Genomic DNA, 118,944 nt, shown 5'->3' on the forward strand with positions numbered 1-118,944 from the left:
AGAACAGTAATGTTCTGCCAGGACTGGTGTGTGGCAATATTTGTGCAAACCCTGTGTTTTATGTGTTTGAGTTACATAGAATATAGTTTACTTTTGGTTTATGCATATTCTATACAATACATCTTCTAGGATATTAGATTTACTTACATTTCTGACAGTACTTTGTGACTAACCACATTTCCTCCATTGCTGCCTTTTAGTCTCATTTTGTTGTTTGCTGTTGTCTTTATTAAATACAATCTTGTAGAAATATGGGTAGTAGCAATATATCTCATTTGAGCAAAACTCCAACAGCTGTCAGAATACAAAAATGTGTTTTCCAGCTTTATATGTTTTAATTCTTCATTGTTGAATGTAGTATGGTATTTAAGTATGCTGTCAAGTATAAGATTTAAAATATATTTTTAAACTACAACGTGTGTTCAATATTGTCATTAAAACACCACACTCTTTTGAATTGTATTATCAATGAATTTAAATTCCCGTATTTATTGTGTGATTACCATAATGCAAAACAGTGACTTAAAGGGGAAAAAAAAAAATCACCAGAAAAAAAGTTGTACATAAAACTTGCATGTAGCATAAAACACTATATCTAGAACATTTCTAATGCACAACTAAAATTGTTAATAGTTCATGCTGCAAATGTATGTTTATACTGTATAACAAAAAACAGAACACTGTAATATCAGATATATTAAACATTAACAATCTGTAAAGTAAATTATTAGAACAATGTAGTCATACATGTCAAAACTACTAGAAAACTGACTCTGTAGTAAAATATAAAAATCTAGAAGTATAAATAGAATTTGGCCCATAGACTTGGTCACTATAATACTATTTACATTACATATCAGAATGTTATTGAGCATATCTAGTTCAAACATTAAACACTATTAAGAATTGTTTTATTTACATGATCTATATGGACAACACAATTCTGTCAAATTCCATGGTTGCTACAAATAATATACTAGTTACATACAGTATGTCATTTAAGGACATTTTTTTTTCTTTCATGCCTTAATATTTAGCTCACTGCCAATAAATAAATCTGAAAAGTTAGAAAAAGTTTGGAGAAGGGCATGTAAACTAATACTGAGCCTGACTGAAATCACACGATTCATCTTTTAAACACAAGTCTAGCATGTGAATTAGTCCAAACTATATAATATCAAATAAAAGTACAACATGAATTATATAAAGGCGCACATTACATCCAGCAACGGTGTCATATCATTTAAAGATGGAATTTAGAGGGATTCACAAAAAGGCATAGCAATAGCTTTCAAAAGTTGTAAATTCATTCAGTTTTCAGTATAAAGAGTTACACCAAGGATTCCAAACTTTCAGCTGCATTATTTCCATCGCCCAGAATGGTGCCGTTGTTATCAGCCGACAATATAGCTTTCTCATCTTCCCTTGTGTTCACAAGACTAAGGATAGCTTTGTAGAGAAATTGGTACTGGTCCTGCAAAAGAAAAGCATTTCTTTGTAGTTAAATATATTAACATCTTAATTAAGGTCATATTACACTTTAAAAAACAATTTTAGTGAGGTTTAACATATGAAGCTACAGTATAATATCAATTTACAACCAGTAATTCAAATGTATAAATAAACAATTATTTTCAATTGAATTCACATGTACATTTACTGTACATTTATCATTATATTATACACTAATTGTGTGATTAAGTGTAATTGTGTTTCAAGTTACTTACAATATCTGTGAAGACACCAGGCCTCATTAGGTTGATCATCTTTGCCACTTGATAGACATCCATAGAGTTTTCATTCTCCAGCTGATGCACAAGTGTGGTCAAAGCACAGAATGTTCCTGCCGTTATTCCCCCATACCTATTAATGAAAGGTATTGTACAAAAACAAGCACGTTTTTGAGGCAGCTCATTTAAAACTACAACATCTAAAAAAAAAAAAAAAGACCAAAAAAAAGACCAAACTAAGAAATGTATTTATTGATTTTTTTTCAAGATTTAAGCCACTATTCTTACTTTACTGTATCATTGTGGTGTTGAATGTGTTTTGGAAGGTTATAAAGTTTTAACTGTCTGCTGTGTGGAACTTGCAGTGGGTATCATGTGGATCTGAATTAGAAGTGAATAATAATTGAGGAAAAGCTTACCCATCGTGCACAATCATTGGTCCGTCTCGTGTTGCCGCTTCCTCTTTGATTAGGTTAATCAGCTCAAAGGTTTTGCTCATTGGGCTGTCAGGATTTGGCCATTTTGGAGACTGGTACTGTCTTACTTCAAGGACGTAGTCATCCTGTAAAGGAATATCTGAAGTGACTTCTTTGTCAAGGATTTCAAGATAAAACATATTTGTAATCAAGCCTGTGGGGCCTGTGTTTCCTTATCACATCTCTACCTCTGCAAACCCAGATGGCGACAGCGTTTTTAACATAAACAGATGTGTCTTGTAATGATTCATGTTAAATGTTTAATGCTTCATATTTTCACACTTTCTGTTTCAATTTAGATTTAGATTTTATTTTAAATTGAACAGTTGAGCACCAATTAAAAATGGAATATATTATAGAGATATAAAACACTATAACTTTGTCAATGCATATATTTTAGTGATGACTTCCATAGGCTTGTTTTGAGATAATCACCCAGATAAAAAAAAAACTTAGAAACTTGTCCAATTAGATTTATAAAACTTGATGATCAAGGAAGTACCAAGATTCAAAAATGCTATAGGAACCATAAAGCTGATTAAGAATTGCCGTTACTGTATAATTCTCTTGAGAATGTATCACAAATGTAAGTCAATACATTTCCTTTGTCTTACCTGTGTAGCTTCCAGGACAAAATCCTGGACAACAAGCTTCTCCTCGTTTGAGAGGCAAACATGATCTTCACCAATCAGAGTAACTGTGAATGTTTCACAGCTCATTGGTTCTTCTTTGCTTGGCCAGTAGACACACTCGTCTTCTGCCTAGAAACACCAGCAATGACATGTTGCTATCAATATTAGTTTAAAACCTATTTTACTTTGCTTTCAGGCTCTCAAAAGGGGTTGTATTCAAAATGGGTGCCGTTGAACCTCAGTTAAAGAAACTCTGAAACCCTGATCCAGAAAGTGTGTACAGCTATGGCCAAAAGTTTTGTATCACCCTATATAATTAACATAATTTGCTTCATAAAGTCAAATAAAACCTGCAAAATAATGTTACGTTAACATACTGAATTACATACCACTTTGTAGTTTTCCATGTACTTAATGAAAAACTGACAAAAATTGAAAAATATGACATTTCAAAATCTAATATGAAATACTGTACTACTAGTATGGCTTCCGGAATACTTTTGTGATATACATGTAGTTTCTTTGATTACATGATGTCAAATAAAAGATCATTTTTTTTTTTTAATTATGTCTCAATCCTAAATTCCTAGGTGATGCAAAACATTTGGCCATAGTTGTACATGTCATGAATGATTTGGTAAAAAAAAAAAAAAAAAGGGTGTCTTAAAAGTATATAATAAAAAAGAAACACAAAGATATGTTGTTTATTTTCTCCTTTGGATTACAATGTGTGTATCAGCGTTATAAGAAAAGAATCTCACCAGACTCTGGTTATCCGGAAGCATGACAATTATCTGTGCATTGTGGTCCCATATCATTCTCCAGAAATCCTTTATGGTATTTGGAAGTGGCTGCTGAGTTATAATGAACTCACTGCTCTGATGATAGCCCTGAACACAATAAGGAAGAGATGATGGGGTATTTAAAAATCTGATTTTGAATGCACTTTATTTTAAATATATTCTCATTAGCAGAATACTTACCATGATATAGGAGGCATTGATGTAATCTGTACCTTCACCTGATACCGAGGGTAGGCTAACTCTGGATCGCTCCACTTAAAAATAAATAAATAAATACTAAATAAATGGTATTAATTTTCCATACAAATATAGCAACATTATATGATCGTTTAAATTCACAAATCAGATCATTTAAAACTTACATAAATGCGTATGTTATGTAAAACACAAAACTTACAGTATCAAGCATTTAAAATAATGATGTAAGTGATATTAACTGTTACACACACAGACTGGAGTGTGTTTGACAGTTATGAAGTGACTTTTTTACGGACAGTCGTGAACAATAAATGCAATTATCCAAGACAGCATCGTTCACAACTTACTGGGGATAAGAGATGCACTCCTGTTCTTGTCCCTGTTGCATTGCTTCATTGCAGTCGAATAGTCACACTGTTTTGCATTGGGCTGGCTTAGAAACTGCAACATGACAAAGATTAATTAAAATACTTTCTTTCTTATTTTCAGTCATTTAACATCTAAATGCTTAAAATCATGGAGAATTTGACCAAATTAGGCATGCGCTTTAAAAATAATTTTATGTCAGTTAATACATTAACAGTACATATATTTAGTATAAATCAACCAACATTAATACTTTTAGAGGCCATTTTATAGGTATGTAACAGATAACAAATTGATAGTACTCTATTATATTACCTTGAACTGCTTCTCCAGATGGGTTTTTCCTGATGGCCCTGGGGTCAAGAGGGTATTAACATAGGCATGAATGTGACTGGCAGCAACCTCGGTTTCCTTACTAAGGATGGCCTCCACTAGAGTGTCATGAATGAAAACATACTGCTCCTGTTTTAAAAGAAAATACGTACTTTGAAAAGGCACAGATGCAGTGTGGAGAAAAAACTGTATGCCACTGTTATGAATTAAATAAATGGCATTTACTTGGTGTCAGCACACTGTAATGAGTTTGTTTATGTATGGTATAGAAATAACATCCCTTTAAAACTGTTTTTTTTGTTTTTTTTTAGTAACCTTACAAAAAGATTTAGGGACTACACACGGACTTGTCTATGATTTTTTAATCCCGGATATGTTTAATGGTTGTTCTATCGTATTATCATAGTGATCTCAATTAGGACCAACAAAATTCTGGTAGTCCTCATATGAAGACTGTGTTATTATTTTTATTTGAACCCCTATACTGTATATTGCAGTGGCGTGCAGTGGGTTTCCCAGTAGGTCATGCAGCGAGACTATATGAATGTAACATTAGATAGAGGTCAGCACTGGTACCAGAATTACCCGACACGACCTGGGTCCAATTTTACTACCCGGGTGTCATATTGAGAAAATATGCCATTGATTATTGATGTATTTTTCTCAGTAATTTATTCGTATACCACAAGCCAGTACTTTGGGTGGCACAGGACCCAGTCAAAAGGCTAGCCTGGTTGGTGCACAGTGCATTATGGGGTGCTGTAATGGTGCAAACAAAATGAAATCAGTATGAGCTAATAACTAGTGTGCAGTTGCAGAATGTCATGCTACTTGAATACAAAATGACTGTATCCACTGAGCTCCACTACGTGTGTGTAACTGCGACGTCACTCAGAGAGCCTGGTACTGTTTTAGAGCTAAGGCAGCATGACTCGAACATAGAAAAAAGAATGGCGTGGACCACGCAATGAACACGCAGAAAAAAAAGATTACATAAAGACAGAAAGTCACATTTTATATTCTAGTATTATCGCAACCATCTTAGTTTTCCGATTGGTCATGCAGTGCACGCCACTGGTATATTGACTCTCATAGCAATTTCTGTTCCCGTGATCATTGCCAGAACTGTAAGCAGAAGACATTTGTAGTGTGGACAGAAGCCTCCAACAATGGTAGCATATTACTGAGTCCCTGCATTACGAAGCAATACAAGATCACATCATTTAATTATAGGATGAGCTGTGTTTTCTTACCTCTGTTTGAACCAAGTAGTTTCTCTGAGTTCGTATATGTTTCAGGAACCCAAGTACGTTTACAGAGCCCTGGTTTTTGATCTGCTGTAACATGCTGTCCAGCACAATGAAAGTACCTGTCCTCCCAACTCCAGCGCTGCAAAATACAGAAACAGCATTTTCAGTGTACAGTATTCCATGCAGCTTAACTACAGCACAATTTAAAACACCCCATATTACATTAGAGCATACCTGCAATGAACTACAACTGGCCCCATATCAGTGGTTCTGGCTGCTGAAGACTTTTGCACAAAGGTCAGAACAGGAAGTGTGTACTCGGGAACTCCCATGTCAGGCCACTGTGTGTAGTGATACTGGATAACTGTACGTTCAATATGCCTCCCTTTCTGGGATCCCTGAGAGGAACATGTTACAATGTTACTCTTGAGTAGAACAAATGGACAATGTTTAGATGTCAACAATTACCAACAATAACAGCAGTTCAGTTGCTTTCCCATCCATCCCCCAATATTACCCCAGAAATCTACCTAGAAAACATATATATATATATATACAAATATTTTTTATTAACCTTTTTTATTTTGGTGTTCCTCACAGTGAAGTGTCGCTGAGTGTAACAGGCCATGGCTTTAGTACTCTTCACTGACACAAGAAAGCAGCCATATTCTTCATTGTTTTCTAAAGGCCAGTACTGGTCACATTTTCTCTACAGTACAAAAAAAAAACACTGGGTATCCATGAAAGTAAACTGCATGCACAAGACAAATAAAGTATACAAAAATAAGGCAACTGTGGAAAGTCAAAACTGTTAAGAATACAGATTTTTTTTAGCATGCTCACCCTAAACCTGACTTTACTGAGGGGAGCAGGTGGATGTTCTGCATGGATGCCTTGTACAGGCTTAGAACACATTTCACCTGGAAGCATTAGGAGCACCTTAAGTATGAATAAGGACCTTTACTGTTTAAAATCTGTAAAATAAAATTATGTGATAGGGTGATCGGATCAGTGAGTTCAATTGAAATGCCTCTTAACCTGCCCTCATGAAAGGTTTTGACAGACAATTACACTATCAAGTAATAGTATTGCGGACAATGAAACAAATAACTCACTCTTGTTTTCATGCTGTTCCTGGAGGGTTATGTAAAAGGTGGCTGGCAATTTTCAAAAATATATAAAAATACAGCTACTTTGTCATAAAGACCTAAATACAATGAAATAGCAAATGGAAAATACATACCCTTCCTTTCTCAACTAGGTTTGTGATCATAACAATAACTCCAACGTTATGTTCCCAGATCATTCTCCAGAAATCTTCAGCTGTTGATTTCATAGGCCCTTGGGCTGCAATATAGGCTTTTTGTTTGTTGAATCCCTATTAAAGGAATGAGAAGGCTATTCAAATAGAAGGCAATACGTTGTGTGTAAGGTGTCTGTTATTGATATAAGAGATGTCATTACACGTAGTTTGGTTTTGGTTGCTGAAACTATGAAATGATAAGAGACACCCTACCCCACAAGGAAAACAATTGTACTCAGGAAGTACAATCATACAAAATGTGTTTTAAAGTTTACCTACATCAACATAGTTTGCATTAATGTAATCACTGTGCCTTCCATCTTTTTGAAGAAGAGGTGCAAGTTTTACTCTGCTGTGATCATCTGAAATAAAAGGAGAAAGAAATCAAGGTAAAAGCATTTCATGAGTATATAAGAATGATTTTTTTTTTTTTTTAAACAAAAAAGATTATTCTAGTAACTGACATTTCCTTGAGGTCAAACTATTCATGGTGACAATCCTATAATGCAGTACATTCCAATATGCTAAATGCCAATACCTACACACAGATTCATAGTCTGCTTTTCTCGGATACATAAAATACAATGTCAGCTATTGAAAACACCTCTGTAGTGAATATAATGACATTGAAATGGTAGGGAGCTGAAGCTTTGTACAACAATGCTCCTTTTAAATGCTGTCTTAGGTATTTTTTTGTCAAATCTATGCCTAACAATCGAGTGTCCTTAACTGATAACCTTTAACATTAAAGAATGCAGTTCCACATTTAACAAATGTTTTTTTTTTACGTATAAACAAGAGTTGTTGCCCTGTTATCCCATATAGAAAGGATCAGATCTATTGGAGTTTTCTGTAAAATGCTATCAGTATACAAGTAACAAATCAAGCATGAATTAAAAAGAATCTATTGCATACATACATGCTACAATGTTAACGTATCGATTCTTGTTCTTATTATCAGGATGGTTGGAGTTGTCTGATGTGATACCTAAATCGACAGTACAAGTCTGAATTTCCTGTAAAAGAAATACATATGTATCAAAACAATCAGCAAAATCACCCTAGAAGAACAACACTCCTCAATGCAATAAGCATGCAAACATGATCACAGAACCAAATATCCTACATATAAGAAATCCTATAAACTATTACTACAGATCTGGAAATAGTAAGAAAGGGTGTCTTACCTCATACAACTCTTTCAAAATCTAATGTGGGAGTGAATGCAAAAAGCACAGCAATGAAATTCAATGACAGACAGTGAGCAACACAAGTGCATAAACAGTACAGTTTTAATGTAGTTAAAAAAGGTGATCACCTTTAATCATGCAGTAACCAGAGTTTACCATGACACGCAGCAAGGCAACAGAACTGCAGCATTTCAAATGCCATGCAATTCAACTGTACATTGACATCATATCACAACAAAGTATGTACATATAATGAAAAGCTTGAAAAATGTGCAATTGGCCAGTTGACACATCATGCTTCAAAGCCATTTAACATGAAACAATGCTGAGCCAGACAATACAGTACCAAACAGTTTTAAAAGAAGCCGTACATTTCCAATATTGTTTTCTACAAAAGTAGTGGTCAGAAATAAAGGGAGGAAGGGGGAAGTGGTATTTGTCTGGAAAAATACAGCACATACATTGACTTTCTATTCAAATTCAGGACCTTAAAAAAGCAAAGTCCAAAATCAGATAATGACTAATAACTAGCTAACTAAAGGAGCCTGTGCTCAGATTCGATCTACTCAGAAATCAGGTATCTCCTGTAAAGTGGCCGAGTGACAATATAGCCCCCCTGGTCTAGTTCACTCAGTGAATCAGATGGAATTTGGAATTTGGAGTCTAGGAATGCAACACCACCCTGAAATCAATACCAAACCACAGAAGAGGTCACGAGGACCAGTCCATTAACATGCTGCATTGTAATATTTGTGAATAGTTTTATTTTTCATAATTTCTAGAACACAAGAGAAACTTGTGTATAACATACCTCAAATTCTTCAGTAAATCTATTTGTGTCGTGAAGGTCTGCTACGTGTTTTGGAAACTTTTTCACAGGGATTGCCTCAACATCATCTGAAAAAATAAAAGGTGTTGCTGTTTAAGATATTCATTTTTAATCCACATGTGATGGGGTGGAGAATGTCATTTTAGTCATAAAGAACTATAGTATTTGGTGCTTTTTTCCTCAACAGTTTTAAAGCAGGAAGATTAATCATGCTATATTTTAGTAACAATTATATTTTTATTGGGTTTTTGGATGGCATTACATAAAATGAAGGACAGTTTATTTTCAGTCACTAATACTGTACTTGCCACTGTAGTGGTGTACTAATAGTCTCTATATAATGTTCTGACCTCATATTAGCTATGTGAAAAAAGAACTGTTCTCTTGAAGGAACATGACAGTTTATCCTAACAACAACAAAAGCTTATTATACAATTGGTCATAGAATTGAATGAGAATTCTTGTATGTTTATGATCTAGTTATATATAGTGTTAAATCCAGCATTTCAAACTTTCCACAAACTACAACTTTATCTGATATAGTTATTATATAGTTATTATCATTATCGTTCATGATTTTGAACCACACTATCTTTAGGCTGCAGTTAGCAGGAGGAACGCCATATATAAAATGACCCATCTGTTTTAACAACAGATGTGAATAATTGAAACGGAAACGTGGTGACTAATTTAAATTGTGCAGTTAAAATTAAGAATAATTGGTTTAATCCAAATGCTGGAACATGCTTGGTTTATTTCTCAGGAAGTTTTGTTTTCCTTCTTTTTAGCAAACTGAGAAATGGTCATTTTATGTTTATTACTTCTTATGAAGGAGTAGAAAAAACAGCATGTAAATATGTGTACACATAAAACGTACATATGTCACTGTCTTGCACAAAACCGGTAAATGTTTACATTTGTAAGGTTTCCATTGCCATTATCAAAACAGTAAAACAGGGACTGGGGAGGGAGAGACAATAAATGGAAAGACTGTCTTTCATGCCCATGGTTCGATAGATCAGCTAATGTGGTGTCATGGAGATCAGGACATTACTGCAAAAGAGAAAGCAATGCATCAAAACGACAGGCGCCAATAAGGCCTTCATTTTCTTCTGAAATATGGACATAAAATAAACAAGAACTATAGCTGGTATATTTTTCGCCACATGACACTGAAAAAACAGCAATATCAGTTCCAACAATACAGATACTTGATGAATAAACGATTTCATTACCTGAATCGGGAAGGATTGGTGTTGATGGTGTTGTTATCACGCGAGGTGATGTATTGTCATCTAGATAAAAATGAGCCGTCTGAAAGCATTTCCTTCAAAAAGAAAATTACTGGTATTTAAAACATTTAAACTATATACCTGTACAATACTGCAATCTATATAGAATATATAATGAGAATGTTATAATCACACAAAGAAGTCAGTATTAAATATTAAAAATGAAACCATTTCCTAAATTAATTTAATGTAAGGTAGCAAAGCAATCTTTTTTCCCTGTTTGTTGTCTTGTTTTAACTGTAGTTACCTGTATTTGAAGCAAAAGAAAGAACAAATATCAGACATCCTAAATACAGATTCTCGGGTACAATCAATTATTTCCTTTGCCAAGCTGACACAAGCTTGAACAGGTAGCTTGAATCAAATGAGGCACAGTCATTTGACTTAAATACACTGTCAAAAGTACTGTTCAAACTTTGTATAGCCTGGGGATAGTACCACATTTCATGGTCTTGTTTGGACTTTTTTGCAAACAGGATTAAATTATGTTGCTTTGGCTTTTTGGCATCTAGTCTCTGAAGGAATGAGACTCAAGGCCTAAATAATAATCTTGAATGAATCACTTGGCTTTATGTTAATGCAAAAAAAAAAAAAAAGTCTTAATGCTGAATGATACTAATTTAAATATTTTACCATGATGGCTGTTGACTACTGTCCACCGAATCAAACCATCATTTCATTTGTGACCTGATCCAGATTCAAACTCAATTCCATGTGGAGAGACCAATTTATAACCTTGTCTCAGTCCTCCCGTTTGGAGGTAGTTATATTTTAAATATCTAAAACTTTTTAATGGATTGTAGTCTTAATTACACAACCGCCTTAAAATTTCATTTAAAATAAAAAAGCTGTTTAAAAAACGTCCAATCACTCTTTTTCCTAGCATTACATTGCAGGAGCTCTAAGCAGCTGTTTGGAAAAGGTTACCATACAGTAGCTGCAATAGCTTACTGTAATTACTGTGCAGGCACCTCATTACCTGATTTTAATCATTGTTATATCATATATTTAATGCATTGTGTCTTCACAATATACATTTTAACCAACCAGTTAACGTGTGCACTTCCAACAGTAAGTATGATTATAACTGCTGCGTTGTATTATTTTCTGTCCATCCTGTGATTGTTATTCATCTCCAGGTGTTCTAATTGTGATTACAGTATGTTACACTACTTGATGACAGATTTGAATGCTTAAAAAATTCTGTAAAAACAAAATGATTTGTTCCAAAATAAAAGAACCACAAGTCATTATAAAAACAAACAAAAAAAGAAAATCGACAGCGCCTATAAAATCATGAAAAGGTCAAAGTATAATCCAACAAACCAGTTTTTTTCAAGAAAAAAAAAAGCCATGACAGACCTATGCATGTGTTTTCAAAAATATCAAAATCTCAGAAAGGATTACATTCAAAGATTTCTCAAAACATTTAGTTCCAGATTTAATCTTGTCGTCACCATTAAAAGATTGGGTTACAAAATGTACATCTCAAATGTCATTTGAGAAGAACAAGGACTGAACATGCTCAGGATTACTAAAACGACAGCACAAAATCCATCTTACAAGACCAAAACAAGACTCTAAAATGTATGACATAATGATTCACATGAATATTTCAGACCTCTTTCAGCCAAAAAATGAAAAAAATAAATGCTTTTGTATGATAACATACAATCTGTCATCAGAGATTACAGATAATCCTCTCTCCAAAAGCAATGCAGCAACTCATTATGAAGAAAATATGTATGTGAAAGGATCAGTCACCTGGTCTAATGACAAGTAATGTTGGTGGATGAAATATTTAAAACTGTGAACTAGTTTTCTATGTTATTGGATATGGTGGCCATTCCACAATCTAACATTGCAAGCTTCAACCATCTCTTTTGGATTCTGTTCAATATAAGCGATGCACTGTTCCTGAGAATAGTTTTGTTGCATTTTATGTTTAAAACACCCTTTTACATCATATTTTATTTTAATTATATTTTAAGAATGGAGATTCTATCAGTGTATTTCACCATGACACCTGTTGACTCATTTCACGTGACCTGAGCCAGATTCAAACTGAATTCAATGTGAAGAGAGAAAATGCAATAATGTTAACAAATATGTAAAATACTATAACAATGTAAAGATAATAGTACAAATTAAATACAAAATGTAAAATGTTATTAATTACTAGCCAAAATGAATGTAGATAACTTATTTTGCTGATCTAACATCTGCTAAAATGTACAAACAACATGCTGGCTATCTTCTTAACATATGACATTCAATTCAGTGAAGCTTTCCAATCTGAAAATGAGATTTTTTAAACATAATAACAGATTATGCCTCCCAGAGAGAGAACAAATCAAGCTCTAATAAGTAAGCCTTATTCATCTGGTACACAACCTTGTCTGCCTGTTTGCTTCACTCTAAGGGCAGCTTAACCCTTTCAGGGCCAAACGGTTCTTCCCCTAAATCGAGCGCATGAACTGAAGACTTTTTACCAATTCCCTTTTCTACTTTTTTTTTTTTTCTTTTTAAATGCTAGACCAACAAACATTTACACAAACGACATGCAGGAAATGTAATTATTTTTTTGTTATTACAGAGAGGGGGATAAATATTGCATATTCTGTATGCAAAACACCAGGGAAGGGCCTGTTAGTGATTTAAAGGATGGTGCTATACAAATCCGCTTTTGTTTAGACCAGTGGAATAGACACCTCAAATATATGGTTTCAAGATGACGTGTTACATGCTTTGCTGTTTCTTCTTTCAAAATGAGAAAGAAATAAGCATGTCTCCACAATGTAGAGAACATTCAGCATACAGAAATTCAGATTTTTTTGGTGCACAAAATAGGGAATTTAAATGTTCTAAAATATTCTAGATCAGGGGTGTCAAACTGCAGTCCTCAAGGACCGCTGGGTCTTCTGCTTTTCATTTCAACTTAAACTCTCAATTAACATAAAGTATCTAATTATTTGTTCAATTGGATATAATTCATATTTTACAAGGTCTTTTAGAGTTGATGATTTATGCACTTGATTCCAGGTAGCTACCTATGAAACATTTGCAGGCCTGGAGAGAAGTGTTAAATGTGTCCAGTGAATCAAATAATTAGACCAATGAAGTAATTGAGAGCTCGGGTGGAACGAAAGCCAGAAGACACTGCGGCCCTCCAGGAACTGAGTTTAACACCCCTGTTCTAGATAGACTTTGTAAACTACAGATCAAAGCATACAGCTAATTTTAGATTTCATTTTTGTTAAAAACCATATTCAGAAAAAGTGGTAACACTTGGAGGATCTGTTATAAAACAACAATAGCAACTAAAAATGTGTAATAAATGGTTTTAAAAAATGACATTAGACATTAATATTAACACTAACAACAGGCCTTATCATTACTATAACATGACATGCAGTTTTACACTACTAATTCAGTATGGATATCAGTACACTCAACAGCAGCTGTGGGTCAGTTTATACTGTAGTGAAAAAGTAGTACCAATAAGTAAGCTTTGAGAATACATAACTTCCCAGTGCTTAAAGGCAAACTATGAACCACACAAGCTGCAACTAAAAGTCACTATAATTATTAAATTTATAATTATATACAAAACCAATCTAGCATTATTAAGCAAAGTAGCACAATTACTAAACGATCAACCGCCTTGCTGAAAAATTCTGATTCTGAGATGTTAGAATTAAAAGAAGAATGAAAATATTATTTTTTTAATTTTTTGATGTAAAATCTAAAATAATTACCAATGTTTCAAGAAAAGCACATGACAACGATTTGGTACAGCTCATACAGAGAGTGCTAATATATATTTAATTTAACTGTATCGAATGAAGTGAAAATGATAATACATTATTTTTAGATTATCATTTGGCTGTTTAACAAAGGGACATGTTTTCCATTTTCTGCAGCTAATAGAAAATTGCTTATTAAAACCATGGTGAAATGTCAATTAAAATTATTTTGCAAGAAGTTTCATAACCACTTACCATTATTGGGGAGTTAAGAGCTTCCTACTGAAGCGCCTACATAGTTTAACTTTGAAAAATTATTAAAACATCACTAATTTACTCATTACAATTTCATTTTGCACAATATCAGTAATATAATGTCATTGCTAGTAATGTAATACTATGATCTACAGGATTTGCGTGATTTGATAAGCCATTGCAAAATGAAAATGACTGGCACCTAACATTTAAACTTACAATGCATTGCCATGGAATGCTTTGATGGGCAAGGGTGTGCACAAAGGGGGGCAAGCAGAGGCACTGGCCCCTCCAATAATCATCTCCAAAAGACTGATTTCTGCTGATCAATGTAGCGCGTTTGCACTTTCTGTCCGTGACACTCACAAACTGAATGTATTTCCTCATAATGTGCAGTTATGGTCACGCATGTACTCTGTTTGCACACGTTCCCCCATAACGTGCAGTTAAGGACTGGCGTGTGTGTCCCCTTAATGTTTGAGTCCAGCTGCAGTAGTACAATTAGTGGAAAAAATGCACATATTTACAATGATGCTATTTTATGCTAAACTGAAAACCTGAAAACTGTTAATATACTAAAGGGAAAGCACTTGTAAAGCTGAATCAAGAATTTCAAGTTCCTGTAATGCGGTGCGATTTATTTGTACATCACGGTGAGCCTATTTCAGGAATCAGTTAATGCAATGTCTTTGCCAGAACTCATGAAGGTCTATAAAGAACACGACCTGGGACTTCTGTATCCTGATGGATTCGACCTATTGTTGCTTTTGGCCATGCTACCTGAAGAAAGATGTTTCAGTGTTAAAAAGCTTCACAGTGTATAGACTTTCATTGAAATAGCGAATGTGATGCTATTTATTTATATAATCATATCAACACATGCACACACACACTATATATATAATTGAATGTGCCCCCCCAATAGCGGTCAAATTTGTGTTCCTGCGCACGCCCCTGTTGATGGGTATAGAGAATGCCTCATGGCTGTTTTGTTTTTAAAAGCATGTAAACAGGCAGGCAGGCAAGTCCTGTTTTAAATATTTAAACAGCTGAAATATTCAGATGTGCAGATGTTTAGATCAACTTAATAGAACACTTGGATTTTAAGTTTCAAATCTCACTGTGACAAGAATAAACAGATTGGGCCACTTTTAGTTCTATACATTCTCCTGTCCTGGAAATTCAAAATTTAAAAGGCCACAATAAATCAGTAAACAAAAATGTAACCAGTGCCATCATGCAGCTTGAAAAAAAAAAAAAAAAAAAATGTGTGCTGTAAATGAGAACCTACCGCCAATATATGAGAATCCCCACTAGCACCATTAGACAGAGAAAGGTGAGAGTTGACACCACCACCAGAGGGACAATTGCCCTTTTCTCTTTTTCAACACTTTCTGCTAGACCAATGCGGGATTCGTGGCTGCTGTTGCTGGCTTCTGTGGGTGTAGAACATTTACATTTTAGACATTTAAAGGTTAACCTTCATTTTTTCAACACTGCAATTACTTACATATGTTTGCCTTCTCATACACAAAAATCGTACACTACCATTTGCAAACCAGTTAAAATGTTTTGTGAGTAAAGATTAAGAACAGAAAGAGAGCAGACATGCAAACATTCATTAAGAACTTACCTTAAAAAAAAAACTGAAGTAACAATCTATATATATATATAATGGTAAATCCAATGTAAAATGAGAGACACAAAAACTACTGAAGCAATATTTGTTGTAACGGTACTGTCATTAAGATGAATAAACAGAAGGTTAACTGCTTTTTCTACATAAATCTAAAATGGCAATTTACCCAGAACCTGGTTAATTAAATGTATTGTATTAGTAAATGTAAAACATTACATTTTAAAACCAGGTAATTGGCTAATTTTGTAACATTTGTATGGTATAAAAAATGTTTAAACACTAACAATCAATAACAGTAATACATCAAACATGAATTATGTTTAGTTTTTAAATAAATCAATTTTAAAATTCTTACCTAAAAGTGATTTTTTTATTCATTAACAAGTGAAAAAAATCTCTCACAGCTTCAGAGAAACATTTTGTTGAGCATGCATCCAGCAAGCGTAACCACAAAATGGGATCATAAATTATTGTTACAACAAGCCTAACTGTGAAAGACAGCTAAATTAGACACATGCAGGTTTAGTAGGGGTTGGGACTGCACTTTGTTGTTCTATGTTAGGACAATACACTACTGTACACACAAAAAGGTTAATTAAGCCACCCATCACCCCACAGTAAACTCTAGGCAGGCATGTGTCTATCATCTTCTATCACTAATTCATACACAATGATTGAACTCCACTGAAACCTCTGGAATGCCAGGGCATAAATGAGTTGCTTAATGAATCCAGAGTAATGATGAGTGGGTTAGTGTCTTTATAGTACCTGTCAGCTTCAGTCAGTAGTGTGCATTGAGTGTGGAAGTATTTTGCTACCATCTACTGGACATTTATTGCATGCCTAATTCAGCATATACTGGATATACAATTATCATTGTAAAACCTTAGTAAGCACAGGGATACCCTTGTATACATGTTGTCTTCATTTTTTCTCGCTAATAAAACAGAATGAATAAATAAATAAGATATATTACATACCCCAAGACCTGTAGAAATGTAATGATTGGACATAACAGTTTAAATGTGTTTGTTAAAAGCTTTATATAACCGTTATTTAGCAAATACTTGGCACATCACCATATTTTATAATTCTACTGCAACTGGGTTTCCAATGTAAGATTTGTATATATATATATATATATATATATATATATATATATATATATATACACTTATATATAACGGACTACACAGGGTATTGAAATGGACTACAAAAAAAAAACATTGCTATTTGTTTGAATCCATATTTAAGCTTTTGTGCATTTTGACGCTATGAACCACTATGAAGTTATTAGGTGGTAACTGAAAGAGGTCATGGTAATCATTCTTAAGTTTGATGCATGTTACGTGATGTTACGACTACATAACCCCCAAACCTTACCTTACCCATATGTCACAGACAGGGATATACAGTAAATGAATTTTAGATTTCTGTTGACAGTGACACATAGGTTAGTAATTCCAATACCCAGTGTGAAGACATTCACGGTTTAGTGGCATCATGCATTTTTGTTTTCCAGCTGTCAACTATATCATGAAACACAACTGCGGCGATCCCACTAGTTAAAGATGGTGCATAGGGCTGTAGCACTCTTGGTAATAAGTCTGCTTTACCTGCATCAGCTGTACCTTCTGAGTCTCTGTCAGTGTAGTCAGGAATACTGAAATCTGAAGACGTTTCATTATCGTTGAGGCTCTCTGAGGTTCCCTGACCAGAACCACTTTCTTCATCTGTGTTTCCTAAAGTCCACGTTGTAGAGTCTTTTGGGATTGATTTTTCTTTAAAACGATCAGTCTGATTATCATTTTCAAAAGGGAACGGAGAAGAATGTTGTTTCCCATACAGTGTGTCTGAGGCCGGAGTTAATTCCAGGTCATAATTTTCATTCAGTGTTGGGTCTGACGTAGCAAGTGCTTTAGTTGTAGCCATCTTTGCATAGGAACGTGTAATTAACTCAGATGTAACATTTTGAGTGCTTTGGTCCCTTGTGGTAGTGGATTTCTGCCTTTCCTGCTCCTGTTCTAATTCTTCCTGAGATTCTATATCAAGTGTTGGACTAGAAGCACTGCTTAAAAACTGGTCATCCTCAGTAACTGGGGGTCTGGAGTCAATATCAGGACTGACAGTGGGAGACAAAACTGAATGGGGATATGAGGGAGTAGCCAAAGAGATGAGCGTTATTGGGCTGTTGGCTGTGGCAGCTGTAATAGAAATGTACGTATCGCTATCAGAATCAACAGACAAGTGGAGCTCAGAAACAGGAAAAACAGGAGCAGGCACATTGCTGGAAAACATCTCATTTTTACCCAAGCTACTGATTGAATCCACTGTGCCTAAATATTCTGTGGGTAATATTGATACATCATCAATAGATAATACAGGGGTAGAATCTATTGGCAGATCGTGGGGCAAGGAGCCAGGGGTACTATAATGCTGCCACACAGTTTGATAAGAGGTTGGCTGACGGTGTATAATGCTATCAGAAACAGCAAACCAAACAGAACCATCTGCACTGGTCACACCAGTTGCACTTTGAGCTGGATCTTCAATTAAAACATGACAGCTTGACACACATTTACAAGGTGCAGTTGATACATTGTCAATGGTGGGTGGAGAGGTAGCGTGCAGCTTTGATGCCTGATATTTCACATCTGGTACAACTGTAAAATACATCTGACTGAAGACACCTGTAGAGGCATCATGCAGAAATGCCTCACTGTCTTTAAGGCCTCTATCAGACACATGAGAAACTGTATCACTGGATAATGTTGAGGCAGGATCTAGCAGTGCTTTGCTATTAAGAGTGAAAATGGGAGCTTGCAGCAATTCTTCAGTGCTTAATGTAACAGATGTCCCCTGAAGTAATTGTTCGATGCTGGTGCTAAAAACAGTTTGAAGCGAAAGCATAGGTTGAAGTGCTAAAGTGGCTGTACCTGCAGAAGCATCATGAGGTGACCTATGAGATAAGTTACCAGTGCTGTCAGCAAGTGCATCAGTAGCAGTGACATGGCCCACCTGAGAGGCTGTATCACTAGAATAGGGAAGCAGTGTGTCTTGTAATAAAAAAGGTGTACTGCTGTAGTGCGATGGGTTAATTTGAGTCCTGCTGTCAGTGTGAAACACATGAGTAGAGTCAGGGGTGGTCACAGCCTTACTAGCATAGGGGAGTTGAGAAAACATATCACCTGTTAATACAGATTCTGCATAGACCAAAGCATGGTTAGTTTGACCCACTATTTGACTTTGGCTAGAACCCACAGCAGAAGAAACAAGCGACTCCCTGTCAGTGAAGGTAGGAGTAGCCACAGTCAGAGTAACATCACTGGATAAAGGAATAGACTGAAGAGGTGAATCAAAACTTGAAAACATAGCGGTTTCGTGTTCAGAAGCACTGGTGAAAGATTTAGTAACTTGAAGAAATCTCCAGTCAGAGTCAGAAAATAATAGTGAAGTGCCAGGTGAATCAGGTAAAGTTTGAAGGGGTCGAGTGTCACTAGATAAAGTTAAGGTAGGCATAAGTAGTGTATCAACCTTGGTCATAGATGTTGCATGAGACAGTACACTATCACTGGAACCCATTTTACTTTTACTAAAAGTCTCAGTCTTACTGTCAAACACAGAGGTCTCAGTTAAAGCAAGGGTAGCCTGAGCAGATGACATGCTGGAGGAGAAAGCGAGGGTAGGCTGAAGAAACAGATCACCATCAGACAACTTCAGTGTAGCATGCAGGGGCACCCTATCAGCTTCAGGTGTGGCTTGCTGAAACACATCTCTCTGAGAAAAGCCAATACTACTAAGAAGCAAGTCAACAGTGGGAGCAGTGTGGCTTTCAGACAACACATCTCTAGAGGAAGGAAGGGTGGGCTGAAGCAACAAATCAACACTGGGCAAAACAGGAGTAACATGCAGGGAACTTGGATAATCAGAAGCAACAGGGGTAGCTTGATTCAACATCTGGGTATCAAACAATGCTGGGTCAGAGTGGAGGAAAATGTCACTAAGAGGGGAGCCAGAGGTAGTTTGAAGTGGAATCTCACCATTAAACACCGGTTGAGTTGTCTGAGAGAGAACTTCACTGCCAGCAGAAGCAGTTGGCTGTTGGACACCTGGCCCCGAACTTGTAGAATACAGCAATACCTCAGAGGTAGGACTAAGTGAACCTTTAGGAAATGAAGTACCCTGAAAAACCATCTCACCACTGGTGTAAGGAGCAGTTACATGACGTGTATCTTCATCCCTTGTATCACTATAACGAATCTCACCACCAGTGGACACGTCAGAACTAACAGGAGGAGCTGTGGTGTTGACAAAGGTGTCACCTTCAAAATCTGTAGTTTTGGGTGAAATCTCATAGCTGGTAGAATTTGCAACATCTTCAGAATAAATATCAGTAACAACAGTGTTGTTTAAGTTTACTGGGAACATTCCGACAGCATCTTGAGTTGCAGGGGTTTCTATGTCTTCTGATGCTTCCGTGACATAGGGCGTTACATTTGTATCTGGGCTGGTCGTTGTAAACTTGGGCGGACTAATGGTTGTTGCTTGGGGTCCTGTTTCGGCGTCTGTAAAAAATTCATCTTCATATTGGAAGGATGTAGAGGTATCATAACCTTCAAGCATTTTCCCTGGTTCGGTGAAGGTGATATCCTTCTCAGCAGGTGATGTTACAGTTTTGGTCTCAGGGTAAAAGACAGCAAGCCTGTCAGTTGCTGAAGTCTCACTGGCCAAAGAGTACGTTTCTTCGGTTTCAGGTGCATTTCTTGTATTCACTTCCACATAGCTTTCAACAGAATAGTCTTTGGTGACAGCATTGTTGGATCTTGTTTTCTTCTCGCTTTCATATGCTACAGTGGTAGGCCTTACTGTTTCTGTTTTCTCACTGACCACATTTGTCGCCTGTAGAAAGCAAGAGAAAAGTAATCTGTTTTAATTTAGATACAATTTTGTGAAGCTTTTCCATAGATCTCATTAAGTACACAGTGGATGGATGGTTGCCTTGACTTGGATAAAAGTCATCATACAAACCACTGCACAATTTGGCACCATTAGAAATGAGCAAATAGACTGAACTATTACCTCCTAAGAGGTTGGTCCATCCACGGCTGATGGTCAGATTAGTCTCAAATTAACAATGCTTGTGCCAACCTGGATTAATATCATGCAACTAACAAAAATATATAAGTTAAGTACACAATTGAAGACTGCAAATAAACTATACAAGTATTAAATCACAGAAGACCAGAACATGAAAGGCTTCATCTTGTATTTAAACAATTTAATTTGTCTTTGGTAAGCATGTTATTTTGTTATAGAAGCCAGTTTCCAATTTTTACCTCAGATTCATCAGTTGCATCTTCAGTGTCATTAAAATCAATAACGGGGTCAATCTCTGAAAAATTATAAAAATAAATAAACTTTAAAAAAATAGATCTGAGCTTACAGCTCAGAAACAGTAATCCAGGTAGGAGTTTTCTACCTATTTGTATAACATCAAAGAAAGTAAAATAATACAGTATTTTGTCTTTTAAATCTTGATTCTGAGGTTTTCGATGGTGGAAAGAATCCAATTATGGTGTTCTTATACAAGGATATTATAATAGATACCTTCCCCGAAATTATATATAAATAAATATATTGACTGTAAATACATACTAATGTGTTTATTTGGTACTTTTTAGTCCAAAAGTTATTACAAAAATGTATATTATTTTTATAAATGTAGTATAAACAACATGTATATTATTTTTATAAATGTAGTATAAACACAGAACTTATGTTCTTTACGATATTACATATTAATATAATTTTACAGATTTGTAGTACTGCGGTACTATTAATTTTAGACCTATGTTATTTCTTTCTTTATAACACTATTCAGTCAATTAAACACACCATTGCAAAGTGTCAAAACCATATGTAATCTATAGCCAATAATAAAAACAGAAATACTGACTGCATGTCACCATATAACAGATGAATAATGTGAGTATAATATCAATAGGGGATTCCTAGTAAATACTGCAAATATAATGCATGTCACTTAAGTTGGTACAGTTTTTTTTTTTTTTTTTAAATATAATGAATTGATCTTACCTTTTTTGGTGTGACTATACTAGAGAATATGCTGTTAAGATTCCCCAGGTTCTTAGTAGAACTACTGATGGTGAGCCATTGAAGAAAATGATTACATTTTTAACATTCTAACTTTAGAAATAATAACTGGTGAAGAAGAATGTAGCAGTTTACACACAAACACTCACATGGGAACATACTGTATATTACACCCAGGCAGACACAATTACAGTGTATGTGCTATAGATCATCAGAGTGGGGTTGCAAGATATATATATATATATATATATATATATATATATATATATATATATATATATATACTTTGAGAATCTTTGGTATGAGTTGAAGAAGGCTGTGCACAAGTCCTTGGGATTTGAATGAACTGAAACAATTTTGTGTTGAAGAATGGTCAAAAAATCACTAAAGAATCATGCTAAAAGCTCATCTTTTTTTTTTTTTAAAGGAAAACTACTGTTTATCAAAAGGCGCAAAATCAAAAACAAAAAGGTAATGTAGGTACACAAAAATGTGAATAATTGATAAATCAATTATATCAGGACGATTCGGACTACAAGTCCTTCGTCAGGTGGATGGAAAATGTCATTGACTATATATATATAAACGTATATATATACACAGTGTATTGAACTTAACTATATATATATATATATATATATATATATATATATATATATATATATATATATATATATATATATATATATATTAATATTATTGACCAAAATATCAAACCACATGTTACAACATGGTTCCTGCATTGAGATCAACAAAATGTGATCCTAATATAAGCTATAATGTCATTCAAATGTCCTTATTAATGTTTGTTCTAACTCTAGATGAAAGACTGCAAATTCAATGATGAAAAAGTATTACTGTATATGCAGATCAAAAACATGTGCATAGGCTTTGAGCAAGAAAATAGGCAGTAACAGATTTTCGAAATTCGAGGGATTCAAAAAACAGGAAGACTGTGTATACCCCATAATACATTCAATAGACATTTTCAGTGTAATGTCATTTTAAAAATCCTTGAATGTGACCAAAAATAAAAATAAAGAATCAAGGGGAATCCCACCATCCCACCATTCATTAAGAAAAGATTTATTTCTAAAAATCATATGCAGTTTGAAACTGAAATTACACCTCTGATATACTTTTAAGTGTACAAATCCTTGGCTGCATATATTTTTAGAACATAAATGACACCCTGATTAGACAGAAACTGGTTTGCAAAGGAATAATGGGGATGTTGCAATCCTGTAGATTTTGCTTTCTATCTCAAAAAGTAATAAAATAAATCAAATAAAAATGCTGCATGACACTGTCAAGCTTACCAGGATCATCCACAGGCATATCAACTATCATCTGATCACTGTGTCTCCCGTATAGTCCATTTGAACACACAGCAACCACCTGGATTACATAACTTGCATTGTCCATCAAATCATTTATAATAACACCCTAAAAAAAAAAAAAAAAAAAAAAAGTCCATGGGTTTTAGTAATATATAGTAGTTTCAGATTATACAGAAAATAAGAAAACAACATTTAGTGGCTGATGTAAGGATACGTACAAAGTGATTTGCGGCTGCAAAACATACCCATATTGTGGCCCAAATCTGCGTTTTGCAAGTGCAAACCGTGCTTAGCGATTGTAAAGTGGGATTTTAGCGGCCACTAAAAATGTGGCGTACGTAAAGAATGGTTTTCACCTGCCGTTGTGCACCAGCTATTAAATTAGCACTTTGCCATCATTAATCCATTTAAATGATATTGAACTGTATTCAAATGAAGAAAAGAGCATGGAATTGGATAGGGATCTGGAATACTAAGCGGGCGCATTATAATGAGATGTAAGGATTTTGTCTTGCACTTGGGCAATTGCTGATCCTCCAAAAACTTTGCACCTCTTACAAGGAGCTGTATCAAACCACACACCGTCAGAGACCTGTCATTGGCCTCAGGATGGCTGCTGTGGTATACTTACTGATGTGATGACACTTGGCTCTTGTTGAGGACAGTCTGGAGAAGGGCAAGACAAAGAAAACCCCTCATATTCAGACTCGGGGTCACTTTATTTGGGATGCCGAAGGATGCGGTGGTAAGGTGTTATCGTCTCACTCTGCCGGTCATCCTCGACCTAATAGCTGAATTTCGCCTTTTCATCACCTGGTTGACTGTCTTCCTGGTAACACCGACTTTCTCCACTATAGAGGACCACATGGCCTCTTTGGTAGCATAACTGATACTGGCTGAGGCTTTTCCAAATAACTCAATTTCATGCTGAGTAACCTCAGCCGTAAGGACTCTCAGCTCCTCCTCAGAAAACTTTTATTTTATTTTCCTGTGCGCCAAGAGGACTTTGCTGCCCTTCCTCTGACATTTTTTGTTTGGTTTGATTTCTGTGGTCCGCTGCTCTGTGTAATCCTAACTCACCTCACCTCTGTGCTGTAAGTGCGGCCGCTAAATAGCCTGATGCACAGGCGGTGCTCATTGCGACCCTCATTATTGCAATGGTTTCCTTACATCAGCCCCTTAATGGACTATTTACAAAACTGCACCCATAACTATAAAAACACTCAATGTTAGAATGTAGTATTACTAAAAGAAACATACAATTATTTGACAAACATTTCTATTAGAAGACACAGAATGTGTGTCACAGGACTGTATACATTTATTTTACTATAACTACATATTTACAAACCTTAAACCTTTTTTATTATTATTATTAATTCCGGACAATCCTTCTCAGAAAACAAGACGTAATTTACAATCTTTTTAAAATGTCTTTGATTGAACTCTCCCTTTGCAACCGTGCACACTTTAGTTAAACTAAAATCACTTTATCATGTAGTCTCAGAAGCCATATGTTCAAAACCAAACTTTTCTTCTTTTATTCTGCAAAGCAAAAAGAACATCACATTACCATATCCTGGTCTCCATCAGTCAGGTGTTCATGCTTGGTTTGGTGTTCTCCTTCAAGTCTCTGATAAAACACTGCATATCTTTCAATGAATGACTCATACACAGCCCGTGGCCTCTCCCACATCACCAGAATACTTGTGTAATTCTTTGGCTCAGCCTGGACATTTTGTGGTTCTGAGCTGCAAACTTAAGGTAGATGAAGAAAAATATGAATGTTTTTTTTTTTTTTTATTACATTATCCAGCAACTACCTGATTATTTCCCCATGTGATAAAAACACTTCAGGGATACAGAAAACAACATGGGTCTAAATACCACACCATTTACTCTAATTTAACAAAAATCCTGTTGATGTTTCCCTTATTAACTTCACTAAATACAATAAAAATATAGTGGACAGGGGAGATCAAAACAGAGGCTGATCTGAGTTTTCTAGTGGCTGTAGAAGATCATTACAACAGATCCCTGTGGCAAAGTGCCCCGCCCCTGTGTGCATTTGTGTGTTCTGTGTTGTATATATGCGTGCGTATGTTAATGTTGGTGTATGGATTGGTACACGGGATATAAACGGGTCTGTGTTTCACATGTGTTTAAATTGTATATTTGTATTTAGGCACGGGATTGCACATCACGCACGTGCATTTAAAATGTAATATGTGAGCACGGGGTTGCACAGAATTAATTCACGTGCTGGGATTCAAGTGAATAATTAATTAGTAATTGAATCCCAGCACAACAGTATATATAGATGCACATTTTCACTCAGTCGGGGTTGGTGTTCGGTGAGTGGAGAACGGGAGAGAGAGGAGAAAAGAAAGCAAAGCAAAGCAAAGTAATTAGTGTTTTCACTCACCGTGTTTGTCCGTTTGTCTGTTCACTGTTTAGTCTGTTTTGTTTGTCTCTTTATTTTGGCATATAGTGCCGTGTCCCGTGTTTTTGTGTTTAAAACCTTTTATTTTCTGTTTATTAAATGCTGAGCGCAATCACGCGCTCAGCTTAACCAAACTCCACATCTCTGTCGTTTGTGTTCCTGTTTCTGGTCTGACGCCACCCACTCTGGCCGTCTTTGTGACAATCCCCTATACTGTATGTATCATTTTATTATTGCATGGTGTAGTTGTATACAATCCGCTTGGTCCAGAGGTCTTACAGATATTTCCAAACTGGATTGCAGTAAACAACTGGTCCCAGCCCTCATAACAGTTCAAAGCACTCATATGGCAAATTATTGAGACATATGGCATATGGCATATGGCAAATTATTGAGACATGACATATTCAAAGATTAGTCTTTCCAAATATTTGAAAAGATTTAACTTAAGCATGGGAACTATTCAGAATAACTAGTGTAATAAAAAAAAACTGTGTAATAAAAAATACAGCCTGTTCGTCTAGTTTGCATGTAAAAGTGAGATACGGTTAAGATAATGTGTATGCAAGGAGTATTTATCACTATAAGTAAGCTATTGTAGCCGCCATGTAAACAAAACAAAAAAAATTGCCTTCATTGTTAACATCCTGACAACTTTTTACACTTTTAACTTTAAAATCAATTTCAATGCTCTTTTCAAAATGTTCTCTCTAGTGTACCTGGGCTTCTCTAAATCACTGCTAGAAGAGCAATAAAAAAAAAAAAAACATAACAAATGCTCTGGTTTTTCTGTTCTGTTCCACATCATGGACCATTATTGCTGCTGTTACCTGTCTGACTATGTGGGCAATAATCATTACACTATCAGTGCACTAGAGCAGCCATTTTGAAAAGAGCTCTGAAACAGACTTTAAAAACAATGAAATGAAAAATTACACGTATGTTATTTAAACAGTTGTAGCGATAAGTAAGGAGGACCAATGTTAGGTTTGTCAAAGAAAAACATTTTAAGCATGGGAAAAACATAGCATATCACATACATGTATACATTTTCCTTTTAAATTGTTTTATATAATAATCCTAATGAAATTACTGCCTCACACATACCAGACACCTTTGGTACCCATCCTTTAAGATTATCCTGAAACAATCTACCAATCCTGAACATAAGAGGGCAGTCAAAACTAGACATGTAACACACTTTGCTACAAAGTACAGTAATACCGTTTTCACAACGCTGTAGAGTGCCTCTAACCCCACACTGTTGTGATATTTAAGCATATCAAAACACATTGGAGTACCATCATTCAATTATAAATCAGCATTTACCATTGTTACTTATTAACAACCTCATTCGGTACTTACACTCTTCATAATGATTTTCATTTGTGCGTCCTTCTGCTGTTTTAAAAAAAGAATGTCCCGGTGAGCGGTGCTGACAGGTACTACATTTGTTACTTTAAACTAGTAAGTAACTATTGATCCCATGTGCATTTTGTAATAGAATTGTATTTTGCTGGAGAATATTGGATTGATTTTTAGAACAGTTGCTAAACATGCAATTGCTGTAATGTTATTGAAAGAGGACAGTGCCGATGTTTGTGTAAAGGGAGGAGTTAGCTTCCACTTTATTTGCTCACGGTCATTTCCAGTGTGGACCGTTTGAATTTTGTTGCTTCGCTCCCACACTGTCGGTAAGTAATTGTATGTAAAATAATGTGATATCTGTATAATGTATGTAAAATAATGTGAATCTGTATAATGTGAAATAATGTATAATGTGAAATAATGTAGAATGTGATATCTTGTAACAATTGTAAGTCGCCCTGGATAAGGGTGTCTGCTAAGAAATAAATAAATAAGTATATGGGACCAAGTCTTTCTTTCTTCATGGATTGCTCCCCAGTAGCTTCTGATGGATGCCTTATTTTTCTGTAACCCCTTATGGACATTATGTACTGTTTTGAAACCCAGCTTTGGCAAGAATATGAAAACAGCAGTAATGTCAGATCTTACTGCAGGATTGTAACCACTTCACCTGGCTTCAACACCATTGACCCAATGTAATTTACCTATTTGCTTCAGTGAGTACACTAGGTGATGTTTTTGGAGGTGCCAAGTATGCAATTAAAAAGCAGGCGAGTTTTAAGGCATTTTCAATGTATTTTTGTAGTGAAGTATAGGACATTATTAAAGTCCTCATACATCATTCTACGATTTCTTTGTTTTAGTGTGGGTGTTATGATTTTAGTTTTTTTCGTTGAATGTTAGTGTTGCATATCTTTTTCCTGACTCGTCTGTTATTACTGAAAAGTAGTCAGGTGTAGGACATGCTTTATTATAATGGGGGGGGGAGGGATTGGGGGGTGCATGGAGTCATTTTTTTCAACTTCTCCATCTCCTTTTTGTTTCTGTTTTTATCTTTTAGCGGATTCATATTTCATTATCAATATTTTGTGATGAGGCTCCAGCAGTGGTGATATTGTGAAATTATTCAACGGGTGGAACATGTGATTGACCAATCAGAGAGCAGCATAATATTATTTCATCCTTTGCTGGATGAATGGTTTGGATTAAACCTGTTACTATACTTACCAGATGTATGAACCTCCTCCTTCCCAGTGTATGAGGAGAATACTTGTCCCGTGTACTGGTATTGCAGTTCTCTAAAGTTGTTCTGCAAATAATCCATCAGCATGGCATATCCAGCTTGCTGCATAGTAAGAACCTCACAGAACATCTCCAGCTAAAACAAAAACATAAAAAAAAAACATTTTTAAAAGGTCTGGTGATGAAATACCAGGCTGTATGTCTGCTAACAAACTGTATGTGCTGTCGCTGGTGAGGGTTTGAAAGGGAGGAGAAAAATCCACCACCACACACTTATAACCCCCAACACAACAGCAAAGGTAGCATAATCTAAGGGGTAGGTCATATCTGATTGAATAGTTTGTAAATACAAAGCAATATGGAAATGTGAAAAATATCTGCTTCATTCATATTTCCAGAAATTAAATACAATGTGTCAGTGAAGGGGTTCACTTATACTGGACCCCACCTGTAATGGAAATTTGTTGAGAGTATCATAGAATACAGTTTGTAAACCTCCTGTCTGAAAGCAAGTGGTATGTATCAATAACATGGTCAGATGTTAAAAGACTGTGGCACTGAAACGGCTTATATTCATTGGACAGCAACTAAAACGGACATGTATAGAGAGAATCATAAAATACAACTGTGTACCAACTATAAAGACACTATGCAAACCATGTGGTCTGTATCATTAATGTGACTAGAGGTTAAAGCAATCCAGCAGTGAAAGTGTTAACTTTTAATGGACAACACTGGTAATGGAACTTCAATGGAAATAAGAAAATCAAAGAGTTGTGTACCAAACATTAAAACAGTTGCTCAATGAGTTTTTATAAATGGTTTATGAGATATTAGCAGCACACTAAGGGCCTGATTTTCCCTGTGGGCAAACTGCCCATCTAATTAATTTCCTATGGAGTGGGCAGTTTGCACACAGGGGAAAATACAGCCCTAAGTATGTTGGCAGTGGGTATGCAAATACATATACACTCCCGTTACAGGGATGCGTGACAATCCATAACTACCAGTATTTGGAATTCAAAAAGATGACGAAGCATGATGTAAAGTTTAGCTATGAGTAAATAGATACATAGAAACTGGGGAACAAGCCATGTCTACTTTGAACTTTACAGTTAAACAGGTGACATGTGTAAACCTGCTTTAAATGGAATCTATCCTAGCTGTGTTGCTTATTAATCTTTGTTTAGAAATCATATTTATTTTCTTTATAGTATATAATTAGAGTTTAGTTTTTATTTCCCAAATCTATCTCCATCTAAATGTTAATTAGTAATTGTTAAGCTGTCTCTGCACCCTAATGAAGAGAAAACTATTAATTAAAGACCGGGTTTAAGAGTTTTTTTTTCTTTGCTACAAATCAAGGAGATTTTAAATGATGGACTTGCTATCAGTGTACACTCTGTACTGGGCATTGTATGCTGAAAAGAAAATCTGTCAGAACAACTCTGTTAAACGACTGAAAATAACAAAAGCACAACGATAAATGCAAGAATGAAATGCAATTAGGATCAGCAATGAGCAATTAATGTAATCTGTCATGTCTGTTTCAAATAATAATGAAGCGAAACAAAATCAGGTTCAGTCAAGATATGAAGGTAAAAACAAGTGACATTGTTTTGTAATTAACAACTTTTTCAGCGTTTAATTAGGAAACAGAATCAGCTTAAAATAAGTTTAAAGGGATGTCATGTGATCAAAAATAAACCCTCAAGCCTATAATATGCATATGGTGAACTTTACAGGCATGTTCTATGCTTTGAAAGGAGACTCTGTTTGAAGGCATGTTCTATGCTTTGAAAGGAGAGACTGTTTGAAGGCATGTTCTATGCTTTGAAAGTAGACTCTGTTTGAAGGCATGTTCTATGCTTTGAAAGGAGACTCTGTTTAAAGGCATGTTCTATGCTTTGAAAGGAGACTCTGTTTAAAGGCATGTTCTATGCTTTGAAAGGAGACTCTGTTTAAAGGCATGTTCTATGCTTTGAAAGGAGACTCTGTTTGAAGGCATGTTCTATGCTTTGAAAGGAGACTCTGTTTGAAGGCATGTTTTCAGATGTATGTGTTCAGTTTACTAATCATATTCTCCACAGGAGGAGAAATAAAATATTTATGGCGCTTGCTCAAAGGGGGTTATGAAGATATTATAAATTCAGATGCTGTTCTATTTTGGGTATGCTTAAAGATGATCAAAATCACAGTTACGCGATGTGAGACTGAGTTTTCTGAGATATTATGTTAGAGTGTGTTTACTCCACAGTGTTAAATGCATAATAATGACATTACTACTAACTGTAGTAACCAAGGTAACATTTCATCATGCTTACAAAGCATGCCCTTCAAAGATGAATCATCACCGTTTCTCAAGCATCACAGAGAGAGGAGTTTTCCCCGTTTTTTTTTATTTTAATTTTAATTTTAATTTTGAAAGGAGGCACAAAGTTTATTTGTTAAGATGCTGTGCTACAGGAATGTACCAGGTTAATAGTTTGAGTCTGGTAATAATGGGTGTATATATATATATATATATATATATATATATTGCTTCAAGAACCACATGGGATTTGCTCACATCTCACATGTGGTCCAGGAACCTCTTTCCTAAAACATTTTCAGTTGGGCTGTTCACTCCTTTTTATCGATACCCAAATTCAGCTCCAGTCCTACTGTCATCTGATATGTGATATGTCTTTAATGTCTTTAGTTGCATATTATAGGTATACTGTTAATCTCATAAATGCTTAAAAATTGAAGTCAAATCACTGCAGAAGTCACCTGGTTGGTTAACACAAGAAAAACAAACGGACGACAGAAAACATCTTTCCACTGTAAATGTTGACTGTGATGTTTAAAAGCTATAATGCTAAACTTGCATGACAACCAGATATTAGTGGCAAAAAATATTAAAAGAATTAACCTTAGGCTATAATTGCTTTTGTGGCGGGTTTACCCTGTTTTTTACCTGACTAAATTAGTTCCACCTTTATTGAAGTAAGGCTTTGCCCTGCAGGAAAAAGCCTCACCTGTAAATGGGTGGTGCCATTTAGAAAATTCAACTGGTTTGAAACAAAAAGATTTTTTTTATTTTCTTTTTCATTTAAACTTTTGGAACAAGTAATATATAAAAGACAATTGTCAGCATTATGCAAGTTCATGGGTTCCTTTCTTAGTATCTTTTAACCAGAATCCAAATGAAAACTCGTACCTGGATTTCTGAAATGCTGACAGTGTCCTTGAATACAATCCATTCAACTTTTTCTGTGCATGGGGGAGTTGTCAAAGAACCGTTGTACGTGTAATATTTGTCTGTAGAGTTTGGAAGAAGGCTTAGCATACTAAACGGCTCCAAAGCAGCATTCTTTCCTAAAATAAAGACACCAATGTAATGTAATATATATATATATATATATATATATATATATATATATATATATATATATATATATATATGAGAATTTAAAAGGACTGTTGATCCTATATTATTCATTAATAAGGCTGCCACAATTATATTTTTGTAAACATGTAAACTACCTGCAGTACATTAAAAGGCACTGTTTAAGCAATGAATGGGGCCTTTTTAAGAAAAAAATACTGGCATAATAAATTAATACAAAGCCCCCAAATAAAAACAAAACAAAAATCAGCTGCTTAATGCTGGCTTATAGTTTATGGATTTTATAAACGTGTACTAGTAGTATACTAAATTGAGGTGTTTAAATGTGGCAGCCTTACCCATTAACAGACTAAAAAAAGCATGAACCAATTGTACACAATTACAAATGTTTAAAAAATGTATCTTTAAGTCATTATAATTTCCACCATAAAGCTAATTTTCATGTGTTTTTAAAGCTATAATAAGCAAAATTATCACTAGTAAGTTAATGTGTTCTTTCTCATGCGAGATTATTTTGTAAATCTCACATCATTGATTTCTTTTTAGAAAGTATTATGACCAGGGGTCTGAGTAACAATCAATAGAGTAAGAGCCTCAGATCAGAGAAATGAAAATCACTGGTCTTTATACTGAGCTGATCTGAACCAGTTTCTTGTATTCTTCTCAACAAGCGTTTGAGCACAATGCATAACAAAACGGAAGGAATATAGAACATACCAAAGCGGCTCACACTATTCACACCATTTATAACTGCATTATAATTCTCATTGTCTTCAAGGCCAATCTGTAAAATAACAAAGCAAAGTTATACAACATAAATATACTGTACCAATCAAAAAATACCTATATAATAGAGATTTTTTTTTTTTTTTTTTTTTTGCTGTACATACTGTAACACTAGGCTTCCTTTTTTTGTCTACCTACTCAAAAAAATCATGCTATCGTATGCTATAGAAAAAAAAGAAAGAATTCTTATTGTGTCAATGACCTCCAAAAAAATCAAATTAACAGCACACGAGTCATGAACCACCCCTGACGGTTGTGTTAATCAGCATATGTAAGGGCCTTTTTCATTGTACTTGTCCTGTTGCTGCTCCTGTCTGGAACCGTAAGCCATGAATCTGAATGTCCTTAACCCAACTCAGCTGACTCAACCAGAGAGGCCAGTATTGCTGAGAATTATTATCTTTGTGTTTTCACTTTCCTCTTTGGGAAGCACAGTTGCTGATCTGCAGCCTTTTTTGGACTGCCCTCCTCTCATCTTGTCACCTCTTTTGGCAATCGTCCATGTATAAATGTGAGGTGCATAGTGTTGATGTAAGCACAAATCTGTTAGCAGTTTTTCAGAGACCCAGTAGCAAACCAAGCGCTGTGCCTGTTTGCAGCACTTTAAAAATAAATCTTCCCATTTATTGTCAATAGTAACTAGATACCAAACCCCCACCCACCACTCCCCCATTTGATATAAAACCATGAGAAATGAGACACAAACATAAATAAGGCACATGCTATTTTAATCAGATCACATCAACAGTGTAGGCTTCATCCCCACTGTCATGAGCCTGAGCACCCTCAATGACCTTTAACTAGCTTCAACATCTGCACACGTCACTAAAACATCCTTCAATCTTAGAAACACTGCTTGTCATACACCGATTAGAACTTGATGAGACCTTAATCTACACCTACATTCTTGGAAACTATTTCAAAGCCTCTAAAGTATGTCTGGTATGTAATGCCAATGTGTTGTACAAAGGACTGGCTACATACAACAAAGTTGTCCTGACTGAAGATTTTATATTGCCAGGCCTCAAATCACCTGCCTGATGCGCCACGCCAATCTAATTGTTCACAGGTACAGTCTTAGAGTATTGGAATAGTCTAGAGTAACATAATCACTTGCTTCTTGTCATACACTCTTTTTGCATTTTATTACATAATGTTACATAATGTAGTCAAGCACAACGCTACAGAATACAACTGTAGTCGAGCATCACCTTATTTCATGCTAAAAGCATAAACTACCAAGTGATATAAATATTTTACTTTTACAGAACTTTCTGACCAACTATCAACAACAACAAAACCCAGAACACAGTAACTGACAAGGGTCTGTGTTTCATACCTAAACCTGCTCTGCAGGCTGAGTACAAATATGGTAAAGTTTGCCTGCAGTGATAGGGCAAAGGTGTGTGTTTAAACAAAAACAAAGCAACCAAGTCACTGCACCGCCTATTAGAATCTACAGCATAGACACAGCTTGTGATGCAATGGTAATCTTTGTAGGTTTGCATTGATAGTGTAATATAGTCACTACAAATCTAATATTACTGTGCAGTAAACACTTACGGTTAGATACAGAAATGCTAGATAAATTGACTAATATTAAAAAGCCAAACAAAAAAACCTATTGATGAATAAAACAAAACTGTATTACCTCAAATAAAATAGATAGAGCTGTTAATCTTCCATTGTCCTTCATTGCGTCTTCAATATTTTCAAACGTATCTGCTTCAAAGCAGAAGACTTGCATCTATAATATTAAAAACATGATCAAGTTATTGTTGGAATGCAATACAATAATACAAAACAGATTATTCTAAAATTCTATTCTAGTTAAAACATATCATTTCAAATGAAAAAAAAAACAATTCAGCAAAAGGCTGTTATTAATATCCTATATTTCATAAAAATCTAACTAATTGGTTTCTATTTACAGCAATAAAGGGTTTAGTAACTGATTTATTACAGTATTTGAATACGCCAAAGCAGACATACTGTTATCAAGAACGTCAGGAAAAGGCTCCCAAGTGGCGCTCCATGTGGAGTGCAGGGTGCGCCCTATAGTCTGGAGATCGCAAATTCGAATCCAGGCTATGTCACTGCCGACCATGACCAGGGGTTCCTAGGAGGCGGTGCACAATTGGCAGAGCGCCGCTCGGGTAGGGAGAGATTAGGTAGGCAGGGCAATCTACAGTTCACCGCGCACCAGTGACCCCTGTGGGTGACAGGGCGCCTGCGGGTCTGCAGTGGAGCCATTCAGATCTGTGTTGTCCTCTGGCACCATAGGTCATCAGATTGGCAGGAACACATTTCTCGAGTCACCGGGGCGTGCAGCAGTGAACCGGGATAAAAATAATAATTGGGCTTTCTAAATTGTGGAGAAAACCGAGGTGAAAACCATTGGCAACGACTAAATTAAAAAAAAATAAAATGTCACAAAGTTTCTAATGTGATACTGAACATTGCGCATGTATTTAATATTTTCCTCATATTTTGGGCTTGCACTGCAGCTTTTAGTTCGTAGCTCAGCCTCTCTGCTTTAATAGGTCAATGACAGAACATCAAGGTGCTGAAAACACCCACAATACCTCCTGGGACTGAGAGTAGTTGTAAAAATAAAAAAAATTATTCAGATTCGAGTGAATATGTATTTTTTTTTAATTATCTTTTTTTTTAAAACTTCCTCTTAATAAAAATCATAATCTAAACCTTAAACTATCATTTTTATGTCAGCTGTTGAAAATTTAGCACCAGTTGGATCTCTGGTGCTAAACTTTCAAAACAGTTTAGCACCAATTTTCAAAACCATTTGCACCCCTGCCCATACAGTCATGGCAAATTATTCTTACCTCTAAGGGAAATTTGTGTCCTTCTAAGCTATGTTCCGATCCATCAGAACTTGCATTACATTTCCCCCAGTGGAATGCAATTTTGCCAGCTTTGTATCTAGTTTTAAGGCTTCCCCCGCTTACATAATAGTCATCATTCAGATTAATTTCAACTGAGAATTAAAAGAAAAACAATGTTAAAAGTTATTATTGTAAATTAGAAGTATTCCATTTTGCAAATGTTGATAAAGAGGTTAGCATCCTAAAGGGTACACATTATACAAACACATTACACAAGGGATGCAGGCCTAACTCTAGACTTCTCAGTAATGCTCAATTTACCTGGGGCACATGCTATACAGGATGTGTGTTGCATTGTAATAATTATGGTACATTTTGGTTGTTGTTGTATTAAATGAAGAAAGGGATGTCTCAACTCCTCCCCTACGTCAGAAAAAAAAGAGAAAATTGATACTTTACCTGTTTTACCATTATTGTGTATATAGGTTGTCTCTGATGTTTCCTTTTCCCAGCCTTCAAATTTTAGTTTCTGAAAATTCACATTGACTTGAGTGAAATCCTCATCAATATTAATTGGGGATTGCTTGGCACTGTTACAAGATGGGTACCTTTTCCCCCAGTTGTTTTGGTTTAATGTTTCTGTGAAAATTGCAAAACACATTAAAATGATAAAGATTTTTAAGCTACAATTCAAAAACAAATTTGTGGGTCTCTACCACAAACAGGAAACTATACTGTATATGTCCCTTAAAAGCTGTGCTCACACATTCACTGGGTCTGTGATCTTTTGAAATATCTCAGATTAGATCAAATAAAATGTAAACTCAGTGGATCCACAGACAAACTCTACACAGCCTCATAACCCTCTGTACTCAAGCTTACTTCTTTTCTTGACTAAAAAGTTAGTACAGATTTTTTTCCTTTATCATAAGGGTACTATTTATATTACAGCAATACATATTTGTCAGATGGTGTCTAGATTCATCACTTCTTTCAGGCAGTATACTGCTACTGTATGATTTATGAATAACCATCAATCCTGCTTCATCCTTTGGCACCTTAAACTCAAGGATGATATTTCTCAAATGAAAACCTTTTTAGCAGCCTGTGTCATAGAATGATTAGAATCATTTGTCAAGTTGTTTAAAATACAGTATGTCATTAAGTTCTGAAAAAGTTCTAGGTATATTAAAGAGCATATGTAAATTAATAGGGATCGCACCTGGCTTTTACAATAAATGTTATGAAAAAAAAAATAGCCCTATATTCCTGGCCATGGTTAGACCTATGAACAGTCACAGTGGGTTGATATGCTGTAAAATACCATTTGCTATAGTAAGTGGATAATTAAAATTGCATGTGCTATTTAATTTTGCAGAGATCAAGGACAGCACAAGTAGTTACAATACAAGCTTCCCCACATTGCATCCAGCGAATATTCCAGTAAGGACAACCCAGGGTTTAAGACTATGATCTCAGTTATTGAGGTCACCCTACAGTTTCCCTACCATATATTTACTGCATATAAAGGACAAAAATGTGGAACGACCACCCTTAGGCACACCGTTAAAAGATAACACATGATAAGAGGTCCTTTAAAAAAACGAAATATTGTAAACGTACTTACAGATTGTTGTGTAGCTGTGAGTAATATTTAAATCCTAATTCATAGGGGCATTGCTTGAACGGTACAATAGTTATGAGCATTGACAACATTTTATAGCGTGACAATGACTGCACCCTATGATCTTTTATTGTCAACAAAACAATTAAAATAACAAGGTCATCCATCGTGCTCTGAAAGCTGACATTAGCATTTCAGTGTCTATAAATTTAGGGAAAATATAGGGTATGGAATTACTAATTGCATAACTATGACGTTTTATAATGTGACAAGACCTCACAGCCTTTTCCATGGTTTCAAACTTCATACAGAACATAATGAAGAGATACAGCCACACTAGCGGGTGTTGGCTCAAGCATCTGGTGTCCTAAACAACTGACATGTTTTCAAGTTCATCTGTCATAGTTCCATTTTTTTAATGAACTGTATGAACAAATTTGTTATTTTATAATTATCTGACGGAGTGTGGGTTTTACTGAATGAAACACATGAATATTATACTACATAGTTACTGTAAAGACTCAATATTTCTATATAGAAACACAGATTTCAGAGTATCAACAAGATGGTTTTATCTTCCATTTTAATGTGAAGGAATACTTCAGCTTTTTTACCAACTGCACAAGCCTGCAGTGCACAGCCATCTACAGAAGTATGGCAGTGCCCACAGAACCATGTTCCAGAGTGCGAGATGAAAATACATGAATCACAGACCTGCTTGTAAACACGTTCACTGTTGTGAAAACACCAAAATATGTCAGCAACACATACTTATAGAACCAGTTCCTGCAGTGGCAATAATTAGCTGGTGATAATAATGACGTGTTACTACTACTAACACAATACATTTTATTATGACCTTTAAGTCAAAATGCTACCCATAAGTCATCTAATAACACAAAATGTGCAAGCTAGAAATATTTTAAATAAATAAAGAAAGAAAAAGACAGAAAGAGAGAAACAAAGAAAGATTGAAACATTACAAACTTATCAACCAGGTCCATAAACAAGTCGAACCACGCTTGATTGCTGTATTTGTAAGCAATGAACAAACAATAAGTTCTGGGGGTTTACAAAGTGGTGTCTATAAAAGCAGAAAATGACAGCATACAATCATTCCACTGTCCTTTTTTTCATTATTTGTTTATCTAATTTAACACAGTATTGCATTTTCAATTATCTTCAACAATAAGCTGTTGGTTTGATGCTTGAAAATTGAGATGAGCATCAACATCATGTACAGTTAGTGATACAGAAATCCTTTATGAGAAAAGGAAATCTCTTAACTTTTTGTCCTCCCCATAATGGCTTGTTTTAGGACAGTATCTTAATATTGTGATTAAGTCTACTCAACCAGTTAATCTGAGATCCAGACGAGACATTCTGTGCAGTTATGAACTTGGTGATGCACAGAGGGAGAAGGGGGGGGGGGGGGGGTGTCACTTTCTTTAGTGATGGTTTAGTGGTTTCTGTGGTTATGGTTATAGCGAGGATTGTTTCATTGAAATTCCAATAAATCATTCTATGTCAGCTGTAGGTCTGGCTCCCTGAACAGAGGGGGGCTCAGCGCCAGGCCAAGCACAAAAAGGGATCACATACTCAGCTGTAGTGTATGTTTATGTACACTGGTTTATGATTTTGTTACTGACTATTTCCTAAAAAACCATTCAGCTTTGCGCATAGCCTAAAAGCAAACTTTTGAGGCATTCCTATTTCATGTGTATACCACTGTCCCTAACAATCACAAGCGAGAGAGCAACTACACATCTTTTTCTAAACATGTCCTGTAATAACATCTTATTTAATATATAAGAATTATATTTCTTAAGATACTTAGACACACTTGCAATCATCATGCTTAGTAACATAATTAGATTTTAGCCTCCTACAATTAGACATTTTAGCAATTATACTGTGCTTGGTCTGGTAAGCACATATAATTAGTAAAATGAGAAGCAATTTACTGCAGCTCTGTTTTGCAATTCATTCATTTGTAAAATTATTACAGACAGATTTTGTTGAAACATCTCATAGCTTTTCTCTCCAGTTTGTCTCACATTTCCATTAAGAGATGTGGCTATAGTGCCTATTATAAGATCACAGTTTATATCACACTCTCAGTGCCTTATCTCATATCTTACAAAAAGACTAACAAGCTCAAAATTCAATCAGATAGATACATTTAAATAGTTAAATTAACTCCTGTTAGAATTTTTTTGTGTTATGTAGCATGCTGACTCTGAGGGTGTGACATGCAGTTATACAACACAGTATTGTTATTGGATATATTATGTACTTTTTAAAGTAAATGCTTATCAATTTGATTTGCATACTTAAATACATTGTTAATCTTTAAATTCAACTTTTTTATAATTCTAACAAAGATTACAACTACTTCTTTTTGTGTGGGGGGGAGGGGGGGGGGGTAACATTTTCTTAAACAGGTTAGGAAATGAAAATTAAATAACTGTGTAACTGTGTCAAACCCGACTGGAGAAAACTATCCCCTGGTAATTACAATATATATGGCTCATATATTCAAGCTGTGGTCCGGACAGATGGAGACATGAGATGCACAAATTAATGGACTGCCGAAAGAACAAAGATGTGTTACTGTTGTGCCCAATACATAATACAGGCAGGTTAGCTGTGGTTCTGGATGAACTGCAACTGACATGTTCAAACAGACTGCTGCACAGACTGGAGAATGAGGAGAACATGAAGAAAAATAATAATGTTGTAAATAACAAGTAAGCAATGGAAATTAAATGAAATGAAAGCTACAGTAGCAACACAAACTACACAGAGAGAGGCTTGTTGAGCTGATCTGTAAAAGAATAGTGGATACAGCCCTAGTTGTAACAAACATTTCATGAGTCAGTTTATAATATAAATAACCTGTTGTGTTACTTCTTATTTGCATTGAGTTTCAGTTTTATTTTTTTATTTTTACAGTACTCCGTCTGCCCTGCCTGTTTTGTAATAATTTACCCCATTAGTCTTAGTTGAGAATACCAACACTTACAAAGGTTGGCACTGCAAAAAAATGATTGTCAGTGAAAAAGCAACATGAATAGAAAAAACATGGAACAAAATCACCACAGCACATTAGCCCACATTGGACCAATATTCCTGGGAGAACGGCTTGTTTAACTTCAGACATTTTCCAGTGAAAGATTTTTTTTTTCAGGCTTTGTAGACTAGTGTTATTGTATTGTATTCTACGATATGAGGTAATTTTTTTTTTTTTTTTTACTGTTGTTACAACTTGCTCCAATACCATCATCCATCTATAATTAAACTGAATTTGGAGCGAAGTCTAAAAAAGACTGACCTCTCCTTCTCAGGGTGCGCATAGGAAATGGTTAACTAAACAGTACTTTGCTAAATTTTCAAAAGAAACAGAATAAACACCACGGGTGGGGGGCATTTGATATGTAAATTACTCTATTCATTCACAAGCTGGCCATAACATATTTAATTACTGAAATTTCAATCACAATTCTCAATAGGAAGTTTGTAAAACAAGCACCTTCTTAATGAGATGCTATACTTTGTTGTCTCAGAAAGAGGGCAGAAAATGTCATGGCTCTGCTATAATGCTGGGTAGCAGCATGATTGTATAGTGCTTTGTAAAACTTACAGAAAAAGGTAAATGATCTTCATTACATTTGCATTACATTTTGAATTATTGCTCTTGATTACCACAAGGATATGATGTACTTATAAAATTATTTGTTAACATGAGGCAGTACAGCTACTGTCATTATTTGGAATTCCATAAAGCATTCTTTGATGTAGAAATTGCATTTATCTTCTTTTGCATTCTCTACTCTGTTCTGTTGATCCTGACACATATTTTATTATTCTTTCATTAAACATCTTGTGGAATCAAATTAGGCCAAAATAAAGAAGTTATAAAGCATTGAAGACTCTGGGCTTTGAGTTTGTAGTATTGTGGAGTAGTGGTTAGGGCTCTGGACTCTTGACCGGAGGGTTGGGGGTTCAATCCCCAGTGGGGGACACTGCTGTTGTACCCTTGAGCAAGGTACTTTACCTAGATTGCTCTAGTAAAAACCCAACTGTATAAATGGGTAATTGTATGTAAAATAATGTGATATCTGTATAATGTGAAATAATGTGATATCTTGTAACAATTGTAAGTCGCCCTGGATAAGGGCGTCTGCTAAGAAATAAATAATAATAATAATAATAACAAGCTGGTGGGTATAATGTACATACTAGTCTGAATGGAGTATGCTGGGGCAGGTGTCCAACTCACCAGAAGGCAACCAAATCCTTACTGGTTTGAAGGAAGGACCATAGGGACCAAAGAAACGGTCGCTGTTTGATAGATCCTGCTGGAGAGGAGATAGATGCTTCTAGCAGTAAAAAGCTAAAAGCCAGATCTATACTGCTACATAGCGTCTTCACCGACAGGCAGAGATTAATGAATAACACATAGGCAATAATGATTTAATTAAAATCAAACGTGATTGCAAACCTACTTTTTGAATCTTTAATTATCTTAATTTCTTGACTCACAAGACCAGGATTACACCAGATGCCAATTTATCAACAGAAGAGGTCATTTTTTTAACTTCAGTCTTCTCCGAATATTTTTATTTGTATACCTTACCCCGAACTGGATAACATATCAAATGTAAGTTACAAAAGTGAAAGGGCAGTGTCATAACACAATCTGAGTATATACAGTATATATTTTAAAACTGATATGGAAACAAATAAATAGTAGAGCTACAGCTACATGATCAATTTGAATAGCTGCTGTAGAAAAAGTGATAAATGTTGCCATATTGAGCAGTTCGTTGGCATCATTTTTCTCTTGTTTTGACAAGCCTTTCATCTTTTCAAGTACTATGGTTGACCAATATGAACTGTAATATAATATATAATGTGTTAAGTATCAAAAGCAATTTGCATACAGTACATACATATACAGTCCTGTAAGTACACCAAAAAGAAATCATTACAAAAACGCCAACCAAATAGACTTCCCTGCACCAAGTTTAAATACTACAGTACATGTGCTCTACTGTACAGGGTTTCTCACCTATTCTGTAATGTGGTGGGGTACTGGTACAGTGTTTGATTTTGCTCCTAAGATATGTCTACTGCAGTGCTCAACAATACTGTTTTTTCAGCTAAGAGTGAACAAATATATTCCTACGAATTTGTAAAATCCATGTTCAGCCAAACACTACTGTTGCAATAACTAAGAATATAAAAGCTAAGATACATTCTAGTAGCAGTTGTCCACTTATTTGTACTGCAAAATATGCATATATATTGTACAAACACAAATATACATACATACTGTACAAACACAAATATACATACATACTGTATAAACACTTTACATTAACAATGTAAATAACCCAATGCAAATTGTTAGTCAGAAAGATTTCTCATAAGAAGTTTTTCACGATAACATTTTCCAAACTAAAACTTGAGTGTAACTCAATAGGCCCCATGTGATGATATATTATTTTAAGAAAACACAAAAGATTTTAATAATCCAAGAGGGTGCAAATCGAAGCTGGATGGATCTGTTTATACTGACACAAAAGAAGGTACATAAAGAACAGCACCAATGTTCTTTTGAACTGAAGAAAATGTAAAATTAGAAAAAGATGGTAAAAGACCTGCGTGCATCAATAGCAAAGAACACTGACACGCCAATGTTTAAAACCAGTCAAGACTTGAACATCTAACAGCATAATTGTTTTCTTAAAATTATTATAAGAGGCATGCTTATATATAATCTTCTCTTTTCATACAGCAAGAGACAAGGTATGTGCAAAGTACTTGCACTGACAAGAACATGTCTAAACCTAACTGCTCTACCATCTGTTCTAGGAGTTGTACAGAGATCACAGCTGTACTACCCTTCTTCCCAAAACTGGTCACACTCAACTCCTCACCTCACGTCAATGTTCTCCCTGTCCATTGTTACTCAAGCCTCTGCCCCCTTGAAATATGCTTGCAACTTTGTCATTCTAAAAGTCAAATACTGCTACAGTACTACTGTAGTGTAGTAGAAGTTTATTTCACTGTATATTTCAACAGGCTTGTTTTCCAAATGTTTGGGTTTTTTTTTTTTTTTTTTTTTTTAACATTGTACTGGAAATACCTAGATTCTATAGAGCTGTAGCTATGGAATTCAAGGAAATAAACCGTATACACCTGAAAAAGAAACAGCAATTTTGTTTGTGTTACAAAATTGTGATACCAACAATAGTTCAGCCGTTTTATCTAGCGTTTGTCATCAGTCCTGCAAAAGGGATCATACTCTTCAGATAAGTTCTGTATACACTTGTCATCCAGTCCTCAAAGGCAATTTGTCCTTAAATGAGCTAGGGGGTAAAATGATGGCCACTAATATCATAGATAAAGTGTAGCAAAACATGGGCACAACAAAATACCCTCAAGAAAGTTGTGCTAAGGAATGCTCAAAATATAGCTTAACATGTAAGTGTGACAAACAGTAAGTATCAGAAAGTACAGTACAATGGATGGACAGGCACCTCCAGTTTATACCTTACACAGTTAATTGACTTATTTTGAAATGCATTAGACACTTGGGTGCTGGAGGAGCTTACTATGGTTTACAGCTTCACAACTATTGGAGAAGCAGTTACATTTAATATTACATTTCCCTTACTTTTTGTTTAGGCATGTTTAAAATTGCATACTGTATTGCTTAAGAACGGATGTCAGGGTAGGACCTTAATTATACTGCATGTGAGGCAAACCTTATTTACTCAGTAAAAAAGACAAATAGCTTAGAATTCTGAAAGTACACGTTTTCCAGGTTGTGCTAGTAACTGCCCAACCCATAATTTGAACAAATCATTCCAAATCCTAGACTATTCTACCATCTAAAAGGTCATCCAATTCAGATGCACCATTCTAAACACAGATTCATCCTCACATAACCACTAAGTGTTCAGTCCTCAAGCTATTAGTAAATTACGTTTCTAACCGATATATTATTTAAAGTTTTTTTTTTTTTCTGTCTTCAATTTTAAGTTTCCGTTTCAAAACTGACCATTTATTAGTTTGTAAATCAAGTCCTAAATACAAAGGTGTTTTTATAACACATATAATACATTCATGAAAATATTCATGAATATGATTTTGGTTTTGTATCAATTCTGTTTGTTTAAGTACAGAAGATACTCAGTTATCCAGACTCTCTGACAACAAATATGTTGTGTTGTTTTCGGTAATCAAAGACCATAAAATGGGATGAGATAATCAGGTGGTAGTTACATATATGCACATTACTAAGCTATCCCTAGCAGCAATCTGACTACTTTTGTCACTGTTTTATATATGTAAAGCTATAGTAAGTACTGTATTGACAATGCAGTCATGTAAAAATTAAAGCAGACAAAGCTGAATTGTTGAACCGAATCCCAGGAGTTCATTAAAGCAAGTGCCAGATTACTTAAAACAGCAATAAGCCCTATTCTGTTCTTTGAAAGCATTTGTTAATTACAGCATGCCAGAGCTTTTGTTTCACAACAGGATGCTTGTATACCAAACAAAGAGCCTCATATATACAGCTGACATCTTCTTTATAGAATTAACTAACGTTTTTTTTTTAATAAGTTACAGTTTTGAAGGGCTGCTGTCATAGTATTCCTAAAATGCCCCAATACTGTGCATCATCACTGCAGATTTTTCCAGTGGAGTATCAACTTTTGCAACCGACCACAGGAATTAAGACCAAATTAATACATTAAAATCACCAGACTTCATTTAGAACGTACCTGTATATGACCAGTCGACATCATCAGAAAATCTACGCTGTGTTCTGTAGTATCCATGCGCCAAGTCAGCTGAAAAAAATAAAAGAAAGTTTTTACTATAAGCAGTCAGGGTTTTTTTCTCTACCTGGCATCCAAAAACCTCTTTGCACAATACCAATTTGGACATAAAGTTTTGTTTTATGGTCAATTCATAGAAATGCTTATTTAAATAGAATGTTTGAGAAGCTAATCCACCAGGAACACCAGTAGTATTGATTTGAAAATGTAAATAATGAAAAAAGGCCCTCCCTATCATCCTATTTACATTTAGTGTACTTCAAATAGCACATTTAGTTAAGTGGATAATCTATTTCTACTTTGAAAGTTCACATTTTACACATTTAAAAACATATACCAGAGACTCCTTCTGTGTGTGGTGCCATTGCTCTGGTTGGCTATATTCATTTTAATAGAATATGTTGTTAAGTTTATATTTGTACCGTGTAGTGGTTGACCATGACTGGAGTTAGGCGTAATGAATCGAAGGTGAGGGTGCTAACATTACATCTACATTTTTGCTAACATACATGTGTCATTTGTATGCAAAATTGAATGGCATTAAAGAACAGGGAAATTCCTAAAGTAAACTTAGGAAGCTTGCTTTTTTACATGCTGAAAAACATATCATTCTGTACAAGCTTTATATATTCTGACCATCTGTCAGATCATCTACATGGGAATTGTTGAACAGCAAATGGGCCAAGGTGCTTATGGACATAATTCATGACGGGAAAAATGTTCCTTTTATTTTGTGATGCTCATACACAACTTGATAATAATAAAGAACTAAAGGTCTCAGGCAGCCACTTGTCTATATTTTCCTATGTTAAAGCTTAGCGAAACATACTGCAGTGTTTACATAATAATGCTGTATCCTATGTAGCGCAATATAGTTTTTATTCACTCAGCTCTGTGCAATAAAAATGAAAACATCACTCAGTTTTCACTCAGAAGCACACAACAGGAGAAAAAGGGGTCTTATGCACATCATAGTGTATCCAGTTCATGCATCCTCCTGCAACAATACTGATGCTCTGACTGAAATTAATGACTATTGTGGGAACAGAAAAAAAAAGCGTTGCAGGAGGGAGCCTGATCTGGATGCACTACGACACTTGACTTTCTCCTGGAAAACGTTTCCCATTGAAAGCTGAGAAAGGTTCTTGGGATTATTCCCAGAAGATGTATGACAATGTGTGAATAAAAAAAGCAATGTGTATCTTGTAAACAATGCAAGGTGTAACCCTTTAACATGTAATATAAGACTAGAGATACTGGGGCCAAGACTGTCTACCAAGATCACAGTAAAGGTGACTACCTGTCCTAACTTCAAAGTTAAAGAGAAAATGAACTTATAACAGTCCAGAATGCAGTGTCTCGCACTGGTGTATGAACAATGACAGCAGTTAATAAGACAGCTTCCATGCTCTATTGCACTGGCTAACCAGAAGATTACATCACTGAGGGACCTCATACACAAGCTCCAGTCTGCCACTGGAAATTCTGCCTTTATCAAAGTCCTATATTTCTAAACTGGCCCAGCACATGCAAGTTTACAAGAGGCTTCTCCAGGACTTCCATGGCATCATGACATGCAGGAATTTTCTACAGGAATGTTTACATTTTTCTAATGTATTGTTTTTGTCTACAGAAGTGTTTAGTTTGGCCAATTGTCATGTCATGATTAAGTGTCTGACTAAGTAGTCTACAATCGATATGCAAATACAAGGGAGTTTTCATTAACTATTTCAATTAAAAAAAAACAACATTAAAACACATTCTGCACAAAAATAGCAGAAACAAACCAGATGATTCTAAATTAATGATTTTTTAATGAACAAATGAACAAACAAAAGCAACAAGAAAACACTACATAAATTATACATTATATGGTCTACAATGTCAGGGTCAGATAAAGGATATGATCAGTGTGCCCTGAGGCTTCTAATTAAAACTGACTGTTTCCAACCACCTTTACTACTGTAACAGATCAAACTCTAGCTAATTAATCCCTACAGATATGACAAATGATTTTGAGATATCTCTAAATGAACAGGAACTTATTTCGAAATATCTCTAAATGATTTAGCGATATCTCTAATGAACAAGAAGTTATTTTTAGATATCTTAAATTATTTAGAGATATCTCTAAATAAACAGGAAGTCATTTTAAGATATCTTAAATTGAATTTCAGATATCTTTAAATTATTTAAAGATATCTCAGACATGTAGAGATATCTTAAAATAATTTAGAGATATCTTTAAATATTTGAAGATATCTTCAAATATTTAGAGATATCTAGAAATGATTCAGGGAGATCTAGAAATGATTTAGAGATATCTTTAAATATTTAGAGATTAATTCATTTAAAATGTCTCTAAATGATAATTCAGCTTGTCATACCTATATGAGTCCTAAATGCTTTTATTTTCATTTAACACATGCAATGCTGTCTCACACTGGGGTATATTTAATGTTCTAAAGAGCAGGGAATCTCACAGTAAATACAGCCACCATTTAACTTGATATTATGCTTGCGTGTCCCTGCTCTATTATACTCCAAACAGGTACTTTATTTCCAGAAGTACAGTATCTGCTCTGTAGCTTCGCCAAGTGACCCTAAAAAAGGCACTGGCTCTAATTCTATTCCTCCTAAATGCTTTGATTCTCTGCAATCCTAGTACAGGTTGGGTTAGAGAGCCATGATTGTTCTTTCATTTCTTCCATACACTTAACTGAGCTTTCTTACATTGGAACATATCCATTATGCAATACTCTGTTTGCGCTATCAATATCCACTAGATGTAAATATGGAGAATGGATAGCTGCACTTGCCAAGAAAACTTCAGGAATAAGTAAAGTTGTTCTGCAACATTCCCAGCTGTGCTATCTATCATTCAACAAAATATTTATAGTCTTCAAGGCTTTTAAATTACTTTATAGATGTTATTTAACTTAGTCTGGTTGTGAATATTGATTGCCTTTAGCTTTTTCATCTTCTTAAAAAGAATAACTAATAATTTAGTTAACTTACCCTGAACACTAATGATAACTTTATAATGCATTGTTTTTTTAATTGGTAAACAGACTTAAAGGGGTGCTTGTATTAGATTTATTAATATTATTACAGTTTATATTTATGTGCTGATAATCTTGTGATTGTTGTGAAAATATTTCAAATACAACTGATTAAAACCACAATTACCCAATAACTAACCATAATACTGGCTACTACAGAACTCAAAACACACTTTACACCACTATTCAAATATTAAAATAGGACTAAACTTGGCCTTATTCTAATGTTTAAAGACCAAAATACAATAAATACATCAAAGCGACTCACAAACACTAGTAATTTAAAAGAGGCAGTATTTTGAACTGCCAGCATTTAAATCCATTGAATAGACCTTTAGTATCGCAGAATCTTTAATGAGAAAGAGGAGCGCAAATGTTAATTGTAAAAACAAGCAAGATGAGTCACAGTTATTATGCACCATCTACTCCAGGTCATTACTCTCATCTGCAGCCTGATTAATTGATTGTATATACATTCTGTATTTGATTCCAGTCAATCAATATCCCTTCGTAACTGCAACTCTATTGAAAACACTGTTTCTTGAACATGGTTTAGAATTGTATGATGTTAATGAATGTTAACCGAGGGTTATTAAGCACATGAAAAAAAAAAAATACATTTAAGAATTGCCAGTGCAATGTCAGTACAAATAAAAATACTCACGCTAAAGACCTGATTTTTGAAGAACAGGAGCGATCACCCCTGCTGTTATGATGCTCCATAATCTGATTTAAGCTGTTTTAATAATGTCTAATAGAATTAATCCTGTTAACAGTATTTCTAATTGAGGGCAGCCATAAGTATGGATATAAAATTATGTGGCATCTGAAAAATACATCATACTGAGTCGATTAAATGATGGAGGATGTAAGCACTGCTGTCGTTTACTCTTTAACTCTTTCAACAATGCAGACCTGTATACAGGTAATTTCACTAAATACTGTTCGATGTTTGATTTACTTAAACTAATAACAGTTACACCACTGCCGCCAGTACCTGAAATGGAGAGTTTGTAGAGATACAGTAAAGGGCCTTATGTACAAAACTTTTTTAAGGACAGTTGTTAAGCCCATTTTGATTCATTAAATCCAGTTGAAATTCATAAAACTCTTTTTATACTGTTTTAGAGATGGTTTATTAGTGTATTCTCATTTTTCAAAGCACAGTTTAGCTTAAGAAAATGATTATAAATTCCTTGAAATACTGTACCATAGTCCTTAAAGTTTTCTGAATAGCCCGTGGGAAGAGACAACATATTTCTCTTGTTGCAATAAAAGTCAATTGGGCCTGGAGTTTCATTTTTGAAAACAGATGAGAATTTTCTGACAAACTGAACATTTGGGTAGACCTGTATTGGGATGTGTGTCACTGGATCGATAATGTCCACCAACACCTGATTTATCTTGGAGGTTCCCAACTCAAATAATGACCAGGTCTAACCTGAAATAGCACAGGCTGGCTGAAAATCTAGTCCCACCAGATTCCTGTGAAAATGGTTCTCAAGACAGGAGCAGTCTAAAACTAATTATCTTGTAAACACAGCCTTAAAAGAAGCAATAAGAGTACAAGTCACTGATGAAGGAAGTCTATTGAGAAGAGAGATGATCATGTTAAAAACAACAAGTGCAATCGCAGACGCAATTGTTAAAGTCAAACGTGTCTGCCCTGTAGTCATGGCTTCTCCAAAAGTGCGATTCTGATCAAAATAAAAACCCAGCGCAATAGCGTTTGTGGCGCACTGACAACGCCCAGCCAATCAGTGTTGAGTAAGTTGGGGAATCTGCTATCCTATCAGGGCCAGGCAACAATCCCTTTAAGAGACAGAATGTGTTTGCGTCACCACAAGGATCGTTTTGAATTTAGAAGCGGCAGTAGCACAGAGCAAGAAAAAACAGTGCAAGTAGTAGGTCACTCGCCGAGAGAATACGTAAACCATGCTGCCCGACACAGGAGATCGCTATATTAATAGAAGAGGTAGAGGCATGCAGGGAAATCATTTATTATTTATAATAATTATACAAGGTACATTATTTTCACACACACACAACACTCGCAACAACCAGGGAAAGGAAGGACAGACATACACATACAGATACAGAAGTGGCGCTCCTGTTATGCTGCTCTCCATATACTGTACGTAAATATTTTCACTTGTAATAATTGCCATGAAAATAAATTGCTACAGTCCTCGTGAAAATAAATGTAGTACTCCACTGTATCTGCAAAATAGGATTTTATTCCATTTAATATTAGTAATCCCAAGATAAGTAATTTCAAATTCTTATCACTTGAACAGACACCATGCCCCATTTGAACATACATTAATGCGGGGATGTGAACTGTCAGCAATTAGACACAACTCATTTTCAAATATTTAAAAAATAAAAAACACAAAACACACTAAAGTCAGAACTAATTACGAGCACAAAACTGATAAAAGAGCCCTTTAAAACCTATTATACACCACAATGATGGCACAGATATTACACAACTACAATATAAACCTACTGTACACTATTTCTCATGCTTCGCCATGAAGGTTTACCTACTTGATAAAAAATAAAGCAAAAACAGCCAAACACCGAGTAACGCCAATCGATTGATAACATCCAGTGGTATAGAATTGAAAGAACTTGTGCAACAACTTGCTAAGATCAACATTTTTGCCATTAATAGAAAATATAATATTCCCTTTCATCTTTATTGGTGTGTCCGTGGCTACAGTATGCATAGTTTTTTGAGTGGGGCTTTTCAAAATGAATAAAGTAAGAATTGACTCAACACTGCTATACTGTATGAATTGAGTACTGTATCTTCTTATATTGTGTTCCCAGATCCTTAATCTAAGTTTCATGAAGCAGGAAGTCATTCATCATACCTGAATACAGCATTGGGTTGACTGGGTTTTTTCCAGTCGCTTGAATTCATTAATGACCACACACCATATCCACTTTTTTCTGCTTTATGATGTGATAACTTTTTATTCTCACTGCCAATGATTGCTTATAAAAATGTAAATTATCCTTTTTAGTTTTTTATGATTTTTGTTAGTAAAGATTAATTATTCAATTAACAAGTTCAGTATTCTATGAAAATAAGCCTCTGGCAATATAATGTTCATGTACTAAGGCTAACTGTTCTTGACACAAGTTCACCAGTATTCACCAATGCTGACGTGCCTGAAGTACTTCAAGCAGCATATTCATACTGCTGAGTACTGTCGATTTCTACTATAAGTCGATTTCCATAAAAATAGGATTGCAAAGGTCCTATGGATACATTAATCCATTTTAAGATATATGGGTCAAATCACAGAGGTTTTTTTTTTTTTTTTTTTTTTACATCAGAAGAAGAGTGCACTGCACTGACTTAATAAACATGGTGAGGTAATGAAATGCTGTCAAGTATGTTTTGGTGGAAAACAGACTGGAGGTTTTATAGAGCCATGGCATTCTGTACAGTTTGCACCCTCCAGAGAAATGCAGCACCATCTGGTTTGCTTGTGATTAGACTTGGAGTCAGGACAATAATCCAATACACACTTCCAGCATTTGCGATATCTGGTGATATTTGGAGAGAAAGAAGAGGAAGCACATGATGCCATGGTGAAGCTGCTATAATCTCAAGTCTATTCATATACCCTGCTCATGCAGAATGGAATAGACTGTTCAAACAAAAAACAAATAGTACTTGAAAACTATGGAAGGTTATCCTGGTTCAAACAATGTCATACTTTGCTATGCCTATTGCTAGAGAATAAATACATGTATACAGCTAAAACCAAACTTCCATACTTATATATATACAGTGCCTTGCGAAAGTATTCGGCCCCCTTGAACTTTGCGACCTTTTGCCACATTTCAGGCTTCAAACATAAAGATATGAAACTGTAATTTTTTGTGAAGAATCAACAACAAGTGGGACACAATCATGAAGTGGAACGAAATTTATTGGATATTTCAAACTTTTTTAACAAATAAAAAACTGAAAAATTGGGCGTGCAAAATTATTCAGCCCCTTTACTTTCAGTGCAGCAACAGAAACTGAATGATCCAATGTTGACCTAAATGACTAATGATGATAAATAGAATCCACCTGTGTGTAATCAAGTCTCCGTATAAATGCACCTGCACTGTGATAGTCTCAGAGGTCCGTTTAAAGCGCAGAGAGCATCATGAAGAACAAGGAACACACCAGGCAGGTCCGAGATACTGTTGTGGAGAAGTTTAAAGCCGGATTTGGATACAAAAAGATTTCCCAAGCTTTAAACATCCCAAGGAGCACTGTGCAAGCGATAATATTGAAATGGAAGGAGTATCAGACCACTGCAAATCTTCCAAGACCTGGCCGTCCCTCTAAACTTTCAGCTCATACAAGGAGAAGACTGATCAGAGATGCAGCCAAGAGGCCCATGATCACTCTGGATGAACTGCAGAGATCTACAGCTGAGGTGGGAGACTCTGTCCATAGGACAACAATCAGTCGTATACTGCACAAATCTGGCCTTTATGGAAGAGTGGCAAGAAGAAAGCCATTTCTTAAAGATATCCATAAAAAGTGTCGTTTACAGTTTGCCACAAGCCACCTGGGAGACACACCAAACATGTGGAAGAAGGTGCTCTGGTCAGATGAAACCAAAATCGAACTTTTTGGCAACAATGCAAAACGTTATGTTTGGCGTAAAAGCAACACAGCTCATCACCCTGAACACACCATCCCCACTGTCAAACATGGTGGTGGCAGCATCATGGTTTGGGCCTGCTTTTCTTCAGCAGGGACAGGGAAGATGGTTAAAATTGATGGGAAGATGGATGGAGCCAAATACAGGACCATTCTGGAAGAAAACCTGATGGAGTCTGCAAAAGACCTGAGACTGGGACGGAGATTTGTCTTCCAACAAGACAATGATCCAAAACATAAAGCAAAATCTACAATGGAATGGTTCACAAATAAACATATCCAGGTGTTAGAATGGCCAAGTCAAAGTCCAGACCTGAATCCAATCGAGAATCTGTGGGAAGAACTGAAAACTGCTGTTCACAAATGCTCTCCATCCAACCTCACTGAGCTCGAGCTGTTTTGCAAGGAGGAATGGGCAAAAATTTCAGTCTCTCGATGTGCAAAACTGATAGAGACATACCCCAAGCGACTTACAGCTGTAATCGCAGCAAAAGGTGGCGCTACAAAGTATTAACTTAAGGGGGCTGAATAATTTTGCACGCCCAATTTTTCAGTTTTTTATTTGTTAAAAAAGTTTGAAATATCCAATAAATTTCGTTCCACTTCACGATTGTGTCCCACTTGTTGTTGATTCTTCACAAAAAATTACAGTTTCATATCTTTATGTTTGAAGCCTGAAATGTGGCAAAAGGTCGCAAAGTTCAAGGGGGCCGAATACTTTCGCAAGGCACTGTATATATATATATATATATATATATATATATATATATATATATATATATATATATATATATATATTTTTTTTTAATAGGTTATACTGCTGCAGGCAAACACTTAAAAAAACATGTAGTTGTACAGTATTTGCATCTTCAAATACTAGTATTTCTATACTGTGTTTAGGGAAAATAGTTTTGTGAATGCTTGCTTTGTTTACCTGTAAAAATGCACATTCAAGTTTGAAGGTTTATTCAAACTTGAATTCTCAGTTATTCTCTGTTATTATAGCATATAGCTTTTATGGGATTAAGACTGGTATTGAAAATGGCACATTGCTTTTCAAAAACATATTTGTATAACAGTGCTCAAGTACACAGCATTTACTGTCAACATGGTCCAACTGTGATTTAACAAAGCATGTGAATATTGAAATCACAAAAATGCACTTTATATAGATATTTTATAAATCTTCTGAAGTTATGCTGCACTCACTGGGGTATTCATATTCAATTGATCTAACAGTGAGAGATATTAATACCACTATAACTGAAATAATTCAATAAAGAATATTTTATGTTAAGTAACACCTCTAATAATGGACATAAGCTTCTTCAGGGGTGTCCATTCAACCTCTGACATTTGTCTTCTGTAAGGGGGGAAGGCCTGTTTAATCCCTATACTCAACCCTGGGCTTCTGTAAGGGGGCGCCCATTTAACCCCAGGCTTACCACCTAAACCTGTGTCCCCATCGTCGCTTCTCAGAGCCCTTCTCTGGAGGGGGCTCCCAGTTATGGTAGGTGTGGTTGTCTGGCAGACAGGGTTTCTGGTTGCTGTAGCGCAACTCAATTTTTTTCTTTTCCCAGCCGGTCAAGAAACCATAGCCGTCCTATACTCGGCTGCGATCCCCTGTAAACAAACTCTGCTGGCAGTGGTTCTCAGGTGGAGTGTCTCTCTATAATAACTATTTATAACAATAAACTAAATTATATACCCATGTGCAGGGCCTCAGCCTTGCCACATGGTGATATTAAGATCAATCAAATAGACCGCAACGTTGGTGTCTAACTGGTTTTAAACCAATGTACCGATAATAAACATGGTCAACCACCCAACCACCTCATTAAAAGATAATAAGACAGAATAAAATGTTTAAAATAGATTTTATAATAAAAAAGTCAATGGAGATAACTTTCCACTGTACAAAAAAAACCCTTCGTATCTTTGTTATGATAGTCTATCAGCAAATGAATATCAATGCAAATGAATGGGGAAATTATTTTTACAAAGCTTTACTGTGTGCTACTGACAGACGTGGGAAGCAATACAGAGTTGCAACAAAAACAAAATATGATCTGCGGTCACTCTTTACAAATGAAGGCTATCTTTATTCTGTGTTAATCTATTGTTCTCAGTAGACCACTGAAGCTCACAACAATACACTGAGACTGCATACAATTAAGCCACGATATACAGTTTCCATCTAAACCACTGTAGGTAGAGAGATCTGCCAGCAGCGCTTTATCTAAATGCAAGACATGTCTAAACTGCTTCTGTGAAAACAACTGGACCTTTTCATGGCTCGCTGCCATTGTAACTTCCTCTTGTCACGAACGGGTTACCATGGACACAAATTCAGACTCTCTCCTTTCAAGCCAGGTCCCTAAAAGTGTATATAATTTTACAAAGAGAGCAGACAGCCAAGCTTTCTTTGGCCTTACTTCATTTTCTAAACCAACATTACTGGTGAACCTTTTGAACAACAGCTTCTTTTGTGACTTCCAATACAATCAGTTTAATTGTCAGCAGTCAGTGAAATTTCTGATACACTTCCTGGTGCTAAGAAAAAAAGCTTTTTTCTCTTTGTCATTCACAACTTCCTAAGACAACATTTCGAAACATTTACAAAGAGATTATGACTGATGAAAACACAAGGCCAGTATAACTTACACAAAAAAGGCTAGTTTAGCAAGCACGCCACAACCCCTCAAAAATGGTTGATAATTGAATTAAACAAAGGCAACCCAGATTTTTATTTGAAACCCTACATGGACATGGCCAAATATACTGTATACTTGCTCCAATCCCAGATTGAAAATGAGGATACAAAGTTTACAGTGACGTTTATTTAAAGAAAGCAGTCATCAGCCAAGTAAATAAAAGTAAACAACTTTGTTGTAAGTACTGTATTATAACCCATTAACCCATATAAATCCATGCAACAAAAATACATCATCAATGTAACATTATAAAACACTAGTAGTCTCAAAACAGAGTCATATCTTTCTTTCACTGCTGAAGTCTCTAATAATTACAGTGTAAGTCATTCTGTAAACAAAATAAGGTGAAACAGTCAGAGTAGAAGCAGTAAAGAAACACAGGTTGTATTCTGTGGTCACATTTCTGGAGATATGGAAATGTGAGGCTGATAGATTCAGTGACTGCTGTCTGATAGACATGTCCAGGCCTTAAACTGGAAAAACATCTCCCAGTTATTCCCAGTGATCTGCATGTTGTGGGTTATGGGGAAGGTGCATAACAGCCTTATGGATGCATATTCAGTTTGGTAAATTGTCACATCTATTATTATTATTATTATTATTTATTTCTTAGCAGACGCCCTTATCCAGGGCGACTTACAATTGTTACAAGATATCACATTATTTTTACATACAATTACCCATTTATACAGTTGGGTTTTTACTGGAGCAATCTAGGTAAAGTACCTTGCTCAAGGGTACAGCAGCAGTGTCCTCCACTGGGGATTGAACCCACAACCCTTCGGTCAAGAGGCCAGAGCCCTAACCACTACTCCACACTGCTGCCCTATGGGACCAATAAGCTAGATGAGAAGTTTCTTATTGGAAATTGTATTTTATGAAGATAATACCCAGTAACAGTTTACTTAATGTGGTTTTATGGGCACAGGTAAGAAAACCCATTCCTATGAAAGGACTTAAGGTTTCTAATAATCGGACCCAAACATACATTTTTGATTTAAGCATAGGTAAACACCAAACAGGGTGATACAAAAACCCTATACAATCATATCTACTCCTCAGTCATTAAGAACAGGACAGACCATCCTACAGGCATGTCAGGTAGTAAATTAGTTCACTGTGTTAATTCAATAAAATGTGACAGAATTTCCTATCAGGATAAACACCTGGCTTAGAGGCATTCTTTAATCCTAAAAAGCAGTTGAGTGACTAAATACTGTAGTACAGGGATAGGGAAGTCGTTTCGAAGTAGCAAGGGCGGCACAGTGGTGTGGTGGTTAGCACTGCTGCCTCACAGCTCCAGGGTCCTGGGTTCGATTCCGGCCTCAGGGGTCTGTCTGTGTGAAGTTTGCATGTTCTCTGCATGTTCGTGTGGGTTTTCTCCGGGTATTCCTGTCTCCTCCCACAGTCCAAAGACATACTGGCTAGGTGGATTTTTGAGGTAGCTGTTCCAGTAATAGGGAAGCTACAGTACCTTGAGGCAGTATAGGATACCTTTAGTATCTTATGAATCATTACAGGCCATACAAGACACACTATTAAAAAGGGGGTAAATAGAGAATGCGCACTAAATCTTATCAAAGGTTAACTGTGATTAACAAATGATGTCAAGAAAAGTTATGGATAATCTCTCATGCAACCACATGCTTTACACTGTATGTCAAAATGCATTGACAATGCCAGGAAATTAACGTTTAGTGTCCTTCTTTCTATTCATTTTTATAGTCAGCTCATATCATAGCCAGGTAGGCATTTCATGCAACAAGGCATCAAAATGTGTTGAGCAAATCTGTAAAGATATTCTGACTGGAGGAAGACTAAAGAAACTCCTTTAAAATATAAAGATGTAGTACAATATTACAAGATAAGGAAGAGATTTCAAATACATTTCCCAGGAAAAATGTTTCTTTGAAATGAGGCCTGAAATCAGTAAGCATTTTATATTTGTTTCAGCGGTTTCTTAGAATTCTTTGTAGATTGTAGACTGTTTCTTCACAATTCAATAAACATATAAAGTATATTTTGATAGTATTGTGTGTTTCTATAAAAATATAATTTTATAATTGCACTACTTTAATTAGAATTCCTAAAACCTTTCAACATTCACTTTTCAAATTCAAATCTGTGTGTTTAAAACCTCATAAACTGTCACAAATTTACCAGGATTACCTGCTTTGGACAGCAGAGCAATAGACCGACAGAGAACAAATGGGGGAGTAAGTATCTTCAAAGCAACAACATTTAATTCACATTTTCTCATTTTCTATTTAAACATGCGAGACAATCACCCAAAGGACACTGCGATCCAGCTTTCTCATCTCCATTGGTTCAGGTCTGTTCCCAAGCAGGATCTTCCTGACTATCGCAACCTTCCAATTTATCCTGGATGGAAGGTCATCACATAAGACCAGATTCTTAAAGCGTATAGTCTTTTAAAATGGACATTGAATTTTTTAAGAATGAGTTGACAGAGCAATTGAAATCCAAACTACTCTTTATTTAATTACAATGTGGCCTGGGATCTCACATCTTGTGACCCAAAAGAAGGGCTATCAAAGTGTGATTGCGTCAACATAGGTCACGGGTCAAGCAAGTGTGGGTGGCTGGAACCAAAGAGATGCTGCATCAAAGAAGGACAAAGGGGGTGACAGAAAAAAAAAAAAAACTTCTTAGGCTTTTCTGAAATTTGGTTACCACTAAACAAAAAAGGTAGCCTTTGAATAGCAACAAGACAGAATCTGTATTTTAAAAAATAAATAAATAAATAAGATGGTTTTAATTGATCTTTCCTAGCATCATACCAAAAGCAGGTGAAAAAGAAGTCCCAGAGCTCAACCATCAAATAGTATTTCAGATAATCAACATATACTGTATTTATGCCTTATAAAGGATGTTCATACTACATTATGCCCATCCCAGGTGGGTTTGCACTTCCAGGGCAACATGTACAGTGAGTATGGAGATCCACAAGCCTGCTGTACCTCATTACAAGTTTAGGTTTCCTGACAGGATTTATTGACATAATCCTTTGCTGTCCTCTTGTACAAAAATTGCATTTCATCAGTTACTGATTTACTGTTATTAAGGCCTAATTCAGTATTTGGGGCTGTTTTAATTGTACTAGATTCTGGATTCAATGCTGGATGATTGTACCTGAACTGCTGGAGCACTACCTTTTGCTAAGCCAACTATGGTGCTACAAATGTAATTTCACTCACACCACCTACCACATGTTTGCATGCAACGCTTCAAATTAGTCTTCTGAAAGTTATACTGGGCAATATCCACAGTGCTTAAATATGTCAAAGCATTTTTTTAAAGATGCAGTCTACAGTAGAACCAGTTTTGTAAATATTCAAACATTATTATTATTATTATTATTATTATTATTATTATTATTATTATTATTATTATTATTTATTAGCCGACACCCTTATCCAGGGCGACTTACAATTGTTACAAGGTATCACATTATTTTTTACATACAATTACCCATTTATACAGTTGGGTTTTTACGGGAGAAATCTAGGTAAAGTACCTTGCTCAAGGGTACAGCAGCAGTGTCCCCCACCTGGGATTGAACCAACGACCCTACGGTCAAGAGTCCAGAGCCCTAACCACTACTCCACACTGCTGAAAAAAAAACAAGAGCCCACAATACAATGCAAAACATACACCAAATGTCTAATTTCAATTTAAATACTGGCCACTTTCTTCAGCAGAACAAAGGCTGAACATGTCTCTTAATTGTGTGTTATTAAAACCCTTTCGATGTTGCTGTATTGAGTGTATCATCATCAATTTAGGTTTAGTTATCTAAAAATTCAACAGCACAATATAGAATACAGTATTACTATTTTCAAATTTGCCTCAAGGTTCCATTCTCAGTACTGTATTTTTTTGTTTAAGAAATCTAAGAAAGGTTGTTTCTAAAGGGGTTGTCACTTGTTTAATTTATAGAAACAGTTTTAGCCCGCACACAAATATATTGTTACACAGGGCAAGAAATCAATAATTCAGTACTGCCCAGTCAATACTATAGTGCTTTCACTGGAGCTGTCACAACAATTTTCTTTTTTTTTTTGGACAAATGACTAGTCAACCTTGTCCTTGATAATTAATTAACCAATCAGTCATTAGTATAACAAAAAAAAAAGTTTTCTATAAGCTATTAATTCCTGTTTCGAGCTGTCTGAAATATAGCCTTGGGTGTTAGCAAGACCATTATTATCATTGGTATTAATAATAATAATAATAATAATAATAATAATAATAATAATAATAATAATAATAATAATAATAATAAAGATGTTACTATCATATAGCATACATTTCAAAGGCTGGCACTGCAACTCCCCTTGGTTTATTGAAACTCTGACAGACAGCTGTAACAATGTTTGCTTCTCTGTGTAAGGTATCCAAGCATTGCAACAGTTCCCATGTTGGGAAGCACATTACACTTTCTTACTTTATACTACCCATTGAGAGCTTTCTCTCTCAGTGGTGAAGCCACCCAGACAAATCACTAGCAGACTGAGTGTCACAGTCACATAACCTCACACAAAAGACCTAGGACTCCCTGCATGGATATGCAGCGAAGAATACTGGCAACATTGAAGAACATTCTCACTGCTAGCTCACACAAAACAAATCCTGCAGCTGACAGCATAATTCACAGAATACTGAAACCCACTCCCACATGAGGGCTAGCTTCCAAAATCTTTTTTTTTATCTAGCTCCATTTGTTATAAATGGAAAGGAAAGAAGAATTATTCAGCTAAATGTATTCTGAATGCAGTAGAGTCTAACATAGACTAATCTGGCATCAAATACAGCTATTGCTGACTACTAGAAATGTGTTTCCTTTTTTCAATGAACATGCATTATGGTGGAACCATGGTAAGAAAATGCTGTACATACAGTACAAAAAAAACATTTCTATAAAAACCATTTTACATGAGTCAGCATAGAGTACTGTACCTTATTCCTAATCAAAAGTGACTTCATATTCCACATTGATAGTGAAATTATCATTTGTACATAAGAAGCAATCTAAAGCTGGTATGTTAATAACATACATCCCCCACCACAGCTGTACATTAAAAATAAGAGCTACAATATTAGAATTACATGGTGACGGGGGTGGGGGGGGAGGGTTAAGTCGACCAGGATGTCCTCGGCTCACCGCACACCAGCGACCCCTGTGGTCTGGCCGGGTGCCTGCGGGTTTGCCTGTAAACTGCCCAGGGCTGCGTTGTCCTCCGACGCTGTAGCTCTGGGTTGCTGCATGGTGAGTCTGCAGTGTGTAAAGAAGCGGGCGGCTAACGACACATGCTTCGGAAGACAGCATGTGTTCGTCTTCACCCCTCCTGAGTCAGCGCAGGGGTGGTAGCGGTGAGCTGAGCCTAAAAATAATTGAAGATTTCTAAATTGTGGAGAAAACAATAAAAAACTAACTGGCGACTACTAAATTAAAAAAAAAAAAATCACCCCTGAACTAAATAAAACATTTCAGTAAATATGGACCAATTGCCTAAACTCAACCATTCAGTAAATTAAACCATTTTAGAGCATGTGGCATATTGACAAAATATGTCATATTTGGCATTTTAGAACACTCTACTAGGAATCTAATTGAAAACCTGTTATAAGTTTATCAAAACTCCAACTCAAAAACCCTCCCCTTGTTAGGGGTTGTTGAGAACTGTCAGATCAAATCAACCATACTGTAGTAAATGGTGAATCAAAATGCATTTCCCCTGCCATGACTGTTACCAGACTTGGATGAATTGTGCAAATATGCTGAAAATTAACTACAGCTACCAAACAATCTAAATAAAAAATATATTCTCTTTAACAATACAACCTGGAAAAAAACAGAGTGCATCAGTGTTTCATTCACTTTCATCGATTTTTCACACTCACACATGGCCATAACTTCCAATGAAATGTCACTTCCTTTATACATCGGAATTCCTCAAAGCATCCTTTAAACCATGCACAGCATAAAGCAAAAATAGGGGTCACTATAGAGCAGGTAGCAGCGCATTAAATATCCCAGTTCAAAAGCTCTCTGATACAAAGGGATCTTTTTTCACTAATAAAGGCTGGATTGGCAAGCTATTTAAATCTTTGTCTGGATTCACATCCAATAGGCTAAACCAACCATATCAGTCCTTTGTATGAAACTTCCATACTGAACAAGTGCATAATAATGAAGCTGGGTTCAGAACTGGGACAGTCTTTGTATTTCGAACATAGCATTTAAAAAACAAAACATTCTGAAGAAACGAGAAGCAGAAAATAAAGTAACATCTAACATAATTTTGTTATATTAAAAGAAAAAAGAAATATTATTATATAGTACCTAAACTGTATGGCTACATTCAAGCACAAATTCATACATTTTGATTACCCAATCACTGGTTTCCTTTTGTACAATCTGAGCATACCAGCAGGTTACCAAAATCTTGGGCAGCTGGAAATGATTCTAGGTAAAGGATGTAGAAAATGTTGTCTGCACTTATGATCTTGACATTCATTCGCTACCTATACTTCACAAAGGATGCCACTTCAACAGGGCTATTTCACTAAACTGAATTAAATGTCAAATATTTATGTTCTTACTCTTACCATGCTAAACCTACCGATATATTGACACAGACTATAGATTATTTGTCCTCTTTTGTGACTTCTTTATAACATTATTTTACAGTAAATACATGGAGACCATTAATATGTATATAAATACAGTAGTCCACAACCAAACTCTCTTCTCATGAAGGTCATGATACGTGATTAGCTGGTTTCAAAGACTCTGATTTGCTCTGATCTTGAATTACCTGTACCTTACCTAAGGTAACATTAGGTAGTTGTTGATTAGTGCTAACTGGGGTCTGTGAAACCAACCGATAGGGGATTAACTTAATGCTCCTTCAAAATATATATTGAATTTGAAACAAAACGAGCATTGGCTTTTGGTTCTTAAGAAAAATGTCTTTCAAAAGCCTCTTTAATATGATTTAAATCATTTATAGGTGTACTGGCTGAGAGTGTTGGGTGTGGGGTAGGTTTAACATTTCAAACAGTTTATTATTATTATTATTATTATTATTATTATTATTATTAATAATAATAATAATAATAATAATAATAATAATAATAATAATAATAATAATCTATTTAGCTCAAGTATAAAAATGTATTCACTTCAATGTAACAAAGTTAACTGATACATTTAGTAATGGTTAATTAACTATAGGCAATTTTAAGAGTTATATGACACAGATTATTTAAATTTAATAGACAGGGTACAGGGTACTGATGTATATTGGCAAAACAAGTTTTTAGTAATGCCACAACCTTCTTATTTAGATGAGTACCTAGTTTTTGACAAATGCTATAAACAGCCAGATTAGATATTTGTGCTATTATGTTTTTATATGTTAATCCTGGCATTTTCTAAAACGCTAACATAAATATGTATAGCAAATATTCTATTAATCATATTATGTGGTGGAAAAAAATAAATGGTAGGAACTAAAGTGATACATTATTACAACATACGAACTTCGAAGCATAGACAATCAGATCGTCATTAGACAATGTGCACCGTGTTAATGCAGCGTGATATCATGTAAAATACAATATGTATTGACATTCAGTGTCAGAGAACATAACAAGATTTTTTATTCCTTACCCATTTCACAAATGATGAACAGCTGACAGAGCGCCAGAAAGCTGCTTGAAATTAACACTTTCATATTCTTCCTTTCCAAGAACTGGACCTGGTTGAAATTTCTAAGGAAACTGATCTTGCAGACAGAGAAACGTATTCCCAAGACGCGTGAAGATGCTATACTCGATTCATGCCGGTGGTATTTGCTTTTTTTCCCCCTTACTCGCTGTTGCCTGGAGTATCGCAGTCTGGAGAATGACTGTAGTCTGAAGACAGCAGCACTGACAGTCTGTGAATGAGAAGGGAATGAATACGAATGTGCGCCGCCCACAACATTTTTTCACACAACAACACCGCGACACCATTGCAAAATCCACAGGAGAAGCCACGCTCCCCATGCACCGGATGGTATTGAGCAGGAAAAATAAATCCAGCCAGTTCCCCTTGGAAAACGTTGGTTTGACATAGCCTTTCCAATTATTAAACTAGACTATCATTGCTTAAAAGATGAGTGCCTAGTAACAGACTACATACCAGCAGTATCCATTATGTATAATATCAAACTAAACCGCCAAATGAATATTCAAACAATGAAGGCTAAATCAATTCATAACATTATTTGAGGCGTTTCTGGCATTTTAACAGTCGTACAGCAGCGAGTATGTTGAGAGCAGGGGCGCCTGACTTGGCCACTTAACCCTTTATTGGCACCCAGTAAGGTTCCTTTCTCTCCTAGGCTGGTTCATCTGACTAGACTCACCAGGATAATTGGTTTCATCCCTAGCTGTGCTATTGGAACACTACTGTACTCTCTATAACAGTGTTGATGATATCCTGCAAACTGTGGTGTGCATCCTGTCACTGGATTTCATTAATTAGTTTGATTTAACCGGCTTTGTAAGAAGTACTGATCAATGCGAGGCCCCTGCCCCTTCTCCCCTGATGATCCTTCAGACAGGGGACTGTTGTCACCTTGGTCCAGCCACAGATACAAACCTGGAGTTCCACATCTTATCCCAGAGCTCTCAGTTGTTAAGCATTCCAAAAACAAGTCATTATGAGACTACTCATTAAATTGGACAATCTTGTTTGGTAATACACTGTCAACACAGTACTTAATTAGTGAGACATAACTCATTTTTGATTCCCTGTGGCACAGCCTTTGTGACAGTGTTGATAAATCAATCGATCTTTTGATTGATGGATTTAAAACAAAAACACCTTATTAATAGCCTATTAAACTGGCCAAAAATGTATATGATGTCTACAACCATAAACCACATTGAGGTAAATTGCAGTTCTCAAATACTAATTGAAATAGATATTTCAAATTACTAGAGTACTACCCAGATTACTGTAATTTCCATTTGTTAATATATCACTGTATAAATATTATAAACAATACCATCCAAGATTTTTCTTTCTTTCGTCTTTTGTAACATAACAAATATCTGGGCTACATCTTAACATGTGCAGTCTCTGGTATCAGCCTCCATCATCGCAGGCCTGGTTTCTGTGACAAAGAAGCATTCCAGCTGGCAATGTTTTCCAAGGAGCATCCCACCCAGCACACCAACCACACAAATATTGTATTACAATTATCAAAACATATGGAATGGCACATTTAACTTTTTTGTCAGTATTCTGTTTTTCTTTATAAGAAAACCTATGCCTAAAGAGGTGCTGTAAAGCAAGTCATCTGGGAAAAACAGGAATGAGCTTGCTCATGCAAGTTTCTCCTTGCCAGAAGCTATTCAACATTTGTTTCACAAAGTCAACCTTCTGGCAATATAACTGCAAAGATATCAGTAAATGTAGGGTAGAAGCTACAATTTTATATTCAACTTTTTTTTTTAACTTTTAAGAACTTTGGAATTAAATTTGATATCAGTAGCCTCAAGTGATCACTAGGGGACCTGTGGTGGCCGTGCAACCAAACTAACTTGGCAACAGGCTGCAGGTTCGGCTAGTTAGGGGTTAAAAAGAGCACCACTCCAGTCATTAAGGTCATTTTTCTGACCTGAAGGCCTGGCTGTAGTTTGTCTATGCCCTGTCCTCTGTGCTTTGTGGATTCTTCCACCTGTCTGTGCTTGATCTACAATCTCCTCTCCTACCTATGGTTTGACACCAATCGTGACTATTTCTTTATTCTGTTTTCCTAATCCTGGAACTGTATGGGGCAGTCTACTGTGAACTGTATTTCGTGTACTGGAATCTCATTTAATTTGCACTGAAGAGTTTCATGTGAAAACCCCACAATAAACCTTGAATTTAAACATACAGGGTGATTAGGAATTAAGTTGATCATATCAGTGATATGGTGCGTTGATGTGGTAAACTTACTTTCTAATCACCCTGTATATAGACGAGGAGTACGGGGATCAGCTGTGTGCAAGCATATTTTTTTACAAATTTATCCAGACAACAAAACTGGCAGTACAATAACATGAGACAACACTCCAAGGATCCCACAGATTATTAAGAGTATAGAGCTAGCTGCTATTCAGCATTAGCTTCAGTGCCATGACAACAGATTCAATTAATTACAATAAAATTGCCTTGCTGGTTACTTTCTCTTTTTTGTAATGATACAATTTGAATATTAATTGAAGCATCTATATCAACATTATACAGTTTTACAAAAAAAAAAAAAGCTTTACACTTTAGATTTTATAATATAAATGGTTCCAGAATGAACTGAACTCAAGCTAATTTTGAAATACTTTATGACTTTGTTTTAGGTTATGAAGAGTTATTATTCTCTATTTTTTAATTAATGTATGCAGGATCCTGGGTTCCTATTACTGTGCTTTTATAAGTATGTTTTAAGCAGTATCATCAATATTAGTACAGAAAATATTACAATCTAATTTGAACATGCATATTGACTGTTTCTCTGTTTCTCATTAAGTTAAATTACATGGCGCAGAAGGTTGGAAGAGCTTACAATGCCTGTAAACTTGTATTTAGATTCACGATTCTGTCTACTGAATAGGTTTACTGTTTAATTTATGAGATGACCCTCATTAAGAGAAATGTAGCATTCAAGATTACGATGAACGAAGCATGGTGTAGCACATAAAAAATGTTCCTATGTTGCCTAGCAACTGACAGAGTGTAGGCATATCACTGTGGTAGAGCTGAGTTAACTGCTGCACATGGCTATAAAATTGACCTAAGTTGATCCCATTTATTACACAAGTTGCTGCTGATTCAAAAATACCTTCATTGTGGTAGTGCTTTGAAGTTGAAATTCTACAAATTGTGATAGTGCAGAAACTCTTGATTCTCTTTCATTGTTAGAGCTGTCCCCAACCCCCTTCCCTCGACACACACAGACACATAAGAAAGTAACCAGCTTCTGTTGATTTAGTACACATATAATAAGCTGGCAAGCTGGTAGGCAAGGCGCTCTGCAGTACATCAAAAATATTCAATGAATTAACAGAGATACATTTTCCTATTTATGTTGGTGCTTAATAAATCTGGATAGAAATTAGTATTGTTATTAAAACAAAACAACACCACCATAGCAGAACATATATTATATGATCTTATTGCCAGTTGTAAAGCTATTCCTTCTCTGGAATTTCAGTAGCAGCAACCTGAGTCAACTGCACGAAATGTCTTTTCTTTGAATATCAAAATTAACAACAGAAATCGTAAATGCTTATACAATGGACTTAAAAATGTGTACATTTTACAGCATTTCCTCTTGCAAAGTTCCAGAATATATGAAACTGTATGGTAATAAAGAAATAACTTCTTAAACTACCATAAAAGTAACACCTTCACTATTTAATTAATTCTACAATTGCTAATGACTGCAGCTAAATTTGCAAATATATTCAGCTTCTGAGTGTGAGGATCCAACAGCTATAGACCCTGAAGAATATTAGCTCCCTTCTCACATACTCTGTCTGGTCTGCTGAGAGCTGTTCATTGTAACCTTGTACAACAGTTTCTTTGGCATCTCTGTAGCTTAACACCAAAGGAGGCCTTGCTTCAATGGAGGTTTCTTAGGGAAAAAAAGGACATTTTGTGTGTGTCATAGAAGGGACAATCTAATCCTCTTTCCTGGTACATCTGCTCTGGCAGTTTTGCTCTACAAATCAAAAGGCATCTTATTAATTAAACCTCCTTTTCTTTCATTTTTATTCAGCTTGTGAAATGTGACCAGGGTTTATAAAAAAAAAAAAAAACAACCTCCAGCCCTGTTTGAGATGCAGCTATCCACCGGATGGGCACAGATACTTTTTTTCAGTCTAGATAGCCATTCTCACACTGGCAAGCTGAACATCTTTGGAAACAATCCTTAATGTCTCATGTTACTGATATTTATTTATTTATTTATTTATTTATATTAGTTTACAACAGATAATATTGAATTGTGTGGCAGTATAGGCCATTAAAACCATTAATATTTTTCAGGAAGGGACACTTGGCTGCTTCCACCCTGGATTTCCTGTAGTAGCTTTAACAATCTTGGACTTCTATTTGATGAGCTAATCCCTGGCCTTAACTAGGATACGCATTAGCTCACAGTGGGTGGGCAGATTTTGACAAGTGTCTGTATTGTATTGTTGTTTATGGTGTATAGATAATATATAACTAGACATGTAGTTACTAAAAAAAAATGAATTGTATGGTTCAATTGCTGACATGTAGGGTGCATAGTATATTTTTACCACACAATAATAATGATATGTATTGTACATCAGCTAAATTGATTCATATAACCCAAGAAGACTCATTTAGCTTGTAGAAAAATCTATTTAACTTTTATAACATATTTAACTTTGATTCACAATTTATGTTTTAAAAATACATTTTCTTATGTCTTATTAGCCTTATCAGTGGCTATTTTTGTCATTAATATCTTTTCTTTGCTTTTTTATGTTAATTGCGGATTTGCATATTTTTCAAGCACCACATTGTAGCAAAGGACTGTCTACACTTCCTCCTTCCTGGTACCATACCATATATCACCTCCTGCAGTAAAGGTCAATTGCCATGGTATGGCCACAGACTTAACACAATTACTAGAGACAGCTGTGCCCCTAATACAAAACTGAGTGCCGACCACATTCGCTGTCCCACAGCTGCATCATTAACCCACGAATAGACAATCCCACTGCAACTGACTCGTCGAGAATTCCTCACCGTGTACCTGTAAGTATAACTGATGTCACCCTAAATAAAATGTTTTCAAGAGCTCAACTCCTCAATACTGGAACAAGTGGTTACCCCCAAAGGAAGACCAAAAAATAGAAAGCTGGTGTAGATGCTTTACATCCAATGAAGTAAAGAAGTTGGGGAGATCACAAGAGATCACTGTTAATCCCGTTCTACCATTCAAAACACTGCAGAATATAATAACAAGAACAGGTTATATAAAAAATATAATACACTGACATTACATACTGTATTTTCTGACCGTACGTACCATTATTTAGCAGTCAAACTGTATAATTATCTTCTGAAGACATGTCAGTTGTAGGACACAATCCTTTATATAACTGTAACAGCTATGCAGAATCCATGACAAATTCAAAACACAATTCACACACCTCAATGGAGCATTTAATCAAGTTATGTTTACCCAGCACATTTTTGAACAAGGACAATGAATGAAATAGAAAAATGTCTATTCTTTGCTTTTCAGAGCCTGCTGTTAGCAGCCTTTTATTCTCTCGAAATTAATGGTATAAAGCCCTTCACATGAGGAAAGACACCTTATTTTGTGGTCTTTTGATATTCCCAGTAAATTTACACAACTTTGTTCTACCAACATGAAAGAAATGTCTGTACTGCAGCAGCACTTCTGTAAGTGGGTGAAAATAATTATGTCAAGCAAGAGAAATAATGAATTATTAAAATTACAGGCACAATATAGCTGCTGGTTTACTCGTATCTGATTAATTTTCTTGGAATTGGCTGTCCTGATTTGTAAATGTATTTTTGCATTTAACATTTCCAGAAATCCGATTTTCTCTTAGAAACTTCTTGTGGTACAGCAAGTGGCTTAAACGCATATTTGAGTGGGAAGATCAAGGGAGTTCAAATCCTTTGCTTTAGGTGACATTTACCAGTTCAAAAACTATCAAAGGGCAAAGTTTGTATTTATGTAATATACAATATTTGGAAAGTAGGCCTCCCATCACATGGGAGAGAGAGAATACATATAGTGAGATGTTTTCCAATATACAACACCCATACAACACAGTTTAATCATTCCAACCTTGGTTTAAAATATATTTCCCTCAGTTGGTTGGCTTTGCTTCATGTATAGATATGTGTTAACAAAATAATATTGGTTAAAGACTGTTAAAAAATTCATGACAAACCCCCCAAGTCTGCAATTGTTGATCCAATTATTTTCATTTAAATTCAGGCTATAATAATGAACATGTTAAATATAAGTCTCATGTTGTAGAACAAGTCATAAAAGAATGTACATACTGTATAAGTACATACAAGTATGTCAATAATTAATCATTTTCATTATATTAACTGCTGCTCACATCCTAAATAATTAATGGAGCTTGCAAGAAGACAAAACACACTTCAAAATGACAATGCTCGTAAAGGCTACTGAAGAAGAGAGTAAGAAAAGTAAACTAAAACAAAACAAGATTTTTTCCGCTAGTGTCTTCATCAGTGGAACAAGAGAGTAGACATTCTCACAGCTTTATAGTATGTGTTCACATTGCATTAATGGAAGACATCATTAATATCATACATCTTAATAAAGGGCAAGCAATATCATAGTATGTATTATACTTTAATATATATATATATATATATATATATAACTAATATAAATATACAAATAATGGACATTTATTCAAGAGACCTGGCCTTCTACTTACATTTCAGTCCTTTTGTTATAATGAGGTAAACATTTTTAATTAAAACGGAGTATACAGAGTAAAGAACAGAACTACAGTACCAGTGTACTACATGTTCTCATCTTGATCAATAAAGTTGTCTCAACTCAAATAGTGTCCCCTAGTGGTAAAACAAAATAGCGCAACAACTACTGGAACTTCAGTCAAAATAAGGACACATACACAGTACAGTTTAACCAAACCATCAGAAAAAAGGTAAAATGTCTTAATGCTATAGATCTCAGAGCACACAAGTTATATGTACTCTAAACACATTGCAGAAAACTATTACAGTGCTCCCCCTTTAGAACACTCTAGTTGGGAGACATAATTATAAGCGTGCTATTTATGTTCCGCCTTATAACGGCACTACTAGTGTTAGTGTAATGACATTATGGGGCAAATGGGAGGTCATGACCGTACCGCCTTATAACTTGTTTCTCAGTATAAAGGACCACCTTATAAAGGGGGAGCACTGTATCTGTACCACTTACTTAATGTGTACCTGTGATATTAAATATGTTAAAACAATGCACACTTTACTAATAGACCTTTTTTTGTTTTGATTAACTTTTTTTTTCAGGTGAACGAGTATGGTAAGCATTGGACAAGCATGGTAAAAATGGTGTGCTCCTAGGAAACCAAACAAATGCTTTTATAAAGCCCAATTCCTGGTATTCAATAAGCACTGTTTTGGTCTTAAGCAAGGCCATAGACTTGCAGTTCCAAGGAAGCGGAATTTAAAAATTCTATTAATTCTGTGCTTCCATTCAGATAGTGCCTCAATGTGCTCTTTCTGAAGATCCCGTTAGTGAGCTCAGGCAGAAAATGACAGATTCATTGCAACCCTCCAAAGAAGTGAACAGCGATGACAGAAATCACAGCACCATATAGACAGATTCCAATTATGGCAAAGGCAATGGGAGAAAGAAAAAAAAAAGCTCAAGGATTATCCTTAAGCTAATTTTAAAGGCATTCATTGTAATAACCAAGGTCCTGGCAATTCTGCATGTCAATTCTTAAATTCCAAGTAGTTCCTCAAGAACTAGGACAATACAGTTATCTGGCACAAACAGCAGCTACTTTCTCCCTTAGAGTCCATACTGAGACTTGCACATGAGGACGTCATATGACAAGTTTTTCCAGGTCATGCCACCAGGGCTTCTTGACAGAAAGTCCAAAGACACTTTTTTTCCCAGCATTTCTATGGTGCTGAATAGACTTCTTATCTTAACATGCATGGTTTGTCTAAATTGCAAACAAAGCAACTTAAGATTGATCATAAAACTTAAAAGCAGAAGACAAGATCTCAATTTACATTTGATGATGAAAATGCAGCAGGCAATTTAGAGACAGCAGGTAATGTACGGTAGCTTCAAGATGTAAAACAAATATACAGTGTATATATATATATATATATATATATATATATATATATATATATATACAGTGCCTTGCGAAAGTATTCGGCCCCCTTGAACTTTGCGACCTTTTGCCACATTTCAGGCTTCAAACATAAAGATATGAAACTGTAATTTTTTGTGAAGAATCAACAACAAGTGGGACACAATCATGAAGTGGAACGAAATTTATTGGATATTTCAAACTTTTTTAACAAATAAAAAACTGAAAAATTGGGCGTGCAAAATTATTCAGCCCCTTTACTTTCAGTGCAGCAAACTCTCTCCAGAAGTTCAGTGAGGATCTCTGAATGATCCAATGTTGACCTAAATGACTAATGATGATAAATAGAATCCACCTGTGTGTAATCAAGTCTCCGTATAAATGCACCTGCACTGTGATAGTCTCAGAGGTCCGTTTAAAGCGCATAGAGCATCATGAAGAACAAGGAACACACCAGGCAGGTCCGAGATACTCTTGTGGAGAAGTTTAAAGCTGGATTTGGATACAAAAAGATTTCCCAAGCTTTAAACATCCCAAGGAGCACTGTGCAAGCAATAATATTGAAATGGAAGGAGTATCAGACCACTGCAAATCTATCAAGACCTGGCCGTCCCTCTAAACTTTCAGCTCATACAAGGAGAAGACTGATCAGAGATGCAGCCAAGAGGCCCATGATCACTCTGGATGAACTGCAGAGATCTACAGCTGAGGTGGGAGACTCTGTCCATAGGACAACAATCAGTCGTATACTGCACAAATCTGGCCTTTATGGAAGAGTGGCAAGAAGAAAGCCATTTCTTAAAGATATCCATAAAAAGTGTCGTTTACAGTTTGCCACAAGCCACCTGGGAGACACACCAAACATGTGGAAGAAGGTGCTCTGGTCAGATGAAACCAAAATCGAACTTTTTGGCAACAATGCAAAACGTTATGTTTGGCGTAAAAGCAACACAGCTCATCACCCTGAACACACCATCCCCACTGTCAAACATGGTGGTGGCAGCATCATGGTTTGGGCCTGCTTTTCTTCAGCAGGGACAGGGAAGATGGTTAAAATTGATGGGAAGATGGATGGAGCCAAATACAGGACCATTCTGGAAGAAAACCTGATGGAGTCTGCAAAAGACCTGAGACTGGGACGGAGATTTGTCTTCCAACAAGACAATGATCCAAAACATAAAGCAAAATCTACAATGGAATGGTTCACAAATAAACATATCCAGGTGTTAGAATGGCCAAGTCAAAGTCCAGACCTGAATCCAATCGAGAATCTGTGGAAAGAACTGAAAACTGCTGTTCACAAATGCTCTCCATCCAACCTCACTGAGCTCGAGCTGTTTTGCAAGGAGGAATGGGCAAAAATTTCAGTCTCTCGATGTGCAAAACTGATAGAGACATACCCCAAGCGACTTACAACTGTAATCGCAGCAAAAGGTGGCGCTACAAAGTATTAACTTAAGGGGGCTGAATAATTTTGCACGCCCAATTTTTCAGTTTTTTATTTGTTAAAAAAGTTTGAAATATCCAATAAATTTCGTTCCACTTCATGATTGTGTCCCACTTGTTGTTGATTCTTCACAAAAAATTACAGTTTCATATCTTTATGTTTGAGCCTGAAATGTGGCAAAAGGTCGCAAAGTTCAAGGGGGCCGAATACTTTCGCAAGGCACTGTATATATATATATATATATATATATATATATATATATATATATATATATATATATATATATAAAACAAATGTAGCTACAGTACATCATAATGTTTTGTTTTTTTTTAACACAGATGCACACAAAATATTTTTATTGTTTTTGGACTTACAACTACAAATGAAATAATGAAACATGTTTTACAATACAGTAAAATAGAATATGCCTTTTATAGTTTGAAGCACACTAACTACAGCATTTTATAACATTGTATCAGCTGTTAGGAACTTTTTTTTTTTGTATTTCAAAAAATATTTTTACATCTAAGGTCTTCCTTTATTTCTTGCTAGTGTCATACAAAGTTACATAGTACCATTTTAGAATGTGATCAAAATGAATATATATATATATATATATATATATATATATATATATATATATATATATACACAGACGTGCTCAGATTTGTTGGTACCCTTACAGCTCATTGAAATAATGCTTCATTCCTCCTGAAAAGTGATGAAATTAAAAGCTATTTTATCATGTATACTTGCATGCCTTTGGTATGTCATAGAATAAAGCAAAGAAGCTGTGAAAAGAGATGAATTATTGCTTTTTCTACAAAGATATTCTAAAATGGCCTGGACACATTTGTTGGTACCTCTTAGAAAAGATAATAAATCATTGGATTATAGTGATATTTCAAACTAATTAGTTTCTTTAATTAGTATCACACATGTCTCCAATCTTGTAATCAGTCATTCAGCCTATTTAAATGGAGAAAAGTAGTCACTGTGCTGTTTGGTATCATTGCGTGCACCACACTAAACATGGACCAGAGAAAGCAAAGGAGAGAGTTGTCTGAGGAGATCAGAAAGAAAATAATAGACGAGCATGGTAAAGGTAAAGGCTACAAGACCATCTCCAAGCAGCTTGATGTTCCTGTGACAACAGTTGCAAATATTATTAAGAAGTTTAAGGTCCATGGAACTGTAGCCAACCTCCCTGGGCGCGACCGCAAGAGGAAAATCGACCCCAGATTGAACAGAAGGATAGTGCGAATGGTAGAAAAAGAACCAAGGATAACTGCCAAAGAGATACAAGCTGAACTCCAAGGTGAAGGTACGTCAGTTTCTGATCGCACCATCCATCGCTTTTTGAGCGAAAGTGGGCTCCATGGAAGAAGACCCAGGAGGACTCCACTTTTGACAGAAAAACATAAAAAAGCCAGACTGGAATATGCTAAAATGCATATTGACAAGCCACAATCCTTCTGGGAGAATGTCCTTTGGACAGATGAGTCAAAACTGGAGCTTTTTGGCAAGTCACATCAGCTCTATGTTCACAGACGAAAAAATGAAGCTTTCAAAGAAAAGAACACCATACCTACAGTGAAACATGGAGGAGGCTCGGTTATGTTTTGGGGCTGCTTTGCTGCGCCTGGTACAGGGTGCCTTGAATCTGTGCAGGGCCCAATGAAATCTCAAGACTATCAAGGCATTCTGGAGCGAAACGTACTGCCCAGTGTCAGAAAGTTCTGTCTCAGTCGCAGGTCATGGGTCCTCCAACAGGATAATGACCCAAAACACACAGCTAAAAGCACCCAAGAATGGATAAGAACAAAACATTGGACTATTCTGAAGTGGCCTTCTATGAGTCCTGATCTGAATCCTATCGAACATCTATGGAAAGAGCTGAAACTTGCAGTCTGGAGAAGGCACCCATCAAACCTGAGACAGCTGGAGCAGTTTGCTCAGGAAGAGTGGGCCAAACTACCTGTTAACAGGTGCAGAAGTCTCATTGAGAGCTACAGAAAACGTTTGATTGCAGTGATTGCCTCTAAAGGTTGTGCAACAAAATATTAGGTTAGGGGTCCCATCATTTTTGTCCATGCCATTTTCATTTGTTTTATTATTTACAATATTATGTTGAATAAAAAATCAAAAGCAAAGTCTGATTTCTATTAAATATGGAATAAACAATGGTGGATGCCAATTACTTTTGTCAGTTTCAAGTTATTTCAGAGAAAATTGTGCATTCTTCATTTTTTGTGGAGGGGTACCAACAAATTTGAGCACGTCTGTATATATATATATATATATTTTACCTCAAAGAGCCAGCTGCCTGGTCATATTTTAGGAGCCTGATAGGTCACATTAGGGTGTGGCCAATGAAACCCTACCTGCTATTCTTCAGAGGCTTGTAACTTAAAAATAACTTCATCTAGACTTGGGTTAGGCCTACAAAGTAGCAATAAAAATATCTATTAGTTTTCCTTCCCAATTCCATCCCTGCCATAGATTCCATAAAATGATTTAATACAGAAAACTAAACATATTTCATCTGTGGGTTCATTTTTTTCTCAACATGAATAAAATCAAGGTCAATGGTCTAAACATAAAGGCATTCAAAAACTCAATTTTTATTATTAATTTGTTATACATTCAAACCCTTATGCTACGATAAAAAACGAGTCTGTTCAGGCCAATAAATTAATCACACTCAAATTCTCCCTCTCAATGTCCTCAATTACATTCTCCACCCACAGGCACTACCACTTTTCATGTCATCTCAGCAGATGTTTACTCTTAAATGCGAGACCTTGCTCTTGATTTATTCCATAAATCACCACTTTATCATTTCCTGCCGCAAATTCTTTTTGATGTGTGGATAAACTTGCACGCTATGGTAGCTCAGTTCTCTATGTCTGAGTTGCTTTGTTTGTCGATATACTGCGTTTGTCCATTATATTTGCAATTCTGGTTAACTGGCAAGCTATTGTTTCCAGATGTGCATTTTGTGCTGAGGAATGTACAGTTATGAGCTCTTTAACATCTTGTATTTCTTTAATTAAACCAGCCTGCATTGATGTAAGTTTTTCCGCAGGATTTGTCAATTGGTCTGATGTAATTTCCCCAAATGCTTCTAGATTTGGTTTAGTTTCATGTGTAGACAGATCCCATTCAGAGCTCACGGTCATTGATGTGGTTTGTTGCTGATTTAGGAGCTCATCATCCTCTTTGTCTTTTCTGGGCATTGTAGTTTGAGCCTCACTGTCAATTTGTACATATTCAACATGTAAGTCTGTGGTGCAGGCTGCAAAAGATTCATTGCTGTCATCAGACTGGTTCTTAACTGTCTCTTCATTTTCATGCAAGGACAAGTGAGATGATGGAATAAATATTTGTTTTGCTGAAAATCAGAATAATATTTGTTTAGTTATAACAAATCATATTTAGAATGCACAGACAACTTCTATGTGTGCCAAAAGTTAGATCACACAGTTGACCATATATGTCACCACAAAACAAAGACTATACAGGATATGCAGAATATATTTTTTTCTAAAACATACCTTTTTTTGGTTCAGCTATGCTTACCCCTCTGGAGATTTCTTCCCCACTGACGTCAAAGGTTGAGCATATAGCTTTTTCAATAGAGGTTAATGGTGACCAAGCAGCTTCTTCTCCAGCATTTTTAAGTCTCATGTTTAATGAAAAATGTTTATTTTTAATCGCTGTACGTATATCATACCAGCGTTTTTGGCACTCTCTACTTTGCCTTTTGTGAAACCCTAATGCAGAAACATCATTACTTATTTTTTGCCAGAGTCTTTTCTTTTTGGCTGCAGCACCATGGCCTGATTTAAACAATATTTGTTTGTATTGCAAGCATAGTTGAATTAACAGGTTGTTTTCTGTCTGTTTAAATCGAGGATTTTTAATCCTAGACTCCCTTTTGCTGCCACATTCACCTTCAGAACTGCTTCCAGAGGCCATAACCAATTACTACCTACTAAACTATTTAAAGTCACCAGCAGATTATTTTAAAGCATGTAAACGCAGAATCAGATGTGCAGCATTCAAGTATTCTCAACTTATTTTTTTTTTTTTTTTAGATCAAAGGCAAATTTAACATTCCAACAACTGCTAAAACATGTGATTACATAACTGGTTTTAGGTTAGCATTATTGCATGATTATTTTCACAATTCTGTGGGTGATGAGATTATGTAGTTTCCTGTGAATAAAAAGAGGACAAGTTAAAAGTTATATTACTTCTAAAGTTGTGGGTTAGGGTAAATTAGTTGTTCTAGTTTGACATAACAACAATAATTGGTCCAGATCATCCCCCAAGGGAAAAAAATAGGTAATCGGCATCTGTCTGGTACTACTTCACAAACGTTCTCATTATGTGGGGTATCAGTTGCAAAGCTTTTATTTTCTCGTACGCAAGACCTACCATAAAACTATTTTCTAAACCCTGATTAATTTATATCTTGTTGTGTGAATAATCTAGTGCAGCATATGCCTTAAATAAGACAGTAAGTATGGGAATAAGACGCCATTCCAGATTTTACTGTGACAAAAACATGTTTTCATAGGTTACAAATACACATAAAAACAAACAATCAAAAAGTGAGAGACCTTTCTTGAAAAGCAAAACAACAACAAAAAAAGTAACATAGAACCTACTCTATTTTTTGATAAACGTACACATTCCGGTATGCCACTGATAATTATATTGGTTTGGAGCAAATCACTTTTTTTAGTACAATACCCTACCTGAGTTCTGCAGTAATGTATTTTAAATCAGTCAAGGTGTAGTTTATATCAGCGACCAAAACAAGAGGCATTTCCTCGTTGTCTGAAAAATGTTTTCTGCTGTCAGATCGGACGGAGACCGGCTACCCAATACAATTGCGTCAAACGTATGCGACTGATTTTTAATCACAGCCCGAGTTCAGACGCAAGCGCAGTGTAGGGAGTCCTTGGCTTTTTTGGTAAGCTCTAGGTTACAGCGGAAAATTCAGGACGTACAATCAAAATGCAGAGCTGGAACCGGTTGTATTGCACTTTAGCCAAGGTAAAGAAAAAGAAGATTATAACACATTGCTATTAATTCAGTGCGTAAAAAATTATTTTGTGAACGCTCAGAAAACAACTTTTGAAGGTTGACAGGTATGAAACTGCTATACACAGGCCTAGTACTAGTAGGACACTGTCGTCTGGCGTCTTCAGTTCAGTAACATTTGATACTGTACTGTACTGTTGTGTTGTGTATTGTTGTATTGATAGCAATATTGTCTATTGATGAAGCATATCATGTTTTTTTTTGCTATTATTGGCAAGTGTTATTAAACATTTTGTGAGTACGCCGAAAGCATGTGAAAGCAATATATTAGTTCCGTGCACACTGCAGTTGACAAGAAATGTGATTTAACACAGTCAATTGCACTGGAGAGTTTTTCCTTGATTACTCCAGCATCCCTAGACCCAAGCAAGGTGAGGGAAGCAGAATTCACAACTTGCTGTGTTTTTAACAGAGCTAAACCAGTTGTGCCATGCTCATCACTTGTGAGTCTACCATGTGTCTATTAGAAAATATGACATTTAATACTATGTTTTCACCCTGGCAAAAAAAAAAAAAAAAGTCTCTGTGCTCTTTCTTTAATGATCTTTGCATTTTTTTTAAATCCAAATTTCAGCAAGGCCATGTACACCATCTCCCTCGCAGGCTCCAGGGAATCACAGCGGTGACACTGAGAACCTATGCAGACAAGACAACAAGTAAGTCACTGTTACTGTCCACCTGAATATTGTTGGGTTGAATTACATATTTTGTTCAGATGATAAAAAATTCAGGTTAATATAATATATTTATGTATGACATCAAATGTTGTTACCAATCAAGGTAGAGAAACAGCTGTATTGGGGTATTCATTTTATACTATTCAAATTAATTCCCAAAATAAAACAATTTAATAGGACTGTTTTTCCTTCCATTTAGTTGATGCTGATGTCACTGTAATTGGCTCAGGGCCAGGCGGTTATGTGGCTGCCATTAAAGCTGCCCAGCTTGGTTTTAAGGTAGGCATAATGAACAACCTGTAATGTTTAGAAGAAACACATTATCTTTGCAGTATCTTGTCAGTATGTCCGTTGTTATTTCTTTCAACATAATCCTGAATGTTTTGATAATTTTATTTAAACATCTGAGGTCATAGATCAGATAGGGAATACAACTGAGAACATTTCTCACCATTTCCATGGGAGCATTCACCAGGAGAAAAAGGATTTTATATGAGCATCATAATGCACCCAGATCATGAATGGCTATTGTGGGAACAGAAAACAAGCAAGATTGCAGGAGGGAGCATGATGTACTGCATGATGTACTGTGATGCTTTTTCTCCTAGCAAATGCTCATGAGTGATTTCAACATAACTGCCTTAATTTTGTCTTTATATACTCTTAGCCTCCTGTAGATGCTTTTGTCTATAATCCGATAAACTCTTGAAACCTGGTTTTATTTATATAATTTTTTTTTTTATATAGACTATATGTGTGGAAAAGAACGAAACTTTGGGAGGAACATGCTTGAATGTTGGCTGCATCCCTTCAAAGGTAAAACATAATCATTGTGACAATCAGCCTTTATCAATGTCTTCATGTGCAATTTAGAGATACTGGTTAAAAAATCATATTACATTTTTCAGGCTTTACTCAACAACTCTTATCTATATCACATGGCACATGGAAAAGATTTTGCCAGCAGAGGTATTGAAAGTAAGTATTTTTTTTTTTTTACTTATTTTTTGTTTAATTTAATTACTAGTAGTCTCTAAGTCGACTTGGATAAAGGTGTCTGCATAATAATAATAATAATAATAATAATAATAATAATAATAATAATAATAATAATAATAATAATAATAAATATTATTATTATTAATAAATATGATAATTAAACACAGCGTTTTCAATAGCTATTTCAGACAATTGGTTATCCATTGCCCTGAGTCATAAAAAAAGACCAGGGAAAAGACAAAAAAAAAAAAACATGTTCCTCCCAGGGATTATTGTCTTAAATAAAAAGTATTAAAGTAATGTTCACTTCTCTATACCCCAGTAACAGGACTCCAGTTAAACCTGGAGAAGATGATGGAACAGAAGAGTGGTGCAGTCAAGGCCTTGACAGGTGGCATTGCTCATTTATTTAAACAGAACAAGGTGAGTTAAAGCTGTGGTGGACCTATATCATTGGTTTTGACCTTTTAAAATATGTGCTTGCATTGAATTCTAACTACACCAAACAGGGGAAAAATATACTCACTAGAAACTCACTGCATTTACTTTAGAGTAGATACTGCTTTGATTCTTACAGTTGTCCTAGTATTGCATTTGCAACCCAAACACTGTGTGTTGGCATAATCTTGTTGGTTGCTTTAGACAGACATGATAATGTATTTACCTGGTTTAACACAAACACTATTTTTAGTATTAAACACCCTATAAAAAGCACTAGTATTTAAACAACTATTAAAAACACTTAAGTTATAGGTCTAAAAAGATATCTATATTCTGCCACTTTGTGCCTTGTTTTGCTGAGTTCTCTATCTGTGTTTTTTTAAAAAAAAAAACAAGGTGACACATGTTCCAGGATTAGGAAAGATTACTGGAAAGAACCAGGTTACAGCAACAGGTAGCGACGGCAGTGAGCAAGTTATCAACTCCAAGAACATCCTGATAGCTACTGGTTCAGAGGTTACACCCTTCCCTGGAATTCAGGTATTGCTGTTAGTTACACATATCAACACCACGTATCAATGTGGTATGTTTTATATATGTTTTGCTTTCTTATATTAAATTGTGAGCAGTGACTAACATGTTGAATCTCATATTTATTAGATTGATGAAGACACTGTTGTGTCTTCCACTGGTGCCCTGTCTTTGAAGAGTGTTCCTGAAAAGATGATTGTAATAGGTGCTGGAGTGATTGGTGTAGAACTGGTGAGAAACAGTGGAACTATATATCTTTTTCGGAGAGACTGGTTGTTTAGATACCCAAATTAATGAGTGTAATGGTTTAATTCAGTTAGCACTCTTAGTTACAAATTTTTCCCAAACGGGCTCTAGATCACGAGGAAAAAATTGCACAATAAAAACCACAAGCAACACTGTTGTATGTTTTATACATTTTATCAAAAGTGTGTAAATAAAATATGGTACAAAAGTAGGAAAGAAGGTTAATACCAAAATAGCATAAATCAGCACATTAATCTCAGTAAGCAATAATGGTTAAGCCGTATCCACACTTGATGCGAGCAAATAATTTAGCTGTCACTGCAGTCAAATGGGAGCATCCACACCAGCAGCGAGCAACGTCGTGTTGAGAATTTTGTGTCGCTAAAATAGAACCTGTTTCTATTTTAATGAATCTGACCAATCGGAAGCAAGGTTAACACCCTTGACACACCTCAAACAAGTCACTCCTCAAAACAAGGGTCATGTATTTATTTCCAGTCTTGTGGATCGTTTCCAAGTCGCATCTGGTGTAGATTGACATTCGCTGACTTCACTTGCGTCACTCTATGCAGTGTGGATGCAGCTTTAGACACAATCTCAGTTCAGTGTAACTTTCAATTGCATGTGAAAGCAATACATTAATTGTCCATAATTTGTGTATTCTGTAAGAACTAATTAGATTAAGTCGGTAAATGTAATATGAATGTGCTAACAACATCTAGCATGCATACTCTTTTATCTGACTGACTGTACAAACTCACACTAAAGAGAAAGACAGCCTCTTGGTTGCCTTTTGAAGTTTTCCCAAAGCTTACCATATCTCTCATTGCTGACAATAACTATATTGAATTACCCGCAACACCTGGCACTTCTAGGGAGTCAAACTTGCTTGAGCCTGTGGGCCTCGCTTATTGGTGTAGCTATGGTTACTGAGCTAGGCTCACTTCATTATTACAATTTTGTAGATTTAGCACAATTAAAAATAAGTTTAAAACACAGAGAATTAAAGGCTACACTCCTTATCTTTCTGATTGTCATAGAGACTAGGCCAGCTGCCTCCATACATATATGCTGAATCCTATTAAATTGTTAAGTTCCAACATCTTTTATATGAAACATGCCTGGCAACGTTTTATTAATTTCCTGAATATTTTTGCCTGCAGGGTTCAGTGTGGCAGCGACTAGGTTCAACAGTAACGGCTGTCGAGTTCCTGGGCCATGTAGGTGGATTGGGCATCGACATGGAGATCTCAAAAAACTTCCAACGAATCCTGCAAAAACAGGGCCTCAAATTCAAACTGGGCACAAAGGTTACTGGGGCAACCAGGAGGCCAGATGGAAAGATTGATGTCTTGTAAGTCATTTACTTAGTGATACTTTAATAGGCTTGTTTATGCAAAAGTTTTAAGTCACTGAATTGTATGAACCAAAGAGGACCCCTCCCTGACAGTTTTATTTAAGTTAGAACAGTTGCTGAGCTTTAGCACATCTGTTTCTGCTCCCCCATAGAAGCCTTGCGGTTAACTGAGCTGGATAACTAATCATTATTTTTTTTTATTTTTTTGACCTTTCACTTATTCAGAGTTGAAGCAGCTGCAGGTGGGAAGTCTGATGTCCTCACTTGTGATGTGCTGTTGGTCTGCATCGGCCGTCGTCCTTTTACTCAGAATTTGGGCTTGGAGAGTGTTGGTATTGAGCTAGATAATCGTGGCAGAATCCCAGTCAACAACAGATTCCAGACAAAGGTTCCAAGGTACATTTGTTAATGGTACCAAAACACCTAGTTTTGATATTTCACAGGAGAGACAGAATGACTGAATAAGTAATATGCTAAATAAATGCATTGCAAGGACACTCAGAAGGCTTTCATAATGGTGTAATAAGAGCATAGTACCTGAAAGGTTAAATATATTTGTATAAAATTGAGTTTACCACACTATAGCCAAATGCAATTTGAAAAGCTTTTTCAATGAGGAACCTACAAATAAAGTGCAGTACCATTTCATATCAGCAGATGGTAGCAGCAAATAGAGAAGCTGACTGCAGCATGTTTTTAAAAAAAAAAAGTGGCTCTTAAATCATGAAGCAGTTGTGACTTAATAACAGTATGTCTTTCTTGGCAGTGTCTTTGCCATTGGGGATGTTATTGCTGGCCCTATGCTGGCTCATAAGGCTGAAGATGAAGGTATTATCTGTGTAGAGGGAATGGCTGGAGGAGCCGTGCACATAGACTACAACTGTGTGCCGTCTGTTATCTACACTCATCCAGAGGTGGCTTGGGTTGGTAAAAATGAGGAGCAGCTGAAAGAAGAGGTGTGTGTCAACAGTGAATTTACTTTGATCAACTGATTTGCTTTGCCATTAGTAAACAGTTTGTTTTTTTTAATACTTAAAATCTAATGAAAGAAAATGAGGAGGGAGTGAACAAATGTATCTTAAATTGAATTATAATGTAGGTTATACCTAAGATGCTGTTTATACATTCATTTTCATCTGCTCACTGCTTTCCAGATATATTTTAGTTTGTGATGGGAGTAAGTACTGTGGTATTGGAGAATTGTATGTAATAAACTGTAGCTTATTTGCAGTTTTCAATATGCATAACAGTGCTCAAGATCTAATAAATGTCAACAGTGAATTTACTTTGATCAACTGATTTGCTTTGCCATTAGTAAACAGTTTTTTTTTTTAATACTTAAAATCTAATGAAAGAAAATGAGGAGGGAGTGAACAAATGTATCTTAAATTGAATTATAATGTAGGTGGCTGGATGTTTCTGAAGTGTAGTAAAATATGTATGAATTAAAATCATTCTGTAGACTACAGGTGTACCAAAAGGTCAGTGTTGAGTAAGTGATTTAATCCTTAACTATTAAACACGTTTTAATAATTTAGAAATACTAATGGAGACTAAAATGTAACAAGTAGAAGTGATTTACATAAATATAAATGTTGTGTTTTTATTTCACATAGGGTGTCCCCTATAAAATTGGCAAGTTCCCATTTGCTGCAAATAGCCGCGCTAAAACAAATGCAGACACAGATGGTTTGGTGAAGATCCTGAGTCACAAAGAAACAGACCGGATTCTGGGAGCGCACATTCTTGGGACAGTAAGTGCAGCATGTAGTTTATATGGCACATGTATATTCATATTGTGTGTCGTGTCCCACTCCCCCCCGAGACCCGCGTTCTAGTGAGGGAGCACTGTACTTATAATGTCTAGCCACTATATATTCTGGTACAATTATGATGCATTATAAATAATTTTAGCCTTGAATATAAATACAACTAAATTCCTATTTCTATTAGGGTGCTGGTGAAATGATAAATGAAGCTACATTAGCAATGGAATACGGAGCATCTTCTGAAGATGTAGCCAGAGTGTGTCATGCTCATCCAGTAAGTAAAACCGAATATATGATATTATTTAAAATAATAATGATCATGAATAAATGAGTTTATTCTAAAACATCATCTGCTCTTTTTCATATTTCAGACTGTTTCAGAAGCCTTCCGAGAAGCAAACTTGGCAGCATCGTTTGGCAAAGCCATCAATTTTTAATCTATACCTTTTATTTGTACAGACAATGCATTGTATTCTGAACTGTTGGGGGGTTTGTAAACTGGTTCTTTTTTTGGAAACTATACCACAATTCCTACTCAACAATAAAAATGGAATGGGATATGATATTTGCAGATTGAAATAACTGAATAACAGCATTTTAATGATTGCATAAAGGTCACCTGCTCTGTCTCAAGTATATATAACAATTATTTATATATTAAATGCAAGTTTGACTATAATTTGCCTTTTTTTGGTCGTTATCGTAAATTACATTCTAGTTAGACTTAGTGCAGTGTAAACAGAACCAACAATGTTATTCAATTGTGTGTGTTCTCTTCCAAACTTGAGCTGTGCATTCTTAAAACACTATTATTGTGCCTCTGAAAGTGACCCCGTGAGCCAGGCACATTCAAAATTGTATGTTTCAAAGGGTACTGATAGACTTTTAAGTTTGCTGTACATTTGTAATATTTTTTTGTAATGGTTACCCATTCTTTATGTACCATTTTAACATCAGCCTGCTTAAGCTGCTGTTTTTCCAGTAAAGTTGTAAACCTTTAGTGAATATGCAACCTCAAGCAGCTGTTGTTTTAGTCCAGTAAAAACAGAATTGTATTCTGAAAGCAAGTTTTAATGGGGAGGAAGTTTGTCACAGTTTGTAAAACTAACTTTTGGGAACATAAATCACATCAGACAGTAAATAAGGTTTTGATTTAGTTTTGTGCATCGTAAAGGAAGCAATTATTTACAGCTTGTGATTGTGGGACACAAACCAAAAAAAAACACAGAACACCATTAGCAGTTACCCAGGTGTATTATTTAACTACAGTACAAAGTAGATTTATAATCTGTTATACCTAAGATGCTGTTTATACATTCATTTTCATCTGCTCACTGCTTTCCATATTTTGGTTTGTGTTGGGAGTAAGTGCTGTGGTATTGGAGAATTGTATGTAATAAACTGTGGCTTATTTGCAGTTTTCAATATGCATAACAGTGCTCAAGATCTAATAAATGTTTCTGCTGTCTAAATACAGTATATTATGTCTCTGTATATCTAAACTTGTAATGGTGAGCCTGTACTTCAAAACAACTTATGAATTAGGACAAAGCATTGCTTCAGAATAAAATTCTTAGGCACAATCTGTATTTTGTTTAATTTCTATCTATTAAATCACTGTCCTGTAGTAGCCATGCTTTTTGATAACAAGGCAGGAATTTAAGTAATTTTCAAGTTTTCTAAAATATGAATGTTTAAAAAAAGCAAACCATTACTTGGTTTTTATTGATAATTATTGACTGATTTAATGTAAAATAGGAATATTCCCAGTGAGGGGAGCTTAATGTACCTGTCAATCCATGATGTAAACTTCAGTCACTAAAATCTCATAAACCATTTGAGATACTGACTTTTATACATTAAGTGTTATGGGAACTCCTTGGGCAAATTCTAACATTACCCTTTATGTTGAACTGTGACCCAAGGTGGCTGCCATATTGTGATCATATGACTTTGTTTTCCAGATGACAAAGACCTAAAGCTTTGAGATATTTGCTTAATACTTGTTACACAACTGTATTCTATATTTTTAAGGTCAGGTTAGATTGCGGGTATTGTCAACTCATTTATAAGGCTGCTGCCACAACTTCAAATTTGGGTACAGGGATGTTTTCTATAGATTGGGGTTTCCTTTCCCCATTCCATTTTCGGTGTTACCACTGGCCACATCAATGATACACTTTGTTTACATAAATCTGTACCGGTCTAGAAAACTGCCATTAATGTTAAATAGATTTTTTTACCACACATTTAGAGTAGCAGAACCTCTATGTACTGATTTCACACTTCTATTTTTGCTTTGATTTTCTTTAAACTGTATAACAAGCCTTTATTTAAAAGATCAATATCTCAATTTCAAGAGAATATAGTCATGTTAATAGATAGGAAGTTCTAATAATATCTGCTGTGTGTTGTTGTGAAATGTTCATATATGCAGTTTAAAATGTTTTGGTTATCCAGAGACTTAGGCCATACAATTATAGGCAGAGGATTGAACAGGGATGGAAAACTAAAGTTGTTTTAATATGACACAAAGAGCTCTGGAGTGTGACTATTTTGCAATTTAAACGTTTTATTTGAAAAAAAATGTAATTCATCCAGTGCATTTGCAAAATTGCTGTTCAGATTGAAAGTAATGGATTTAACCTACCTAATTTTCCACTTATATGGAAATATTGTAGAGGATATTCTGTGTATTTTTTATTTGTGCATACTGTTCAAATAAATATTGTTTTTATTATGAATACAAAATGATTAAGAGAAAACCCAGCTAAGGTCAACTTTCATTAAAAACTCCTTTAATAATGACTGGACTCTTACAACATGTGTGTGCATGTTTCACAATACAATTATAGCATTTGGTCCCTTGTTTGTTTACAAACATTACTTGTCAAATATATTGTAAAAATGCATTCTCTTTGGATTTTTTTAAATTGCACATTTCATTAGTTAATGTTTGACATGCTTTCTTAAAGCTTTAAGAATATACTTCACTCTTATTAGGTATGTTATTCATGGAACAGCATCATGTTTGTTACAAGCAGGTGCTATAAACAGCAACTTTCTGGCTGATAATCTGTAAAAGTGAGCGTACTGCCTCCTCGAGCTCAACTAAAAGCTTTGCTTTATCTTCTAAGGTTTTCTGGTTATCTTCATATGTTTTCTCTAAAGCTGAAAAACATAAAACAGTTCATTAATAAAAGGGTGTTGCCACATTATAAATATCAGCTGTGGGTTTTTAAAGCAACATTTTTATTTGATCACCTAAATGCTACTTTTAAAGTGTTACAGATTATATCAACTTTAGTTTTCTGCACTGGTCCAGTAGGTGGCAGCGTTGTGTAGTGAGAGTTTTACACCCTGAAAAGACTAGAATAAAAGTTTGCGATGTAGTTCTTGTTGTACAACCCAGAATCCTTTCAGCTGTTAATTGGATCACAAACAGTCATAAAAAAAAAATACAACTAAAGAATTCTGTCCAATTTCCCAGTGAGACACTGTATGCAAATGTTATTTATTAGCATATAGCAGCCAACTGAGAACACAAAAGCTAAATAAATGAACTTAAGCATTAAATAAAAAAGTGTGTGTGTGTGTGTATGTATATATACAGTTATTCAACTGTTTAAGAGTTGTAGTTTACCTTTTAGCTCCTGAAGTCTGCCGCCAGCATGTGACAGCAATTGTTTTGCTTCATTTTGAAGTGCCTCTGCCCTCTGCCTTGCATCAGCCACACCTTCTGACTTTTGGACTATTAGAACTTCTACATCATTATACTTGTTCTTCAGTTCATCATCCAATTCCTGGGAATTAAAACATTCTTTATGTCAGATACACATGCTACCACTAGGTTACTCAAAGAAAAGGAACAGTAGTTGAATCAAAGGGTAAACTGGACTAGTGAATCTCAGCTCATTTATTCTTCTATAAACAAATTACAGTAATCTAGTTTGTATACAGTCTGGAATTTCAATGCTTGATGACAAGGGCTGACTTTTTTCCAGAACAGTTTCTGTATTGTAAAGAATGTAAATGCATACCCTTTTAGCTTCCTCTGCATCGTGCTTAACTTTATCTGCCGATTTCTCAATCTCTTCAGCCATGTCTGTGTTGTCAGATGCCTTCTGTTTTAGATCACCAATATCCTTCTCCAGCTGAGCAAGTCTTTGGGTTGCATTGTTTAGTCTGCTCTCTGAAGCTGCAGTCTCGGATTCAATCTAGGATCAAATAATAATGTTAACTTGGTTAGGGTTTATTCAGTCACGCTTTTCTACAGTTATCTATGTATTCTTATCACTGTTAAGTCACCTCAGAAACAACATTTCAGTATTCACCACTACATTACAATATTTTAAAGTTAGATTTTTTAAATGGACAACTATGATTTTAATTAGTTGCTCTAAATTCTTAAATATATACTTACTTAGAGAAGAGGCTCATAAAAAGGCTCAAACTAAAAGGCAAACAAGGGTTCACACAGACTATTGTATTTCAGGGTCTCGTCCACCCTCTTTCTGCACCACTGCAGTCTGGAGAGATGACTCACCGAGGTCAACAGGTCCTGAGTCCCTCTGATGTCAACATCAGCCTGCATAATTGCTTTCTCTGCAGCATTCTGGGCTTTTTCGGCTTCCTCCAGGGCTTCCTTTACCATGTCAGCTGTATTCTTGACATCTGTTGCTTCTTTACTGTAACACAAACAGCCAATTCAGATATGCTCAGTAATGATTCATGGTTTAAATTAAAAGCAAGAGAAACACATTTTGTACACTACCCAAAATAATCAAATGCTAAGAGCTTCAAAGAACACACCTACTTCTGCCATAATCTGTAAAGTACATGGTACAAAACAGCTATTTAATATAAATCCAGAAGTTACACCGTTTAAAAAAAACTATGTATCCACTGAGAATATGCTGTCTCAATTTACAAGGATTGAGGATTGGAAAAAAAAAAAAAAGCACCAGACCAAAACAGAATTATTTTTGGAGTTGGAAAGTCTAGCGTCTGGAGACTTACACTCACCTTGCTTTTCTGGCTTCACCAAGCAGAGTCTCAGCTCTGTGAATATCGTCAGCACTCTGACTCAAGATTATCTCCACATCAGACAAACTTTCCACTCGCTCCCGAATGTCATCAGTTAACTCCTGAAGCTGTTGCGGGGTAGTAGGCATCTGCATTTTCAACACTTCGTTAGCAACAGCCTCAATGCTTTCGAGATCCGCACCATCCTCTGCAACATAAAATCAGATTCATTAACCTGGTGATTTCTACCAAACACCAAATTGTAAATCTGTCTGGGAATATATACTATATTGCTTATCATAATATTTGGCTTTTAAGGCTGGAGTGTAAACACAATAGGGCTGTCAATTAAGCCTCCAAATAGCAATCGTAATTGGGCACACAAAATCGACTCATTCGAATAAATATCAATGATTGTACCATTCCTCTCCCACCAACGTGATTATTTTAATATCATTGTAGTTAAGTAAAAGCTTGTGAATGCGAGGGGTAGCGTCAGGAGAGAAAAAAAAAAATAAGAAAACATAACCCACAACATTCACAACAAGCAAGTTTAACATACTACAGGGGTGTTACTAAAATATTGATTCCAGATTACAGTACTTTGGAATGTAATCTATATAAACTAGACACGAGTTTATGAAAACCGTCTTTTTTTTATTCAGTGACAGCTGCAGCATCACGCATTGCATCTTATTAATACCACTGGACCACCTAACCCTGCCTGGAATATCATCATCATCATCATAATACAAATACATTGACTTATTTAGCACAACATGCATACCTGCTATGGGTCAAGCTGATCGTTACTCCAAAATTGCATTTAATATCACTGATGTTTTTTTTTTTTTTTTTTTTTTTTTTTACGTTATTGAATATTGTTAAATATTTATTATATAACAGTTCATTTTGAAACTCCAAAGAAGTGCAAACTATATACAGTCAGTTTTCTTCAATGTGCACAATTTATTTACAGGCTGTTTGCCAGGAATACAAGCCTGTCATCCTGCTCTGGATTCAAGGCAGCATGCTTTTTTGTTTGTTTCCATCGAATACACAGAGGGGTGTACCTACCAAGCATTTTCAAAACTGATTCGCTGGTAGGATGGCACCAGTAAATCAGGTGCTAGTTAACACGAGCAGGAAAAGAAGAGCACACGCACTGCTTGTCTGGCAGAAATACTGTAAATAGCAAGGTGCGGTTTCGTTGATAAACATATATAAATGTTATTAACTATGCACATTACAAAAATGTAATCATTGAATCGATTATCCAGTATTTATATCAATGTATATAATGAGGAATGGAATCGGCAGAAAAATCCATTTTCGATTTAATCGTAGCAGCCCTAAAACACAATAAGCTACGAAGGGCAGAGTTAATGCTGTAACTCCCTCGACACTTGTTCTACTAGAGTACAAACAGGATAATTATATTGTTCGGAGCATGATATTTTCAGAACATTTTATAGTTGTGTGTCATCTAAAATGACTGCACATGCATAGGACTCATGCTAGCATTCATTACTTTCTGTTTAACTTTAATACGTACGTGTCAAGAACTCGCGGATTTGCTTGATTAAATTTCTCAAGTCTTCGTTGCTTTTATCCACTTTCTGTTTGGTTGAGTTTGTTTTCTGGAGAACTTCCTGTGCATTTAGCTTGGCCTCATCAGCCTTCAGTTTTGCCTCAGAAACCTTCAATAAATGATAAAGACGTTAGAGATCTGTCAGAAGTAGCAAAGAGTCAGACAACTGTCATCAAAACGTTTTTCAACACATTAATTTCACATCTGGTTGCCCTCTCCTTTGATGGCCAACTGTGATAAATGACATACCATTTTAGACAGTTGGTCCACCTCTGCCAGGACATTGAGAATTTCTGTGTCAAAGTCCACAGCTTTCTTCCAAGCATTGTGAGACAAAGTAACAAGACCATCACAGCCCTCGCCTCCACACTTCTTGGTTCCATCTTCATCACGACAGCTTAAACCCCCACACTGTCCTTCAGTACAAGAGCCTCCAGAAGAACTTCCACAAGTCTAACGCAAGGAAGATAAAGCCTTACAGTTGGTATCAGATGATAAAGAGCTAGATGACCTTTTAGACAGTTAGATAATGCCAGAAATAACTTCTCTTCTTATCATCAATATTGCACAATACAACATAACTCTTTTACTGAATATAAAAAGAAACAGCATTCAAGACTGACTTTAAAACCAAGATCACGTCATTGACATATATCTTAACGGGTTCTTTCTCTAGGTACCATACTGTTTAGAGTACTATTTAAGAGTACTGGCTTGCAAGACATTGATGGCTTCAGTGTGCCATAGTTCAGTCTTAAAGCAGTTCATGCAGTTCCAAAAACACGGTTTGGTGAAAGGTCTAGGGCTTTATAATAAAGCAACAGAGAACATACCACGCTCAAGGTGTTTACAAAGTTACAAAGGTACAAAGTTTTTATGTTTTAGCAAATAATTGAGCAGCATAGAATAGACCACACAAGGCTTAAAGTAAAAATATGCATGTCAATGACAAGTGAGTAGTTAATAAAAGGAGTTCAAAAGTCATTTACCTTTTCATTGACTTCAGACAGGTCTAGGGTTTGTAGCTGAGCAGCAAGATCATCTAAATGTTTAGTATAATTCTCTTGGTTTTCCTCAAACTGGATACGAGTCTCATTCATTAAGTCTTCCACTTGCTGGCGAATGGCAGAGGACTGTTCTACTGTGTTATCTGGGTCAGTAGTGGAAGTATTTACCCGTGATTCAGCATCCATAGACTGCTGAAAATACTTGTTGACACTGTCTAAAGCTCCTAAAAATAAAAATAAATACAAAATGAAATGTACAGAAATTTTAAAAAAAAACCTTGATAAAAGATCAACATTAATTCTTGGAAACCATCAAACAGCATGGCATATTAATAGATCATAGAAAGCTCTTTAACAAATCTGTTTTAAAATTAACCAATATCACGACTTACAGCTTTTATAATATATCAAAGACTAATACCAAAAGTCAAGATATGACTATACTATACTATCACATTTTGACCAACGTTACACGCTTAACTGAATGAAGTCGGTTGTCTTGAACCTTCATTTTAGGTACTCATTCACATATTTTTAACATCCATAAGATTCAATTTGTTCTTTAGTAGACACACTCACCTTGGATGTCAGAATTCTTGACAAATTCCAGCTGCTCTGCCAAGTCATTAACCACTTTGTTCAAATTCTGAGATTCTTTCTGAAGGTCGTCTAGCTCAGTGTTTGTGTTGCTGTTATTGGCTGACGTGGCAGCAAGTTCCAGTTCTACATTTTGTACATTTTTGTTAACCTCTGTGATCAGTTTCCTGTGAACACAGAAAGTAACTAATTTAGTAATCATAATTCAAACCCTGTCGTCCTATCCACAGCTGTATCAATCTCACCAACATCAGAGAGAGAAGAAAAGCCTGTACTTAATCTTTTTGCTGTATATAGTCATTCAGATGCTGAAACGTAAATATTGATCATATTTATGTACTTACTGTGCCTCTTCCAGGAGATTTTGAATGTCATTGAGAGGCTGGGAGGCAGGATTCTGAGCTAGAAGACTTCTGATATCATTGGCCCTTTGCTCGATTGCGTTTACTGTGTCTTGGTAGGGTCCAGTAATGCCACTTGCTTTGATCGAGTTCACTTTCTTCAGAAGCTTGTGGGTCTTATTGGTTAGGTCTCCAATGATAACGTCCCACTCCGCAAAGCACTGATGACATTGCACACAGTCTGGGAAAACGCCAGAGTAGCCTCTAGCACATTTATCACAACGCGGACCTGCGATTCCTTCTTCGCAGATACAGTTCCCATCAGTGCGGTCACACTGGGGTGTCTGGATGCCACTGGGTTCACAGTCACAAGCTGTTTGAGGGGGTTTAACACAATGCTTAAGATCAGATAGGCATCAGCAAAGTGTTGGATTTATTAATTATACTGTATTCTAAAACAATTTAATATACCCATTACTTTGCAGAATAATATACTGTATTTTATATGCAAATATGAGGTCACATATATCATCTGTTTTTCAGACAGGGGCCCTTTGCTAGTTAAAGAATTCCAAAAACAGTGATGAAAGCAAATGTTAGATATATTTGGTGGAGCTTGTATTTCATTAGGAAAAACTGGGTTCTGTTCAGTCAAAATTGGGTTGTAGAAAATGTAGAAAAAAAAATGTAGAAAACATGTATTTCAGGGCTCTTCAACTGGCAGCCCACGGGCCAGCGACAGTCAGCAAGAATTTAAATAAATGTAAAAAACAAAAAACAAAAACAGTAACATTGTAAATCAGTTTGAAATTAAGACGTGTGTCTTATTTTTGTATACGGCAAGGCAGCACACGCATCACACCACCCCTTTCACTAAGCCATGTCGCAACTCACGCAAGCCAGTTCCATTGAGTTCCGCTTTGTGTACTCTGTGGGTGATTTTAGTTTTTTATTCATGTTGCTGTTAAAAGTTTTTTTTCTTCTTATTTTGAAAATGATATAAACATGGCTCTCTACTCCATCTAGTAAGAGAAAACTTGATGGTGACATCGTAGATTCAACAATGAGTGGACCAATAAATACTTATGTATTTTACAAACTGTACCGAACACAAAGCCAATATGTTTAATGTACAATGAATGTGTCAGTAGTTAAGGAATACAATGTGAAAAGGCATTTTGAAACCAAACAAGGAGCTTTTGGAAATATGTATCTAGAGGGTTCAGCAGTTAGAAACTCAAAAGTAGAGGCACTGATCTCTTCCTGCCAACGTGTCTGTGCAATTCCTGTGCGATCTTGCACGTAGACTTTTTAATTAATTAAAAAGTATACCATACAAAGGAGATTAACAGTTTGGTCAGAAACATCAAATGTCATTATTTGGGAAATAAACCAAAATGTAGAAACATAATTATACATCGATTTCCCATATGCTACTGTTATCCCTTTCCTGATCTGTTTGTTTAAAAGTTTTCAATTCTGTCAGAGATGGAATAGAAAGAAAGACACAAGTTTATTTGTTTTAAGTGACACACTCACATATTGTGTGATGAAAGTTTTTTGTGCACACTTTTACTCTGTCACATCACTGCCTTATTTACAACCACATTGTCGCACAGTTCTCGCTCTCAGACTGTATATTATAGTAGAACAGTTATACTATTATTATGTCACATACATTTAAAAATGTTTGTAATGGTACTCTGTTAAATGTACACACGGTTCTATTACAGTACTCATATGGTAAAATCTGTAAGTCTTGTTCAATATACTAACATTACATTATATAATATTTATTATATTGCTTAAAAATGTGCAGAGTAAAATACTTCTGGCCCACCTACTCCTAACGGTTTTCCAATTTGGCCCCCTTAAACTAGTTGAAGAGCCCGGATGTATTTGAATAAAGTGAAAACTGGGTTTAGTGAAAATGCAATGTAGAAGAAATGCATTTAAAAAAGACTGTGAACAAACCAGGGAACAAATTAGTGTAAAATTGTTTGAAATTCTAATAGTGTAAATGCGTTGGGTATTTAAACAAATTATGTCTGGGTCAGCATGTTATTAGTTTATCTTGCCTAACATACTGCACCCATCAACTACCCAAAATGCTGTGTGTATGGAGGGAGGACAGCTTTAGTGTCAACAAGAGGGGCCAGAAATCAAATGAAACCTACCAGATACAGCATACATTGTAAAAGTGCAGTGGTTTTGACCTTTGAGTAGTTTTAAAACTCCTCATGCATGAATATGATTCCCTTTCTCAGCAGTATTTTTGTCGTCTCGCACCCCAACCCCCCCGGAAACAAAATCACGCATTTGTGCAGGTGGATGATCATTTTGAAACTATAGGTCAGATTGTATACTTTGAGCGGCTAAACAACACAATAAATATTTATACAGGAGCGGTTTAGATATAATATAGTTAAACAAAACTCAATTCAAGATCATTATTTTCCTTTACTTTCATTTCTGCATTTGAGTCGTCCTGCGTACCCCGACTCTTAGAAGTACTACACGTACCCCCAGTTAAAACCCCCTGCTCTATGGCAAACTAAAACGGGAGTGTTTAAATGACAATCTTTTATCCAGTTTTTTTTTCTTGTTAAATATTTACTGAAACTGTTCTCCAATATTTAGTTTACTGTAAATTCTGGATGGGCTGCACTGAAGCCACATTTAATTACAGAGCAGGGATAGCATTGTCAGTGACAAGTGTACATCTTACTTTGGGGAGCCAGACTTTCTTTCAATAAAAGTTAATTAGTTTCATTCACTTTGAGAAATCTATACAGTAACAGTATTTCAAGCAGCTGCTGTTTTGTGCAGTCATTGCGTGGGAAGATGTCCAACTTATAAGGTCATTACATTTCTATTAAAGCATGCATGATTACATTTCCATGCACTCATTGGATCCAGCTAATCATTTGAGTTAATCAAGCTGTAGACACAGATGTTCAACATGGTTCCTTTAAACATCCAACTTTTTTTTTTACAAAAGCCTATCAAGGACTCCGTCACAACCTTTGTCCCTTCAGTAATGGCACGACCGATACACTATATTTCAAGTAACAAGGAGAAACAAAGGCCCACTTCAAAACTCTTACCCCAGGGTCAAAAGTTCTTCCTCCAAATGAGATGATGGAGGCTGGAACAGAGGAAGCCACAGAATTCAAAGCTCTTGTTAAATTAAGGGGTTGGGGATAGAACAACAAAGAGGATCTGAACCACACAGAAGGCGTTCCAATTGTTCAAAGCCGTTCCAGACAATCACATTCCACTTTGACATTCCAGCCATTTAATACACAAACTTATATGATACCCTGCTCATGAATAATTTTCTATAGATGGATTCTAGGTTTAAGTATTATTATACTACCAAAAGATAGATAATCACTTCACAGATTAACATGCAGAGATTAAATACATAGTATACATAGTATGCAACATTATAAAATCAAACTTTTTTCGTGCGAGTTTGATTTTAATATCCTCCAGCAAACTACCCTTTAATGCTTTGTATTGTATTGGCTTAATCCTATGCATAGCATCCCACACGAAACATGCCATTATGTAAGATGTGTGAATGGATCCTTTTTACTCCAATAATGGACAATCTAAAGCAAGTAAGAAATGCCAGCAAATTAATAATTCAATGAAAATGTCTGCATTCTTTAAATATTATAAAACGCTTGAGCACCCACACAGGAGTTTTACCAGTTTGTATTATTAATGCCAACTACATCTCTGTCCAGGCTGTAACAATAACAATTTTGGAGTGGCAAAACTCTCTAGCATTACTCATGTTTGTCAACCATCACGTAGCACCTATATCAGAGCTAGCCCTGTTGGTTACAATGAATTGCATATCTGACACCCCAAATTGTTAATGTTTACTACTTCTGAATTAATCAACCTGTGTGGTTGAGGTGTGATTTGGCCCACGTGTTGATGTGTAAACATTCTTAGGCTTGTAAAAGTGACAGTGCAAGCCTGTAATGTCTTCATCCCTGCTGAGGCAGCCCCATGCACTGTATTGAACACTGACCAAGTGTACTGCATCCAAAAAGAATTTGAAGCCATGAGCCAATTCAGAATCCTTAATAAATCTATAACAAACCTATACAAATAGTAGACAAACATTTTTAAGCATTCTTACTTTACAGCATTTTTTCACACCTGCCTAAAACTTTTGCACAGTACTGTATATATATATATATATGTATTGCTTACTTCTTAAACTGTCTTGCTACTGAGCCTTTAGGGAAGTGGATTTTACTTCTTAGAAAACATTATCTTTTAATCAAATAACTGCTAAATTCTTGACACTGACCTTAAATACATGAGGACAACTGTTGTAATAAAAGCAGTTACAATATAATAGCTAGTTTCTAGGCAGCTTTCTTTCTTACTTTCTACGCCTCTTTATCCACTACTGTTACCTTGAATGAAAGCCAAGAAGCCACCCCACCTGGCTCTCTCATAAATCACAGCTGGGCCATCTGTACTTTTTACTACTTCCTCGCTTTAAACACATGCATTAAACACAGCTTGCCCTTCGTTCTGCAATGCAAATTAAAGTGCTTCAATGTTAGATAATTACTTAAATGCCTTATACACCTGGCTATGAACACCGAAGGTATCTATGCGAACGCTAGGTGATATTTTTACTAAAGAATTCTTCATTACCAAAAGGTTTGTAAACAGCCTAATGACATCTGAGCAATTTTAAAAATATGCTTCTTATTTTAATATTGTATCACACTACGCATTTTTAGCATTTGACCAGCACATTAGTGTCAGTTTAAACTTTTGTTTTCACAGCTCAGTTACACAGTTTCATATTAGACTACAGAAAACAAGCTAGACGTTGAAACAAAGGGACCCTGTGTTAGCTGTTGAAAGTCTGTTTTCACTTTAACATTACCCTTGTTTCCACACGACAGCAATCAAAGCAATGCTTTATAGTCACATAAACCCATACTGTTGGGTATAGACAGATCTGGTCCAAGTTATTAGCAGAAACAGTCATGTCAATATCTGACCATATTTAGCCACGTGAAACACCAAGGTATGACGTGTTTTACTGCATTGTAATTAAGCCACTTTCTCAAACACTTCACATTTTAATCCTTGGGTTACAACGATATTGACCAGAATCACAATTCCAGATGGGGCAAGTGGTGACAAGATCCATATGAAGTTAAACAGTATTTCTATATTTAGAATGCTGCTATTAAATATGTAAACCTGAATGGCTTCTAGGTTAGATCAGGCTTTGTCAGATAAAAGCATATCCGGGCACTCCATACATCAATACAACAGTTCCTGTAACACATGTTGAACCCCAAACATCTTTGTTGTTTAAAAAGTAGAAAGGAAAGACATGGACATTCTATTGTTGCTATGTTGCCATTAGTGAATGGTTTCAAGATACCACCCACCTTGTTTTAATTTACAAAAGAAGACAAAAAAAAACCACAAGACACTGTACAACACCTGAAAGACTACCATTATACATCAAAGAACATGACAACATTCAGAGAGTGTTTCATTACACTAGATAATATTTTAAAAACTTCAGAGAGAATACTGAAGTTCTAATTCACTTTGACCCAAACATAGATTTTAAAAGTAAACAAAAATTGAAAAAGTAGTAAGATAATTATAGCTTATAATAATTAAAGTTATTTGTGTCTATGTAGCTTACTAATGACCACCTCATTAGTCTCTCAGGACAATGGCCACCTGCTTTTTTAACCTTTTGTTATGACAGGAGATAGACCTGTTAAAATATATATTAGTGATTGTTAGTGTTAAATTGTTCCATTGTGCCCCACTCTCAAACTCCAACAATAACAAATTAAAATGAGTTTGTCCCAACATTAAGATGAACAGATATCTAATTACCTTTGCATTCCTCAGCAGGATCTCCCCAAAAAAGCTCCTGGCAGTTGTTGCAAGCACGACCTCCAAATCCAGGCTTGCACACACATTGACCTGTTAACTGCAGGAAGTCAAACTTGTAAGCCACCAACACGGATAAACTTTATACCGCTTTTGTACAGTTAAAGGATTCTAACAAAAACATAAACTCTTATAACACACAAACCTTTTGGAATATTTTAAAACATGCACTTTCCTGATTGATTGTGTGCTTGAACATAGTTTCCCGTTGACAGTATTTCTTATAAGTGTGGACATTCAATTTTATTACAAACAGACAGATCCTGTAAAGAACATAAAGAAAACTATCTGATGGTACCTCATTGCAAGATGATCCGAAGGAACGTGTTTCATCACAGTCACAATCCTCACACCCATTCCCACTGGCCAGATTCCAAGTGTCTGTAGCACACTGATCACAATTCTGTCCAATCACGTTCGGGAGACACTGGCACTGACCATTGTTGAGGTCACAGTGGCATTCATTTGAAGAGGGGCAGGTATCATTCACTGTACCCAGGTAGTTACAAACACACTCTAATACAAAAAAAAATAGCAAATGATAAGACAAGACAATGTTATCCAGTTGTATGTATTTAAAAAATAAATAAATACAAAAACAATACCACACATTATATATATATATATATCCATATGGTATTGTTTTGTATAAATCACACAAGAAAAATGACCTGTGACACTGTTGCTAAATTTAAATTCAGTAGTTCGGGACAAACACCAATCACAAAATGTTTTTTACAAATATTTATTGTAGAGAATGCAGAGTATGCGATTTAACAGAAAAGTATGCTGTATATACACATTCATTTGGCATCAAACCTAACTTGGTTTGAGGGTTCGCTGCCTGGCCAACTGGACGAGGCTGAGACCCCCATTTGATAAAACATAAAAACTGTTATTAAGAAAGGTGGAGATGGGGAGGTGGTGGGTTACGATAAAATCAAAACGCAACTGAGAGATAAGTGAAGAGGGTATTTATAGTGCTAACCATTTAAATTAGCTAATGTGTAAATTGAATGATTCAATTTGGTGATGCGGAGATTGGTGTCTGACCCTCCTCCCGAACTTTAATTATAAATTTCATTAAGAAAATATATTTTAAAACATTGGATGTTTCTTTTGTTAACTGGATGGGAGTGGATACCACCACTGTTTCCATGTTTTGCACATTTATCTAAAACATAATTTTGCAAGTAAATTCCAAGAAAACCTTAAGCTGAAATGCTAACATAGCATGAAATTGCATCATTATGCAGGAAGCCCTTTCTTAAAGGACTGCAAGTCTTAGTTAAATATGTAGCCCCATCTTGTCCCTTCCTGCTGTCGGTAAAAACAATGGTATTCCAGAAGGGTAAATGTAAACAAAGTCTGGTCCATGGGGGTGGGAGATACTTAAACACCCAGGCAGCATAACATCTTATCTTCAGATATAGGGGCAACCAAATGTTAATAAAGGAAAACAAATCTATTTGCAGTGTTCCATCATGTAATGGAAATCATTTTTACCTGTCAAGAAGCAATTCAAATTTTCCCCAATTAGTATTGATAATGCCACAGATAATGCCTTCAGACCATTTTTACAAATTTGTCTGAACAAAAAATGCAGGAATTTGAACATTATTACTTGGGAGTAACAAAAGTACAACACAAAGATGGGAGAGGCTTTGGTCCAAAACTAATAAAAATATAGATTAGCCAGGCACTTAGTACGCCTATTTTTTTAAAGTTTAAAATAGAATTGTTTGTCAACAATGGAAAATCCCAAATTTCTTTGATGTTGAGCCTAGGTTTTTTTCATGTTAAAGTAAAACAAAACCACAGCAACAAATCCTTACTTCTGCAGGTTTGTGTCAGAGCATCTCCGTAGTAGCCAAGCTTGCATCGCTCGCAGCTTCCACCCTCAGTGTGGTAGAGGCATTTCAGACAAATTCCAGTACGTGTGTCACAGGAACCCGAATCCAACATGTCAATATTGTTGTTACACTGGCACGGCTGACACACTCCTCCTACTTCCTCTGGGTTGCCATAGTAACCTGGAGCACAGTCATCACACCTGGCACCTAAAAAATACAAATTGAGAAAGGTGAACTTTCTAGACCTATTCAAAGTCGTCCAAGCCCTTATTTAGTTTAACAATACTGCTACCAGTAGACCACTCTTGTGTTACGTAATTGTAGTACTCAAACTGGCTAAGCACCAGTGAATATCATTATGTAGCTAAAGTATTTTGTTATGCTGTCTGTAGCACATTTAACTGCAGTGCACAAAATAAAATGCTTATGTTGTGATTTTCAAACAATCCTACATACAAGTATGGGGCGCCAAGTGGGGAAGAAAAAAAAAAAAAAAGCACAAATAAATATTTCTACCAGGTGTTTTTTTTTTTTTTTTTAGATTTACCTTAATACATGAATGTTAACAAAAATATACTTACGTTTTGAAACATGTACTTTCTATATATATATATATATATATATATATATATATATATATATATATATATATACTTCTAAATAACTAATAAATATTGAAAACGTGTATCACAAATTCAATATTTAAAAGTTAATATGACAATTAAATCTGGAAAAAATGCTTCAATCTTTTTTTTTTTTTTTTTTACAGTTGGCGAGTCAACATTTAGCAGACACGTTAAATCTAGGAATCTAACAAATAACTCTGTGAAAAAATACATGGAACTTCAAGATAATTATAGCAAGTTATTTGCAACTACATGTTACACTTGGCATCCAACAATTATTATTATTATTATTTATTTCTTAACAGATGCCCTTATCCAGGGCAACTTACAATTGTTACAACATATCACATTATACATTATTTTTACATACAATTACCCATTTATACAGTTGGGTTATTACTGGAGCAATCTAGGTAAAGTACCTTGCTCAAGGGTACAACAGCAGTGTCCCCCACTGGGGATTGAACCCACAACCCTCCGGTCAAGAGTCCAGAGCCCTAACCACTACTCCACACTGCTGCCCTATCTAACAGATAAATCCAAAATACATGATCTTTCAGCATTTTAAAGTAAGTTAATTCTTTGTCATTAGCAATTAAATCTGGAAAAATAAAGCGGCGGACAGCAGTGCTGCCAATTGGTTGGCTTTTCACTCCGTTTTGGGAGGAGAATGATGGTAGGCGGGTTGTCTTTTTGGGCGGTTTTAGCAAAAAACTGTGTTTTTTTATTTATTATTATTATTATTTATTTCTTAGCAGACGCCCTTATCCAGGGCGACTTACATTATTTTTTACATACAATTACCCATTTATACAGTTGGGTTTTTACTGGAGCAATCTAGGTAAAGCACCTTGCTCAAGGGTACAGCAGCAGTGTCACCCACCTGGGATTGAACCCACGACCCTCCGGTCAAGAGTCCAGAGCCCTAACCACTACTCCACACTGCTGCCCACTATTTATTTTACATAAAGAAACTGTTTTGCCAAATAATAAGAGCGAGGAGCTCTGCCATGATTGACACAAGAACAAATCGAATCAGAATAAGATGCACACAGACACAGTCCCCCTCACCCGCTTAAATGAGCGGGGACTAATTTGCATGTTAGCTTCAGATTTAGCTTGCAAAATACATTTTTGCAAAAAACTGATTTATTTTTTCAGATTGAATTGCTAACAAAGAATTAACTTGCTTTAAAATGCTGAAAGATAATTCCCAGTGTATTACCTGTATATCCCTCGCTACATGCACAAGAAACTTGGAGAGAATCTTGGCTCTGGTAACAACTGCTAGCAAATTGGCGTCCACTGTTAGGGCCATCTGGACAAAGACAAGGCCGGCAGTGATCACCTGACCCGAGAATTGGATTGCCATAGTAACCTGTTAAACATCTATAAGAAGAAGACACTGAGATTCAATAACAACATTCAGTATCAAACATGTAGAATCAAGAAGCAGATTCTTAGTTACTTAAACATAAGACATACTGAATTAATAAATCTTATGTAGTAAGACTTAATTTTGACCCAATTGGCCAGTAACTGCCGTAGTGTAACCCTATATATATATATATATATATATATATATATATATATATATATATATATTGTTTAAAAAATTCAGTACATTCTCTTATTGAGTAGTATGAATATAAACACTGTAAACTGAATACCTATCACAGGTGCGGCCTGTGGTTTGATCCTTACAGCCCACACACTCTCCAGTCTGGGGGTCACAGTGGTCGGTATGCCCATTGCAATTGCAGGGACGACAGTTGGGAAATCCCCAGTATCCTGGCAAACATCTCTCACACTGACGACCATAGGCTCCAGGGATACACTGGCACTGTCCAGTCTCAACATGGCAGAAAGAATTAGAAGAGCCCTGGGGGTTACATTCACAGGCTGCAAAGGAAAATCAAGTTACACAGTGTATATATATATATATAGCATGGCAGCAAAATATAGTATGTCAGGATAAAAAAACTTTTTTTTAAAGATAAAAGTTAGGCCATGTACTGTTCACAAGAACAGCCTTTATTTCATATTCTCCCATAACCACTACTCAATGTTACTACTTCATGTACAGTTGAAGCAACGCTTCATTTGACTGGACCAGTAAAGTCAATTAAAAAAAGTCTACTGCACACATTTAAATATACAAAAGATACAGGGTTTCATGTTTGAACTTAAATATACTTACATCTACAGCCACTGGGTCCAAACAAGTAGGTCGCAGGAGCACATTTGTCACAGTTTCTCCCAATCACATTAGGCCTGCACTGGCACTGTCCTCCACTGGGGTTGCACACTGTGCTAAGAGACCCTTGAGGATCACACTGACAGGCTGAAAACAGAAACAAAGTTGATTTACTTACAACTACAGTCAATGCGTGATCTGTGTGTTGCTTACAGCGTTAGAACTAAGCAAAATGGAGTGGCAAACAGAAACTATGCACAGTGCAGGAAGATTCAGCCTTCCTTCTAAGTTCAGTCAGCTAAGCAAACCACAACACTGTTTTAATTGTATATGGTTATTAGAACTAAACATGCATTAGAACTACGACTTTTAACCACAGAGGTTGTGCTATACAAACTAAAGCAAAAGATCAATATACATACACAATGCTCCTTGATGAAGCAGTGCAGAAATACTAAAGATGATGTTTCTGCAGATGTCAGTCATTGGAGTTTCCACCACGCTTTGACTGTTTTCCAGGCAGCGGTATCTCTGGAAGGTTTCCCAGGCACTGTTTGTAGCAACATCCTCCCCCGAACCACTGGTAAACATTTCTAACGCTTTGCAGTGAGGCATGAGTACAATCTGCAAGACAATCAGAAAACACAATCTTCTGTTACTAACAATATATCACAGATTGAGTTTTCATTTTTTTTGCCCAGCCCAATTAATCCCATCTAGTAATCCTGAAGCAGAAGAAATTCAGCACCGGTACATTATTTTTTAGCTCAGTAGTCTGCTGCAACTTACAGAATCAATCAATGTGTATGGGGATTGGACATCATTCAGAGGGGAGTAAAGTGGCAGATGCAGGCGGACAGTATAATTCAGTCCCTGCTCAAAACACACAGGGCGTGGCAGGACTACATATCTACAGAGAGGAAGAGAAAGTAACAGGTTAATGCTAATTAAAGTGAACTAACATTGAAGGGATGCATCACTACCTCCCAATTAGGTTATGCTTTAATACTAGTGCATAGGTTTTACACACCTGGAACCTGGAGGCAGAGATACCACCTGGTTGTCATCATCAGGCACTGTATTCACACATCTGCTGCTGGTAGAAATGATGTCTGGGCGAACAACAGTTATTACGGCTTCTTCCCACTTATCTGGTAACTAAAACAACAGGTGTTACAAATAGAACCAAGTTTTCACAAGTTTGTACAGTATACATTTAAAAAGAAAAATTGTATATAAGTTACCTGAGGTTCATAGCGTATTAGAATATCATACTCCATTGAAGTGGGGATGTTGTCAATATAGAATTCTAGATAGGCTCCTTCTGGAACATTCACAAACCCGATTCCTGTCCAAGTTGGTGTCCGATCTTGAGGATATGGTCTCTGGACTATGCTCACTCCCTAAAAGCATGGCACAAGATTAATCATTAAAAAGATATACACAAGCACTGAAACGTGTTATAAATTTAAAATTTCTCTTTGAATGAACTTACTGGGCCAAAGTTGGCATCCTCTGCCTCGTATGTATAATGATCGAGTGCAATAAAGTAAAACCCAGATTCAACTTCACTGCACTGGCGTCCGAACATATGCTCCCTGCACTCACACTGTCCGGTTTCTGCAGAACAGCTAACAGCAAGCAAAACAAGTTTAAGAAAAAAGAAAGTTTGGGATTCAAAAGTTAACAGCAGCTAAAAACAAAAATGGAAATGTGATGGTCATTAAATTTGTCCTTACTTGTTGTTGAGCGCTCCACCATGGTCACAGTCACAAGACCTGCACCCATCCAGATCATTGCTCAGTCCCCAGTGCTGTGGCTGATGAACAATAAGCCATTAATATTCTCAACGACCTCATGAGAGAAGTAATTTTTGCAGATTTACAGAGATGAGTTGCTTTTATGCTCTGTTAATTTTATGTGCAAACACGTTTACTACTGCAAAAAAGTGGTTTACCAAACTGATATTGTAAGGCAACTATGTGCTTCTCGAATTGCTATTGCATTTCACTCAGCCAATCAATTTTACTACAAGTAAATCTAATTTATGTTTAAGGGAAAAAAAACATTAACATCAACAGATTTGCAAATGCAGTTTCTACTCTGAACTACACAGAACAGAAAACAAATCCTGTCTGTCACCATTCTACACAATTTAAAAAAGGGTTACCTACCAGACACTGATCGCAGTTCCTCCCAGTTACCAAGCGTTTGCAGTAACAGTTTCCTGTCTCTACATTGCATGGATTTCCTCCAGGAAGAGTTCCCAAGGGACTGCATGTGCAAGCTGGACAAATGAGAAAGTGAAAATTGCTGTCACACACTCAGCAGGACTGTGCCACGAATACATAGCAGCATTCTATTATTTATGATAATAGTGGCAATTTTAACTTTGTTTCACAAATTTGGTGTCTAACATAAAAACAGTAAATTAATTGAAAAATGTAATATTTTAAAAAGAAAAATATGTAATAAGATACAGAACAGTACACACTCTAAAACCAAAATATATTACCAAAAAAGAAAAAAAGCCTTTAAATATCTACTTACGCTGACACCCCAAGGGATCATCACTTAACCCATAGAACCCTTCTTTACACTGATCACAACGCTCGCCCTCAACATTTGGTTTGCAGCGACATTGTCCAGCAATGAGACCAGTAGAGAAGTCAGTGTAGCGATCGCAGATTCCACCATTGTGGGAACCAACTGGGTCACAGTTACATTCTGAGGAGAAATGAAAGATAAGTTTTTAAAAAGTACCTATTCTATTTTTTTATGTCACTTAAACCTCACCAGTTAACAGCAACATATTAAAAACCATAGACGTAACAGGTAAAAAATATATAGATCAAGAAAAGAAACACAGAAAAAAATCTCTGTTCCTACTGTAGTTAAGGGTGGCTTTGAAATCTCCTCTACACTCTGAGATAACTCTTGAAAGTGCAGGTGCTACCCACCCCATCACAGGCTTTTGAAACTGCTTACCCGACTTAGACAATGATCAAAGGGTAGACAGGCACAAACGAGCCCTGTATCTAACATCTTACATTTTAAGTGAGGACACAGTAAACTTACGTTCACAGATGTTGGGGTCACGGATGTCTCTCTCTGGATGTTGGTAAAAGAAAGGCTTACATTGTTCACAGTTATGTCCCATAGTGTTGTGCTCACAGCTGTCACATACACCTCCACTGACGTTTCCCGTGGACATGTACACAGCCATATCAAAGTGACAGGTGAATGAGTGTTCATTGCAATTACATTCTGGAAAGAACAAGCAAAATGTTACTTTTCTAATCACACACACAAAAACAAAAACAAGGTTAAAATCAATTATAAATAAGCTGTACAAACATACTTTTACAAGCATTGCTGTTGCGTCCCTCAGCTGGCCTCCAGGGTAGATCATGGTAGAAATCCTCACACTGCTCACAGTTCAAACCTTTGGTGTGGTGTCTGCACATGCAATGCCCGTGTACCTGGAAATAAAGCAACATTCAAGGAAACGTCTGATAAACATTTTGTTAAGCTATATATATATATATATATATATATATATATATATATATATATATAGCATAACCAATACAGCTTCTGCACAACAGCGTTCTTACTTACAACCAGTACTGTATTCTGGATGAAAATGTGCTTCAGCTGCCGAGTAGAATGCGGTTTCCCGCCAAAAACAACAAGCGTCTATGTAACGTTCAAACTCTCAAATGACGTGAAAGCGCTTGAATGTTTTCATCTGGATACAATTAGAACCCTGTCATTAACAAAACCAAATCAGACAAAAGTACCTCTATGGTTCAGCACAGCTGAAAACATAAATACAATAATTAAGCCACAGGTGTCTACATCACATCTGCATTTAAAAGAATTAGTAAAGCACTCTAAAGCAGTAAATGAGCAATGGAACTCGTTCAGTTTCAACTGAATTGTGTGTGAAAAATATGTACCCTTTAAATTGTACAAATAATGTGAGTCAAATTTCAGAACATGAATTAATTCAACTTACCATTCCTTCAACATCTTCTCCAGTTCCATCTACAGGAGCACATTCACTTGCATGCCCATAACAGAAACAATTACCACGGACTACCATGTCATAGATGGCATAATAGTATTTTTCTTTGATTTCCATCCTTGAGTCCAGCAAGTTATCTCCCAAGGTGTGTAGTCTTGTAAGATTGATCCGCAGGTTAGTGATTTTTAACATATCTTAAATATTCAACAACAAAAAAATACACAAATAAAAGTTATATTCAATAAAACTATTATAAAACAAGCTTAGAGGTATATCTTTATATCTTTTCAACATTCATTCAAAAGCTTTACTGTACCAATTTCTTGGTTTGTTTGACAACCCCCCCCCCCCCCCCCCCCAAAAAAAAAAAAAAAAAAATCACTATATATCTGCACCAATGTTTAGATTTAGATTAAAATAGGAATTTGTGGTACTGTGTAAAGCATCATCTGAGTCTAACTAAAATATTTTTCTTGAGAAAAGTAACAAAACTGTGTCAGGAGCCTCGGGGGGGGGGGGGGGGGGGGGGGGAGTCAAATCTGGAACTAATGGTGGAAGCTAATACAGAGCTTCCCTCATTCCTCCCCACCCCCACCCCTATACCCCCATTAGCACCACTACCACCCCCACCAGCACCACAAGTTAGAAATATCCTGCTACACATTCTTCTCTTCAGTGAACCCAGACAAAACTAACAGGAGAATGATGTCAGATGAAAGAATGTTTATCCTAAATAGAATATATCTACAATGTTCTACTTTTTAAACATGTTGTGTGCAGCATGACCTAAAAGATACCATATTTGAAATTATTATTCAATCACAACCATGGAATGGAGGAGGGGATTTATGTAAATGTTAAACTTATGTACAGCTGGATGATTCGAGTCAAACAGCAGTTCTGGAACTCTGGTAAATCTGAATGATTGATTATCACAGAACTGTTCTTTTTTTAATTATTCCATTTCAGTAAAGAGCATGATTTTAAGAAAGTGAAAACAATGGAACAGCCTGCTCTGTTTCCTCTCTCAATCCTATCTCTATCATCAATCGGCAATAATGTACACCAGATTAAAGAAAATAAAGCAGTATTCTTACTCTGGATACTGGGGCTGTAAGGGTCTTCAATTCTAAAAGCGGGATCCAAGACTCGAAAGATAACCTAGTCAGGAGAAAATAAAAGTAACATTACAGACATAAACAATATGCAGATGACTAAAATCCTGGCTTAAAGTCTTCACCTTGTCAGATAAACTAAAGCCAGTTTCAGACGGATGCTCCAGAGGCGTGCTGAACTCAATTGAAATGAAGTATGCGTTAGAGCCGCACTTCATTAAATTCGATAAACCAATTGGTTTCGTACTGGTGAACCGAAAGTGCACTTATTCCAAAGGTGTCTTAAATAAAATCACATTGTAGACAAATTATGACATATGGTTATTAAAGAAAAACTCTTATTTCAGAACAGAAGGCCTACGCAGCGCAGTTCTCTTGTGTCAAACAAATACAGCAAAACAGGTTTTAATCACATTTAACCATCATTAATATCTCCTTAATTGTAACAAATGATAATAATAATAATAATAATAATAATAATAATAATAATAATAATAATAATAATAATAATAATAATAAATCTGAATTTAAAAGGTTTGCAGTCTTTAGGGTCTGTTTTTACTCTTAAGACCATGATCTATCTGCCGCACTACAATCTAGTCACAGGGGCTATCTCCGTTTTCGGAAGCCATAGTGCTAAGGACAGATCAGCGAGCAGATTCCCCAGGTAGAAGCAGGGTTTTCGGTCAGTTAAGAAATAGAGCTCCGTGCTGCTGCTGGGAGTTGGGCTACTATACATTTTTTTACAGCTGCATTTCTATTAAGTCGACCTACAAGAACACGAATCAGAGCATCCCCATGCAGTTAAAAAGCCTGTCACTGACAATTATTGAAATAGTCATTGTATGTATAAGAGGATCAAAATAAATTGCTCAGAGGAAACTAACAGAAGTCTTGCATTCATGTTAATATTTATGCAAACAAGGACTGATTTCCGTGGTTTACTTATTTATTTTAGTAATACGTATAAGGGTATAAATAAATAAATAAATAAATAAATAAATAAATAAATAAATAAATACATACATACATACATACATACATACATTAATTAAAATGTAAGACGTGTTTCGCTAAATCACAATACATGTATTTTAAATTCAGTTTGCCTTAGGCCTATATTACTCAGAATATATATATTTTTTTTAAGATTTTTTAATATTTAAGAAGTTCTTAAGAAATTTAGGATGATCATAAGAAAAACTGAAGAACAATCTTAGGAAGATCGTAACTATTTTCTTATGAACTTTCTTAAGTTTTGTCTTTGGACTTTCAAGAATGCAGCCCCTGGCACGCTGCTCCTCCGTGGGCTCTGCCATGATTGATTAGCATTGTGGGATAAACAATACTGTTTAGCATATAATTTGTATATCATTTGTGTATATTAACATTAAGTGCAGCTTAGTTCAGTTTGCCGCTGGAACTCCTTATGAAACCAAGGTGCACCAGAGCAGCTCGGAGCGGCAGAGGAAGGCGTGCTAACGCCAAAAGAGCATCGAGGTGAACTTAATTGTTTCATGCTCTACTCATGTACTTAATTGGGACTTAGTCAAAATTTTGTGCTTGAATTTTTGGTACGCCTCTAAAGCATCCATCTGAAACTGGCCTTATTCAACAAACCTCTCCTTCTGTAGATGGTTCGATGTCCGAATAGCGGGAGTCACAGATGACGTCATTGACTTTCTTCATTGGCCCCACAGAAATACCTGGGAATGCAGATTCGCAGTCATATGCATAATAACGGTACACCTGCCAGGCCCTCCCAAAATCAGAAGAGCTCTCAATCAACATGGCAGCTGGACGAAATGTCTAAGAGAAATAAAAAAATACAAGTACAAGTAAAACAAGGATGTCTGTTACAGGCATGTTATATGTTTTAAAATACATGTCTAACATGTCTAAGTAATTATAAAACAGCTCAGTTAATCTCAGGGTGAATCCCCAGTTCCTCTCAAAAACCTCATCAAGTATAAAATCCAGTCTAAACCATTGTTTTTAGGAAAAAAAGCACTTGCTGGACTAGTTTCACTTGCTGTAAATAACCTAATGATTCTGTGCGTTTCAAAATTTCAATAACAGGACAAAGTGGCTCATTCATTTTACACAGTCTCCCATTCAATATTACACACAATCCATTGCTTTCATACCAGCACTCAACTCAAAAGCGTAAACTGGTTTATTACAATCCAATTTTACACTTACGTGCCACATTGTGAAGCTAAGACCTGTCTTTTTAACTTGTCAGGTGGTGAATGGAGAAATGGATTTATCTTTTAGAGACACAAATACTAAACCACACAGCTCCAAGAGATTTTAATAACACAATACTTGTCTGAGTACTCAGTGTTAAACTCCTACGAACATCTGGGACCCCAAGCAGAGGAATTGTGCCAAGAAAACCTCCTGAGGTTACCTTGAAGGTCATAATGAGATGAGTGAAATGGAATTCCGCCTCCAGATCCAGCTGGATGGTAACATTTTCCAAACCTACAGGGACATGAAAACAAGCAGGGAAAACCATGACGCAAACAGGAACAGCTGTGTGCATTGTGGTCTTATTCAAGTAAAACATTATCTGCCGAAGCTGGGGCCCTTTGGTTTGCAACCAACAGCGCTCCCACAAAAGCAACTAAAATAGTGTCCCATATTAGCGGAGGGTGTGGGCTGTAAAACACTCCAAAACATTCATTAATAAAACTGTCAGTTTAAAAACCATGTGTACTGGCAGCATGGCTTACACGTTACAAAGAACTCAAATATTTCTGTGGCCAGATGAACTTTACATTTTAAAATTAGGTAGTCTTAAGCAATACAATTCTAAAGTATACTCTCTGGGATACAAAACAGACAGTAGGAGGACATGAAGACACCCACACAGTGTGTTAGGTTCCAAAGTCCAACATTGCACCTTGGGAATTCTGCCCTCTTTGCAGTCAGACAAATAAAAAAAAATTAAAATGTTTTGTAAAAAGATACTGGAACCTATTCACAACATTTTATCTTGCAAGTAAACTACATGTGATACACATGGAACATTTTTAGTCTCTAGATTCATGACTATCAAACAGCATTTAAATGTATCAAAACAGACTTTACATAAAGAGCTTTGTGAATACAGCCTACTGTATAGAAGCTAACTGGAGACTTAACCTAGCTCTGCTTTGGACAACTGTCTCATTCTACAACAGTAGTTAAGGCCAACTGGCATTGCAGAGTTGCCATAAGCAATTTCTATCTACATTACAAAAGGCATACTACAAGTTACTGTATCAAAAGGAGCTACGTCATAGCAAAGGAGGGCAGACTGTTACCACATATGCTTTTTATCAACAGCAGCTCCATTAGCTCCACAGACACACCCTTGCCTTATAAGTTAAATCCTCTTTATTTCAGTATGTCCAGGGCTACTGGATAATTACTGGGCATGCTAAGGTCCAGGCCCCATTCTAGCTTTTGCCAACTCCCCATTTTATGGCCCTGTAGGAGTTAGCAATCCCATAAATCTCACTCCACTGGCTGTATTTCAATGTAAATTGCGCCAAGGTTAAAATCTTTGTAGTAATGACTGCAAGGGATTAAAGGGAACCACTTAAGGGAAACAAAAGACAAACTTTTTTTTTTTTTTTTAACTACTAAAGGAAGTTTGAACAGAAAAATCTCTGAACACACTGCATTATTTACATTTTTTTCTTTAACAATTACGTGATCCCTTTCCTTCATTTGAGAGACCGGTGAGAATGCAGCTGCTTCCAGATAGCAGTCTAGGTCGTTGTTTGTTGTTTTAAGTACAGTGCTAATTGTCAAATGGATGGGTTTGTCCCTTTCTACATTGCCTAAGCATTACTTTTCACTTTGAAGTCAACCCCCACCCCCACTCAGTCAGAACGCAAATAATGATTAAAGGGTTAACTACCACCACCTTATTAAATAAATAAGATGCCTTAAATTAAATTAACCCAAGGCTTCTTTTCCCATGAGAACTCACCATTTTCAGACTGCCACCAGGTTTTTAAGCGGTTATGTGCAAATGTTGTTACAACATTCTCAATGCCATGGCTGGTTGTGTGGTTTACATTCTCATCATACCGTTCCTTGGAATCACAAACAAAGCACTTCTTCTCTTCCTAAAGTTTGGAAAAAGAAACATTAACAGATTAGTGGGTATTTTCAATGGTTGAAAATGGCTTTAAAACAATGAAATCGAAATAAAAGTATGTATCTAATTATAGCTGAGCGTGGTAAGTGTAATCATAGAGTTTCTTTTGAAAAAAAAACAGTAGTGAAAAAAAGAAAAAAAAATGGAAGACTAATGCTAAAATGCATGTGTCTGTCCTTTGTTGATTAGATTAACCCACCAGGAAGTTGTCTAGACAGTATTTAAAGAGAGGCACAAGAAATACACAAATGCTGTCTTCTGATCTTGCCCTGGGTCTCAATTATTAAAATAAGATATGTTTTTTGTTTAAAAAATAAAATCACCATTCACATGAAATATTTTTTTAAAACCCCTTAGTTATTTGGATATCATCCCAAAGCTTGACTAACTTTCTTATAAACAAAGATTAATCCTGAAATTTTGTATGTCATACCACAGGATTCTAAAACACATCTAAAGATGCTTTCAGTTGTGTTCTATACATTATAATTGTAAACATATATAACAGACAGCTTCATATTTTTGCATATGAAATTTAGCTTCAACATGAGTATAAAAGCAAAGTCAAGTTGACACTTGTAAAATAAAAGATAAGTAAATGATATCCTAGAGGTGCCCACAGTTTTGTTCTTTGGGAAAAATATATATATTATGGAGCTTCCTATCTTACATTCAAATATGTTTGAGAGAATGACTTAACAGTACCTTAACAGACAAAACAGTGATTGTTAAACCTTTTGCTGTAGCATTCACTTGCATCCAATACATATACATTGTGCAACTCAGAATAATTAACAGTTATGGCATTATCCTCCTCATAACAAACACAGTATCGTTTTTTTTTTGTTTTTTTTAACAACGTGTTATGGGAATTTCAGAAAGCTGTGTTTTGGGATTGGTTGTACTGCAATGTTAAAGTCAATGTAAAGTGCATACCTGCAGATGGCTAACAATGCAAAAGGGTTCAGGTTTTAACAATCCACAGGTGGACGTGGAAGAAAGACGGTCCGCTCTTCCGATCAACAAGTCACCTGTGGCCGGATAGCAACTTCCCTCAGCACAGCCGTAACTTAACTGGGGTCCCTGGGCAAGGGCGTGCACCCAGACAGCTATACACCGAAGAGAAAAGTGAACAAGTCAAGCCCAGTGGAAAAAGACGGAACCCGCTTGCAGTATTTTGGACCCCAAGGTTTTGTAATTGCATGCAGTACAGAGGTTTGGTGCGGTACTTTCCGACAGCTATGCCGTGACATACTACCCCAAATAAAAACTAAGCAACATTATGTGTATTTTTGTAACTCATTATATATATATATATATATATATATATATATATATATATATATATATATATATATATATATATATATATCTTGTAACAATTGTAAGTCGCCCTGGATAAGGGCGTCTGCTAAGAAATAAATAATAATAATAATAATAATAATAATAATAATAATAATAATAATAATAATAATAATAATAATAAATATTATTCACCCCATAAGGAAAAACAAAACCCGTTACGCTCCAACATTGCGTCTACTGGTTTTAATTAAAAACATATGACTCCTTTTCCTTTGCACTCAGACCGGTTCAAATCTAACAAGAAAAATATGCTCTGGCTCGAATTACAAAATGGGAATTTTGAAACAGACAACAGATCGAAATATTAGATTAGAAATTCAAACATATTTGTGAGAATTAAATTAATATCTCATAAAAATCAATACAGATGGAAATATGCACCCACCCAATATACGTGTGAAGTATACTACAGTAATTTACTGTCTGAAACTAAACCATTTATATACGATTCAATTATAGGGTGTTTCTGAAATACAAATAAATAATAAATAAATAAACGACCCTGTTCTTTGGTATTTTTTAAAGACATATTACTTATTTGTATTGGCCACAGAACAGTGCACATTATCAAAAATACATTTAAAATGCATGTTATAAATCACAAAAACTTACCTTGGATCGTAGCGATTTGAAGTATCCACATTTTCCTAGTCTTTTATAACATGGGTTTGAATTTTCTTTCTAAAAGCCCAAATGTTCTAAGAAAAAAGAGAAACAAAAAACACAATACAGTTTAAACCCGTATATATGCAATGTGTAAACAACTTAAACAAATGTGTATAACGCACGCTTACATCCAAAACCCCTCACACTGCGCCTCGCTCTGCAGCCCTACCCTTCTAATTCCAAAACTTCTAATGGGACTTGTTTAACTCCAAACCAAGCTAAACTAACAGCGCATGCGCTTCCAAGCACCTTGTTTGAAAGTACAGTAGCCTACATCCTTTTTTTTTTGTTTTGTTTTTAGTGTTTTGTTCAGTTGATGTATACTTTACAGATTCTTACTGCTGTAAGAAGTTTTCTACCAACATACGCTGTGATCTATTTTGGTAAAAGCAAAACAAATTGTTATGTATTGTTAAAAGGCATGAAAGTATGGTATTCGTTTTTGTTTTGTTTTAAATAGCACAACAAATACATTAGTCATAGTAAACTGCAAAATGACTGTATGTCTGAATACTAATATTAAACATACACGTAATAAACTATATACTAATTCCTGATATGTATTTTGAAATTAATTCCTTTCGTTTGGTGTGCATTAACGCTTACAAAATGTGGGTTTGTTGGTCGTCTTTAACCTCAAAGCAAACACGAGATACAGTACAGTAGCTCAGTTGAAACTGGCATCATGAACACATTTTAAGTGAAGTCTGAGCTTATGGCAACTATTGCATGCAATATAAGCCCATAAGCAATATCCATTTTAGACTACTGACTTCATTCCATTGTTACAGAACTGTAGATTGAATGCCCATTATCAAGCGTTGTGTGTTACCTGGAATGTTCCGATCTCCTTAGGTCTCTAGTTTGCTTGTGTAACAGAATCCAGTCCATCTGCATCATTTTAATATGTCCATTTAACCATGAAAGGTATTTCACTCACATAGAAATTAAGTACAAACATGTAAACTGGGTAGCATTTGTTAAATTTAAATACTGTAAAATTATGGGTTTGAAAACATCTACATGTAGAGAAAACATAGCACATTAAAAAAAATTACAATGGCACTTAGATTGGACTCTTTCTTTGTCTCACTAAAAAAAAATCACAAAACAAGCAAGAGAACTAGCAAGAAACAACTAATGTGCAAGTAGTTTTTAAATGACCAAGTCTTCTCATTATAAAAGAAAAAAAGAAACTGGTGTTAACTTAGCACAGATTGTCACAGTAATTGCATTGAACTGTGGTGATCACATATCTGGAAGTCAGAGAAGGAGGACCATTTAAAAAAGAAATAAATAAAAGTTGTCATTAACAGGGTACTGCATTATGACAAAAAGATGACGTCAGTCAATTATAATTTAGAAACATGGCATTTATAATTTCAAACATGAAACTTGAGGGGAAATGTGGGATTTCTGCAGAAAGAAAACATGTTTAGGTTTACTAGTCTTAAACATGTAATTATTTGAGTCTGTCCCCTTTACCTTGCTTTATGTTTGGGGTCTTCTAAAGGTCTCATGAAAGATAAGCCTTTTTGTTCACAAGAATGGTCTCATGTTTAGGTCAGGGGGATGGGGAGTGGTATGCAAAGCAATCAACATGAGCTTCTTTCCTGATACACTTCTTTTCAACTATGCCTTCATGCTCTAGCCAGCCTTTGCTTCAGTCCTTCAATTTACTGCATGTGGCTTTTAATTTGGTAATCTGGTGAAAAAGCCTGCTAGTTGTGTCAACATAGCATGTTCTCCATTTCTAATAAAGGGGTTCTGAGATCCAACAAGCCATTCTGTAAAAAAAAGTTCCAACGCTAATACAACTTTCTACATTTTAGTGGGGTCAGCATAAACATTAACACTGCTATACCACAACCATTACCCAGTCAGGGTTCATACTGTAAGTAATATTGTAGTCTTTAGAGTAGCTCTTATTGGAAAAAATGTGCCTGCAGGGGTGGGGTCATTACAGAAAAAGATAAGTACATTTTACTTTGGTGTGTATCACAGAGAAAACAGAAATGCTCCTCTAGTATCAAAAAGTGTATGAAGTGTCTGAGAATCATTTCTAGTCTTCTTACAGCTGTTTTGTTACAGATCATCTTATTGTTAGACAAAAGCAAAAGACAACAGTTTCAAATTACGTGCAGTTTACATGTCAGAAGAAAGGGAGCACCAGTTGATGCTCACCAGAGCGACTGGAGTTAGCAGAACTGTGCCAGCTGCTGATAGAAGGTTGTATATTTAAGGTAAGGTATGTTGAGCAGGTCTTAGAAATCCAACTCATGTTCTGAAAGAACAATTAAATCCCTATAGTTAAACTATCTACTCACTTAACAAATTAAATATTGTTATATTTATTCAGTTTTGAAAAAAATAACTTGTTTACTTTTTGTGCCATTTTTCTCCATCATAAACAGGAGAAGGAAAATGTGTGTTTCTTTTAGAACAATTTGTACTATAGGTATTTGACAAAGTTTATACACACTATATAACAGAAAAGAAAGATAAATGAAACCACAGTTATGGTGTCGTTACATTTGCACTGGGGAAAAGTAGGGGTTGATCTATCCAGAGTTTAAGTTCTGGCCTGAAGGTGCACAGACAGCAAGATTCAATAATATACAACAGTGAGCTTTGTGTGTGTCAGTAGGATAAGGGATTCACATTGGACTAGCCCTAGAGCAGGGGTGTCAAACTCCAGCCCTCGAGGGCCGCAGGGTCTTCTGGTTTTCATTCCAACTTGAGCTCTCAATTAACATAATTCATCTAATTATTTGTTCAATTTGACATATTTAATATTTTTCAAGGTCTTTTACAGTCGATGGTTTTAAAAATTCACTTGATTCAAGCTACACTACCTATGAAACATTTTGAAGCCTGAAGAGAAGTGTTAAATGTGTCCAATTAATCAAATAATTAGACCAATTAAGTAACTGAGAGCTCGGGTGGAAGGAAAACCAGAAGACACTGCGGCCCTCCAGGAGCTGAGTTTGACAGCCCTGCTCTAGAGCATACAGAGGGCTGAGAAAACAACAGAAAATTAGATCTGTGGTTCTCAAACCTTTTGAAGTGACTTAGGTCTGCTATACTGTGTTATTGTATACTTCTAAGTATATATTTTTTTACAGAATAAACATCTTGTTATTATTTTAGTATCCATAAAACACTTGGCCTATTTACTATTGTTAATATTACAATGCCCACTGTCACCATTACATAAGGGTGTCCGTCTCCTGGTAGGATGTCCGTCTTCTAGGAATTAGAAAGAATTGATCCATTTCACTGAGCAGAATGTTTTCATTGGGCTATTTGATCTAAGGCACATTCTCAAACAAAGGCATCTGTAGGAACTAGGCAGTAAATTCGAAATACATTGGGGACAACAGAGTTGAGTTTGTTTCAGCAGCACTGACTCAGAAAAACTGCCCATGTGAAATTATACTGATTATATTACAAAACATAAAGAGAATAGACATAACAGTAGCTAGTGTTGTTTAATCTAAAAATCGTCAGCTGCAAATTTACCTTCTCAGCTTCTGTAGCATTGGCAAGGGCTCCTTCTGCTGCTTCCTTTGCATCTTTAACCTGCAATCCATTCATTTCAGTTTTCTCCTTGAGATTTTTAATTTCCCTGTTGAGGTCATTAAGTCTGTTCATTAAGTCCATATTGTTGTCTTCAATTCTATCTAACTTTTCTTTAGTCTGTTGGTGAAAACAACACATAGTAAATTATATGTTCTGATATATTGACACTACTGGCACTCTTAAAGCGATAATGAAGCACCCAACTGTACATTTTTTTTAAATAGTTATTTAGAATGCTACTTAGATTCTATCACAGATTTTGTTCCAGCGCAATATTTGCACCATTTATGAAAATACATAAAATCTGCCTTTTAAACCCGGGATAATTCTGGTCGTTCTTCTTTGCACTCTTTCTAGAGAAGCAATATCCTTTTTGTAACGAGGTGACAGGAATTGAGCACAATATTCTAGATGAGGTCTTACTAATGCATTGTAAAGTTTTAACAGTACTTCCCTTGATTATAAATTCAACACTTTTCACAATATATCCGAGCGTCTTGTTGGCCTTTTTTTTATAGCTTCCCCACATTGTCTAGATGAAGACTTTTCTGAGTCAACATAAACTCAGAGGTTTTTTCATAGATTCCTTCTTCAATTTCAGTATCTCCCATATAATATTTATAATGCACATTTTTATTGCCTGCGTGCAGTACCTTACACTTTTCTCTATTAAATGTAATTTGCCATGTGTCTGCCCAGTTCTGAATGCTGTGTAGATCATTTTGAATGACCTTTGCTACTGCAACAGTGTTTGCCACTCCTC

The 118,944-nt window shown here is 35.7% G+C and overlaps 4 protein-coding genes across 11 annotated transcripts; 1 reads left to right on the forward strand and 3 right to left on the reverse strand.

Annotated features, from left to right (window-relative positions):
* Positions 1-457: 457 nt before the first annotated feature.
* On the reverse strand, positions 458-63,525 carry LOC117419757 (receptor-type tyrosine-protein phosphatase zeta-like). 7 transcript variants are annotated; one of them, XM_058986062.1, is made up of 31 exons: positions 63,209-63,504; positions 44,996-45,064; positions 36,032-36,211; positions 35,573-35,724; positions 34,378-34,473; positions 32,658-32,724; positions 31,752-31,909; positions 28,535-28,685; positions 25,070-25,254; positions 23,476-23,602; positions 21,379-21,434; positions 20,083-20,941; positions 17,659-18,246; positions 15,695-15,839; positions 10,346-10,437; positions 9,093-9,178; positions 8,279-8,299; positions 8,011-8,107; positions 7,371-7,453; positions 7,032-7,166; positions 6,363-6,497; positions 6,023-6,186; positions 5,792-5,927; positions 4,521-4,667; positions 4,187-4,280; positions 3,822-3,895; positions 3,600-3,728; positions 2,821-2,967; positions 2,150-2,292; positions 1,728-1,863; positions 458-1,474 (listed from the first exon to the last, which is right to left on the reverse strand). In XM_058986062.1, the coding sequence occupies exons 1-31, from the start codon at positions 63,270-63,272 to the stop codon at positions 1,331-1,333; spliced, it is 4,860 nt and encodes a 1,619-aa protein (XP_058842045.1). In that variant the 5' UTR covers positions 63,273-63,504; the 3' UTR covers positions 458-1,330. The 7 variants fall into 7 exon arrangements, with proteins under 7 accessions (XP_058842045.1, XP_033888705.3, XP_058842043.1 ...); XM_034032814.3 differs by having other exon boundaries at positions 17,674-20,941; positions 63,209-63,525; XM_058986060.1 differs by having other exon boundaries at positions 17,659-20,941; positions 63,209-63,524.
* Positions 63,526-73,231: 9,706 nt separating this feature from the next.
* On the reverse strand, positions 73,232-77,828 carry LOC117419675 (uncharacterized). 2 transcript variants are annotated; one of them, XM_034032665.3, is made up of 3 exons: positions 77,695-77,828; positions 76,486-77,149; positions 73,232-76,322 (listed from the first exon to the last, which is right to left on the reverse strand). In XM_034032665.3, exons 2-3 carry the CDS (start codon positions 76,907-76,909, stop codon positions 75,832-75,834), a joined length of 915 nt encoding a protein of 304 aa, XP_033888556.1. In that variant the 5' UTR covers positions 76,910-77,149; positions 77,695-77,828; the 3' UTR covers positions 73,232-75,831. The 2 variants fall into 2 exon arrangements, with proteins under 2 accessions (XP_033888556.1, XP_033888558.1); XM_034032667.3 differs by having other exon boundaries at positions 76,486-77,822.
* Positions 77,829-77,862: 34 nt separating this feature from the next.
* Positions 77,863-85,648, forward strand: LOC117419633 (dihydrolipoyl dehydrogenase, mitochondrial-like). Its single transcript, XM_034032594.3, has 14 exons — positions 77,863-77,995; positions 78,618-78,699; positions 78,920-78,999; positions 79,468-79,536; positions 79,629-79,698; positions 80,042-80,142; positions 80,557-80,700; positions 80,821-80,922; positions 82,101-82,291; positions 82,520-82,690; positions 83,061-83,250; positions 83,911-84,048; positions 84,248-84,337; positions 84,435-85,648. Exons 1-14 carry the CDS (start codon positions 77,957-77,959, stop codon positions 84,498-84,500), a joined length of 1,533 nt encoding a protein of 510 aa, XP_033888485.3. The 5' UTR covers positions 77,863-77,956; the 3' UTR covers positions 84,501-85,648.
* A 1,196-nt stretch (positions 85,649-86,844) lies between these two features.
* On the reverse strand, positions 86,845-114,796 carry LOC117419632 (laminin subunit beta-1-like). Its single transcript, XM_058986067.1, has 34 exons — positions 114,728-114,796; positions 114,546-114,631; positions 113,505-113,677; positions 112,398-112,536; positions 110,826-110,899; positions 110,033-110,221; positions 108,395-108,458; positions 107,289-107,491; positions 106,629-106,749; positions 106,346-106,534; positions 105,818-105,994; positions 105,442-105,554; positions 105,007-105,086; positions 104,763-104,898; positions 104,512-104,670; positions 104,298-104,425; positions 104,057-104,177; positions 103,690-103,891; positions 103,271-103,414; positions 102,741-102,972; positions 102,296-102,459; positions 100,427-100,651; positions 98,890-99,107; positions 98,535-98,631; positions 92,628-92,997; positions 92,266-92,450; positions 91,669-91,910; positions 90,929-91,132; positions 90,644-90,788; positions 89,089-89,296; positions 88,610-88,751; positions 88,104-88,280; positions 87,707-87,866; positions 86,845-87,234 (listed from the first exon to the last, which is right to left on the reverse strand). The coding sequence occupies exons 2-34, from the start codon at positions 114,574-114,576 to the stop codon at positions 87,098-87,100; spliced, it is 5,349 nt and encodes a 1,782-aa protein (XP_058842050.1). The 5' UTR covers positions 114,577-114,631; positions 114,728-114,796; the 3' UTR covers positions 86,845-87,097.
* Between the last annotated feature and the right edge of the window lie 4,148 nt (positions 114,797-118,944).

The sequence above is a fragment of the Acipenser ruthenus genome, chromosome 14, assembly GCF_902713425.1.
Source record: "Acipenser ruthenus chromosome 14, fAciRut3.2 maternal haplotype, whole genome shotgun sequence".
Taxonomy (NCBI): domain Eukaryota; kingdom Metazoa; phylum Chordata; class Actinopteri; order Acipenseriformes; family Acipenseridae; genus Acipenser; species Acipenser ruthenus.

Excerpts from the sequence above, each read along its gene's own strand:
- LOC117419757 (XM_058986060.1), bottom strand. The coding sequence starts at position 63,272 with ATGAAAGTGTTAATTTCAAGCAGCTTTCTGGCGCTCTGTCAGCTGTTC. Across the intron at positions 31,910-32,657 it reads GAATAGTGTGAGCCGCTTTG|GAAAGAATGCTGCTTTGGAG; the intron begins GTATGTTCTATA and ends TCTTTATTTTAG. Across the intron at positions 10,438-15,694 it reads GGGATTCTCATATATTGGCG|GAAATGCTTTCAGACGGCTC; the intron begins GTAGGTTCTCAT and ends TTCTTTTTGAAG.
- LOC117419675 (XM_034032665.3), bottom strand. The coding sequence starts at position 76,909 with ATGGCCTCTGGAAGCAGTTCTGAAGGTGAATGTGGCAGCAAAAGGGAG. Across the intron at positions 76,323-76,485 it reads CATAGCTGAACCAAAAAAAG|CAAAACAAATATTTATTCCA; the intron begins GTATGTTTTAGA and ends TCTGATTTTCAG.
- LOC117419633 (XM_034032594.3), top strand. The coding sequence starts at position 77,957 with ATGCAGAGCTGGAACCGGTTGTATTGCACTTTAGCCAAG. Across the intron at positions 80,143-80,556 it reads ATTTATTTAAACAGAACAAG|GTGACACATGTTCCAGGATT; the intron begins GTGAGTTAAAGC and ends AAAAAAAACAAG. Across the intron at positions 83,251-83,910 it reads AGGAGCAGCTGAAAGAAGAG|GGTGTCCCCTATAAAATTGG; the intron begins GTGTGTGTCAAC and ends TATTTCACATAG.
- LOC117419632 (XM_058986067.1), bottom strand. The coding sequence starts at position 114,576 with ATGTGGATACTTCAAATCGCTACGATCCAAG. Across the intron at positions 105,087-105,441 it reads GGAACTGCGATCAGTGTCTG|CCACAGCACTGGGGACTGAG; the intron begins GTAGGTAACCCT and ends ATTGTTCATCAG. Across the intron at positions 102,973-103,270 it reads TGGACCCAGTGGCTGTAGAT|CCTGTGAATGTAACCCCCAG; the intron begins GTAAGTATATTT and ends TTTCCTTTGCAG.